The sequence below is a fragment of the Ascaphus truei genome, chromosome 21, assembly GCF_040206685.1.
Source record: "Ascaphus truei isolate aAscTru1 chromosome 21, aAscTru1.hap1, whole genome shotgun sequence".
In the NCBI taxonomy this organism is placed as follows: domain Eukaryota; kingdom Metazoa; phylum Chordata; class Amphibia; order Anura; family Ascaphidae; genus Ascaphus; species Ascaphus truei.
The window spans coordinates 8,645,561-8,783,375 of NC_134503.1; the positions used below are offsets into that span (position 1 = coordinate 8,645,561).

At 46.2% G+C, this 137,815-nt stretch overlaps 5 protein-coding genes across 21 annotated transcripts; 1 reads left to right on the top strand and 4 right to left on the bottom strand.

Moving 5' to 3' along the window:
• Positions 1–945: 945 nt before the first annotated feature.
• SNAPC4 (small nuclear RNA activating complex polypeptide 4) lies at positions 946–44,557 on the bottom strand. Of its 3 annotated transcripts, none has more exons than XM_075578871.1 (24): positions 44,516–44,557; positions 40,672–40,815; positions 38,739–38,779; positions 36,830–36,973; positions 35,560–35,685; positions 34,399–34,477; positions 34,028–34,109; positions 33,821–33,925; positions 32,623–32,695; positions 30,817–30,981; positions 30,117–30,264; positions 29,596–29,702; positions 29,215–29,309; positions 28,289–28,383; positions 27,563–27,648; positions 24,163–24,519; positions 22,226–22,318; positions 21,661–21,883; positions 20,323–20,393; positions 9,476–9,586; positions 7,933–7,960; positions 4,404–5,995; positions 2,691–2,823; positions 946–1,792 (listed from the first exon to the last, which is right to left on the bottom strand). In XM_075578871.1, exons 2-23 carry the CDS (start codon positions 40,808–40,810, stop codon positions 2,707–2,709), a joined length of 4,077 nt encoding a protein of 1,358 aa, XP_075434986.1. In that variant the 5' UTR covers positions 40,811–40,815; positions 44,516–44,557; the 3' UTR covers positions 946–1,792; positions 2,691–2,706. The 3 variants fall into 3 exon arrangements, with proteins under 3 accessions (XP_075434986.1, XP_075434987.1, XP_075434988.1); XM_075578872.1 differs by lacking the exon at positions 44,516–44,557 and adding an exon at positions 42,550–43,056; XM_075578873.1 differs by lacking the exon at positions 44,516–44,557 and having other exon boundaries at positions 946–1,451; positions 40,672–41,210.
• Positions 44,558–47,443: 2,886 nt separating this feature from the next.
• ENTR1 (endosome associated trafficking regulator 1) lies at positions 47,444–59,781 on the bottom strand. Of its 2 annotated transcripts, none has more exons than XM_075578892.1 (8): positions 59,425–59,781; positions 57,912–58,024; positions 55,535–55,870; positions 54,522–54,595; positions 53,823–53,934; positions 52,905–52,967; positions 51,169–51,308; positions 47,444–49,768 (listed from the first exon to the last, which is right to left on the bottom strand). In XM_075578892.1, the coding sequence occupies exons 1-8, from the start codon at positions 59,480–59,482 to the stop codon at positions 49,672–49,674; spliced, it is 993 nt and encodes a 330-aa protein (XP_075435007.1). In that variant the 5' UTR covers positions 59,483–59,781; the 3' UTR covers positions 47,444–49,671. The 2 variants fall into 2 exon arrangements, with proteins under 2 accessions (XP_075435007.1, XP_075435006.1); XM_075578891.1 differs by having other exon boundaries at positions 55,535–55,942; positions 59,425–59,780.
• On the top strand, positions 59,774–74,279 carry PMPCA (peptidase, mitochondrial processing subunit alpha). Its single transcript, XM_075578889.1, has 13 exons — positions 59,774–59,912; positions 61,948–62,150; positions 63,296–63,375; positions 63,512–63,594; positions 63,902–63,996; positions 64,931–65,031; positions 65,463–65,726; positions 66,568–66,660; positions 67,257–67,375; positions 68,026–68,116; positions 68,489–68,551; positions 69,308–69,452; positions 70,297–74,279. The coding sequence occupies exons 1-13, from the start codon at positions 59,863–59,865 to the stop codon at positions 70,464–70,466; spliced, it is 1,557 nt and encodes a 518-aa protein (XP_075435004.1). The 5' UTR covers positions 59,774–59,862; the 3' UTR covers positions 70,467–74,279.
• INPP5E (inositol polyphosphate-5-phosphatase E) lies at positions 73,911–86,911 on the bottom strand. Of its 7 annotated transcripts, none has more exons than XM_075578884.1 (11): positions 86,736–86,910; positions 83,895–84,792; positions 83,182–83,302; positions 81,105–81,202; positions 80,049–80,173; positions 79,501–79,620; positions 78,746–78,853; positions 77,341–77,502; positions 76,727–76,842; positions 75,914–76,050; positions 73,911–74,858 (listed from the first exon to the last, which is right to left on the bottom strand). In XM_075578884.1, the coding sequence occupies exons 1-11, from the start codon at positions 86,827–86,829 to the stop codon at positions 74,726–74,728; spliced, it is 2,112 nt and encodes a 703-aa protein (XP_075434999.1). In that variant the 5' UTR covers positions 86,830–86,910; the 3' UTR covers positions 73,911–74,725. The 7 variants fall into 7 exon arrangements, with proteins under 7 accessions (XP_075434999.1, XP_075434998.1, XP_075434997.1 ...); XM_075578883.1 differs by having other exon boundaries at positions 73,912–74,858; positions 77,341–77,499; positions 83,182–83,305; positions 86,736–86,909; XM_075578882.1 differs by having other exon boundaries at positions 73,912–74,858; positions 83,182–83,305; positions 86,736–86,908.
• A 6,596-nt stretch (positions 86,912–93,507) lies between these two features.
• SEC16A (SEC16 homolog A, endoplasmic reticulum export factor) lies at positions 93,508–127,879 on the bottom strand. 8 transcript variants are annotated; one of them, XM_075578895.1, is made up of 32 exons: positions 127,722–127,879; positions 119,316–123,039; positions 117,523–117,659; positions 115,692–115,771; positions 114,993–115,128; positions 114,357–114,555; positions 113,646–113,829; positions 112,948–113,090; positions 112,035–112,096; positions 111,716–111,854; positions 111,254–111,493; positions 110,216–110,313; positions 109,553–109,634; positions 109,026–109,143; positions 108,582–108,693; positions 107,892–107,997; positions 107,665–107,805; positions 106,609–106,722; positions 105,636–105,837; positions 104,805–105,035; positions 104,506–104,591; positions 104,036–104,083; positions 102,951–103,109; positions 101,902–101,991; positions 101,455–101,514; positions 100,532–100,646; positions 99,410–99,547; positions 99,046–99,137; positions 98,624–98,698; positions 97,994–98,053; positions 95,892–95,969; positions 93,508–94,334 (listed from the first exon to the last, which is right to left on the bottom strand). In XM_075578895.1, exons 2-32 carry the CDS (start codon positions 122,970–122,972, stop codon positions 94,275–94,277), a joined length of 7,242 nt encoding a protein of 2,413 aa, XP_075435010.1. In that variant the 5' UTR covers positions 122,973–123,039; positions 127,722–127,879; the 3' UTR covers positions 93,508–94,274. The 8 variants fall into 8 exon arrangements, with proteins under 8 accessions (XP_075435010.1, XP_075435008.1, XP_075435009.1 ...); XM_075578893.1 differs by having other exon boundaries at positions 93,508–94,337; XM_075578894.1 differs by having other exon boundaries at positions 93,508–94,337; positions 127,649–127,879.
• Positions 127,880–137,815: the final 9,936 nt, after the last annotated feature.

Below are 137,815 nucleotides of genomic sequence, written 5' to 3' on the forward strand. Positions count from 1 at the left end.
GATCAGAAGGTGCACACGGCCAGCCCCAGAGGAGCACTGTCACATGATCAGGAGAGGCTCAGGGCCAGCCCCAGAGGAGAGCTGTCACATGATCAGGAGGGGCCTAGAGTAATCCCCAGGGAAGAGCTGTGTGACTTCACCAGCAGCTCAGGACCAGCCCCAGGGAAGCGATGTCACGTGACCAGGAGCTCAGGACCAGCCCCAGGGAAGCGATGTCACGTGACCAGGAGCTCAGGACCAGCCCCAGGGAAGCGATGTCACGTGACCAGGAGCTCAGGACCAGCCCCAGGGAAGCGATGTCACGTGACCAGGAGCTCAGGACCAGCCCCAGGGAAGCGATGTCACGTGACCAGGGGGAGCTCAAGGCCAGCCCCAGAGGAGTGATGAGCCATGTGATCAGGAGGAGCTCTGCATCATCTGACCTACCTGGGTGAAGCCTAATCCAGACACATTTTACACCAAGACATTCAGACTATGTCTACACAAGCTTTTTTAAATATGGATTGGCTATTAAATAATGCCTTTCCCTTAATTTAGCATATACACACAGAAACAAATATAGTGATGCTTACACACATTTACCATCTGTAATACTGTGAGCGCACACATGCTAATAATGAATCTATGTGCAGACACGCTGCAATAGCAGGAGTGTCAAAAGTGAAACCAAAACGTACTACACCCAACTGTGACTCAACATTACCATTCTTACACAATGAGGACCAGAGGGCAGCTTTCAATTCAGTGAACTCTTAACTAAACTTGCTCCGTTTTCTATGGGTGACACAAAACTGTCGCACACGTTTAGTTTTCTAAAATCAAGAAACAAATCAATCAATCACAGGGTAATAACTTTACTGATGTGCTGTAACAAAATGTACAATCTTGGTCCTTTGTCAAGCCATTTGCTGGACTGCAGCTAAAACACTAAACAACCCCCCCCCCCCATCCCAATAAAAAAGGGAACAAAAAGAGGAGAATGGATAACAAAACCTTCAGGGTGTTGTAACCGAGGAAAAGACGAGATCATTTCAAATCGAATAGTTATCCAAATCAAAGGTACAAAAAAAACGTGAAACAAACGAGCCTGGTATTTCAGAGCTCAGCGTCACCGCGTCCGTCCGTGAAATAACTCAAGCAAATATATATACTTTTTGTGCAGAATAGAAAAGTAGGAACAGACCTAAGAACTCAATTTATTAACAATGACCATCTTATTAGTAACATATTGAATTGACACAATATCTCAATCCCAATGCACGTCACAATGATACTTTAGGGGCACGTCTGCAGCCCCCTTTTTAGGCAGAGTCTTGGCAGCACCTCTCCATTAGTGGTGATATCATTTTTACCCAGTTGCAAGCCGAGGCACAGGGCTGTATAGCGATCTGCCCAATATACACACAGTGTAAGCGGCCGAAGCTGGAGTCGAACTCGCAACCTTCCAGCTCCTGCAAAAGAATGAATACCAGCGTTTCCCCTTGACACAAGACAGGTATTCTTATCACTGCGGTCTCTTCAATGGCCTCCGTTTCCTTCTTTTTTTCCCATGTCTTGTACAAAAGTAGAAATAGTGGCCTAGTGCTTTTGAAGTCAAACCATTGCATGAATCCTTTTTAGATGCTCGTCTAGGGCAAGCGAACTTTGTGAGGTTTATTTAACCTAGTGGCAGGGGAGGCCTGCAACATCCGTCCCGGCCGTGAAAGGGTTACCAGTCTGTTTAATTTGATCCCTTTTAGATCGGTGGAAGCTTTTTTCCGCCCCCCCCCCCCCCCCCCCCTCCTCGGATATCCTGGCGAGAATAAAAGAGCAAAACAATTATCCAGCGTTCGTGATACTGAATGTGCACAGATCAAATGCAGTGAAATTCAGAAAGTGCAGTCGGCCAAGACAAATTCCTTCTCTGCCAGAAAAATCTGGCAATACAGCGATTACAAGCGACTTTTCTAAGAAACGGCTTCCTTACTCTGTTTTGGTAAATCAATTGGGACAATGACAAAATGAACTGAAATCTGAAAACTCCCACAATAATTCACAAGCTGGGCTTTTAATTTTTTTTTGGCAGACTGTACATAATACCCGTGCTTCTACCTGTTTGAAGTATGCGGCTGGTAAAGGATTGGTCTTACATATATGAAAAACAGATCCTGGGCTAAATATACCAATGATAATATATATATATATATATATATATATATATATATATATTATGTTATATATATATAATGTGTGTGTGTGTGTGTGTGTGTGTATATATATATATATATATATATATATATATATATATATATATATATATATATATAGGGACCATGTTAAAAATGGTTTTTGAGGCAAAAAGTGACACTGTGTGCTCATTTGCATGTCATTTCCCAGAATCCCTTGCTGCAGTGGAAGTGCTGTATGCTGGGTGATGATGGGGAAAGGCGGGGTTGCAGACCTGCCTAAGACATGCAGATGAGCATACAGTTATATTTGCATATATATATATATACTGTATATATGTATAAATCATATACAGATCGCCCCTTTCGCTGTCCATTTCACGAATGTCTTTTTGCACTTTGTATAACAATGGCCATTTCACCCTGATGCGTGTATATTATGGGATATGAGGCAGGGGTACAGGGGAATTTCATGTGGTATCTTTCCCAGTTTGCACATGGTGCCAATCAGGGAACATTACGTACCCGCGTTTCGCTCCTCTCACGTCCGTTTACTATAACAAGTCCTTTTTCGTGCGGTTCTTCGCGGGCGGCTGCCGGAAACGCTGGAATCGGCCGGAGAAGACGCATGGACGTTGGAGTTTTCATGCAGCACCTCCTGCGGCAGAAACAAGATGCTGAGCTGCAAACTAGCCGTGGTACGGGACACAGAAGGCGCTGTATGTGTAATAAGTAATATTGTCGCTCCACAGGAGGGGTGGCAAACTCCAGTCCTCAAGGGCCACCAACAGGCCAGGTATTAGGGATTTCCCTCCCAACTATGTAACTCCTCCTACTGACTCTCCCCAAGGTGCAAACTGGGGCAGACACAGAATGTGATACATCTCATTATAATCTGTGCACCATGTAACTCACCCCAACTCCTCCTACTGACTCTCCCCAAGGTGCATGCTGGGACAGAGACGCAGAATGTGATACATCTCATTATAATCTGTTCACCATGTAACTCCCCCCAACTCCTCCTACTGACTCCCCCCAAGGTGCAGGCTGGGACAGAGACGCAGAATGTGATACATCTCATTATAATCTGTGCACCGTGTAACTCCCCCCAACTCCTCCTACTGACTCTCCCCAAGGTGCAAGCTGGGGCAGAGACGCAGAATGTGATACATCTCATTATAATCTGTGCACCGTGTAACTCCCCCCAACTCCTCCTACTGACTCTCCCCAAGGTGCAAGCTGGGACAGAGACGCAGAATGTGATACATCTCATTATAATCTGCACCATGGAACTCCTCTCACTGACTCTCCCTAAGGTGCAAGCTGGGGCAGACAGGGCAACATTGGAGCAAAATGTTTTTAATACATAGGTGCAGGGCGAAAATGCCCTAGTTTTACTCCAAAACTTCTTGATACCCATTTATGTTCCCCGACGGCCAGAAAGGGGTTCTCACTCTACAACTGTGTCAAAGATCGAGTCAGACGGAAGTTTCTCTGAATCATGCAAATCATACAGAATCCACACATAAAAACAACAAAAAACGATCACAATAGGTGCTCAGAAACTTACGGAAATAGGTAACCAAACCGCATTGTTTCCACTCTCCGTGCCGAGTTATTCCAGCATTGAAACATCCTCTTTCAGAGTTAGTATAGACCCTGCCTCGTTACCACAGAGAGTTTGTCACACAAAGCCAGTCAGCAAAATACCATGACACTTCCTTTATCATAAGCCTTTCCGAATTCCTTTACCCCCTCCTCCCCTGCTACAGGGCCTGCAAAATAAGCCGCCGAGTGCTTTAAAGGTGCGCTTCCGCCGACTGGGGTTCTTTTTGTTTTATATGTGTGGGAAGAAGGGGGTCTCCGGAACGGCTTCCTGAGATACTTACCTCCGTAAGGGCTGCCGGTACTTCCGGATTCTTAAATCGCCCAAGCCACGTGGGCCAATAGGAAGCCGCGACACGAAGTTGCAGCTTCCTATTGGCTCGAAAGCCGCAGGAGATCGGAAAGATTTCAGGCATCTCAGAGAGCCGGGGGATCCAGAGCTGAAATTAACACTGATCAGTTTTGAGACCGGCACCCCCCCCCCCCGCCCCCTAAAAGACTGAGCTTCCGATTGAGTCACCTATGCTAAAGCAGGGATATCCTAAATACCTGACCTCTTGGTGGCCCCTGAGGACTGAAGTTGGCCACCTCTGGGCAATCCTCCAATCACTTCAATGAGTATCCCAATCTTACCTGGTCTGGCAGAGAGGGTTCTGGGTGGCCAACTGTAAGTGTGTCAGTGACGTTACTTCCTACGTCCTTTCCACCGGTGGCAAGGCTTCCGATTTCTTCTTCTGTAGACTCATCCGTGTCATCGTCGCTGTCCTCGCATTTCACCACGGTGTTGACCACATTTGTCCTAGTGCGGTTGGGTGGCAGGGTGGCCAGTAAGGCCGGGAAAGTAAAGGCAGAGAGAAAGCGTTGTTTGAGCAGGAGGTAAGCTGGGTTGTCCTGCAGATTTTGGTCCACCACGTCACTGAGGATCTCTAGCTTTCGAGTGGAGCTCCTCTCTTCGCCATCAATGGGGGGCACCAGTTTGAAAGCCTTCTGCTCCAAGACATTCTTTTGCAGTAGAAGCCTCGACAAGGTCTTAAGATTGCAGATGGAAGGAGGCATGTAAGGCATGCTGTTCCTTAACGCCGGCACCTCCACTCCCTGCTTCCCCTGCAACCACTCCTTCACTTTCGCCTCTTCTTCCAAGGACACAAGACTCACATCCAAGACATTTTTCTCATTGTTGGACACGGGATGTTTGGGGGAGCTGCCAGGAGGAGGAAGCTGACCGGGCCTTGAAGCCGTCTGTAAATTCTTCACCATGACGGTTTCGGGATAATTTGGGATCAGGAGTCGTGCCATTTTAACCACTGGATATTTCTTTGGCGTCAGGGCAGACTGGCTCCTTATTCCAGAGTCCCCTTTGCTTACGTTCGTCTGGTCCAAGCAATTGGTAGCACTGGAGGAAGGACCTGGTGTTGGCAGTAAGTCACCAGGCAGCTGCGGCGAATGTACGTCAGTAGCTACAGCGACCTGTGGGGAAAGTGAGACATCTACTGCAGACATGGCATTCGAGGAGCTGCTATTTGTGCCTGTTGGAGACCCCGGTGCCTGCACAGAGGAATCCTCTTTCTCTTCACTGCTGGAAGCTAATGATTTCGTAACCGCTGATGAACTGTTTCCATCAGACCCGTCTGCCATCTTTCCCTCTGCCTCCGAGGACAGCGGTGTTGCCATGTTATTAACTTCCTTTCCATTTACAGAAGCGACCGGTGGTGCAGACACGCCGCCTGTGCTTTGCCCGGCAGCTTTTTGGACCGGACTAGGAAAGCCTACGGTCTGTATGGGCAACGGGACGAGACCATGAGGGGTAACTATCCAGGTGATGGGCACGGAATTGTTGTTCCCCATCTGCGATGTCACGGTAGGCATTAATGTTATTGAAGTTTGCCGTGGAAGCTGTCCTGGGGAACCTGGCAAACACCCTGGGGTGGATTGAGTCTGGGGCAGCACCATGGTCTGCTGGTGACCCGTTGCGTTGGGCAATGAATGAATCATTAGGGGTTGGGAAACCATCATGTTGGGAGGCAGTACAAGTGCGTTTTGAGCAGCTTTCCGAGCCTTTGCTTCACGCATCCTCTTCTCCTTCAGCAATTCAAACACGGTCTTGGGCTTCTGTATGGGCGCAAGAGGTCTCCCTTGGTTCACATTACCGCATTTCTGTCCCTGACTGGCAGCTATTGCCCGGGGTTCCTGGTTCTTCCTTTGTGGCGGAGCCTTGATTGAACGAACTGCAACCAAAGAAAGACATAATACAGTATTGAGTATGACTAACCAGCCTAAAGCTTCTTCTACTGTGAGAAAGCAGACGCAAGGCATTATTGAATCCCACCCAACATCAATAGATAATATTACTAAATTACAGTGGGCTATGTGGTAGTAGGGGTTGGCACCGTTCACCTATTAACACAATTGCCACAGCAGGGCCAGTACCTATGTTATACTCTTTTGATGATAGATTGTAAATTAAACGTATACTTAATGTACAGTGTAGCATACACTTACACAATAGGTAATGGAAATCTCCCCCCCTATGCTCCCAATTCCCACCCTCTCCTTAAATGGGAAGCTCTGCCAAGTATCAACCTCCTTACGTTTGGCATCACTATGTGATAATTCAATGTATTTGTGCTCTTGTTATTTTCTGTATACGTTTTATAATACATACTGGACACCTAACAAGCTCCTATGAAACCCCCAAAATAACCACAACATATATATAAGCATATGAGTGTCACAGAGGAGTGCTAGTGAGAATGGCAATATATATTTAAAACCAGAGACAGAACATAAAACACAGACAGAGCTCAGTGCACATCCAGTGAAACTCATACACGGTACAGTGCCTAAATATATATGTATAAATATCTATTAAATAAAATGGTCTTTTAGTTTAACATTTTGGCCAAATTGTTGTAAGCCCCTGAGCCACTGCACGGCAGACCACATCTCAAGGGTCCCTAACACTAATATAAATTCTTAATAACCTGTGCAATACCAGGAAGAATGATTTATAATAAATCTGTCAATATTAGTTGCAAAGTTCTAAGTCTGATTGAAGCTTTTATTAACCTGTACATTACCAGGAAAAGCACTCTGTATTAGATTTGTCACAATCATACTGCAAGCAAGCAAGTTCCCCTGAGAGTGGGAGATGCTATGGAGTGAGCTTTTAACCATTTAAATGTGAGAGGGGGTAAGCTTCAATTAGGTAGGAGGTTGCCACCCTCCAATCAGCTAAGACTAGCTGAACAAGAATTGTAAAACATACTGGACACCTAACAAGCTCCTATTAAACCCCCAAAATAACCACAACATATATATAAGCATATGAGTGTCACAGAGGACTTTTAAACCCCCAAAATAACCACAATATATATAAGCATGAGTGTCACAGAGGATTTTTAAACCCCCAAAATAACCACAACATATATATAAGCATATGAGTGTCACAGAGGATAATTGAAGCTTACCCACTCCCACATTTAAATGGTTAAAAGCTCACTCCATAGCATCTCCCACTCTCAGGGGAACTTGCTTGCTTGCAGTATGATTGTGACAAATCTAATACAGAGTGCTTTTCCTGGTAATGTACAGGTTAATAAAAGCTTCAATCAGACTTAGAACTTTGCCACTAATATTGACAGATTTATCATAAATCATTCTTCCTGGTATTGCACAGGTTATTAAGAATTTATATTAGTGTTAGGGACCCTTGAGATGTGGTCTGCCGTGCAGTGGCTCAGGGGCTTACAACAATTTGGCCAAAACGTTAAACTAAAAGACCATTTTATTTAATAGATATTTATACATACACTGTTCCGTGTATGAGTTTCACTGGATGTGCACTGAGCTCTGTCTGTGTTTTATGTTCTGTCTCTGGTTTTAAATACGTTTTATAATATATAAGTATTTCTGTGTCACTGGCCTGAATCTCCCGTTGCGGTGTGTTACAGAATGTGCTGCGATGATTTTGATCTAGGCACGGGGCGGCCAACTCCAGTCCTCAAGGGCCACCAACAGGTCAGGTTTTAAGGATATCCCTGCTTCAGCACAGGCAGCTCAACCAGTGGCCCAGTCTTTTACTGATCTGTTTGGTGGCCCTTGAGGACTGGAGTTGGTCAATCCTGTTCTAGGGCTATGAAAACCACAAGTAAATTGTTCATACCTATCGGGCTCTTTGACGAAGGGGATACCTAGAGGCAAAGAGAATAAAACAAAGTCAACAAACGGCTTCTTATTCAAAAGGAGCAATTCATACCATTTTCATTTTAAACACAGGTTTGAATCAGGGGGGTCTCCGGAGCTGAATCCCATTCATTTCAGCTCCAAGAAGCCCCTGCTTCCTGAGATACCGACCTCCATAGGGTTGTGCCGGTCCACCGCTCCGGCTGAGCTAGCTGGGTTTTAAAGTTTAAAGCTCCTGTGTCACGCGGGCCAATAGGACGCCACACACCGGATGACGTCACAGCTTCCTAGTGGCGCGCGAGCTTTGAAACCCCGCCATTGCGTGAACCCTGGTACCCGATCGGAGTGGCTACCGGCACCTACTACGGAGGTAAGTATCTCAGGAAGCAGGGGGTCCCAGAGCCCAAATAAACAGGGGTTCAGCTACGTAGACCTCCTGCTCTAATGGAAAACAACCAAATCTCAGGCATGTGAGTGCACAATTATTATACTTAAACATTTAGCGGCCTAGGCAAGTACAATGAAATTAGAAGAAGCAGGCGGTCCAGGGATCACTTGTAGGCCCTACAAGGGCTGGATTTGGCTCACGAGGTGTAAGTCGAAGAGCCCTGGTGTACTTTATATGATATAGGGCTCTATGTATCTTAAATATCAAATATAGATATAAAACTTTTTTTTTTTTTTCACTATAGTGATTGTGTAAAAAAAAATGTAAATAAAATAATAGCTCCTAAATCCATCCGATTACTGCAACTTTAGAATTCCTGCATTCTTTAGTAACCTGGCCATATTGGCCTCTAGCAAATCCAGCGTGAATAGTACGTTCCATAACATTTGCTACCTTGCAAATCATAGCTTAGACCAGGGGTGCGCGGCGCTTACAGAGGCCCCTGCGCTCTTCCCAACAACATTTAAATTAAATGCCGGGGGGAGCACGCGAGGCCACTGTATATCTCTTACCAGCGGCTTCCGGCGACACGTCGCCATAACGTGGGGTCAAATGACGCCGCGGAGTCCCATGGCAACGCGATGTCACATGACGCCGGAGAAAAAGTAAGGAGGAAGCGGAGCGAGTGGGGAGAGCGGACAGGGGGACGCAAAGCAAAAAAAGTTTGCGCACCCCTGGTTTAGACTGTGAAACAACTTAAAGTGACAGTACATCATGGCTCTTTAACTGGCGGCTTGCAACGGTTCTGGTTTTGGCCCTTGGACACACGGCTCCTGCTAATATCACGCTAGTTTTTCTCAATGAAACTCACTTGTTAATCGATAGGGTACAGGTTACAGGTAGGGTACAGGTTATCCATGCCGGCAAAATGTTGAAATCTAATAATTTTCAAGTCTTTAAATGTATTTAAAATGACATTACAATAACCTTGTGGCCCTTTGACTCAAGGGTTTCTGACCTGGGCCCTTTGAAGAACTGGTTGAAGAGCCCTGCCGTACACATTATGTGAGATATTGATGTGGCAGCAAAGCATTAAGTTATGGAGGACGGAGCCTTGTTGATGGTGTTTGCTTACCGTTGGAGGTCCTGCTTGCAGCGTTTTGGTGAAGGCTCGGAACAGCTCGGACTGCTTGGATTTCCTCTGTCGGATCATTTGGAGACAGCCCTCTGCGTCTATCTGAAAGAGCTTCGAGAAAGGGAAGAGGGAGAGGGGATCAGAGACAGGAGCTGTACATCCAGCCATCTCACCGCTGCTCAGACTCAATGGTGCATCTGAGCACATCATCCAGGCCGAGCAGGGGTGGGCAACTCCAGTCCGCACGGGCCACGAACAAGTCAGGTTTTCAGGAAATCCCAGCCTCGAAGACTGAGCCACCTGTGCTGAAGCAAGGAGTGATTAAAGCCACCTGTGCCGACGCTGCGACTGATTGAGCCACCTGTGCTGAAGCAGGGATATCCTGAAAACCTGACCTTTTGGTGGCCCTTGAGGACTGGAGTTGCCCACCTCTGAGTTAATGTCCGAGTAGTTGTGAGGTCATCTGTGGGCGTCTCTGCCCCCCACTTTGCGCGTCTCCAACCGGAATTCTACTGAAGTTTAAGCCTGTTATTTTTACTTTTATGTTTAGAACTTCTTAATTATATAAAGAAAAGACAAATGTTTTAGCCCTAGTAGGTTGAACTTCCGTTGGATCCGTTAAACATGCCACTGTCATTTATTCCTTCGGAGCCTAGGAGGGACTGCCGCTAAGAACGTGGACATGCAGCCTTTCCATACACAGATCCCGCAGCCTTTCCATACACAGATCCCGCAGCCTTTCCATACACAGATCCCGCAGCCTTTCCATACACAGATCCCGCAGCCTTTCCATGCACCGATCCCGCAGCCTTTCCATGCACGGATCCCGCAGCCTTTCCATGCACGGATCCCGCAGCCTTTCCATGCACGGATCCCGCAACCTTTCCATACACGGATCCCGCAGCCTTTCCATACACGGATCCCGCAGCCTTTCCATACACAGATCCCGCAGCCTTTCCATACACGGATCCCGTAGCCTTTCCATACACGGATCCCGCAGCCTTTCCATACACGGATCCCGCAGCCTTTCCATACACGGATCCCGCAGCCTTTCCATACACAGATCCCGCAGCCTTTCCATACACAGATCCCGCAGCCTTTCCATACACAGATCCCGCAGCCTTTCCATACACGGATCCCGCAACCTTTCCATACACGGATCCCGCAGCCTTTCCATACACAGATCCCCCAGCCTTTCCATACACGGATCCCGCAGCCTTTCCATACACGGATCCCGCAGCCTTTCCATACACGGATCCCGCAGCCTTTCCATACACGGATCCCGCAGCCTTTCCATACACAGATCCCGCAGCCTTTCCATACACGGATCCCGTAGCCTTTCCATACACGGATCCCGCAGCCTTTCCATACACGGATCCCGCAGCCTTTCCATACACGGATCCCGCAGCCTTTCCATACACAGATCCCGCAGCCTTTCCATACACAGATCCCGCAGCCTTTCCATACACAGATCCCACAGCCTTTCCATACACAGATCCCGCAGCCTTTCCATACACAGATCCCGCAGCCTTTCCATACACAGATCCCGCAGCCTTTCCATACACAGATCCCGCAGCCTTTCCATACACGGATCCCGCAGCCTTTCCATACACGGATCCCGCAGCCTTTCCATACACGGATCCCGCAGCCTTTCCATACACAGATCCCGCAGCCTTTCCATACACAGATCCCGCAGCCTTTCCATACACAGATCCCGCAGCCTTTCCATACACGGATCCCGCAGCCTTTCCATACACAGATCCCGCAGCCTTTCCATACACGGATCCCGCAGCCTTTCCATACACGGATCCCGCAGCCTTTCCATACACGGATCCCGCAGCCTTTCCATACACAGATCCCGCAGCCTTTCCATACACAGATCACGCAGCCTTTCCATACACGGATCCCGCAGCCTTTCCATACACGGATCCCGCAGCCTTTCCATACACGGATCCCGCAGCCTTTCCATACACGGATCCCGCAGCCTTTCCATACACAGATCCCCCAGCCTTTCCATACACAGATCCCGCAGCCTTTCCATACACAGATCCCGCAGCCTTTCCATACACGGATCCCGCAGCCTTTCCATACACGGATCCCGCAGCCTTTCCATACACGGATCCCCCAGCCTTTCCATACACAGATCCCGTAGCCTTTCCATACACAGATCCCGCAGCCTTTCCATACACAGATCCCGCAGCCTTTCCATACACGGATCCCGCAGCCTTTCCATACAGATCCCGCAGCCTTTCCATACACGGATCCCGCAGCCTTTCCATACACGGATCCCGCAGCCTTTCCATACACAGATCCCGCAGCCTTTCCATACACAGATCCCGCAGCCTTTCCATACACAGATCCCACAGCCTTTCCATACACAGATCCCGTAGCCTTTCCATACACAGATCCCGTAGCCTTTCCATACACGGATCCCGCAGCCTTTCCATACACGGATCCCGCAGCCTTTCCATACACAGATCCCGTAGCCTTTCCATACACAGATCCCGCAGCCTTTCCATACAGATCCCGCAGCCTTTCCATACACGGATCCCGCAGCCTTTCCATACACAGATCCCGTAGCCTTTCCATACACAGATCCCGTAGCCTTTCCATACACAGATCCCGTAGCCTTTCCATACACAGATCCCGTAGCCTTTCCATACACAGATCCCGCAGCCTTTCCATACACAGATCCCGTAGCCTTTCCATACACAGATCCCGTAGCCTTTCCATACACAGATCCCGCAGCCTTTCCATACACAGATCCCGCAGCCTTTCCATACACGGATCCCGTAGCCTTTCCATACACAGATCCCGCAGCCTTTCCATACACAGATCCCGTAGCCTTTCCATACACAGATCAGATCCCGCAGCCTTTCCATACACACCTTTCCATGCACGGATCCCGCAGCCTTTCCATACACAGATCCCGCAGCCTTTCCATACACAGATCCCGCAGCCTTTCCATACACAGATCCCGCAGCCTTTCCATACACAGATCCCGCAGCCTTTCCATACACAGATCCCGCAGCCTTTCCATACACAGATCCCGCAGCCTTTCCATACACGGATCCCGCAGCCTTTCCCATACACGGATCCCGCAGCCTTTCCATACACAGATCCCGCAGCCTTTCCATACACAGATCCCGCAGCCTTTCTATACACAGATCCCGCAGCCTTTCCATACACAGATCCCCCAGCCTTTCCATACAGATCCCGCAGCCTTTCCATACACAGATCCCGCAGCCTTTCCATACACGGATCCCGCAGCCTTTCCATACACAGATCAGATCCCGCAGCCTTTCCATACACAGATCCCGCAGCCTTTCCATACACAGATCCCGCAGCCTTTCCATACAGATCCCGCAGCCTTTCCATACACAGATCCCGCAGCCTTTCCATACACGGATCCCGCAGCCTTTCCATACACAGATCCCGCAGCCTTTCCATACACAGATCCCGCAGCCTTTCTATACACAGATCCCGCAGCCTTTCCATACACAGATCCCGTAGCCTTTCCATACACGGATCCCGCAGCCTTTCCATACACAGATCCCGCAGCCTTTCCATACACAGATCCCGCAGCCTTTCCATACACAGATCCCGCAGCCTTTCCATACAGATCCCGCAGCCTTTCCATACACAGATCCCGCAGCCTTTCCATACACGGATCCCGCAGCCTTTCCATACAGATCCCGCAGCCTTTCCATACACAGATCCCGCAGCCTTTCCATACACAGATCCCGCAGCCTTTCCATACACAGATCCCGCAGCCTTTCCATACACAGATCCCGCAGCCTTTCCATACACAGATCCCGCAGCCTTTCCATACAGATCCCGCAGCCTTTCCATACACAGATCCCGCAGCCTTTCCATACACGGATCCCGCAGCCTTTCCATACACAGATCCCCCAGCCTTTCCATACACAGATCCCGCAGCCTTTCCATACACAGATCCCGTAGCCTTTCCATACACAGATCCCGTAGCCTTTCCATACACAGATCCCGTAGCCTTTCCATACACAGATCCCGCAGCCTTTCCATACACAGATCCCGTAGCCTTTCCATACACAGATCCCGTAGCCTTTCCATACACAGATCCCGCAGCCTTTCCATACACAGATCCCGCAGCCTTTCCATACACGGATCCCGTAGCCTTTCCATACACGGATCCCGCAGCCTTTCCATACACAGATCCCGTAGCCTTTCCATACACAGATCAGATCCCGCAGCCTTTCCATACACACCTTTCCATGCACGGATCCCGCAGCCTTTCCATACACAGATCCCGCAGCCTTTCCATACACAGATCCCGCAGCCTTTCCATACACAGATCCCGCAGCCTTTCCATACACAGATCCCGCAGCCTTTCCATACACAGATCCCGCAGCCTTTCCATACACAGATCCCGCAGCCTTTCCATACACGGATCCCGCAGCCTTTCCCATACACGGATCCCGCAGCCTTTCCATACACAGATCCCGCAGCCTTTCCATACACAGATCCCGCAGCCTTTCTATACACAGATCCCGCAGCCTTTCCATACACAGATCCCCCAGCCTTTCCATACAGATCCCGCAGCCTTTCCATACACAGATCCCGCAGCCTTTCCATACACGGATCCCGCAGCCTTTCCATACACAGATCAGATCCCGCAGCCTTTCCATACACAGATCCCGCAGCCTTTCCATACACAGATCCCGCAGCCTTTCCATACAGATCCCGCAGCCTTTCCATACACAGATCCCGCAGCCTTTCCATACACGGATCCCGCAGCCTTTCCATACACAGATCCCGCAGCCTTTCCATACACAGATCCCGCAGCCTTTCTATACACAGATCCCGCAGCCTTTCCATACACAGATCCCGTAGCCTTTCCATACACGGATCCCGCAGCCTTTCCATACACAGATCCCGCAGCCTTTCCATACACAGATCCCGCAGCCTTTCCATACACAGATCCCGCAGCCTTTCCATACAGATCCCGCAGCCTTTCCATACACAGATCCCGCAGCCTTTCCATACACGGATCCCGCAGCCTTTCCATACAGATCCCGCAGCCTTTCCATACACAGATCCCGCAGCCTTTCCATACACAGATCCCGCAGCCTTTCCATACACAGATCCCGCAGCCTTTCCATACACAGATCCCGCAGCCTTTCCATACAGATCCCGCAGCCTTTCCATACACAGATCCCGCAGCCTTTCCATACACGGATCCCGCAGCCTTTCCATACACAGATCCCCCAGCCTTTCCATACACAGATCCCGCAGCCTTTCCATACACAGATCCCGCAGCCTTTCCATACACGGATCCCCCAGCCTTTCCATACACGGATCCCGCAGCCTTTCCATACACAGATCCCGCAGCCTTTCCATACAGATCCCGCAGCCTTTCCATACAGATCCCGCAGCCTTTCCATACACAGATCCCGCAGCCTTTCCATACACAGATCCCGCAGCCTTTCCATACACGGATCCCGCAGCCTTTCCATACACGGATCCCGCAGCCTTTCCATACACGGATCCCGCAGCCTTTCCATACACGGATCCCGCAGCCTTTCCATACACGGATCCCGCAGCCTTTCCATACACGGATCCCGCAGCCTTTCCATACACGGATCCCGCAGCCTTTCCATACACGGATCCCGCAGCCTTTCCATACACGGATCCCGCAGCCTTTCCATACACGGATCCCGTAGCCTTTCCATACACGGATCCCGCAGCCTTTCCATACACGGATCCCGCAGCCTTTCCATACACGGATCCCGCAGCCTTTCCATACACGGATCCCGCAGCCTTTCCATACACGGATCCCGCAGCCTTTCCATACACGGATCCCGCAGCCTTTCCATACACGGATCCCGCAGCCTTTCCATACACAGATCGCGCAGCCTTTCCATACACAGATCGCGCAGCCTTTCCATTCACGGATCCCGCAGCCTTTCCATACACAGATCCCGCAGCCTTTCCATACACAGATCCCGCAGCCTTTCCATACACAGATCCCGCAGCCTTTCCATACACAGATCCCGCAGCCTTTCCATACACAGATCCCGCAGCCTTTCCATACACAGATCCCGCAGCCTTTCCATACACGGATCCCGCAGCCTTTCCATACACGGATCCCGCAGCCTTTCCATACACGGATCCCGCAGCCTTTCCATACACGGATCCCGCAGCCTTTCCATACACGGATCCCGTAGCCTTTCCATACACGGATCCCGCAGCCTTTCCATACACGGATCCCGCAGCCTTTCCATACACTGATCCCGCTGCCTTTCCATACACAGATCCCGCAGCCTTTCCATACACAGATCCCCCAGCCTTTCCATACACAGATCCCGCAGCCTTTCCATACACAGATCCCGCAGCCTTTCCATACACAGATTCCGCAGCCTTTCCATACACAGATCCCGCAGCCTTTCCATACACGGATCCCGCAGCCTTTCCATACACGGATCCCGCAGCCTTTCCATACACGGATCCCGCAGCCTTTCCATACACGGATCCCGCAGCCTTTCCATACACGGATCCCGCAGCCTTTCCATACACGGATCCCGCAGCCTTTCCATACACGGATCCCGCAGCCTTTCCATACACGGATCCCGCAGCCTTTCCATACACAGATCCCGTAGCCTTTCCATACACAGATCCCGTAGCCTTTCCATACACAGATCCCGTAGCCTTTCCATACACAGATCCCGTAGCCTTTCCATACACAGATCCCGCAGCCTTTCCATACACAGATCCCGCAGCCTTTCCATACACAGATCCCGTAGCCTTTCCATACACAGATCCCGCAGCCTTTCCATACACGGATCCCGCAGCCTTTCCATACACAGATCCCGCAGCCTTTCCATACACAGATCCCGTAGCCTTTCCATACACAGATCAGATCCCGCAGCCTTTCCATACACAGATCCCGCAGCCTTTCCATACACAGATCCCGCAGCCTTTCCATACACGGATCCCGCAGCCTTTCCATGCACGGATCCCGCAGCCTTTCCATACACGGATCCCGCAGCCTTTCCATACACGGATCCCGCAGCCTTTCCATACACGGATCCCGCAGCCTTTCCATACACGGATCCCGCAGCCTTTCCATACACGGATCCCGCAGCCTTTCCATACACAGATCCCGCAGCCTTTCCATACACAGATCCCGCAGCCTTTCCATACACAGATCCCGCAGCCTTTCCATACACGGATCCCGCAGCCTTTCCATACACGGATCCCGCAGCCTTTCCATACACGGATCCCGCAGCCTTTCCATACACGGATCCCGCAGCCTTTCCATACACAGATCAGATCCCGCAGCCTTTCCATACACAGATCCCGCAGCCTTTCCATACACAGATCCCGTAGCCTTTCCATACACAGATCAGATCCCGCAGCCTTTCCATACACAGATCCCGCAGCCTTTCCATACACAGATCCCGCAGCCTTTCCATACACAGATCCCGCAGCCTTTCCATACACAGACCCCGTAGCCTTTCCATACACGGATCCCGCAGCCTTTCCATACACGGATCCCGCAGCCTTTCCATACACAGATCCCGCAGCCTTTCCATACACAGATCCCGCAGCCTTTCCATACACAGATCCCGCAGCCTTTCCATACACAGATCCCCCAGCCTTTCCATACACAGATCCCCCAGCCTTTCCATACAGATCCCGCAGCCTTTCCATACACAGATCCCGCAGCCTTTCCATACACGGATCCCGCAGCCTTTCCATACACAGATCAGATCCCGCAGCCTTTCCATACACAGATCCCGCAGCCTTTCCATACACAGATCCCGCAGCCTTTCCATACAGATCCCGCAGCCTTTCCATACACGGATCCCGCAGCCTTTCCATACACGGATCCTGCAGCCTTTCCATACACGGATCCCGCAGCCTTTCCATACACAGATCCCGCAGCCTTTCCATACACAGATCCCGCAGCCTTTCCATACACAGATCCCGCAGCCTTTCCATACAGATCCCGCAGCCTTTCCATACAGATCCCGCAGCCTTTCCATACACGGATCCCGCAGCCTTTCCATACACGGATCCCGCAGCCTTTCCATACACAGATCCCGCAGCCTTTCCATACACAGATCCCGCAGCCTTTCTATACACAGATCCCGCAGCCTTTCCATACACAGATCCCGCAGCCTTTCCATACACAGATCCCGCAGCCTTTCCATACAGATCCCGCAGCCTTTCCATACACAGATCCCGCAGCCTTTCCATACACGGATCCCACAGCCTTTCCATACACAGATCCCCCAGCCTTTCCATACACAGATCCCGCAGCCTTTCCATACACAGATCCCGCAGCCTTTCCATACACAGATCCCGCAGCCTTTCCATACACAGATCCCGCAGCCTTTCCATACACAGATCCCGCAGCCTTTCCATACAGATCCCGCAGCCTTTCCATACAGATCCCGCAGCCTTTCCATACACAGATCCCGCAGCCTTTCCATACACGGATCCCGCAGCCTTTCCATACACAGATCCCGCAGCCTTTCCATACACAGATCCCGCAGCCTTTCCATACACGGATCCCGCAGCCTTTCCATACACGGATCCCGCAGCCTTTCCATACACGGATCCCGCAGCCTTTCCATACACGGATCCCGCAGCCTTTCCATACACGGATCCCGCAGCCTTTCCATACACGGATCCCGCAGCCTTTCCATACACGGATCCCGCAGCCTTTCCATACACAGATCCCGCAGCCTTTCCATACACAGATCCCGCAGCCTTTCCATACACAGATCCCGCAGCCTTTCCATACAGATCCCGCAGCCTTTCCATACACGGATCCCGCAGCCTTTCCATACACGGATCCCGCAGCCTTTCCATACACAGATCCCGCAGCCTTTCCATACACAGATCCCGCAGCCTTTCCATACACGGATCCCGCAGCCTTTCCATACACGGATCCCGCAGCCTTTCCATACACGGATCCCGCAGCCTTTCCATACACGGATCCCGCAGCCTTTCCATACACGGATCCCGCAGCCTTTCCATACACGGATCCCGCAGCCTTTCCATACACGGATCCCGCAGCCTTTCCATACACGGATCCCGCAGCCTTTCCATACACAGATCCCGCAGCCTTTCCATACACAGATCCCGCAGCCTTTCCATACACAGATCCCGCAGCCTTTCCATACACAGATCCCGCAGCCTTTCCATACACGGATCCCGCAGCCTTTCCATACACGGATCCCGCAGCCTTTCCATACACGGATCCCGCAGCCTTTCCATACACGGATCCCGCAGCCTTTCCATACACGGATCCCGCAGCCTTTCCATACACGGATCCCGCAGCCTTTCCATACACGGATCCCGCAGCCTTTCCATACACGGATCCCGCAGCCTTTCCATACACGGATCCCGCAGCCTTTCCATACACGGATCCCGTAGCCTTTCCATACACGGATCCCGCAGCCTTTCCATACACGGATCCCGCAGCCTTTCCATACACGGATCCCGCAGCCTTTCCATACACGGATCGCGCAGCCTTTCCATACACGGATCGCGCAGCCTTTCCATACACGGATCCCGCAGCCTTTCCATACACAGATCCCGCAGCCTTTCCATACACAGATCCCGCAGCCTTTCCATACACAGATCCCGCAGCCTTTCCATACACGGATCCCGCAGCCTTTCCATACACGGATCCCGCAGCCTTTCCATACACGGATCCCGCAGCCTTTCCATACACAGATCCCGCAGCCTTTCCATACACAGATCCCGTAGCCTTTCCATACACGGATCCCGCAGCCTTTCCATACACGGATCCCGCAGCCTTTCCATACACAGATCCCGCTGCCTTTCCATACACAGATCCCGCAGCCTTTCCATACACAGATCCCCCAGCCTTTCCATACACAGATCCCGCAGCCTTTCCATACACAGATCCCGCAGCCTTTCCATACACAGATTCCGCAGCCTTTCCATACACAGATCCCGCAGCCTTTCCATACACAGATCCCGCAGCCTTTCCATACACAGATCCCGCAGCCTTTCCATACACAGATCCCGTAGCCTTTCCATACACAGATCCCGCAGCCTTTCCATACACGGATCCCGCAGCCTTTCCATACACAGATCCCGCAGCCTTTCCATACACAGATCCCGCAGCCTTTCCATACACAGATCCCGTAGCCTTTCCATACACAGATCCCGTAGCCTTTCCATACACAGATCCCGTAGCCTTTCCATACACAGATCCCGTAGCCTTTCCATACACAGATCCCGCAGCCTTTCCATACACAGATCCCGCAGCCTTTCCATACACAGATCCCGTAGCCTTTCCATACACAGATCCCGTAGCCTTTCCATACACAGACCCCGTAGCTTTGCAATTTAGGAGAGAACGAAGATGTAATCGATGGGAGAATTAGAAGGCTCAGGAATGACTAAGAAATAATTTGCAGTCCATGAATAATACCAGTAATCCAGCAGTCTTCCAAGGTGCAGGGGTATGTGTGTCTGTGTGTCTCCAGGACCAAAGTAAACTAATTCCAGTGACATGTTTTAAGGGTTTTATCTGGGTAAATTATACTTTTTTTTTAAACCCAAATCTGACATCTACAGTATACATATTTAACATTTATTTTTTAAACTTAGACTTGGGAGGGGTTTAATTTCCTCTGGCTGCTCCAGTGTGTTGGGGACGCCCCGTGTGTACAAGCACTTGCTGATCACACAAATAACACCCCCCCTTCCCCCCTGCTTATGCGTTCTCTGATAAGGACAAGGTGGGATAAGGGGATTCAGATGCCCCTAAGATATTCAACCTGCCGACTACGTGGGATTGCACCTTGAAAGAATATGCTCACCTGGATGAGCAAGGTGAAAACAGGAGTGCTGGTGAGAGCCACGCAGCTCAGCTTCTCCCTCAACACGTCAGCTGCAGGAAACAAAACGATTCTCATCAGACACAAAGAAAGCTGGATCCCTACATTTTCAAATTCACACTACTACTATGTTCTGGCGGTACTGTGGCAAAGAAATGTAGCTTCATTGCTTCTGATGTGGTACGGATGTTTTTTTTAAAGAAGTAATTAATAATTGAAGTATTGTTTAGATTTGTTACGAGGTGAGAATGGATTGAATGTTTGATATTTCCCCAAATACTTACAGAGCCAATGGGCCATTACGTAGCAGATTATATATAGCCTGCTGTTTACACCTGTGGTATAATGGGCCATTACGTAGCAGATTATATATAGCCTGCTGTTTACACCTGTGGTATAATGGGCCATTACGTAGCAGATTATATATAGCCTGCTGTTTACACCTGTGGTATAATGGGCCATTACGCAGCAGATTATATATAGCCTGCTGTTTACACCTGTGGTATAATGGGCCATTACGTAGCAGATTATATATAGCCTGCTGTTTACACCTGTGGTATAATGGGCCATTACGTAGCAGATTATCTATAGCCTGCTGTTTACTCCTGTGGTATAATGGGCCATTACGTAGCAGATTATCTATAGCCTGCTGTTTACACCTGAGGTATAATGGGCCATTACGTAGCAGATTATATATAGCCTGCTGTTTACACCTGTGGAATAAAACATCAAATATTTCCTTTTTTGTTCCTTTCCTTAAAGGAGCAGTTCCTCGTTACTAATTGTTTTACCCATTTTATTTTACACAGGTGGGAGGAAACAGCGGGGATCCCACTGATAAAAACAGCACTATTTTAAGATCTGGGGACCCCCTTCAGCACCCCAAGATACTTACTGGGGAAGTTACCGGGTTTAAATCTCCCTCGGTGGAAACAACATGCATGCCAACTAGCAGACCAATAGGAAGCTGCAACGTCATCGAATGTGGCTTCCTATTGGATGGCCATTAAGATCCCCATTTAAACCAGGAAGTAACACTGGTAACTTCACCAGTATCTTTGGAGCATGTGGTTCCCTGGAGCACGGTTCAGCTCTGGAGAACCCCCCTCGGATCAGTTAGGGTGGATTGTGCCTTTGAGGTTCTCTTGGATGCGTTTACTTTCCTTAGCTAGCGGTGTATGGAGCATGTAATCAGATATTGCAGTGCTGGGACATTCACCAGATTACTGCAACACAAATCCATTGCTGGCACCAGGCAACGTGAAGACTTCTACCTCCTCCAACCCCCCCCCGTACAGAACACCAACGTCCCCGCTGTACCTTCTGTTCGTCTCCACCACGTCCTTCCAAAGTTCCTCGAGAGCGGGAGAAACACATTGCCCACCCAAGGGGTCACTGCCAGGAGTAGCTTTCTGTCCACCGAGTACTTGTATGGATCCAGTTTGCGCTGCTGCTGCGGTTGCGGCTGGCCGGACACCAACAACTCGCTCAGCAGCTGGTCCACTGACCGGCTGGAAGACTTGGGCTGTTTCTGCACCTTTTTCTGGATCACGACAAAGCAGACAGGATGCTCACCAAACCCGCGTCTTTACTTCGGGAGTCAAAACACGACTAGCCGTCACAGATCTACTGCGCCAATCCGCTATGCACTGAATTACCATGCAGAAACATACCGGAAAGGATGGATAGTGCCCTGAGAGAGTATCGGGCATACAAGGTATAGCAACGAGAAGCTTCGTTCAAAACCGCTCTGCCAGCGCAGGGATTAAAAAGTGCATTGTAGCAATTATTAGGGGAAGGGGTTTAACACGCTCATTACGTGTGCGGTGAAACAATATACCCATATACCCAGGCAGCATTGAAACCCTGGTAGTAAAGCACTTACGTTTTTTTCATGCCAGAGATGCGTATTTTTTCTGAGCACCTTCCGGACATCTTCAACGCCGATGCGCAACATCTGCTTGCCGCTCTCAGAAGCCTGGAATAACGCAAGAAAGTCAAACTGCGGGGAATGGAACAATGACGTGGAAAAGGAACAGGAGTTAGGAGCCAGCGCGGAAAAAACGTATTCCACAGAGTGAAAAGTTGTAGTGAAAACAGTAGGTCATAGAAGCCTTTGATAAATACATATATAAAACTCCACTATGGGATTACCATGGCCTTGTAGGGGTTAATGGCGCGGACCACATAGAGAGTTATACTTTCCCATTACACAGGACTGGGGGTCAGCAGAGGCTAAGCCCCGCCCTGTGTTGCCTGGGGAACAATAACATCACAGGGAGTATATAGAAAGAGGAGACGATTCTAGAGGAGAGGTTCCTGCAGGATGAGAGGAGAGGAGCCTCAGTGTATATAGTTAAGAAGTATGTTCCAGAGTGTATAGGATAGGCCAGCCGGTTTATTATGTTCTAGATAGGGATAGTGCCCCTTCAGATAGGCTCCAGAGGTATGACCAAGGTGAATTCAATGATTCACAGAACAGGAGGCAGGCCCACCACAGAGGTCCCTATGAGGAGGGCCCTAGGTGATTGGATCAGCTCTACAGGCAGATCTATACATACCTCCCATCCTAGTCTGACTAGAAGTGGCAGTTCAGAGAGATAAATATAGAACCCCTAAATATATTGAGTCGGCCAAGGCCCTAGAAGGAGCCCATAGACACAGAGCATACAGACATTATGCAGAACGGGGACAAGTCCATTAAGAGCAGTCAGTCAAGTGTCTGCACCTCACCAGTGTGTTAAGAGCGGGCGTCTGAGGATGCAACTTAAGAGTACAGACTGTGCAATGAAATGGACAACAGCTACGTCAATGTATACTGCGAATGAATGAGAAGAGCCCCAGTCTTCTCACTTTCTTCCAGTGCTGTGTCTCCTTCCCCGATTCTTAGGCTGCGATTATACAGCCGAACTGCAGGGTGCGTGCGCTGCTGCTGGCTGAAATCTGTTTTTTGATTGGACGGCCGTGTCACGTGACGCAGCAGTCACAACCCGAAAACAAATTTTGAAAACGCTCAGACTGTCTCCCCGCTTTGCAGCAGCAAGCGGGGAGACAAGCGCATTTGGTATAGCCAGTTTTCACGTGGTTAGCAAACTTGTTTTTGCGCTGCAAGGTGTCGCTACGGGCAACCACCACAGGCGTTTGTGTGTATAATCGCAGCCGTAGATTTCGGTGACGTTTATTTTCTGTATACTACCTATGACGCGTGCACTTGCCAATTTGTGAGCTAGTTCATTTGTTTATGGCGTGCTTCCTTCCCCTTTTTTTGAATATATATATATATATATATATATATATATATATATATATATATATATATATATATATATATATATATATATAGAGGTATCAGTACCGTGTTAGCCGAGCTTCAATAATCAAAAAATAAATAGATGATACCGTTCTGTGGCTAACGAAATTTCGTTAGCCACAGAACGGTATCATCTATTTATTTTTTGATTATATATATATATACACACACACACACACACACACACACACACACACACACACACACACACACAGGTACTACTGGGACATTAATGGCAGTTATAGCTATGGTAGACCGGACGCGTCTGAGTTCGTTTTTGTTTTAATGGTCACTTTGTGGCTATGAATGGCCAGAATTGAGCCAATTCAGAGAGCTTGGTTCCGGAACGCTCATGTCCCTACTGCAGGTAAAAGGGCTGGATTAAACCTCTTCAGCACCAGCAGGGCCGACGCGTTTCAGACTTTGCTACCACCGCAGAGGTTACCAATGTTTCACTCAAAGCAGGACGCAATTCGCATGCACGTTTTGGCTTTGAAAGGAGCAGCACTCACCTCCCTCAGCACCTCCGCAGGGTCCTCAGTGACCAGGTCTGTCGAGTGGGGATAGGCGATACCTTTCAGCACAGTATTGAACTCAAACGAGCTTGGCTTAGCCTTCTTCTTTCCTTTAGAGCTGGACGATTTGCCAGAGGAAGCTGCGGAATGCGTCGGGGTTGCCATCATTCTGGGCACCCACATGTCTAAGCTGGGCATGGTATAGCAAACTCGTCTTGGAACCTTGGGGGCCGCCTTCTCCTCTTCCTCAGAGTAATCCAGCTCCATCTCTGTGTCTTCACTGCTGCTCTCCGACTCGCTTATTACCTCTTTCTTTATCTGCTTCGCGGTCGTTCTGGTCGCTCTTAACTTGGACTACAAACACGAGAAGGGATTTCACTATTGTTTGGAGGTACGAGTGATATAGGCAGACTGCTAAGAGAAACAAACTCAACAGGGTCATAGGCATGTGCAGCAATGGAGGGGAGAAAACGGAGCACTAGATCCACAAGGCTATGCCAAAAAATGCAAGGATGCGTTACCACAGTGCAGGCTTATTTAGTGGGTCAGATACAAAAAAGATACACACCAACGCGTTTCGGACTATAACAAGTCCTTTCTCAAGGTGAAAGCATCCTTGCATTTTTTGGCATAGCCTTGTGGATCTAGTGCTCCGTTTTCTCCCCTCCTTTGCTACATTTGCTCTTCAACAGGCGGAGGCACAGTTAACCCGTGGACACCTGGACACCTGAGGACCCACTTTTCATCTTGGACACCTTCCCATGTGAGTCTCTCCAGGATAGTTCTGGACTTTATTTATCATGATTGTTCCTTTCATATAGATGCTTACTACTCAAATATCCTTACTACCGTGCATTGTGGGATTGTAGTGTTTACATGCATCTTCTGGACATTTCATATGTATATCCTTTATTGGGTTAATCCACTTTTCTGCAATCAAGACACGTGCAGTGTTTGCTGTATTCTTTAGAGCCTGATTCCAGCCCATGGCTTCTGCCAATAGCAGAAGGCAAACACAGAGTTTCAGAAACCTGTCGAGCTTTTACTTTAGGGCTTAGCAGGTCAACAACGGTATTTATTAAAACCTTTGCCTGCAATACCTGGCTTTGCCATGAGGTGGAGCTCACTCTGGCAGGGAAGGGTTTAAAGCTACAGACCAAGCGATATCCTACATGTGTTTTTTTTTTTTTTTAATAAATCAGTTCTATGAGAAAATATTTGTAGCATTAAAAAAAAAAAAATGAAAGACATTTTTAATGTATTCTAATGTAACAGGCATTTTTGTTTCTACAGCAACCCTTTACAAAGTCACATCCCCTTCCTCTTCTGAGATAGGCTCTGGCACACCCGTTTTGCCCTCTCTCTAGCAGTGCACCAATTGTATCTAGTGCCTGCCTGGTCACATGATCTTCTACACAGAACTTTGCATCTTGGGTACTGTTCTGCAGCCCTAACGGTGATTTAAAGATCCCCCGAGCCGAATCTTCAGCGATCGATTACAGGAAAACGGATCGATCGGCAACTTAGCCAATCACTTGTCAGTGTGCAGATTGTATTGATGCACACATTGAAAAAAAATTATAATATATAGACCAGTTTTTAACTACACTAAGTTACATAAGCCTATGCTTAGTTTATTAACCCCTTCAGGGTATATTTCACAGAACATTTGAATGCATTTAGCATAGGGACCTGCTACTGTGACTTACCTTGGCGTTGGTTAGCAGACTTGTCATTATTTGACCAATGGATGTAACCAAAAGTCTCCTCTGTCTTACAGACTTGGGTTTCACTATGTATATTTATTTCCCCAATTATTGTTAGCCCAATGGGAGAAGTGCAGGGATTCACTGCGTGTATCTTCATGTCCATGTGCATATACACACACACACACACACACACACACACACACACACACACACACACACACACACACACAGAAACCTACCACCCCCCCCCGTGTAGTATGCGATATGCGATTTATGACTTGGTGTTATAGTCCCTGAATGTTAGTGATCTAAGATATATATATATATTATTTTTTTAAACGGCAGCTTGAACTGCAGCTTTAATAGGCTCATTAATAGGTCAGATCCTCAACACGCTTGTTTGATTCATGTAGTGTTCGCTAATGCAAACTTTCAGTGAAATTATTTAAGATCTTACAACGCTGTCTACTGATCGTCTTTGGACGTGGCACGCCTGAGAAACATGCCGTCAGTTTCTACAGTGTGGTTCTATTAGAATAAATCGTTTTGATTCCGCGCGTATATGACATGGACTCAGAGGAGAAGCGCAAAAAAAACTGAAAACAAAACGCTGCCTAATTATTTCCTGGTATTTGCATTTGTCTCTCACAGATTGTTTGTGCCCGAAAAAAACCCACAATTACTTTTACCCTATTTGCCGACAGATGGATCAACAATATCCTGTATTACCGTCATTAGTTGGCTCTGGTCCTCTGTGGGACTGCACCTTTACTTTGCTTACTGATGGGAGAGGCTTTGCTGCACAGTGCTCCGGTAGATAAGTAACTATTCAGGTTACCATGTATTGCATAGAAAAGGCAGGAGGAAAGTGAACTAATGGCAGTGTAGGTATAAAGGAGTAAATTCATGCCGTTTTAATTGTTTAACATAGGCTTGAAGCAGGGGGCCTTCAGAGCTGAACCCCATTAATTTCAGCTCTGGGGACCCCCTGCTTCCAGAGATACTTACCTCTGTAGTGGGTGCCGGTAGCCCCTCTGGCTGAGCTAACTGGGGTTTCAAGTTTAAAGCTCCCGCGTCACATGGGCCAATAGGAAGCCGAACCTGATGATGTCACGGCTTCCTATTGGCCCGTAGAGCGCGGGAGCTATGAAACGCCGTCATTACAGGAACCCTGTTAGCGGAGCGGCTACCAGCACCCCCTACGGAGGTAAGAATTGCCGCTTTAATTAGTTAAATCAGAGTGAACACGATCTTCAAAATATACATTTTTAAATACTGTAATACTTAAACTGTTAATGTTGTAGTAATGTGATGCTTGGGGAGTGTTTGTAAAACACAAGATTGTTTGTGGAGTGTCTGCAAAACGCAATGATTAGCCAATGCCAGACAATAAGTGATTGATGATATATAATATCATCCCACTTTCACTCAGTGATTAGATCTGTTGCTCAGTACTATTGCCCCTTTTAACCCTCAGTGTGCCCCATGGTCGTAACTACGTCCTAAAGGCCCCGCTTGTTTTTGTAGGGGAGATCGCGCTCTGCGCTCCACACCGAGTGCGACAGAAGGGGCGGGCACCTCCCCGTCCGTCATCAGTAACAAAGGCGGGTCACGTGATTGCGAGTGCCATGACGGGCCGTGGCATTCAAAGGGTTAAGAGAGTGAGCGCCAGAGGGAGAGCGTTCTACCTTGTATCCGATCATGCACTTCCACTTGCTCAGACACTGTGAGCCGGTCCTGTGAGTTAATTCGGAGGCGATTTTTGTCCAGCGGCCTGTGAGATAAAAAAAACCCCCACAGATATTAGCTTTGCTGTAAAGATCAGCACAGCATCAGACTATTGCTGGGCCCTACAACACACAGTGGAGGCCGGCAGAGGGGGGGAGCGCATGACCCAGAGGCGTCTGCGGGGGGTGGGACGCATGACCCAGAGGTGCCCGCGGCGGGGGGGGGGGGGGGGGGGTTAATGTGTGACCCAGAGAGTTCCGCGGGGTTATGCATGAACCCAGAAAGGTCCATGATGGGGGGGGGGGGGTAGGAGGGAAGAAGGGAGGAGGGGGGCGTGACCCAGAGAGGTCCGCTGGGTTAAGCATGACCCAGAGAGGTCCGCGGGGTTAAGCATGACCCAGAGAGGTCCGCGGGGTTAAGCATGACCCAGAGAGGTCCGCGGGGTTAAGCATGACCCAGAGAGGTCCGCGGGGTTAAGCATGACCCAGAGAGGTCCGCGGGGTTAAGCATGACACAGAGAGGTCCGCGGGGTTAAGCATGACCCAGAGAGGTCCGCGGGGTTAAGCATGACCCAGAGAGGTCCGCGGGGTTAAGCATGACCCAGAGAGGTCCGCGGGAGGGACGTGTGACCCACAGAGACCATAGGGCCATATGAACGATGTGCTGCCAGTGAATCTGTAACTCACCAACTCCGTATTTCTCGATGAGCTCGGACAGCTTTGCCTTTTCCTCCGCACTCCACTTGCCTTTCTTCACGTCTGCGTGGAGGCCTTTTAGGTATCTACGAAAAAGACAAAAAAAAGAGAGCGTTTTTTTGGGGGTGATTAAGTGGTTTGGTTAACCCTTTCGCTGCCTCGTGGGGTCTGATACTGGTCGCTGAAGTTGTAAAGTCTGTTTTCAAATCCTTCGTCAGATCCCTGGGAAATGGGCAACTTTATTTTGCTTTCCTGTGCAGCAGACATTTAAAAAAATGTTTTACATTTCCTGAAAATTATTTTCCCACAATAAAGATATTCTACAACTGCACAGCGAGCCAAAATATAACCATTTTTATTAGTTCTCTGTATATACAAATGGACTTGGAGTAAAAGGGGACATTGTGTGTTCATTTGCAGGTGATTTCCCAGAATCCCTGGCAGCAGAATCCCTGCCCTAGCGCGGGAGCAGGTTTGCCCCGTACAGGCTTACCCTAGTTATCTCCCCGGCAACAGAATAGATGTAGCTTGTAAATACGTCATTCCCGATCTCTTTCACGGCGTAACTAGCTGATTTTTAAACACCTTCTGTGCCATAGTTTTCCATATATAAGAGCTGTGCTAAATAGTTATACAGTTATTTTTTTTTTTCCTTCTATAAACTCAAATGCTCTCGTGTTTAGGATTATTCAGACATCACCGTATCGATTGTAGGCGGTTAATCATGTTCCAGCGTTCCTGTTTTGTATAACTCAAGCTCGTTTTAGATGTTTTTTTTTTATTTCACTTTGAAGGTGCTGGGGCTTTTCTCCTACACCTCTCACGTGGTCAGCTGTCCAGTTACGGCCCAGAACTAATTGATATTGCAAACCCTCGTTACGTTGCCCCCCCAGATCGTCCCAACCAGTTGCACAGACCTCTCTCTGCACTGAGAGTCACTCCTCCCCGGCACCTCATCCCGGATTTTGTACCAGTCCTTCTCCCCGTATTTAGAGATGGCTTTCAATAGTAGCTGCGTGAAATAGAGTCAAGAACGGGTATTATAACCAATGCACTGCTGACCACTACAGGGGTTAAAAATGAGCAATTCATGCCTTTTCAAAACAAATCTTTTAACACGGCTCAGCTCTGGAGGACACCCCAATTCCCGTACCGTAGAAAGTTCAAGGTTACTTTGGGTGAAATGCTCCTTTAAGCTCCAGAGACTGCGTAGGTTGGCCCAGCTGTGAGTTTACCAGCCTGTAATAGGTGTGCTAGTATCAACATCCCAGGTTCAAATCACAGCAAAATGTCCTAACCTCATCTTCACTCGGGGACCAAAACCCTTTCTTCAAGTTCGGATCCAGACACTTTGTCCACCGATAAAGGAGCTGCAAAGAATCTCTGCCTTCCATGAAATAGGCAACTAGTGGGAAAAATAAAGAAAGAAACAAAAAGAAATACATTAGAACGTTTCAGGTCAAGTTGCAGTGGGGCAGGTCAAGTTGCAGTGGGGAGAGGATTCGGGATTCATTCTTTTTACTGCTGTAAGGGAGCCAGACACCCACAATGTGACACTTGCTTCTCAAACAGCATCAAGGCGCCATCCTCTGAATATGAATGCCAAAGGTTCACGTGACCTTCACTTCAGGGGAACGACTTCAATGTGCCTATCTGACTTTATGATGAACAGGAGCACTCTCCCAACCGGTGTTACCCGGTCACTCTGCCCCCGGATCAACTGTGGTGTTGTCAGTAACAGATGCAGCTTGTGCTCCCGGGCCAGCAGGATAATAATGTGGCTTCTCAAATGTGGACGAGGTCCATGTCATGCACTTACTTTTCCGGTAGGGTATGTGGTTCCCGACCCTCATTTCCTGGATGAACTGGGTCAGCACCTCATCCTCTTCCTTGCTAAACTCTCTTCTCTTGAAGTCTTTGTTGTAGTTTTGATATTTCTGCAGGCACTGGAACGCCGTTCTGTTTGTCTGCGAGAAACACGGGAAGCATGTGAAATGCCTGGGAATCAATTAAACAGAGCGAGCGCTCTCTACTCTTGACACCTCAAGCTTGTCTGCCAGAATCATGGCAAACAAGTATTCCTCCCGTGAATGGGCTATTGCATTATATTCGCGAGAAAAATCCTGCACTACTATTCTACACCTTTATTGCTGAAAAGCTCTTTCGTGTTGTTACAGGGATGAAAAAACAATGGCTTTGTAGTGTCTTATGGAAGCGCCAACCATGGTGTCCAAAAAAGCCCAAAAATATTGGTCTGCTTGGAGGTATCTAAGAAGTAATACTGAGCGAGCCAGAACCCTACAAGGGCAGTAACTATTTTATGATCTGCTGTCACAGGTGCGTTTCCATTTTACTTGGCCAGGAAGTACCAGTGAAGCACATCCTGGCAAAAAGGGAGATAAAATAATTTACCCTGGATCATACAGAGTGTAAGTGGCCCGGGCAGGAACAGAACCCACAAACCCGTACATCTCCGAGATGCTCCTCGTTGTGGTTTGGCATGAGTCATACCCACTCACCCCTAGCTCTTGAGCAATGACATCCCAGTGGACATAGTGATGCTCTGCTGCAATGCTCTGCAGCTTAAGCACTTCGTCCTCGCTCCATTCCTTCTTGTAGATGCTTGGATGCAGGCTGTTCTGCCAGACCTTCCTCAGCTTCTCTGCGCTGTGCACTCCTTCAAACTGCGTAGGCAAAAACATATGGAACAGGAAGTGTAAAAAAAAAAAAATGGAGACTACCCTTTGCAGAATTTATGGATGTCAACCAATGTGTCACCATAAATGTGGAAGAGAACAACAGCACAGGGAACCGCCGGTAAGAACAGCTAACCCCCTGCTGCATTTATTCTACATGAAGGACTGATAGTGCAGCACGTTCAGCCTTTCACAAAACCTTCATCCAATGTGTGAAAAAAAAAGTGGAGTTAAGGCGATTGCAGTTACAGGCAAAGAGAATGCTCTGGGTGTTCTTTTTGCTGGTCCGTGCCCAGAAACGGAGTATGGGCAGTTTAAACACTTTCTTCAAAGACTCCCAGCTCCATTACAAGTTTCACGGTGTTCTAACATTTTCGCACGTTCCTGGGACCCTGTGAACGTTTGGGTACTGATGTAGCAATCACATTTTTCAGGCCCTTCCATCTAGAAGCCAAATAGTGACGTGAGTGTCCCCCGATATTAAGGAAATCGGCTCTGTGCCGCAGAGGGAACACAAGCTCTACAGGGGGGAGAACGTTTAAATTGCATGCGGGTATATTTTTATTTGCATAGCGACATCATAAACAGAATGAGCTTTCAGACATTAGAAGGCAGAGGAGGATTGCTTCATACAGAGATCGCAGCATGAGAGAGAAAGTCAACTTCAGGAAAAAAAGAGAAATCCCTTATCTGTGTGAGATGGCAAAGGCTAGTATGCCAGCTAGACAGATATGATATCAGTAATAAAAAGGCCAATAGATGGGTGCTAAGAGAGCAAATCGCCCTGGTTATGGGGATAAAAATAATTTTTAAAAATGTAAAAAAGTCAAGCCCGTCACTAAAACATTATGGAAACCCAACAATGTTATATTTCTGCATACAGTATCTCTGCTTTGACACCCAATAAAAAAATGTAAGTTTGGGAAAAAAAATAAAAAAAACACAACCATTATGGATAATGCAGTCTTTTAATCCCTTATAGTGAGCGACAGAAAAAAAAATCCAGTCCTCAAGAACTACCATCAGGTCAGGTGTTCAGGATATCCCTGCTTCAGCACACGTGGCTCAATCAGTCCCAGCTTCAGCACAGGTGGCTCAACCAGTGGCACAGTATTCGAGACCGCTTCAGCACATGTGGCTCAATCAGTGGCTCAGTCTTTGACTGAGCCACCTGTGCTGAAGCAGGGATATCCTGAAAACCTGACCTGGAGTTGGCCACCCCTGCTTTTCGGACGTCTGTGTATGCGGTGTCCCGGTCCCGCTGCCCAAACCTTGAGAAGCTGGCTGGCCAAACAATGCCACCATTTCATGCCAGGAACATACGTTTTGGTAGAACGATTCTGCTGGACGACTCAGAACATGGGCAGGATGTTGATCCAGGGAGAAATCCGATTGCCGTTACTGCAGTCAGGGAGGAATTTATTTTTCCCCTTTGTGAGACATCATTGCATAATGTGTTTTTTTTGGTTTGCTTTCCTCTGGATCAATATATTGTAAATACAAATATAGGATCAAGTACCTGTCGTCTACATTTAACAAACGGTGAAGCTCGAAGGACGGGCGTCTTTATTATTATTTCTTTTTTTTTTAAACCTCATCTACTTTGCAACAACAATATCCCGGACTCACGTTAATATTGGAGATCTTCTCCCAATCGTGTTCATCTGTTCTTTGCCCAAACAAAACGTGCTCTGGGAGCAGGCTGATACCGGGTACAGGAAGGGAACACAAACAGGAGTTACTATTACACTGCAATCTCCCACAGACGCCTGTATGAATATAATATAATATTAGTATCTTTCCTGCTGAGCTGGTCCTGCACTTATTTATTTATTTTTGTGTGTGTCAAAAATCATGATTTCAATCTTGGTCTCTAGCTTGTCTTATAGTATTAATTGTTAGTCCAAATAAAAAAAGGTATCACCTAATACTGAAGTACTCATTTACTCTGCATTATTTAGAAGGAAACAGAGAGGATGCAAGAAAAAAAAAAAGTCTCAACTATCCTCAATAACCAGCGTGGTTAAAAGAGGGCTCGGATCAGAAGATAATGACAGCAGAACAAAACAAAACCAATATACAGCTCAACCCCGTTATAGCGCGATCCGTTACAACGCGGATCCGCATATAACGCGATGCAAGCGTGCCTCCCAATTTTCGTATTTATGAATACTTTACAACACGATTATTGGAATCTTAAATACTTTATTGTACAAAGCATGCAATTGTACATTATTTTTAACGCGATCCACTTATAACGCGATGTGATTATTTGGACCCCAAGCACAGTGTTATAAGGGGGTTGAGCTGTAATTAATAATAATAGTTTTTGTATACCGCTGCTAATTTTACATAGAGCTTTACAGAGACATTTTGCAGACAGTCCCTGCCCCGTGGAGCTTACAATCTATGATTTTGGTGCCTGAGGCCCAAGGTCACAAGGAGCCGACACCGGGAATTGAATCCGGTTCCCTGATACACACAGTGTCAGCCAGTGTCTTTAGTCGCTGAGCCGCTTCTCCAAATTCAATGTCCATTTGGAGGCCTCAAGGGCCACAAACAGGTCAGGTTTTAAGGATATCCCTGCTTCAGCACAGGTGAATCAATTGGCGGATCAGTCATCTGTGCTGAAGAAGGATTATCCTGAAAACCTGACCTGTTGGTAGCCCTTCAAGTCTGGCGTTGGCCACCCCTCGTTTCGATAACACCTAGCAAATTTACACTTTTATTCGCCTCACTATTCCATCTCCAATAAAATAAACGGAATAAATGCATCTGAAAAGCAGCATGACTTCCGAGGTCTGACATGCATGAAAAAGGATCTTACTTGATGTCTTCCACTTCTCGCTCAGTTTCTCCGATCTGCTTCGCCACAATCTTCTTGTCCATGTCCTCCTTGGCGTTATCCAGCTTTTGGTTCAAATATTCCAGCCTGCAGAGACACATTTCACATCATATCACAAGACTCGCTTGTCGGCATTTCATTGTGTGCGCGTGTATTTTAAGCTGCACGGGAAATGTACAGAACACTTACTTGAACAGTTTGGGCTGTAGCAGGCGCTGCAGGCTGTCACTGATCACGGCTTCCTTCAGTTCTTTTTGATCTCTTCTCTTCCCTGGAAACACAGGTATGTGAACAAACACATATGAAAGCCGTATGTGTGTATGTATATATGTGTGCATGTGTGCATATGTATATGTATATATAGCTGAGGAAGAGAGAACTCTCGAAACTTGTCCTTTGACAAATTGTTAGTCCAAATAAAAAATGCATCACCCAACACTGTAGAACTCATTTATTCTGCACTATTGCAACTGGACTAACACGGATATATAGATGTCTGATAACATTGACGGAGCCATGAGCCCGACTACCGAAGAATACACAATGAAAAGATTGCTTACATTGTTTGTAGGCATGTTCTTCAAGGCATTTTATTCCTTGGGATGTTTTGTCGCGCTTGTCCTGGTTAGCTGGAGGCCCCTGTATGAAAAGTCAGAGCTGCTGAGAACGTACACACCAAGTCATTTCAATAGCGTGTATATATATATTGCAATATGAGGTCATCTCTTTCCAGCACGACTCAAAGACTCAAATTGATTTCTAGTAAACATCCGAGTCCGTGGGGAAAGGAGCGGGGCTCTCACAGTTAGCAAAATACCCCATCAACTTGGATACCAACAAGTGAAATATTGGTGCCTGCAACAAACACTCCTTTCCCTCGCACACTATCAGCAAACTACTCCCTTCTCCCCCGAGCGCAGTCATAGGATGGTGAGGCAACGTTTAATCAGGTTTGGTCAAATTAAACTGGAATCAATAGGGTCAAACAGCTTAGGAGGGGGACGGGGACTGTACAATAGACTGGATTATTGCAGCCTAGTCATCTTAAAGACACGAATGGTACTGTATGTATACTTTGTTCTAATGGATGTGGAATATTTTCCCTTTGTATAATCAACATAATACTGTACATGGGCCCATGCACAAGTATTAAGAGTGAACCAAGGTCGTCTTTTGGCCTATATAAAATAAGGAGATGCATTGCAGAGAACAGAAGGGGTTCAGGCTGGTGCTACGCCTTAGTACAGGGGTGTCCAACTCCAGTCCTCAATACCCCCAAACAGGTCAGGTTTTCAGGATATCCTATCAGCATACTGTAGGTGGCTCAATCAGTCCCTGATTCAGCACAGGTGGCTTAATCAGTCTCAGCTTCAGCACAGGTGGCCCAATCAGTGGCTCAGTCTTCCAGAGCCACCTGTGCTGAAGCTGGGATATCCTGAAAACCTGACCTGTTGGGGGGGCTAGAGGACTGGAATGGAGCAATCCTGCCTCAGTGCATCATAAAGCCCAATTGTAGAGAATAAGGTGCACTAAGGCTTAGCATTGTTTAATCAAACTGGGTATATGTGCCACTTGTATTGCAAGAGCAAAATATTCAGTGTTTATTTTCAGCTTCTCTAAAGACAGATTGTCACAATCAACGAAGAGAAACCAACCAATTACATAGGATCAATTACCACTTACCCCAAGAGACATGTATATCAAAATAGAAATACACTCACCACTCCTGTGACTTTATCCTTAAAATATGGCTTGCTGAAGTGTCCGAGGAAGACATTCATGGGGTGCGTTTTTGTCTCTCCGCTCTTCAACATTTTCCGCCCCGCCAGCTCCCACAACAGCTCTTCCTGAGACATCGAGGGTTAGCGATTAGTCTTCCACGCCGCGCAACTCCAAACCCATCACGCCACAACACTCGGATACGTGGATGGAATACCACGGTGACTGTTTGAAACGTTTGCGCACAGCCGCAGCTGGCAAGCCTTGCAGAAATAATCATCGTAGCCCGCAAACACCAGACGTGGCTATCTCGATCAGGAAGCATCTTTTACCCCAAACACTGGCAGAAGCCAGCAACAGTGTGTGTGAGTGAGTGAGTGTGATTGTGCGAGTGTGACGTGGTTCATTTTGCAAAAAAATGACAAGTTCCCAATTATTGGGGCCTGGTTAAGGACTAAGTATCACGGGACTGGGCTTTTCACGCTTTCAAAAATATCATAAAAGGTATTCAAAGAAATTCACGCATCTTTAATGCTTTGTCCATCCGCGTGGTGATAGGTCCTCTAATGGTTTTTGGGAAGGGATAGTAAGCATTTAATGTATAAATAGTGAGCTGTTGCAGACAGCGGTGCCTGCCGTCGTTATTTACATTATATCAGAAACAATGCATGGAGATAAACATTCCATTTCCAAACCGTTATGTTCTGAGAGCTCAGCTGGCCTAACTTGTGTAGTCGCGCTTACAGCAGCAGTCCAAGCTGTTTTTTTTTTAAAATTTATTTTCCCCTTTGATATGTGCAGTAATACAATCCACACAATGATATGTAATTTGCCGGTCGGCGAAGATTCGGCTCGGGGGGTTCACTAAATGGCTGTCCAGAAGAGGACCAAATGTGCGAAGTTCTGAGGGGGAGATCATATGACCAGACAGTCACTAGATACAATTGGTGCACTGCTAGAGAGGGCAGGGCTCAAAAAAGTGGTGTGTCAGAGACTGTTTCAGAAGAGGAAGGGGATGTGACTTTGTAAATGATTGCTATAGAAACAAAAAGCTTGTTACATTATAATACGTTTAAAACGGAAATCAGAATTGTTTTAAAAAAAATAATGGTACAAGTATTTTCTCAAAGTACAGAACTGATTTATTAAAAAAAGAAAAAAACACACATGTAGGATATTGCTTGGTCTGTAGCTTTTCATACTAAAGAGTATTATTACCCTTCAGGAGGTCGCAGAACAAACATCGATGGGTTTGGTCCTCTGCTTCCTTACCTGCTGCTCCTTATTCTGAACAATTAAGAGCTCCACCTCCTGAATCTTCTCTTCTATCACCGCCTGATACACCAGGTTCATCTGTAAACACATTTCCGGGCTGTTGGGAAGGCTTTTCTCACTGCCGTCATCCTCTCCATCATCCTGAAATTGAAGTCAAATAGAGGTCTTCTGCATCAGGGTTGGTAATGGAAATGAGCGTCTTAAGGCAGGGGGTTCTCAACGCCAGTCCTCAAAGACTGAGCCACTGATTGAGCCGCCTGTGCTGAAGCAGGGATATCCTAAATACTTGACCTGTTTGGAGGATCTTGAGGACTGGAGTTGAGAACCCCTTGTTCTAACACCCTGGGATGTCACAACCCACAGCTTACTGTGTCACTAATTTTGAGGCTCAAGAAAAATGTAGAGGGGGAGACAGAAAAAATGATAGCAGAAAGAGTTTGCATTTCAGTTTATAGTAAAATAAAGGAAAGCAGATAAAAACCTGTAACACCATTAAAGCAGCAACCCAATCAGAGGTAAGGATCTCTGGAAACAGGGGGTCCCGGGAGCTGAAATAAATGGGATTCAGCTCCGGAGACCCCCCTGCTTCAATCACATGCAAAAAAAGACCAAATAAAATGTAAACAATAAAAAATAAAGCTCTTGGATTGTCTCTTTATCTAGCATGGCTATTAATAAGGAGACCAATAACATAACAAGAAGCATGCAAAGATCAGCTAGAGCGGTCAGCATGTCAAAATGTCTGATCCAAGCAAATTGCCTAGTGTCAGACGCTTTCCTAAAGGGTACACTTCCCTTAGCAGAGTATTTTTTAGACATGTCTGTATTGTGTAAGGACTGAAAACCACAAAACAAAACACAATTTGGCAGCAGACAAGAAAACCTGGCCCACCTAGCCTGCCCATTCCCTACCCGCTGTAAACCCTCTGGGCTCTCTTTAGTATTTAGGACAGACCTCCGTCTATCCTAAACATTTTGGAATTCCCTAATTGTATTAACCTCTACTGTACAGATCTACTCATCCCCCTTGTCTCTGTCTCACACTTTGAATCCTGGCTCTCCTGCTCTCTCTCCTCAGACTCCCCTGTTCTTCTCCGTGGGGACTTCAACTCACATATTATGACCCCTCTCTCCCTTGCGCTTCCCGCTTTCTCTCTCAAACCTCTTCTTTTGGCCTTCACCAATAGACTGCAGCCAGCACCCACAAGGACGGTCACTACCTGGACCTGGTTTTCACAAAAAAACTTTCCTCTGATTTCTTCATTTCACCCTTTCCTCTCTCTGGCCATCATCTCATCTCCCTTTCTCTCACTTCTCCACCTCGTTTCTGCAGAGACCTGAGCTCTATTAATCTACCGGCTCTTGATTCCACTTTGCTCTCCTCCGTCTCTTCTCTCTGCCCTGCTACTGATTCTAGCACGAATACTATTAAAGGTTAAAATGTCACAGGCCAATAAATACTCCTTATACAGGCCCCATCACTCATGCTCCAGACGAAGCAAAAATCAGGCTTGCGAAACGCGTAGGAGCATTCACACGTAAACATGTGAAGGCGGGCGCAGCCATCCGGCTGCAAGCTGAAGCAGCCGCTTGTCTACACGCAGGGGAATCCGGAAGTGACGTCACTCCAACGTCACCAGGACAACGGACGCCGGCGAAGCCGATATCTCCTAGGAGACAGACCGCGTGGCGCGAAACGCTGCACACAGGAGACAGGACAAATGCCGCAGGTCCTCCCCACTGAAGTAACCCAGAAACTTTAAACTTTTAAAGTTAATTTCTGGTAATCTTGTTGCACTTCACTATTTTCATCATTAAAGAAGGTTTTACACGATTAGGGGCTCGGTGTGTGCTCTTCTACGCTCCTATTCTGCTAGCAAGCTCAACTCTAAAAATGATATATTACCATTTGAAAAGCATCCACATCGTCCTCTAGCTCAAAATCGTCTGTAAAAGAGCAAACAAAAAACAGGATTACTCTGAGTATTTGATCGACTGTGGTCATTTTACTTACAGTATTTTGCCGAGCCAGACATAGATTTGGCAGCATGAGGGGGGGGGGGGGGGGTTATACATGTAGAGATTATGGTAATGTATGTTACAGATTTCCTATGTACGGCACCTCCCCCCCCCCCCCCCCTACACAAGAAGAGTTCCTGCCCTCCTGTATGGTAGTAATCAATTTCCAGAACCCCCCCAAACAATGCTCAGTCTCTAAATATAACACTGTAAGTGTACGAGATTTAACAAATAGATGGCAATGCTTGAGAAGCCGAAACATTCCCAACAAACACATTCTAAACGGAAAGGGACATCTCGCCGCGGACGCGGTGGTAAGTGCGTTAGCATTTATTAGTATTGGGAGTTAGGGGGGTAAGGATTTTAGGCGAAGGTTAGGGGACTGACCTTGGCGGCGAGATGTCCCTGCGACGAGGCGAGCGGCGGCTTAACGAAGCGTCCGCGACCAAACGTCCCAGACCGTATTCTGAAAAGCGGATTTGTTGCGGCTGCCACTTAAAGCTGCAAATCTCTCCCAGGAACCTATATCTGTTCAGCTCATACAATGTGAGCATCGTACCCCCATCCCCCCCGATGTCTAGGACGTTTGGCCACAGGTGCGCTGCGGACAGCAGGCGAAGGATAGGACATCGCGACGCAATGTCCTGCGGAGTTTATTTTATATCAATTTTTTTTCCCTAGTGTTAAAAAAAAATCAGGATTTTCCTTATCTCCAGCACCCGAGGTTACCATAGAAACCTTTATGCACTGGGCTCCATTTTAACATCCCGGAAACTTAATATTTCAAACGCTTCTACCTCCTGAACCGAGCATCAGATTTAAAAATAAAAACAGCTTTGGAAGGGGCAAGAAGAGATGGTGATCAGCGCGGACTGAAGCTTTAAGAAGGTGTTTTGGGGGGAGAGGAGATTAAGCAACAATTCTAATCGGCATTAAAAAAAAGGGGGGGGGGTTTCCTTCCCCTTTTACCATTGTGAAGTCTTTTTACGGCTGTATTTAGCAAAAAAACACTGCAGTTGCATTCTGGAGACATACATTTCCTGGGAAATTAAAATGGCTGTTGCCATCCTCAAACATTAACCCTTTGAGTGACGCAGGGTTCGCAGCACCAGAGTGCCACAGACCATCCGGCACAGTGCGGTCACGTGACCTCTTTCCATAGCGGTCACGTGACCGCGGCGGCCATTCTCCCAGGAAATTGAAAGGTAGGAGTCCCCCTTCCTCCGTTTTCCTACGGGGCGGGGGGTGTCATTCCCTCCATGGGTACGCAGGACGCCATCTAAGGTGAAAAAAAAAAACCCCTCCTTGGGTAGGACAGTCACTACGTCCTGGGGGCACTCAAACGGTTAATTAACCGAGATCGCCATAAATTTTGTTTTAAAAAGCCACAAAATAATAAAAAAAAAGGTGGAAAACTGGCAGAACACAATAATAACAAATTAAAATAAAAAAAAGAGCAAGGGTTTATGTCACAAGTTTATATCGGGGGAGGGGGGTGGGGATTTGTTACTAGAGGGCCCCCCTGGCAGTGAAAGGGTTAAAGCAGTCGTCTGCATTCATCACCTGTTATTTTTTTTAAATTCAATTCCTTTCTTGCTGTTTCCAACACTGTTTTTATTTCTAAAATCCGTTGTGTCGCTCAGGAGATAGAAGCGTTGGATTAAATTGCCCGGGAGTTTAAAATGGAGACCGCCCCCCCCCCCCCCCAACCCCCAATTTAAAAAAAAAGGTTAAGAGATCAAGAAGATCGAGATTAAGAAAATCTTGATTCCTTGCAGTGGTACAGCTTGGCGAAACCCGGAACAGGATACGGTACTTACCGTCATCTGAATCCGAATCCAGACTGGATTCGGAGACGACAACTTCGATCATTGCATCACTGGGTCCCAAACTCCTCTCCAGTTTGTCAATCTCTCGCTGGATTTTCTCTCTCTCTGCACTTAAATGTTGGGCGGCCATGGTGCCTGTAGACAAAAGGAAGAGGTTCTGGGATCTTGTAGCTGTGCAAACTGCATTAAAAACTGGGCAAGGGTGAGGTGCCCCTGTGCCCTTAATCCTAAAGTCACTTATTACAGTCTGCGTAGGAAACCAGGCACCACAAAAGAAATGACTGTGCAGTTTAGTTCCTGAAACAGGGCTGCGTGCCGTGTGCTAGCAGCTTGTCAGACAGAAATGCATTCTGGGTGAGCACATGCAAATAGGATTAGTGTACAGCTTGCCTTCCTCTGCATGCAGTACACCAACGCGTCACCGGGCCAAGAGGCTTAATATGAATACTACTTTGCATAAGGCATACAAGGAGATGAATAACCAGTGCTACTGGCCAGATAAGAACTGAAAGCGGAGCCTGCATGCAGAATGGGTGTGGCTTGTCCCATGCATCCATTAGCATGAATTACCCACAATGCACCTCTTGTTTTCATGGTCTACATATAAACGATCTTTGTATGAGAGAGGGGGGAGGGGGGAATGTTTGGAGCTGCAATACATTTTTAAACATGTTTGACATTTTTAAAGTGGAAAGGATATATTTTTGAGCAACGTATGCATGTTGGTGGGTGCACACACTCCCTAATGTATTGTTTTTAACCTTTCTTTTTGCTCCCAGCACAACGTATTTAGATTATTTAACCCCCCCCCCCCCCCCGTTTCTCAGTAGTTTAACTCGTATAAAAACATGTTTATCACCAGAAAGGATATACACAATTGTTCATGTGTTAGTATTACAGTGATTGTGGTATCATCGTCACTGTGTTTACTTAATGGGATTCTGTTGATGACTTTCATATAAAACTTAGCAAAAATAAGCAACATACTAAAATCATATCTTCATTTGTGTCCCCCCCCCCACCACCCCACCCCTCAAATGAGATATTAACCCTCTCAGTGCCTTTTAAAGTAATGTGTTGCAGGCCACTACAGCATATGACCATTAACACCGAGGTTCTCAAATCCAGTCCTCAAGACCACCAACAGGTCAGGTTTGAAGAATATCCCTGCTTCAGCACAGGTGGCTCAATCCGTGGCTCAGCCACCTGTGCTGAAGCAAGGATGTCCTTAAAATCTGATCTGTTGGAGGGGTGGGGGGGTATTTGAGGACCCCTGACGTAACCCTTTCGGCACCAGCGGGTCGTGCTACCTCCGTGGCCACGGACCTTCCGGATCACGTGACCGATTTTCAGAGCGATTGCATGATCACTTCTGGGTTGCGGACAGCAATGACGGTACGGTGTACGCCACGATGGCCCCTGGGGTGGCACTTTCCGTGACGTCCACCGGACATCATTACGGCACTCAGGTGCCAGCGGCCTCGTGGCACGCAACCACGTGATCGGTTGGTTTCGCGATTTAGTGCTACCGGGCAGGTGCCCTACAAAGTGACGGCCCTCATAACATGCAGGCTACGCCAGAGGGTTATTATAGGACTTCTTTTTTTTTCAAGCCTTCCTAAAATCACCAGCATGGGAACCAACATTTTAACTGGTTAGCACAGGTGGATAAGCTCTCACTGTTTCCGCTAAACGCCACGCTGTTTTATAGTATTGCAAAACCGCTCCCATATCATCAGGCCCTTCTAGACCAGGCCCGTTTTTTGAAGACATACTTTTCCCTAGTACTGAAGTATTCTAAATACAGTAACGATGCATGCTGAGGACTGAGGACACGGACATTGATTGATTCTTATTAGAAAAAAGTACCTGGCGGTTTTCTATTGACACGGGATATATTTTGTTGACATTGGGATATCCAGCTGCTTGGGACCTTTATTTTCCTGTGCCTCAGGCCCCAAAATGTGCTCTAAGGGGCAGGGACTTGTGCTGTACACACACATGAATGCAAAGTACCCCTGAACCTATTTAGCTCCAAGATCCTTAAAAAAATTAATTTAAATAAAATGTATCCTTAGAACTATGATTAGATCGAGGCATTAATACCACGTTATCTTTTATCGCGTAAATGCCGAACGAACACACACTTCTCCAGTATTAAAAAGAAAGGTTAGTCATGGCACTGAGCATACAGAGGTATATGGGAAGATGAGATGACCTTTTAAATCCTGCCGTTTAATAGTGTAGTAATTGGGATATAGTAACAGTGTTGGGATTATGTTGGTGATGGAATACAAAAATCTAAGAGATACAAAATTGGGGCAGACACCTCACTCGTCCACCCACAGTATGAGCCAGCACACCCACCTCATTCTGCCCCAGGACACCTCCACACTGCATAACATCTGCCCCCCTGGCACTCCCACACTGCATTCTGCCCCAGAACACCCCCACAAAAAGGACACCACACACACACGCTGCGGGCTACCTGCCCCAGGACACACCACCCGCTGCGGGCTACCTGCCCCTGGACACATCACACGCTGCGGGCTACCTGCCCCTGGACACATCACACGCTGCGGGCTACCTGCCCCAGGGCACCACACACGCTGCGGTCTACCTGCCCCTGGACATATCACACGCTGCGGGCTACCTGCCTCAGGGCACCACACACGCTGCGGGCTACCTGCCCCTGGACACATCACACGCTGCGGGCTACCTGCCCCTGGACACATCAAACGCTGCGGGCTACCTGCCCCAGGGCACCACACACGCTGCGGGCTACCTGCCCCAGGGCACCACACACGCTGCGGGCTACCTGCCCCCGGACACACCACCCGCTGCGGGCTACCTGCCCCCGGACACACCACCCGCTGCGGGCTACCTGCCCCAGGGCACCACACACGCTGCGGGCTACCTGCCCCAGGGCACCACACACGCTGCGGGCTACCTGCCCCAAGGCACCACACACGCTGCGGGCTACCTGCCCCAGGGCACCACACACGCTGCGGGCTACCTGCCCCAAGGCAACACACACGCTGCGGGCTACCTGCCCCAGGGCACCACACACGCTGCGGGCTACCTGCCCGTGGACACATCACACGCTGCGGGCTACCTGCCCCAGGGCACCACACACACTGCGGGCTACCTGCCCCAGGGCACCACACACGCTGCGGGCTACCTGCCCCTGGACACCACACACGCTGCGGGCTACCTGCCCCTGGACACCACACGCTGCGGGCTACCTGCCCCAGGGCACCACACACGCTGCGGGCTACCTGCCCCTGGACACCACACACGCTGCGGGCTACCTGCCCCAGGGCACCACACACGCTGCGGGCTACCTGCCCCAGGGCACCACACACGCTGCGGGTTACCTGCCCCTGGACACCACACACGCTGCGGGCTACCTGCCCCAGGGCACCACACACGCTGCGGGCTACCTGCCCCCGGACACATCACACGCTGCGGGCTACCTGCCCCAGGGCACCACACACGCTGCGGGCTACCTGCCCCAGGGCACCACACACGCTGCGGGCTACCTGCCCCAAGGCACCACACACGCTGCAGGCTACCTGCCCCAGGGCACCACACACGCTGCGGGCTACCTGCCCGTGGACACATCACACGCTGCGGGCTACCTGCCCCAGGGCACCACGCACGCTGCGGGCTACCTGCCCCAGGGCACCACACACGCTGCGGGCTACCTGCCCCAGGATCACCCTTCACTTAATTCCGTTCCTCCCTACCCCATTTATCCTCGGGGTTACCCTGTCTCTATCGCGACAGCAGTGCTGGGTGCCCAGCCCGTGCTGTCACTACTCTTCACACTCACCTCCCGCTCCAGCCTCCCCGGTGCACCGCGCATGCGCAACCCTCCCCCTTCGACCGCTCTGTCCTCCGCGCATGCGCGGCTCAGCCACTTGAGCCAGTGAGGGAGACTGGGCAGCGCGAGGCGCTGTGTTCAAAAGGAACCACTCACATAGGAGCAGGCCTGTCCTGTCCCACTCACTCCTACACTCACATAGGAGCAGGCATGTCCTGTCCCACTCACTCCTACAACTCACATAGGAGCAGGCCTGTCCCACTCACTCCTACAGTCACATAGGAGCAGGCCTGTCCCACTCACTCCTACACTCACATAGGAGCAGGCCTGTCCTGTCCCACTCACTCCTACACTCACAGAGCAGCAGGCCTGTCCTGTCCCACTCACTCCTACACTCACATATGAGCAGGCCTGTCCTGTCCCACTCACTCCTACACTCACATAGGAGCAGGCCTGTCCTGTCCCACTCACATAGGAGCAGGCCTGTCCTGTCCCACTCACTCCTACACTCACATGGAAGCATGCCTGTCCTGTCCCACTCACTCCTACACTCACAGGGAAGCAGGCCTGTCCTGTACCACTCACTCCTACACACATAGGAGCAGGCCTGTCCTGTCCCACTCACTCCTACACTCACATAGGAGCAGGCCTGTCCTGTACCACTCACTCCTACACTCACATAGGAGCAGGCCTGTCCTCTCCCACTCACTCCTACACTCACATAGGAGCAGGCCTGTCCTGTCCCACTCACTCCTACACTCACATAGGAGCAGGCCTGTCCTGACCCACTCACAGAGCAGCAGGCCTGTCCTGCCCCACTCACATAGAAGCAGGCCTGTCCTATCCCATTCACTCCTATACTCACATAGGAGCAGGTCTGTCCTGTCACACTCCTATACTCACAGAGGAACATACCTGCCCTGACCCACACATGCCCACTCACAGAGGAGCCTGGCCTGTCCCGCACACACTCAGAGGAGCGATGGAGAAGACCGGCCCGATCGCACTCACTTTCACACTCAAGTCGTCCCTGGGTTGCTTATTTCTTTATTTCTACTCATAGCCTCCCCCCCCCCCCTCAGAGAGACCATTGATAAATCACCCTCTGGGGACCGCAGCAACAGTTATCTGACACAACTGCTATTTGATGTGTGTTTTTGTTCTAATAAACCTTTTTATTACAAAGAAGTGCCAGTTGCTGGTATAATTGTTTCATCAGAGTTTGTACTATTACGCTATATACTTGTATGTTTATTTACCTGGCACGGATGATCCCAAAGGACTTTCTGATATTATTACATTTGAGTGCGGATCTAGGGATGGGACACGCTCTGTCTTCAGAAAACAAGTTTCATATACCATTTTCAGTTTGAATATATTTCTGCACCGCTCATTGTTGGACATTTCTGGGATGCCTTATAACAATTCATCTCAAGTATGTATGTATGTGTAACCCCCCTTCTAAGGCTGCGTGTCCATGGAAGGACAGGCAGCGCTGCACCGTGCGGACGCTTCGCGATGAGCCCCGGCATCCTCAATGAGGATGTCTTTAGAGGGGGCTCACGCGAGCGTCCGCAGGCGTGCAGAGGCGTTGGGATGTTCAACCTCCAATCACAGCAAAGCAGCGTCAACGTCACAGCACCGTGACGTTGACGCGGCGTGGGCTATTGGCCCAGCGACGTCACTGCCCCGCCTCCTGATCGCGCACGCTGGCTCGCCTGCCAGTCCATGGGATCGCTGCTGACCGGGCAGGTGAGCCTCAGCATCAGCGCGGAGGAGCGCGGGCTGAGGCTCTATGGACGCAGCCTAAGGGGTTACATAGCCAATTTCCCGGTCTGCAGGGAGCCGCAGAAGGAAAGGGGGGCGTGGCGGAGGCACGGCCATGACATCACCCGGTAGGTTCGCCATCATTGGCTGAACCTCTGGGGGGCATGGCCTAGCGCTTCATCGCGAGTCCTGCTCTCAATTCTATTGAGAGCAGGAGACACTCTTGGCGCAGCGCGGCGGCCCCCCCTCGCAGCGGGCCCGGCCCCCTAGTGGGGCGGCAGTAGCCAGCGGGGACCTAACCTTAGCTGCTACTCATCTCGCCCCCTAAATTAACCCTTACATAAACTCAGCTTGGCGAAGCTGCCGGCGGCTTAGCGTCCCATGGCGTAGCGTCCTCTCTGTGGCCGAACGCCGGCAGACAAGGTCGCGGCAAGATGGCCGCGACATTTCCGAATCCATTTTCCAAAACCCAAATGCATCGTGTCGCTACCGCCGCCGTTAGTGAAACGTTTTTAACGACCCTATTTTACACTCCTGGTTTTGTGGCACCGCAAGACGCAGGGGACGTATTTCAAAAGGTTGAATAATATTTTATTCATAAAAAGTACTTACACGTCAGCAGTACAGCAACAGGTCACATTTGGTGCCTTCCCCTACAGAGCAGCCGCCTCCCCATGAAGCCTGTATGAGTTGAACTCACATAATGTTCGTTTTTTGCCCCACAAGCAGTTCCTGCTTTTAAAGCCGAAAGCCGAAATCTAATCGTTTTTGTTTTTACACAGGATTGAAGCAGGGGGTCTCCGGAGCTGAACCCCGTTAATTCCAGCACCGGGACCCCCCTGCTTCCGGAGATACTTACCCACTTAGGGGCTGCCGGTAGCCGTTTCGCTTGGCTGGCAGGGATCACGTAAGGGCGGAGTTTCACAGCTCACGCGCCCTGCCTGCCAATAGGAAGCCGCCACATCATCAGGTTCAGCTTCCTCTTGGTCCGCGTGACCCGGGAGCGTTAAACTTTAACCCCCAGCTGGCTCAGCCAGAGCGGCTACTGGCACCCCCTACGGAGCCAAATATCTCCAGAAGCAGGGGGTCCCCGGAGCTGAAATTAATGGAGGTCAGCTGCGGAGACCCCCTGCTTCAAAATCCTGGGGGGGGGGGGGGGGGGGGGGGGGGGGGGGGGGGGAGGGAATAAGCGCTTGAATTGCTCCTTTAAAATAATAATACAATTAAAAAAAAACAGCATTTTTTTGAACCGTACAAAATCATGATTTTCTTCGTCTCCAGCTTCCGGGGGTTACCATGGTAACATTTAGACGCCACAGGGCTCTGGGGAGAGCTCCATTGAACCTCCCGGACACGTCATATTTCAACCGTGTATATCTCCTGCACGCAGTCTCAGATTTAAAGGGCAAAACAGAGTAAAGTAACACAGACTATCGGAGAGGACTGCGGCTTTTATTTGCAGTTGCTTTGTTTACCTGAAAATCGTCAAGCTGAAGAGTTTCACCTCGAGCTTCCATCTTTTTTTTATAAAGTGCGGTACAAAATGTATTGCATATACATGTGTGTGTGTTATGTTGCTATCGAGCAGGGGAGGCCCACTCCGGTCCTCAAGGGCCACCAACGGGTCAGGTTTTCAGGATATCCCTGCTTCAGTCGAAGACTGAGCCACTTGTGCTGAAGCAGGGATATCTTGAAAAACTGACCCGTTGGTGGCCCTTGAAGACTGGAGTTGGCCACTCCTGCTGAAGAGCTTAAGGGTCCATTAGAACAGTCTGTTAAAAAGGTTTTACCTACGTTTAGTAAATGTTCCATACAACAACAAAAAAAAGGTGCATTTTAGTTGAAATACAAATTAGTACAAAGATATCAGGTGCGAAAACCGAACAGAAGCTTATATTCTCAGATGTTATGCACTTTAACATAAATATGACGCCCTTTGCTACAAAGTGGTTATAGTTATTGAAAAAGAATATATTGGTATACCAGTGTTAAAGGAGATGAATTCATTGATTGCAGTGTTTCACTCAGAAGTAATGGTCTTTTTTGATGAACTAAACATTAAATCATTTCTAAGGAGCTTTACACTAAAAAAAACTGTGATTTTATTTATTTAAGTGCTGTCGTTTTCTTTTGATTTCCTGAAACACCAGCAATGTCTTGCAGGCTCGTTTGGCGAGCAAAGGGTTAAGGGGCTCATTCTATATACAGTACAAAAATCCCCGTCGTCTTAAATGTGGGATTTCCAGTGATCGGACGATTCCGGGCATATAGCATAAGGACCAGATCCGCAAGAGGGTGCCGAGCTTTAGCACGCCCCCGCTCCCACTCATATGAATGCGAGTAAAGGCGTGGTAAAGTTTAGCACCGTTTTGTAGACCTGGGCCTAAGTGCCAGAGATCATTAAAGGTGTTTAATGTGCGTTACAGGAGAATCCGATACTGAAAGGGTTAAATATTTTGCAAAGCTGTTCTGAAATGTTCTTGCCTTACAAAACAATACCGAGCTATACATAAAAGGTTTCTATAAAAAAAATAAAGTAGCAGGTGTATAAATCTCCTGTCCCAGGACTGTGTGGGGGAAGTTTGCACTTCAGATCCCGTGAGCACAGTGGACATGGTTTAGTACGATTGTTTTCAGTGTGCAGAATGTTCTTGGTGTGGTTTCAGTATGCAGAATGTTCTTGGTGTGGTTTCAGTATGCAGAATGTTCTTGGTGTGGTTTCAGTATGCAGAATGTTCTTGGTGTGGTTTCAGTGTGCAGAATGTTCTTGGTGTGGTTTCAGTGTGCAGAATGTTCTTGGTGTGGTTTCAGTATGCAGAATGTTCTTGGTGTGGTTTCAGTGTGCAGAATGTTCTTGGTGTGGTTTCAGTGTGCAGAATGTTCTTGGTGTGGTTTCAGTATGCAGAATGTTCTTGGTGTGGTTTCAGTGTGCAGAATGTTCTTGGTGTGGTTTCAGTGTGCAGAATGTTCTTGGTGTGGTTTCAGTATGCAGAATGTTCTTGGTGTGGTTTCAGTATGCAGAATGTTCTTGGTGTGGTTTCAGTGTGCAGAATGTTCTTGGTGTGGTTTCAGTATGCAGAATGTTCTTGGTGTGGTTTCAGTATGCAGAATGTTCTTGGTGTGGTTTCAGTATGCAGAATGTTCTTGGTGTGGTTTCAGTGTGCAGAATGTTCTTGGTCTGGTTTCAGCGTGCAGAAAGTTTATGGCGTGGTTTCCGCACGCAGAACGTTCTTGGTGTGGTTTCAGCACACAGAATGTTCTGTTGGTTCAGCATGCAGAATATTCTTGACGTGGGTTCAGCACGCAGAATGTTTCTGACGTGCTTTCAACACGCAGAATATTCTTGAGGGGTTTGCAGCACGCAGAACGTTCTTGACGTGAGACGCTTGCGGATAATTTCATGGCACGTCCCCCTCGTGAACTTCTGCAATTTTGTCTATGGATCGGAGGAGTTCGGCCACAAGATTTAACGTCTCGGCTCCAGACACCAGCTGCCTGCATTGGGTAATAAATAGCAAATCATGAGAGTGAGATACCGATGTTTCACTTGCAACTCCCCAGTTTGAACATACCCTTCAACTGTTTGTCCTGTGCCTATTAAATTCAGCTGTACCATTTGTACCTATCCAGCTAATAAAAACAGCTGGGAGAATGCTGATTTGGAGGGGGGGGGGTTGTTAATACCACTTCTATTGTGTGTGTATATATATATATATATATATCTCACTTGTGTACATTTGCATGTCTCAGACAGGTCTGCCACCCAGTCTCTCCTCATTATCGCTTAGCAAACAGTGCTTCCACTGCAGCCATGTCATTTCCGGAGCTGAACCTCATTACTTTCAGCGCCCGGGACCCCCTGCTTCCCGAGATACTTATCTCCGTAGGGGGTGCCAGTAGCAGCTCAGACTTCGCTATTTGGGGCTATCGAAATGGCATCTTTAAAGCTCCCACGCCCTGCGGGCCAATAGGAAGCTGTGACGCAATCCACGTGATGCGGGAGCTTTAAACTGCACGGAGATGCCGGCACCGCCTACAGAGGGAAGTATTTTGGGGGGCGGGGGGTCCCCGGAGCTGAAATCTGTTCCTAGGGGTGCTCCTTAAAAGCAGCAACCACCCCAAACATCTTATTGTTTGGTTTACTGACCTTAACCGGAGGGTTGCTTAGAGTTGTGGCCCCCCACAAACTGTGGCCCCCCAGCTGCTGAGATATTTGAGGTGTTTTTGTGCCAAATTTGTACACAATAAAAATACCAGGGGGCGTGGCTCTGACGTCACAGCGTTAGGCCGCGCTGTGATTGGCTCGCAGCAGCACGAAAATACAAATTTCTTGTATTTTCACAGATCTGCCGCGCCAACGGTCACAGCCTTGCGTGCTCGCGTCTCAAGTATAGCAACTGCAGGCTCGCACCTGCAATTATCACTGACGCGCGCGCACGCACTATATTACAAGCCTAAGAGGACACAGCGGTGGTCATCCTGGGGCCAGCAAGTCGGATTGACTTAATTTTTTTAAATTCATGTGTTTCTTTTAAAGCGGCTTACCTGTGCTTCTTAAGTGCATAACAACATCTTTTGTGTCCATTCACATTTCCGCCCTGCTGGACACAGCCAATCTGCCTGTTTTCTGTCAAAATTCCCCTTTGAAGTCAATGAGGATTATGTCCGAAAAACAGCCCAAATCGGCGCTTTCAAGGGTAAAGAATAAGCCCCCGTAGAAGCAATCCACCGAACTGGAATAGTGCCGATCAGGGCACTAGCACACAGAAACTCCCATTCGAGTCAAGTGGAGTTTCTATTTGCTTGTGCCTTGATCGGCGGTCTCGCCGTTTAATAAATAACCCCCCACACCCGAGACGTTGCTTAGGAAAATGTCCACACCCAATAACACGTACTTCACGGAAGATTGGGCGCGCTGCGCCACTTTGTGAAGGTTCTCCAAGGCCGCGTTTGCGTTCTGCTTCACGGCGTTCATGCTGGCCGTCTCCCCCCTCCGCAGGGCTTCGTTCTCAGCCCGGAAGGTGCACAGCTGGATCTGCCAGAGAGAGAGATCTGCTATTACAGGGGCACGTCCATGGAAAACACATGGTTTACGGCCGGGGCGGCCAACTCCCGTCCTCAAGGGCCACAGACAGGTCAGGTTTTAAGGATACCCCTTGCTCAGAAGCAGGCTCTTGGACTGAGCCACCTGTGCTGAAGCAGGGATGTCCTGAAAACCTGACCTGTTGGTGGCCCTTGAGGACTGGAGTTGGCCACCCTCTGTGCTATGATCACAATGAATCCTACCAGCGAGCGAGGTCGTAATGGATATACTATGCTACGGTTGTTAGTATACAAAAGGATCAGGTTTATCACGCAGTCTCTGGCCGTAAGTCACCGTGTCGTCTTAAGGCAGAAGACTGCTTAGTAGATACGGGCCGCGGCATCCTTTCTGGACGCATTAGCTGCCAGCTTGGCCGGCACGGCATTGCTAAACAAACTTTGGGACCAGGGACACAGCGACTTTGCATCCGGAACAATGTCTCGTGGCAGATAATCCGTTCATGCAAAATATGCTGCGGGCGCGAGGTTTGCATGTTTTGTTTACACTTCTATCGCTTTCTTCCTCTTTTACAACTGAAAGGAGCAATATTCCCCAGACGCCTATGTGAGTTTAACTCATATAGTATAGGACAGGGGTGCGCAAACTTGGGGGAGAGGGGGGGGAGGGGGCGCGAGACTTTTTTTTGGGGAAGGGGCGCAGCTCACTTACCCAGCTTCAGTCCCGGTTCCAGTCCACGCATCTCCATGGCAAAGCGGCGTCATGTGACATGATGTCACATGACCCATGGAGACGCGTTGTCTCGCCCCCGCGCTTCATTTGAGGTGAGGGGGTGGGGCGTGACGCAGGGAGAGAGCAGCGCGGGAAGTTTGTGCACCCCTGGTATAGGATCTTGCATTCTGACCATGTCCTGCTCTCTTGGTAACCTTTAGACTGCAACAAGCTCTCGGGGAAGCTCCATTTTAAGCTCCCACTTGTTATTTCCAACGCTTATTTCTCCTGAAGGAAACAGCAGCTTTCAAAAATGTCAGACTGTTTTGGAAAGGGCGAGCAGACTTCTCGCAAAGTGAAATGCAAAAACCACGGCGCTCACTGCAGACTGCTGCGTTCATTTCCATTCCTTTACCAGTTCACTACCTTGGAAGTTACGATACCATTTTGGAGTTACTATAGGAAATAAAATACTTGGCCACTTTTGATGGCAGAGTCTGTCCCGCTGGGTATCAGGGGGACATTAGAAGTTAAGTGTGACCACAACAGATTATTTGCCTGCGGAGTAGACGCAGAGGGGGCTCAACTCCAGACCTCAAAACTTGCCAGCAGGTCAGGGGTTTGAGGATATCCTAGCTTCAGCACAGGTGTGTCAGTCAAATACTGAGCCACTGATTGAGCCCCCTGTGCTGAAGCAGGATCTTCGAATGAGCCATCAGTGCTGAAGCTGGGATATCCTTAAAACCGGACCTGTTGGGGCGGTCTTGAGAATCCCTGGACAAGAGAACCATATATGAAGTACAAGGACTCCCCCGTAGAGGGGGCTGCATTCGTGCCTCTGTGTTAAAATGCACCATGTACACACGGCTATCCTTTTACCTGGAGAAGGGCCACCTCCTGCTTCAACCTGGTCACATTATTCTCCGCCTTCGCTGCTCTTTTCTGAATGAAGTAGAAATTGCCGTGTTAGTCCAGCTGCGACAGTGCAGAGTAAAGGAAAACTTCCGTATTAGGCGACAGCTTTTTTTTTTATTTGGACAAACAATTGATATTATAGGACAAGGTTTCGGGAGTTCCACGCTCTTCCTCAGGACCAGCAACACAAGGCAGAAGCATTACAAACCATTCTGATGGCGTGTAATAAACCCCACATCAGCATATGCTCTTTACTAGGACCCGGGGAACAGAAACAGGTGCAGCGAGATAAGCCGTCTAATAAGGTGGAAGCCTTGAATTCTACCCCTCAGAATATCTCAGTGAAAACCAAATTATAATGAATCACAGAAACAAAAGCATTGTTTACTCTGGTGTGTTATTTGAACGTGTAATGACTTAGACTTTGCAAGAGTTGGGGCTTCATGCAGGGTGACCATATTCTTCTTAAAAAAAAACCCAAAAAGGACACATTGCGCATGCGCGATCGAAGCGTGCCGGCCGTGAATGCGCGATTGAACACTTAATTGACAAACTCTTCCCCATTCAGAGGCCCCCAAGAAATTCTACTTGCTGCCTATTGCCCAGATCCACCAGAGGGTGTTAAGCTTTAGCACCCTCTGCTCCCATCGCTATGAATGGCACCCTTTCGTCAGTCTGACCCTACCAGAGATTTTACCCTATTTTGCCCCTTGAAGTCCAGGTGGTCAGTAAAAAAATAAATAAATAAAAACCCAATACAATAAAAAAAAATTGACAAATATTTATATAGTATAGGTTGCGAAGCAATTAAAAATAAATAAATCTCTTATTTACAATTACACAAAATAACAATATAACAAAACAACAATATTAACAACTTACTGTCATCATCTGCAGATTCTTTTCTACCTGCTGAACCATCGATTCTAAATCCTGGGCTTCTTTTTGCTCTTCAAGAATTTTCTCTTCCAGTTTTCTCTCCAGATGTTGAACTCTTAAGACAAGAAGTCACATCATTTAGGATTAGCGTGTATACTACTATTTATATGGGGAAGGCTCAGCGAGTAAAGGCACTGACTGATAACAACGACACTGAGTGTGTATCAGGGGAGCCTGGTTCTATTCCCGGTGTCGGCTCCTTGTGACCTTGGGCAAGTCACTTTATCTCCCTGTGCCTCAGGCACCAGAAACATAGATTGTAAGCTCATCGGGGCAGGGACTGTGTCTGTAACATTGCTATGTGCTGCGTACCGCGCGCTATACTGTAATTGTGACGCGCTGTGTGTCCCATTGGGAGAAAAGCGCTATATGAAATAAAGGTATTATTATTAATATATAACGCCAACAACCTGTGCAGCACTTTACAATAGACGGTAAATAAATGAATGGCTTACTGGATATTACACGCTGATAAAGGAATGTTATTCAGAAGGGAGTGACGAACACACAAGCTTCTGACTTAAAAGCAGTAACCATGCTTTCTCTTTAAGCTTCTATGCTGGAGAAAGAAACGTGCCACAATGTCGCTCCACGCAGATCAACATACGTAAGAATGGAGGAGACCACGTTACTGCCACGTACTTTTCTGTCTGAGTTTCGTGCAATGCCACAAGTTCGCAGATTTTTATTTTCAGGTGAGAGTTTTCTTCCTGAAGCTACAAGTAAAAAAAAGAAAAAGAAATAAATCAATGAGTTTAATATTTTATTGACAGGAATCTCAAACTCAGTTGTGTTTGACAGCAGGTGAAGTGCATTTCTTAATTGCGTATAAGAGAATAGAAATGCATAGGGTCCTCTGAATTAATATATATAATATAATAGCAGTGCTACTTTTTGAAGGCCCTTAACTAGGGGCGCCAAATTGACGTTTTTATAATACGGGACGCCGACATCCTGTATGAAAGTGCGACGTCATAACGGGGGATGAATGATTTGCACACGCTTGGAGCTGAGCGGTATCTCTCGCGTGACGCTATATTCCCTGGTTTGTATCCTCTCTGCGTTTGGCCGGAACGGGGGAAGACGCGCGCTGATCTAACAAGTAACGTTGGGAGAAAAAGTAACAACTATAGGGGCGGCGGGTGTTGTGGTATTAGGAGATGACCAGGCAGTGTCCTAACTTTATTATTGTCACAATTTAGTAAGGCGACATCTATCGGGAAAGGGAACTGTTACACTCAAGTAGAAATCTCGTATGTTTTTATATGACAGATTTCATTGCAGCAATTGTAAGTTCGGGCATTGCACGTCAAGGCGCTAAAATACGGAACAATGATGCATCCCGACAGACATTACCAGAATTCTTGTCTGCAGCTGAATCACTGTGCGACGTGACAATGTGGTGAATAATGCTGGTTTGGGGAACTTTGGAAGTTGAGCAAACACCCTCATGGATACTTGTATTTTTTTTTTTTTTTTACCTACAAATGTTAAGTCCTTTTAAAAAAGAACTGGTGAATTAATTCAGGAGATATAAGCGTTTGAAATATTAAGTGTCCGGGAAGTTAAAATGAAGCTCTCCTCAGAGCCCAGTGCTGTCTATAGGTTACCGTGGTAACCTCGCAAACTAGCGCTGAAGAACAGAAGCCACAAACCTCTTCACAGTGCATTTGCAGGGTATTAAAATGCAAGTCTTCAATTGAATCGCTGGTAGCAACGGGGCCCGTCTCCGCTCCTGGGCGTGACTCCGCTAAGGGAGAGGGTCTCTGGCCATTGCTGTCGGTAGAGTGCCACGTCGCGAACTTCTCCACTCCCGACAGCTCGCAGTCGCTGTACACGTAGGTCACGTCAGAAACGTTACTAAGTGGGGAGCTGGGTGCTCTGGCGCTGTGGGTGCGTTCAATAACCGACGGGTGGTAACTGCCACTCCAGTCCTCGTCCTCGATATCCAGCAGATCCTCATCCACCGTAGGGTCTTTAAAAAATGGTTCCTGAAAATCCAGACTCAAACGGTCACATGTCTCGGGGAGACGATGTAGTAGTGTGGCCGGCTGTATGACGCTCTAAGGACGAGATTACACATCTATATTTACAGTCTTTTTACACAGTTAAAAACATTATGATTATGGATATAGACAGTGTTCGACAAATCCATTAAAATACAGGCCCGCGGCGACTGGATTTTACCCCGTGGCGACCTCCTCATGGCCGACACCAAGCAGGGCGGGATTGGGAGCGGGACTAGGTGGCGAGTAGATTTTTGGGTGATTTGTCAACCACTGGATATATATATATATATATATATATATATATAGATGTCTGCAAGTCATTATGATGTCACCAGTATGATGTTACATGCCAGATATACAGCCCACCAGGTACAACACCCAGTGGCTGACTTGCTACACAGACACAGTTTAATTAATAACCTTTAAGATCTGCTAAATCGGCATAATTACGCTGGGTACAACTAGATATTTATAAAATACTAACAAGATGCATAGGATTTGCATGCAGAATTACATTTTGCCCAGAGAGCCGACACTCTAATTTCCTTTAATGCTTACGAGAGGTAAATGAATGTGCCCGGGTTCCCACAGAGTTAAAAAAATAACGCCTTGAACATTTTACTAAGGCTTAGCAAAACATTTAAATAAATGAATCTAAACATTCATTTCATATATAAATCTTAATGTGTTCTCTACCAATAAAGAGGTCAAAATAAAAACTGCACAGATTAAAAGATGGCTTCTGAGCAGAAAGCTAAAACATCTCACTGAGGGTCATTCTGTGTCCATCTATCTGTGTTTTCGGCTGAAAATCTCTATTGAAAATAAAGATTTTTGAATAAAAACGACACAAACAGCCGCTCCGGTGGACACGGAATAAAGCCCTCTAACACAGGGAAATAATTCACATATCTGTTTACACATGTCGTGGAAAAAACTCAGTCCCACACTTATTCTTTTTAGGCAAAAACAATCTGTTGAAAATCTTTATTGCAGCAGCTGCTGCTTGCAAGAATACATTCACATAACAATCAAGACATGCATCTGATCTCACATAAATGCACAATAGGTTCTTAGTATATCTTATGTATGTATGTATGTATGTATGTATGTATGTATGTATGTATGTATGTATGTATGTATGTATGTATGTATGATACCAGAAGAAGGGGCGGGCATATCTTATATCACAGTGTCAGCACTTATAACTTCATTGGACATCTTACTTTTCTTGCAGTTACTTGGTTATACACTTTGCAATATATTTTAGCAGATTAAGCAAAAAGAAAACATGCGCTAAACTACCTAATCTTTCTCAAGGCCGACAGCTGGTACATCTCTGACTCTACAAGGGGGAGTTAGTAGATAAGACGGGGGGGGGCAGCTAAATAAAGAAATTACAGTTTTAGCATTAAGGAAAGTTTGAAGAAAAACAATGACACACACACACACACACACACACACACACACACACACACACACACACACACACACACACACACACACACACACACACACACACACACACACACACACATAGACTTTCAACAGAGCTGGGGGGCTTCGATGCAGACATGTGGCGAGCGGCCTCTTACCTTCCCCTTCGCCATCTCTTCCTGCAGGGTCCCTCATCATGGCGCCGCGACACCAAATGGCGTCTCGTTGCCCTGACAACGGGGCATCACGTGCCGTGTCACGTACAGCAACTTGACGCCACATGCCGTCCCTGTTGTCATGGCAACTTGACGCCACTTGATGCGGCGGCGGCGCCATGATGATGGACCCAGCAGGAGGAGATTGCGAAGGAGAAGGTAAGAGCGTTACAGACGCCCCGCGCTCCCCCCCAATCAGTTTAATTGTTGTGGGGCAGAGCGCCGGGGCGTCTTTACGCACGGGGCTTGGGGGCACCGACATCACTGAGTCTTTAAATACCCCATCAATATTTCGCTGACCTAAAACATTGCACCTTTGGGTGACACACTCTCCGGTTATGTTCTATGGTGGAATATTACATCTTACCGACCTTAGGGAACGCTGCGTCACCGTCCCCCGTGTTCACAGCTGGGCGATTCTTGCTCTTCACAAACTCTTTGAAGGAGAAGGGGTTTGCATTATCTTGATCTTCCACTTTACCATCTGCAAAACAAGACAAAGCCATCACTAATCCAGTCCGAGAAATATGTAACTGCAGGTTTAAGCTCAATTATAGTCATTTATAAACCACTTAGATAGTAAGCTCTCCGGGGCAGGGATTTCATATACTATTGTCTGATCTTGTTTGTTGCAATTATTGTATTCTAACTCCCTGTACCGTGTTGTATTGTATTGTATGTCTTTATTTATATAGCGCCGTTAATGTACATAGCGCTTCACAGCAGTAATACATGTGGTAATCAAATAAATAACAGAGAATATAAATAACAGATCATGGGAATAAGTGCTTTAGACATTAAGGAAGAGGAGTCCCTGCTCCGAGGAGCTTACAGTCTAATTGGTAGGTAGGGAGAACGTACAGAGACAGTAGGAGGGAGTTCTGGTAAGTGCATCTGCAGGGGGCCAAGCTTTATGTGTCATGTGTTCAGAATAGCCACAGTGCTATTCATATGCTTCTTTAAGCAAGTGTGTCTTAAGGTGGGTCTTAAAGGTGGATAGAGAGGGTGCTAGTCGGGTACTGAGGGGAAGGGCATTCCAGAGGTGAGGGGCAGTCAATGAAAAAGGTTTAAGGCGGGAGAGGGCTTTAGATACAAAGCGGGTAGAAAGAAGACATCCTTGAGAAGAACGCAAGATATATATATATATATATATATATATATATATATCTCAAATGGAAATATTACTGTGTGCTCATTTGCATGTTATACACACACGCACACACACACACACACGCTGACAGTATACGCAGCGCTATACACAGAATTTTGCACACTGTAAGTTTCTATCCCAAAGAGCTTGCAATCTAATGTTGATGCCCCGAGACTGTGCCTCTAACACAGAAGGGGTTAATAAGAGTTTTATTTTAAAAGCTGCCATTCAATGGGACAGGAGGTAATTAACCCAGAACACATGTAACAGGCTGTGATACTTTTGACCTGACAGTATGGTATGAATGAGACCAAACCCTTTCCAAACGGATTTCTTAAATTTCCGCTCAGTTGTTCCAATCCGCTTTGCTATGAATGGTTTTTCAAAACCGCGCAACGTGCTAGCAGGAAATATGCGGTTTTGAAAAACCATTCACGACCAAGCGGATTGGAACAACGGAGCGGATTTCCAAGAAAAGGGGTTTTATCCCATTCAATCATTGTCCCAGCGCCATAAACGTCTTTTTGCTTTCAAGTATCAGATCTGGGTTTCCAGAGAAAACCAGTTAAACTTTTTAGGCTGCTTGTGGACTTGTGTGATTTTTGTTATTGTAACACTATATTAACACTATATTGTTGATTGCACTATTGTTAGGTGTTGACACATTGTTTTGCACCAAATGTAACTAGTGTTTTGTATACACTAATTTTCACTTGGCGGTGTGTTGTACTCACCATCCTCAATGATGAGGCTCTTGGATCTGACATGAGGCTGCTTGGAGAATCCGGACATGACTGCAGCCCAGTGCTGAGCAATAAGGCACCAGGGGAGTTAGGGGGGCTGCATGGGCAGGGACCAGGGGCTAGCAGGCTAAACATTTGAGGGTCATCTCAGGAGGGAGGAGATGAATGCAAATGATGCAGCAATACCCTGCTGATCAGAAATCAATAACTAATCAATAGCCACTAATGTGGTCATCAGGTGCAGGGGGTGCAGTGGGTGCAGTGAGACATACAGTTGATCACGTGGAATCTGCAGGCGGCTGCTGGGCAGACCCCTCCTCTCCCACTGACAGCAGCCACCGGAAGTGACCTCACCCGGCCGGAAGCAGGAAGTGAACCTGCTCACGCGTGTGTCTTGGGAGGTCAGAGGGGGTGGGAAGGGGAGAGCTAATGATGGCGGCGCACCTGGCGAGGACCCGGGCGTGGGGCGGGATACGGAGGTAACGGGGGAGGGAGAATTAAAGCGAGAGCTGGTGGGGTGGGTAACCTGAATATCATTCCCTAATTAACCCCCCCGGCTTTCTTCATTTGCCCGAGGGTATTCTGTGCCACCCTACCCTTTGTCATGTGATCCAGAGTTATTTAACCCCCTCAACGCCAGAGGGGCCCGCAAGGCACTGCAGCTGTGATAGCCCGAGACCACAATTGCCCCACCTCCCCGGGGTGGTGGGGACAACTGTGATACCTCAGGCCTATGACTACGATTACCCCCTCCTGGTGTGGTGGTGGCATCTTTGGTACCCCAAACCTGATACCATAATTACCCCTCCCCAACTGTGGTACCTCAGGCCACGATTACCCGTCTGGGGTGGTGGGGGCAGCTGTGTGACTTCCAGAGCTTTATTTGTATTGGGGGGTCCCCCGACCTCCTGTGACCTCTCCGGTCAGTGATTAACCATCAGTTTGATCCATCCTGAGAATGTTCTGACTCGGACTCCACAACCATATTTGTAGTTTACCTGTGTCAAAACAGTACAGCAAATCTACAAACGCCTCATGAACTAGGGGGTCCCTGAGGTTGGGGGGACACAGATCAGCTTTGAGGTATAAGGTACATTTTGGAGGGATGTCTGCACTAAATATTTTTATAACTAGACTTGTTACAGCTTTAGGTCTCGTTCCCAGTATAATAAAATAGGATTAAAGGAGGGGTTCAGTGAGTAAAGGCGCTGACTGAAAACAATGACACTGAGTTTGAATCGGGGGACCCTGATTCCAATCCTTGTGTCAGCTCCTTGGGCAAGTCACTATCTCCCTGTGCCTCAGGCACCAAAACATAGATTGTGAGCTCATCTGGGCAGGGACTGTGTCTGTACCATGCCTATGTACCGCGCGCTATATTGTAATTGTGACGCGCTGTGTGTCCCATTGGGAGAAAAGCACTATATGAAATACAAGTTATTATTTATTAAACCTAGATTTCCATGGCAGATAAGCCGCACCAACCCACAGAATCTGCCCATATTCCTATCTTCAATGTCTGGAAAACCTCAGGCGCTATTTGACACGAAGAGCATTTTTCTATACCACAGGTCACCAGAACTTGATAAGGAGCATCATGAATGCCACCATGAATTCTGTGATTTTGTATAAAAATAATAATGCAAACCTCGTCTGAATGGTGGCCTAAATGCAGTTATTTATTTATAAAATATTTTACCAGGAAGTAATACATTGAGAGTTACCGCTCGTTTTCACGTATGTCCTGGGCTTCAAGCTGCAGTTTCTTACATTTTTTTTCTCCATTCAATATGTGCATCAGTACAATCTGCACACTGAAAAGTGATTAGCTAAACTGCAGATCGATCCGTTCTCCTGTAACCGATTGCCGAATCGGGGGTTATTTAATTAACTGTTAGGGCTGCACAAGAGTACCCAGGATGCAAAGTTCTGTGTGGAAGATCATGTGACCAGGCAGGCACTAGATATAATTGGTGCACTGCTAGAGAGGGCAAAAGGGGTGTGCCAGAGCCTGTCTCAGAAGAGGAATGGGGTGTGGCTTTGTAAATGGTTTCTATAGAAACAAAAATGCTTGCTACATTAGAATACATTAAAAATGTCTTTAATTTAAAAAAAATTTTTTTTAATGCTGCAAGTATTTTCTCATAGCACAGAACTGATTTATTAAAAAAAAAACATGTATAATACTGCTTTAACTGCAGCAAACGTCTGCACTTTACATAAATGGACTGAAGGTCTGGGTCAGTGGTAATGTCACTGTCTTTGATGTGGGTGAAACCAGTTAGAATCCCAGTGTCCACTCTTCTTGCGACCTTGGGTAAGTCACTTTGTCTCCCTGTACCTCATGCACTAAAATTAAAGTGTAAGTCCCTGCGCCATAGAGCTGTCAGGCGCTTTTGTAGATGTGTTGTTGTAGTGTTTGTTTCAAGCAAATCTACTGTTTATTTTACTCTAGGTTGCCTATTCGTCTATAGACATTGTAAGAATGAGTCAGTTTTTCGCTGTTTATTTCAGGTATGGCCTCTCGGGATACAGAAGTTACAGCAGCGGCACCAATTACCACAACATCCCTCTTACTTCCCCGCTGCCAGGGGTGCCGAAAACTGTCTTTGCAACCGTCGACGGGCAGGAGAAATTTGAAACAAAAGTTACTACTCTAGAGAACGGGTTACGCGTGGCATCGCAAAATAAGTTTGGACAGTTCTGTACGGTTGGAAGTAAGTATACTAGCAACACGATGGTTGTCCTCTTGATCATCTTGTGCACGTTCTCAAACCTCTAATTGGAGACTCACAGCAACACCAGGTTCTAGAAATAACCAGTGCATTTGCTGTACACCTAAGTTAGCTATGAGGGTAAGCAGTGGTGGTTCAAAAATGTAGTCCGTGTGAGGTCTGTGATGAGATTTGAGAGCCATTTGTCTGCTGAATGCAGATGATTTGTGGACACCGAAATACAAACATTTTTTATTATATTGTACACAGTTTCAGAACTGATCGAGAAGGGGGATGGGGGGGATATGATGGAAACTGTCAACTGTATAAAGGAATTCTACAAAGCACAGCAGGGAAGCATATTACAAAGAAAGAGCTAGAACAAGAGGTCATTCTCTGAAGCTGGAAGGTGGCAGCTAGGGGGAGATATGAGGGAGTACTTCACCGATAGTGGTAGATTTACTGAATAGCCGCCAGCAGAGTGTGGTAGGGCTGTTAAAACATGCTTGGGATAGACAGAACACTGTTGTAAATCTGAAAGCCAATGATCATATAGGGTCTGAGGTTTTACTGCAGGTAGGAAAATGGGCAGCCCGGGTGGGTCACGTGCGTCCTGCCTGTCGTCATATTCTGTGTGTCTATATGTGAAAATAATAGTAGTAAATCCTTCCATGCTTCCGTATCCCGTTTGCTGCATGAGTGGCCCCAAACAATCGTAAAAAAAAAAGGCCTTTTGCCTCAATGATCTATATTATACTTCAGGGGTGGGCAACTTCAGTCCTCAAGGGCCACCAACAGGTCATGGTTTCAGAATATCCCTGCTTCAGCACAGGTGCAGTCGAAGACTGGGTCAATGATTGAGCCACCTGCGCTGAAGCAGGGATATCCTGAAAACCTACCCTGTTGGTGGCCCTAGAGGACTGACGTTGCCCATCCGTGATACTTAAACATGTCTCTGCTAATGCTTATGTTGTCCTATAGAAGCTGTGGGGATGTGTTTAATTTCATCAGACAATCCTGTCCCAAAACAGTCTCTCTGATGTGAATTATTGGAGTAGGTTTTGGTCTCCTGTTTTTAAGAAATGACACACAAAGAGGGAATGCTGGGATATTACTCTGGCTCTCCTAATTCAATGTTTATATTACAGTTTTGATCAATTCTGGATCAAGACATGAAACTAAATACCTTAGTGGCATCTCGCATTTTTTGGAAAAACTTGCTTTTTCAGTAAGTATGAAATAAACTTTGCAATCCGCTTTGGTGTGTGTGGTGTATGACCGTGAATGCAGTGAACAGTATAGTATTCTGTGGAGCGATTATACATGTGAACACATTAAACTTGTTTGTTTTTGTTTTTTTGCAGTCCACTGCTCAGTTTGGCAGTAAAGATGAAATCCTTCTCACGTTGGAAAAACACGGGGGCATTTGCGATTGCCAGACCTCTAGGTAGGTGAACAGGTTAATTTATTTTTGCCCATGGCCGTTGCTGATATGGGATGGACGAATCTAGCGCACCCACTATAGGGGCGTCCACCCACCTTACTTGTTTGTTATTAGTAGGGATTTGAGGACATTAACTGCTTTTTAAATACAGCATTACTTGTGATGCAGATTCCGAACTGTATATTCACAGCGACATTACAATGAGTTGAGGGAAAGTATGATGCAGCCTCATAGATATCTCTGCTGCCTCTGTCCTATACAAACGTGTTCCCTCACTCCTGCTGCAGTTTTACATTGGTTTCTGTTACAGGGATACCACTATGTACGCTGTATCTGCAGATACTAAAGGTTTAGATACCGTGGTCAGCTTGCTGGCCGAGGTGGTGCTGCAGCCCCGGCTCTCAGGTCAGTGGTCTTTCTTTGCCCCTTCATCAACCTGTATGTTTTGCAAATCCTAAGGTAGAACCCGTACCTGGAAACAATGTTTGATCAACTGGTGCTTTTCTAAATCATTCTAGCGTTCAACACCCCCCCCCTCCCACCTTTCCTCCCCACAGCATTGCTCATGCTGCCCTGACTAATGATGGAGTATAAAGGGGGTGTAGAGGAGCACAAAGGGAGCCCCTGAAAGTGTAAAAACATTTTTAATAGGAGCTAGTAATGGTAGGCAACAGTAGATGCAGTCACCAAAGGAATCTTTTAAAAAAAAGCATGAGTCAGAGGGTTACCCCAGCGGGATTAACCCGTGGCATCTAGTGGTCTCCTGCACAGCGTCCCGCTCCACGCGGCCTGTGTTCCCGGGGAAGGCGACTGGACCGGCATCTGTTGTCCTGGCGACGTCCGTCACTTCCGGTGTCGGAGGGCGAACCCAGCGGCTGCTTCCCGGAGCTAGAGAAAGACACGGCTGTAGAGCTAGATGGCTGCAAGTATCGGCGTGTGGGCTCTACGCGTTTCGCAAGGCTAATTCTGGCTTCCTCGGGAGACCGGTGATGCAGTATATTGTAGGGCTGCCTGTTCTTCGTGCACTTCCGGCTCTTGCTTTATGACCTTGGAACATGAGGTGCAGGCGGCACAGTTGGCATGGAAAGTCTCCTATGGAACATCCAACTAGAACAATTGCTAATTACAATATTCTAGACATTTAAAAAAAAAAGCCATTTAATGTAGGTTTTTATTAAAAGACGATGGCAAAGAAAAGATTAGATGAGATCCAAGTGGAATGGTTCATTATGGGCACTTACCCAAGGTCTAATTGTTTCTAATGTGGAGTCATAAGGTGTTCTCTCTGTATTCATCGTCACTGGATGTTAACGATTAAACTCGCTTGCTTTCCTTCCAGAGGAGGAGGTTGAGATGACCCGCATGGCTGTGCGGTTTGAGCTAGAAGATCTCAACATGAGACCAGACCCAGAGCCCCTGCTCACGGAGATGATCCACGCAGTAAGCGGTTTCCCATTGAACTTGCCCTGTCTCGCCTCTTACGCCGTATCGATGTAAACTTCTCATTCTCGTCTTTCCATTTCTGAGAAAGGAATGATGGATCATTTATTGCAAAGCGGGGCCAACGCCAGTCAAGGTCCACCAAACATGTCAGGCTTTAAGGATATCCCTGCTTCAGCACAGGTGGCAGTCGTCGACTGAGCCACTGATCGTGCTTCAGCACAGGTGGCAGTCGTCGACTGAGCCACTGATTGAGCCACCTGTGCTGAAGCACGGATATCTTGAAAAGGTGGCCCTTGAGCACTGGAGTTGGCCACCCCTGATTTATTGTATTACTAACACTAAGTAGAGCCGATTAGATGTTACTGTAACCCCATCTCCTTGTCCAAATGATACCTTGGCATTTACATGGTGTTCTCCTTATTTCCCAGGCAGCCTATCGGGATAACACATTGGGGCTGCCCAGGTTCTGCCCCACAGAGAACATCGATAAGATTGACCAGAAAGCTTTACACGCCTACATGCACAACTACTACACCCCGGACAGGATGGTGCTGGCCGGCGTGGGCATAGAGCACGAGCAGCTTCTCCATTGTGCCAGGAAGTACCTGCAGAGTGTGGAACCCGTGTGGGCGTCTGGGAAACCCAGGAACATTGACCGGTCAATTGCACAGTACACGGGAGGGATTGTCAAGGTAAAAAGCTACTTCCGGCTGTAAACGGGTTAGCCCGTTAGTGACACTTTGCAGTAACTAGCACTGAAGGACTTCAAAGCAATTTCTACTGCCAAACCCACGATCGGTGTCCGCCGAGGACATCATTGCAACGTGTTGTAGGGCCCAAAACCACCAGTGGGGTTGATAGGTTGCTGCGCATTTGTTGGGTGGGTCCCTTTAACATGGCGGATAAGAATTGGTGTTATTCTTGGCAGACCCCAAAAGCAACATTGTGTGGCTTGCTTTTGCCGATTTCAGCTCAAACAACGCACGCCCATTAAAACCATCTCCTGGCATATCACCTGAAGCTAGAAATGCTCAATAAAGTACTCCTTAATTCCACAGATATTGAATAGAGGATTGTAAAGATATTAATGTGTGAGATGCCAGTGATCAGGATTTATGTTGCCCTAGTAAGCGAAAATAATTTGTTTATTAAAAAGGTTTTAATAAATTGCAAATTGTTGAAGAGGTTTCAGGGTTGTTGGGAAAAATGAGAACCATTCATACTTTCCTTAAAAGAAAAAAAGCTGCTGTTGACAGAATGTGAAAAAGGTAATAAAGATCAGGGATAAGTCAGGATGATTTGCAGGGTGCACAGGGGAACAAGGAGGACCCTACTGTGAAAAAGTAATATTCCAGCATCTCCGTGGCATTATTTCATTTTAATGTAAGTTATGCCATTACTGGCATTTTCACTGTCCATAAAGATGAGTGGGCAAGAGGGCGAAGAAACCACGTAATCTATGAAGTTATCGATCACAGAAATAGAAGTGTTTTGTTTGGTGCGGGATTATAATTCCAAGTTTGTGTTCCTCAGATGGAGAAGGACATGTCTGACGTCAGCCTGGGTCCCACCCCGATCCCAGAACTCACACACATCATGATTGGCTTGGAAAGCTGCTCCTTTCTGGTACGTGTCATTCTTCTGCTAAAAAGAAATGGTTGCTTGCCTTGTGTTTCTGGGAGCAGAAGTTGGCTCTTCCATGTGTCCTACGGACTTCTGGGAAATTAGAATATTCACTTCCTGTGCAGGTATTCACAGGTTCTAGTGATGTCATTGGGGTTTTCCAAAGGGGGCCTGACATAGAAAAGATTACTGGAAGCAAAGCCACACGAGTAATGTCATTTTAGATACGTTTAAAAAGGCAAATGGTTGAGTTTCAATATTTTGTAATAATTGTTCATATCTGCACAGTATACGTCGACATGAGTTTCATTGCGAAAGATTGCACGTGGCTGCCTGAGCAACTCCAGTGAAATGAGCTATAGCAGGTTCTCCAAGGACTTGATTTGCACCACTGGCCATGAGTTGGAAGAGTCCCTGACCAAGAGGAAATAAAGCCCCAAAAGTGTAGGCAACACGTAATCCACAAAGCATTGATTTTGAACAGAAATAGCACCAGAAGCGAGCTCACTAGAGCACAGCTAAACGTGTGTGTGTGTGTGTGTGTGTTACTAATGCTGCTGCTGTAATGTCACTTATGTGTGCTGTTCATTTTGTAATAGGAAGATGACTTCATCCCCTTTGCTGTGTTAAATATGATGATGGGAGGTGGAGGATCCTTTTCTGCAGGAGGGCCAGGGAAAGGCATGTTCACCAGATTGTACCTCAATGTGCTGAACAGGTAAGAGCTTTTTAATGAGCTTGATTCACTCCCATATTTATGTCAAATGAAAAACTAGATCCAGTGAAAAGCTGACCTGCTGTTATCAGAGTGATTATTTAGACAAAGCAGCGCAGGGTTGTGAAAACTGTTTACAGCTGCAGCTTGTAGTATTAGGTAGTAATGGCTTAAATGACACCCAATGTATGCTTCTAACTGAGAAGACCTCTTCTTGACACGTAGATGACTGTTGGGCCTCCAATCTCATATAGTGCTGAATATGCCGAAATGCTTTGCCAAATGAGTATACCAAAGCTATGCAGTCAATTGTCTTTAAAACTCCATAAGGGTGAAAATGGCGCCTCGTCTTCAAAAGGATCCTTAAGAATGTGAAACACAGAGCACAACACAAAGCCCATCTCGTAGAGTAGTATTTTTTATTTAGTACTCGGATAGGTGCTTTTTGTTATGCCTGTCTGTGTTGTAGGGTACTAGTAATGCGTAGACCTGATTATCAATTCCATACCATATCTGATGGTTGGGTTTGAGTGCCTCTATGGCAGGACTGCCGCAAACATGCGCATGCAGCTTTGTGCTCTTTGCCAAGCTTGTTCTCGGAATACATGAAGTATTGATACTGCGGAGTAACGCTGTGCGTTTTGTGACTTCAGGCACCATTGGATGTATAACGCAACATCCTACCATCACAGTTATGAAGATACTGGTCTTCTCTGTATCCATGCCAGTGCAGATCCGAGACAGGTGAGTCCAGGATTTGGCAATTTTGATGATGCTGATGGGAGAGAACTTTTAAAAGTATTACATATCGTCGGGGCTGGGAAAACTTTGCCTTCCTGCATTGGGAAGCCACTCATCCACCACGGGCCCAATGCAGGAAAGGTTACAACTGCTGCAGAATGTCTCCGGACGTTGAGCTGGTAATGCCCGCTCCCCTTCCCGAAGTTGCACCCCACAATGCCTATCATAGTGCTAATGAAAGCATTGTGTGGTGCGACTCCGAGAAGCAGAGCAGCCATTGTACAGCTCTGCTTCCGGAGGCGTTTCTGCAGTCCGTCAGCTCCACGCGTCCCACCCCCTCACTTCCAGTTTGTAACCTCCTCCCTCCTCTAACAGGTCAGGGACATGGTTGAAATCATCACTAGGGAATTCGTCTTAATGGCAGGAGCCGTGGGGGAGGTAAGATGCTAATCTCTTACCTCAACATTGATGAGATCTTTATTCTACGTGACCAAACGCACCGTGCTTTTACTGCATTACCTGTTTGGATCTGGTACATTATAATCACCTGCTATTTTGGGTCTGGAAAAAGAGAGCGTATCTATTCAACGGCCACCTGTGCTGAAGCAGGGATATCCATAAAACCTGGCTTGTTGTTGGCTCTTGAGGACTGGAGCCGTGATCTAGACCAGGGGTTTGCAAACTTTACCCCCTGCTCGTGCCCCCCCCTCCTTACCTTGTCTTCGGCGTCAAATGACACTGCGGGGTCGCGTCATTTGACGCAGCGTCGCCGGAGACGAGGGAAGTTGCAGAGGCCTCGCGCGATCCCCCGGCATTTAATTTAAATGCCTTGGAGAAGAGCACGGGGCCTCTGCAACCGCCGCGCGCCCCCCCTCGAAAAACTTGCGACCCCCAGATCTAAATGATAGAAAACCTGTGTAATCTATGAATCTTACGTGGAACTGATATAACTTCTGATCCATTCACATTGTCCCTCTCTAGTATTTCAGTAATACTTTTATTTGCAGCGAGTCTCGATACTTTCTCCACACATCCTTTCTGGATTGGGTGTGATTTTAATTCAGGAGCCCAAGCTCTAGTATTACCATTCGTTGCGTGGCATGTTCACCTTTGCTGGGTTTGTCCGTGCAGATGATCCCAAGCTCAGGCTTCCAAGACGCGGCACAGCACATATATTTGATCTACCCTTGCCAGGTGGAGTTGGATCGTGCAAAGACGCAGCTAAAATCAATGCTGATGATGAACCTGGAGTCACGACCTGTTATCTTTGAGGACGTCGGCAGACAAGTGCTAGCAACGGGTGCAAGGAAACTTCCCCATGAGCTCTGCAATCTGATCAGTGAGTGAAACCTCTGCATGTATACAAAGGCTTCTCCAGACAGCGGGGCTTGTGCATTGTGAAGTCCCTGGCAGTAATAGCAGTGTACTCTGCAAGAGTTGGGTTGCAATCCATGCAATATCCTACATGGGGTTTTTTTTTTTTTTTTAATTTTTTATTTAAATTTCTGTAATATTAGATACTTACATTTAAATTTTTTTTTTTTAACTCCATGCCATTTTTAATGCGTTTTAATATGAGCATCCTTTGATTCCTATCGCAGGTTTTAGCACACTTCCCCAGCAGTGCAAGATCTTTGCAACACTTCCCTGTTTGTGATCATTTGTTGGCAGTGGTCCTCACAGTTTGAGCTGCAAACTGTGACAATAGTAATATAAGAATACATTGTAGCTGCTGAATTACACTAACCTGAAGGATTGATTGAAACTTAAAGGCGGCCATTTAGTGAACCCTGAGACGCCAGATCTTTGCTGATCGATCACGGAAGAACTAATAGATTTTTTCCCCCCCGAAGTGCCGCTTGGATTGCCTCTTTAACGCAGCGCTCCAGAACTGGCCCCCCATGAGGGGTCCCAATGTGACTGCTAATTCCATACCAGTTGCTTGGGCGGTTAAGTGCAGTTAAATGCCTAGGCAACTATTATGGACACAGAAACGCGCTTGTAATGTAAATTTATAATGCTTACAAAATGTATACATATAATCTCAATATTTAAATGCATCTAAGATTACATTACAATAAGCTTGTGAACCTTTTACTCCTAACATGCTTCTCGCTCTGGCCCTTTTATAGAACTAGTTCTAGAGTCCCGTGTTAAAGATGCGCTCTGTATCCTCCTTTCAGATAACGTGAAAGCCGACGACATCAAGAAAGTCGCCACCAAAATGTTACGCAACAAACCCGCAGTGGCCGCGTTGGGAGACCTCGCAGAGCTACCAGATTACGATAACATTCAGGCCGCGCTGTCTAGCAAGGACGGGCGCCTGCCCCGGTCGTACCGGCTGTTCCGATAGGGTGGTGACGTGTATCTGCTGCTTGGACTTGCGAGCGCATTTTCCCTTGTATCGCCGCAGAGCTGGGATCCGCTTTGAATATGCCCAGAGAGGACACACCGTCGTGTTCATGTGTTTCAGCCACACAGAGAGGACATGCTGGCTTGTTCATGTGTTTCAGCCATGCTGGAGGGAGGGAAGGGTTTAACTAGAGATGGTGAATTGCTGATGGATCAGGCCACTTCTGGGGTGTCTCTTATCTGTAAAGAAGCCCTTAGTTAATGGAAGAAGATTCATTAAAAGACTAAAGCCATGATTAACAGGTTCTGTTTTTCAAGTAGTAGACGCACTGAGTTAGGGTTTACAAACCAGATTTGTATGTTGCTTTTTTTTCTTGTTAGATCAGGCACTTATACAAGTAATTGTGATTTAAAGCTTAGAGACCCCCTTTGTAACGATGTACATGCTGCATCTTTCCAGCTATAACAGGTTCATCACTTACAGCTGCTGATTCCCTCCTCCCTGTACCCACTACTTCCCCAAACTCCAATATATGAACCCCTTTACAGAGGCCTTTATATGGGTCATATGCTACACCTTGTACATGGCAGATCTGACAAAGGTTTACAGGTGGGTGCTATCTTCATTTCCAGAAGACAAGAACATTTTGTAGACTTGAAAGTCTCAGTATTATGAAAGATGAGCTGATCGAGACCATCTCTTAGCATGAGGTTGGGCAGCATAGGCATTTAGGCCCATATTCACTGACGTGTGCTACGCTTTAACATGCCCTAACTCCCATTCAAAGGAATGGGAGGAAGGATCTGCTAATGCTTAGCACTCCTTCGTGAATATGGGCCTTAGAGATGCCATATTACGCAGTATAACGTGTTCTGCTGATTCCATTGACGTATCACGATTTACAGAAACTGGTAATGGAGGCGCGCCGGTAAGAACAGTGAATAATAGTACAGTATTATGGAGTAGGAGGCGGCAGATGTGAAGGTCTTCTGCCAACATGGCGGCTCCTGTCACCATCTCCCAATCATGTTTTATTGGATCCCTAACATTAGTACCATTTGAAGTGTTCATTTGTCTCCCCCTTTTTTTAAAATTATTTTTAGGTATGTATCTGAATAAAATAATCCTTTTTATCGGGGGGGTTTGTCTGGATTTTGAGATGGGTGGCTCAGCCAGCCGGAAATGTCTGGGTAAATTCAGAAGGTGCGAGATCTATCCCCCCACCTTGTCCTGGCTCTAGGTACATGTTGGTGATACTCAGTGGTGGAATGGTTACCCTTCATATCAGTTGTCTCTTTATCCCTTGGCTGCTGGGTGCTGTCCATCATACACTTGAATTGAAAATGTTATTTAAAAAAAAATATATAAACTTCTGTGCCTAAAATCCTGGTCTCCATGGAGTACGTTTCTAACGTGTGTTGCCACAGGCACTGATAGTTGGAAAGCTGCCACTGTTTGACAGAGGCAGTGAAGAAGAGAAAACGGTGGTGGGTGCCCAAAGCTTGTTGGCAGGGAGATTCCCTAAACTGTGTTAGGCCACTTAACAAGCTCTTAAAGTTGATGCCACTTTAATAGTAAAGTTACGTTGGTGTCCTTTGAATACAGGCATGCCCCGCATTAACGTACTCAATGGGACCGGAGCATGTATGTAAAGCGAAAATGTACTTAGTGAAGCACTCCCTTATTTCCACTTATTGATGCATGCACTGTACTGCAATCGTCATATATACGTGCATAACTGATGTAAATAACGCATTTGTATCAGGCTCTATAGTCAACCCGCTTGCGCACAGCTTCTGTACAGGTAGGGAGCCGGTATTGCTGTTCAGGACATGCTGACGGGCGCATGCGCGAGCTGCTGTTTGCCTATTGGACGATATGTCCTTACTCGTGAGTGTCCTTAAACCGAGATGCCTGTACTGCATTAAGTCACGTTTTCTCCGTTAAAGAACATAGCTTTAATTGTAATGGACATTAGTGCTAATGAGACATCATATCATCCCCGATTCACTAAACTTCGTTAAGGTTAATAGGAGGAAATAACGTTTTGTTAATTCAGCGCTAAACTGGGAGTTACTCCCACCCAGACCCGGAAATAGAGCTGTGGGAATAGGAAGCGCGTCAGCCCTTTCCTATGATTTAACGAACATAGCATTATATCCCTTCTCTCTCCAGCAAAAGCCCTATTTCAGGGTCTGAATAGGTGCAATGTCAAAACCGTTAACGTATTGATCACCTATGCAAATGTGCCCAAATATATTACTAATTTCAGTGTGAAATTACCTTAGTGAATATGAAGATAACCCCAGGAACATGACACACGTTCCTATTTTAGGTAACGCCACACGCCCGGATTAAACAGACTTTAGTGAATCTCTCCCCCCCCCCCCCCCCCAAAGTGTGACCTTTCAATGCTCCCAAGGATTCCTAAAGCCTCCACACCATAATTTCTGGGTCAAAAGTTTCATCGCAAACATTTCTATAAAAAGAAACCGTACCAAGTTATGGTTTCATACCCGTGTGACGGGCTACAGGGTACGCTCCTCTAGTATAAAGTCTTGCAGTATATTTTCTGCTGGCGGCTATGGTTGGTTGTGTGTGTGTACACAATCTAACGTGCAACTTTTTCTCGAAAGTAAGGTCCTATATATTTTGTCTTTGAGTAACGGGGTCTGCATTTATTGTTTATAATGTAACTATGGTCCTTCCACATTGTTTCCAAGTTGAGCTTACAAAAATATAGGGGATATATTATTCCTAATGGGGGCAGCTGTTGCTGCCTTGCATTGCAGGCCGCTGAAAGCAAAGCAATTCATATGAAATGTGTTGATCGAGGATACATTATATCTGTGATATCTGATGTGATAAGAATGTTTAAAAAGAAAAAGGAAATAATGTCTCTTACCAGCGTCACTGTGTGAGTGGGATCTATCTGCAGTGTGCTGGTGGCCCCTCTGGAAGTAGCAGTAATAAATCATGTGGAACAATGGATCTGTAGCAATTGTTTATATGGAATGTACTGTATTATTCTGAACTACTGTAGTTAGTGTCCCGTTACGGCAGCGCTATTGTGCGACATGGCCCTGTACTTAGAGGCCCGCGCTCTCCCCTGGCCCAACTTCAGTGTCAACAGTTGAATGTTGTGTTGGTTAAATGAACCGCCATATATAAACTGATTGCCGGGGAGTAGAGCGCAGGGCCTCTACGTGCCAGCATCTGCTCCTGCTACCATGTGACGATGTGCGGGCATTACCCGCGCGTCACGTGCTGTTGCGTCGTCGACATGTGGTAGCAGGAGGAGGTATGCTGGCCCTGGAGGAGGTAAGAGGCCCCCATACTCATTCTGCACTGGGACCAACCCCTACATATGATGGGGTACACAGCACAGTTAACAGCCCCCTTTATAACCATCATATTTAAGAGTTAGATTACTAAAAAAAAAAAAAAGTCTTTCACACACTTATTTTATCTGGAATGATTTTATTTTGTGGCGGGATGTTCAATTGATAGATAAATATATTTACATATATTACATTTTATTTAAAATAAAACTAGAGGAGGGCCATCTTCAAAGCAGGAGCGTTCATTCGTGCTGGTGGGGCTGTAGTAGTGTGAAGCTTTGAGCTGTAAAATTGTGGTATAGTGATATTTTAAAGGTCCCAAGCAAGTTTCCCCTTAGCACTCATTACTACTTTTTTTGGGAGTACCTCCAATACACAAGTACTGTGTGCTGCTTCTATGTTTCAAACAGTTAATCAATCTGTATTACAATGTTGTTTTTTTCTGTGTGTAAATAAATCATTTTAAAATAAATTATGCTGTTTCCAAGTTTAAGCTTCCGTTTGTTATATCTGCATTAAAAAGGCATTTCCTACTGTAAAATTACATATGTGCAGTTGAGTAAAAAAAAGTTGAAATCCTTTAAGAAACTTGTGACAATCTGCGGCAGATCCGTTCAGTTTCATGGAATGCCACGGAGAGAGCAGGAATTAAAACAGGTCCATTTCAGCCATCTTATGGCCCAACATCCCATACTATTAGAATGTGTTATTCTCTGTACAATACAAACGTTTGTTGCATTTCAGAAAAATAATCCATGCGACAATGCAGGCCACAGAAGTTCTTGGATGGCAGCTGTACCACATTCTACCCCCCCCCAATACCTGATACCACAGGGGAGGGGGCGTTTCTTGATGACCGCACACGGGTTCAGCTTCCACTACGTTCGCGCAGAAACGGGCCACCCGTTTCTTCCTTGGTCAGGAGACGGTGCAGACGCTGCTGCTTTTCTGGTTCTTTGCTGCCTGACGTCTCTGCAGTTCCCGTGAACTTCTCCTTTTTATTCCAAGCAAATACAGCTCTCTGTCAAACAGCCCTGCAGCCAGGGGAATGCTGAAACACGTGCAATATGTGAATCTTTCGTAGCAGTTAAAAGCCTTTGCTGCCAGATGGGCACTATTCCTGATATTAGAGCAGCAATTCCCCTTTTGTTTTTAGAGAGCAGATCCTCTGGAGCTGAACTGTGATATTTTCAGTTCTGTGGGCCCTGTCTGTTGCCAAGATACTGAGGAAGATAGCGGCTTTTAAAAGGGGACTTAAATGGCTGTCTAAGCCTGAGATTTGGTAGTCGCAGTTTCCACAAGAGGGAGATTTAACCCATTGAGGGGCTGCAGCACCCACAACTACTCTCCGAAGCGGTCACATGATGGCTCTGTCGCCCATCATTGCAGATTACGTTCCGAGCTACGTCGGAGCGCGGGATAAGATCTCCCCTTTCAGACCACCAGCACCCAGGGTGCCAGAAACCATGACTCAGTAGCTATGTCATGGGAGACTTCAATTAGATTGTAAGCTCTTCAGAGCAGGGACGCCTTTTCCTAAATGTTACTTTTATGTCTGAAGCGCTTATTCCCATTATGTGTTATTTGTATTAGTTATTTATATGATCATGCCATGTGTATTACTGCTGTGAATCGCTATTTAAATAAAGATATACATACATACATACATACTTCAAAGGTAAAACCCGGTAAGTATTCCTGGAGGTGGGGTTCCCAGGTCTGAAAACAGTGTGTGTTCAGCTCCTGAGGACACTCTGGTTCCAATAATGTGTACAAAAGGGAAATTGCTGCTTTAAGAGTTTTGTTGAGTGACTATAAAGTGCTTCAACAACAAATACTAAATGTATTGTCTGTTACACGCATTATCCAAAAAACATTAAGCGTGTGTGGACTGTTCCAGTGAATTACCTTCGGCATAAAAACGGCATAAGATAAATCTAGAAAGAGTCCCCGCTAAAGATACATCTGTGTGAACTCTATGCAGAATCCTTTGTATCTACTCTGGTTCTTGTATTGTACAATTCTAATGTGTCAGGAAAACTGTGACAAATTCAGAACTACATAAATAGGTGGTTAAAAAAAAGAAAAAAAAAGACAGGTCCTTACTTGTCTCTGCCGGGTTTTATCCGCACTTGGAATAACCCAACCACGGGCCTGTGGTCAGATGTCTTCATCAGGGAACAAGCAGCATATTTCACCACCCGGATGTCATCTTTATGCCGGCTCTTATACACCACTCTGTCCTGGGACATTAAATCTTTACATTAACCCTCATTTGTGGGACACGAATACATTGTGGCAGTGTGGCAAGTAACCTCTAATGAAAAATAAACTCTTCAAAATGGCATTAAAAGGTTTTTCCTGGCTACCAACAAATGACGGCAGTGAGTAGAGCTACTATAACCCCGCAATAAAGTGTAATATAATAGATGAAGTGATCTTGAAATCTGATACACGAGATCCCCAAGTAATTTTCTTTATAGCGCAACAAAAGTTTACAGCCTTTAAAGTAAGCGTGGCCATCAACAGGTCATGTTTTCAGGATCTCTGCTTCAGCACACGTGGCTCTATCCCTGTGCTGAAACCTGACCTGTTGGTGGCCCTTGAGTACTGGAGTTGGCCACCCCTGCTTTAAATAGTCGGTAGATCTGACAGATTTCACTAATGTGGGAGAGAAGCCGCGCTCACAAGCACCTAACAAATACAAACATTTTATTCACAGGATCAGCGGTCCGGTCCTGTAACATGGACCTCTCTCAAAAAAGTCCACGTATAGTACCGCACGGCGATCGCAGATCTCCGTACCTTCAGCTCGCATAACGTCCCCTAGAATTATTATGAGTGCCGGGTTTCTAAGAGTGATGTAGAAATGTCACTGTCAGACAGAGGGGCAGAGTACCCAGAGCAAACCCGCCTTACAGTGTAGGAAGGAGTTCTCTGCTTGGCGGTGGTATCGTAAGCGTCACACCCAATGTCAAACTTGTACGTAGGAAGGAACTGAATCGCCGCCTCCTTGAACCCTTTAAATATAGACCCTGCACAAAAGGGAAACAGAAAGTGAGCTACAGCAAAAAAAACGAAAATCTTTTCCATGTTGTGTTGTAGCACCGACCAGGCTCCATGTTACCAACGTTCAAGTCAAACATGAGGTGGAAACGATCCTATTTTTAAAAATATGAGGTGCTGAGAATGCACAATATAACCCAGAGAAGGAGCCGGTTACCAGTTTTGACACGGGGGGGGGGGGGGGAAATCACTCTCAAACTTCTATTTCTTGGTCCCAAAAAGACTATTAAAAAAAAAACAAAAAAACAATCCAGCTTCTAATTTATTCCGGAGAACTTAATTAAATACACCTGTGTTGTATAAAATTGGTTCTGTGTTTCATTCAGTTTAAACGGATGCCTGGCTGGGTGTGGAAGATAGCGCATTGGGTTATGGAGGACAGGTGACACACGAGGCGGTTATAAATAACAGCTTGGATTCACTAAGTCACGTCAGGCTTTGATTCTATGTAGCGCTGAAATGTTTACCGTCATTCATCTCTTTGATGAGCTGATCATACTGCAGAAGCCGAGACATGTCTCTCTCCAGCTTGTGCTCTAGGATTGAATTCACTCCTGTTCGATCCTTGTTCAATCGGAAATTGAAGTCGCCAAACCAGAAGACCTCATCGAATCGACTCGTGACGTCTGCTGGGAGCCCAAAAAGAGGAGCAGCAGAGTTGAATGGATTTGTTATTGCAGTAAAGATACAGTGGATACATCAAACATGAGTTTGCAGTGGTAAAGAATGTAACAATTCAAAGTGCTTGAGATTCCGATTGGAACCCCCCCAGTTCCAATTTAGGAAAGAACTCAAACGAGGGACAATGGGAGTACAATATTATACTAGTTATAGAAAATGGACAAAATCATTATCCATCGTCAACTTCTATGGTTCAGTTTAAACACAACAACTTCACGGAGAAGGTGGGAATAGGACAATGTACCACAAAGCGCTTTTATCTTATCTTTAGATGTCAAAAACATTTTCTGGTATAAAATGTTGATGGTGTCTGTTCTGGTCAATCTAGATCAGGGGTGCGCAAAGTTTTGACCCTGCGCCCTCCTACCTGTTCACCTCTCGGCTCGCCCCCCCCCCTCCCCGCTTGGCTCGTGTCAAATGACGCCGCAGGGTAACATGACCCTGCGGCGTAATCTGATGCCAGGTTACCATGGCGACCAGGTATGAGAAGCGGTAGATGCCTGGTGAGGTCCCCTGGCATTTAATTGAAATGCCTTGGGGGAGAGTGCGGGACCTCTGTAACCGCTGGACCCCCCCTGGAAAATCTCCCGCCCCCTCTGTGGGGTGCACCCCACACTTTGCACACCCCTGATCTAGATTAAACCAGATCAAATATAGTTATCACAGATATTGTATAGAACAGGGGTGCTCAACTCCAGTCCTCAGCCACAAACAGGTAAGGCTTTCAAGACATCCCTGCTTCAGCACAGGTGCTTAATCAGTCCCAGCTTCAGCACAGATGGCGCAATAAGTTCCTGCTTCCACACAGGTGGCTCAATCTTCGACTGAGTCCCTGACTGAGCCACCTGTGCTGAAGCAGGGATATCCTGAAAACCTGACCAGTTGGTGGCCCTTGAGGACTGGAGTTGGCCGCCCCTGGGATAGAAGTTCTTGTACATGAATAGATTTCCTATGAAGACAGGATCTGTGTGGTACTGACTCCACATAACCACATTTTATATGTCAGGCTGTCATCGCTTTCAAAACCTTTAACGGAAAGGGGGGGAAAAATCCAGAGAAAATTATATCAGTAAGTAACCACATTAAATATGACATCTAGAGGGTTCATTAACTAAGGGGGGAATTCTATATATTTCAAAGTGGCTGTTTTCAGAGGACCTATAAGTGTTCTTCAATCAGTGCTCCACTCACCAGAATTAGAGCGATAGGGGTTGGTGTCAGGAGTGTTTCTTGGTAGTGGAAGACCCACAATAATCTTGGTGTAGTCAAGGATCCTCTCGCTCACCTTTCCATCGCCAGCTGGCAAAAATCAAAACAGACCCCAGAGGTTACACCAAATTCCACGTAAACGATCCCATGTGACCTGACTGGAGATGCAGTCACACTAAGCCAGTGAAATATATACTCATGGCCAAGAAGCAAAAGGTGACACTGTGTGCTCCTTTGTATGTCATTACCCAGAATCCCTAGCTGCAATGGAAGCAATGTATGCTAAGACAGGGGATCTCAACTCCAGTCCTCAATGGCCACCAACAGGTCAGGTTTTCAGGATATCCCAGTTTCAGCACAGGTGGCTCAGTCTTTGATACATTTGGTACATGTATTTAGCAGGTTTCCTGTGCTTTTTTTCCAACACATTACACAAAGCTTTGAGACATCTCAGTCTTCCCACAGGATTGAATACTCTGCTATTTCCTTTCACCGTGTACGGCTTATCGTGCAACAGCTAACTGCTCAACCCTTTATAAAAATTACTTTTAAAATGTGAATTACAACCAAGGTTATTTCTAGATTTGATGAGAACCACCATTTAACTGGAAGGTGCTACGCTGGCAAGTGATCAGCCTGCGACGCGTTTGACTCGGGGGGAAAAAAACGATGATGACAGGGAGAGGAAAGCAAACCAACAGTGGGGGGGGGGGGGGGGGGGGGGGGAAAACACCTACAAGTGAAGTGGGAGGTGATGAATAGGAACGAGGTTCCGAAGAAAGTGAAGCACACGGCCAGGGCTCCCTTCGTCTTGATCTGGGATACCATCCGTGTGGTCACTGTGGCGTTTTCTACCTCTAAGGGGAAGACAAGCATGACAAACTGTTAAAGGTCACAGGAAAACATATGACCATAGCTAGCAAAGAAACGTTCATTACAGTCGTGACAAGGCCTTGCGGTGCGACTCTGGCTCTACCAGCAGGACAGGAGGTGAACGTGTGAGGGGTTTATTGTTTGTGTAACGGATTAAAAAAGGGGGTAGTGTTTGCAAACCAAGTTTTCTGTGTTTCACTTACCACCAGCAATTATTCAAATGTCCACAATACCTGTGTAATTATTAAATAATTGCGGTGGATTTCCACGGGATATTTCTCCCTGCAGTTATCCTCCATACGGAAGAGGTCAATAAACCAATACATTTATCAGCATATAAAACTCAGAATAAGGGTGAGCGGCTGACACTGTGCCGGGCAAACGACAGAAAGCAAATACAATATTCTCCTACCTGAGCAGAACCACATGAGGTCCCTTCTGATGAATACGGAGAGGTACAGAACGCCGTGGGAAGCGGAGTGGAGCATGACGTAATGCGGACCTAGGGTCTCCTGAAGCCGGATCTCCCACTCACGTCTGTAAGGAAACACAATCACAAGATAGCATTTGTACAGGCGACATCTCAAAAGCTCTTGTACAAAGTTACATCTACAAAGGGAATACTGATGTTGGTCTATTAAAAAGGCAGAACAAACTGCACCTTGTTATATAAGCGTTGCTAACATGTATATAGAACTTTGTGGGTGAAGGGATTGAAAAGTGCTTTTTGATCTCATCTTGTGCATTTATCTCAGGGTTGGTCTCACATACAGGGATGTCCAGGGTAATCTGTGTGAGGAGTTTATTGGGTGATCATTAATGCTCTGACTGGAATAAAGCAACTGTAAAAAGCTGATGTCAAATATGGTTTATAAAACTTATTAAAATAGTTTTTTTCTAATCCGTTCTGTACTATGAGAAAATACTTGCAGCATTTTTTTAAACAACTATGAATTACATTTTTAATGCATTATAATGAAACAAGCATGTTTTGTTTCTATAGCAACCATTTACAAAGTCACATCCCCTTCCTCTTCTAAAACAGGCTCTGGCAAACCCCTTTTTGAGCCCTGCCCTCTCTAGCAGTGCACCAATTGTATCTAGTGACTGCCTGGTCACATGATCTTCCTCACAGAAATTTGCATCATAGGTCCTCTTCTGCTGCGCTGACAGCCATTTAGTGAACCCCCGAGCCAAATCTTCGCCGATCGATCGGCAACTTAGCTAATTACTTATTGTGTGGATTGTATTGATGCACATATTAAAGAGGAAGAACTGCATGGACTGCTGCTTTAACTGATGAAATCCTGTTAAACAATGGTAGGAAAAGGATGTTACGTGGGTAAGAACTTTCACTATAATGCAACATCACAGGACATTATTGGCCAGTGGTATTTATCTGTGTGTGTCCAGACATGAAACTGATCGATTGTATAAACAACACATTTTACCCCATCCCTTCCTCTACCTGTCTGGGCTGCCTTCTTGTACTCCAATTACATACATGTCCTGAGCAAAATCAGCATCTGACGGCAGCAAGAAATCATCCAGGGTCTCTGGAAGTTCCTGCAGACACAGGACACACTAGGTTACTATGAAAGCATTTGTGAGCAAATATATCCCTCAGCAGAGCCATTTAAACGATGCCCTCCTGGCATCAGCCAGCCACAGGCTACATCCACTGCCCTTCTTGCCGGTTTCACTAGCACGAACACAATCATTATTGTGCTACACGGTGAAAAACTGATGTCTGGCACCATCATCTCATTCTCAGCATACCAAGTGTGTAAAACGCTGCATAAACAACATGTATTATACAGGTGAATGTGCTCACAGGTGCTCAAAGGGACTACCTTGAGAAAGGTCCTGTTTCAGGACCGAAACGTCGGTTGTATGTGCCTTTTTTTTCAATACATTTATATTTGATATCAATCTAAGTGCTGTCTTGGTTCTTGCTGCGTGGTCTTGGACTCCTGGTCTGCCTGGTAAGGAATCTACATTATATATATATATATATATATATATATATATATATATATATATATATATATATATATATATATACGCTAAGGCTATAATGAGTATTACAACTGTAAGTCATGGATACAAAGAAATGGAAAGAGTATGTTGCTTATAAACAGATATAATCTGCAGTGGGCAGAACTCCAGGGATGACAGAGCTCCCAGGGCAGGAAAGAGAATATTTTTAGACTGCACTGGTAAGAAAAGCAGATTACGCTGATCCATTATGCAAATTCAGTCTGGATAGTTCTTTGGGTTTATTTCCTGCTGCCTGAACATGCTTCCCGCATTCACAGCAAAAGATGGGTGCATGAAACTGTATGCAATGAGAGTACCATTTGCATATTTGCTGTTCACAAATGATGCAGCCTCACGCCACGTCCCGTTCATGTTTCCATTATCCCTACACCTGGCTGTGAGAATGGTTTTGTATATATGTCATAGGTTATCCCTTGAGAGACTATACACCAATAATTGGGAGCAGCTTATGAAAGCGATTTATCTTGTTTCCTCAATAATCAGACAGAATGTTCTGCTGAGAACACCCTCTCCCATTCATTGTACGGCCATGCTTATTATTTAGGTGACAAAGAATATGAGTAGCTCCATGGCTGATAATTAACACCTGATACATAAATCTTGGCCCCTTGCAGACGCACTTACCAGAACGCCCTCCTACTGTCTCGGTCCGTTCTTCCTACCAATTTAGACTGTAAGCTCCTCGGAGCAGGGACTCCTTTTCCTAAATGTTACTTTTATGTCTGAAGCACTTCGCCCCTTTGTTTTATTTATATAATTTGTTATTTATTTGATAGTCACGTGTATTACTGCTGTGAAGCGCTATGTACATTAATGGCGCTATATAAAGACATACATACAAACAATATCAGTGGTCACTTTTTCGCAGTGCCAGGTGTTTTATTTGAAAATAAAAAAGAAATCACATTTAGAAAGCATATTAGGAGGTGCAATCCCACACAGTTGACCGGAAAACAAAAATGGAACAGTCTGACTGGTTTGCCTTAAGATATCGAACCATGCTAAAAGCAAACAGGTTTAGTTGTTTTTTGGGAGGGAAATTAGTTACAAGTTCAACTTTTTCAAGGCCTCAATGGGAAGTCTTTGTCAGTAACGTGTTTTCTGTACTCTTACCCCACCCTGTCCTCATCAGAGACCCAATAAAGATAAGGGGAGGTGCGACGCTGGCTGTCACACACAGTGACATCACACACATAGACAGCGACAGAGACATCACACACAACGGGAACATGAAACTCCTCCCAACACCAACTTAAAAAAAAAATACTTCAACATACTTCTAGGTGTCGGATTTTAGTTATTTAAAAAAATAAAATGTATTAGTCACCCAGATGAAACTCCGTAAAACGTGTCACTGGAATTAGTTCACTTTGGATTTTAGGTGGGATTGCCCCTTTAAAAAAAAAAAAAAGACAGTTTCAAATCTCTAAATCTCTGTAGGACCTACCCGGGCTACTTATGTGTGCACAGGGTTACATTATTACCTTTTTGCCCTGCATATTCCAGGTGCCAATGAAAATCCCCACCCTTCTGTCTGGGAAATATCTGTCCAGTTCGTCTGCTCCTAACAAGGCCCCGCTGGCCAAGAGGCTCCCTTCCAAATAGCTTCTGGGAAGAAATAGCAGTGGGTGAATCTCTCTGTAGCATGTTCTACTCACACATCATAGAAAAATGTACTTCCCCCCCCCCCCCTGTGTCTTCAAAAGCCGCAGCTACATTCTCAACCTTTAAGCTGATGCTGCCCAGCTGATGGGAGCAGGCGAGTGATGTCCGGCCGACTAATGATCGACTACATATTGGAAGCAAAACAAGATAAAAGGTAATGCTACAGATCCGAAGGCGTTAAACCCGCTGTCATTGAGGTTTGCAATTGGTTTTAGAATAAGCACTGGTCTCTACGATACAGCACAGGTGTTAATATACATAAAAAAAAATTATATATATATATTTTTTAACATGTATATTAACACCTGAGCTGTATCGTATATATTGTATCATATATGTTCTCCAACTTGCCTTAATATCTGATGTCTAAAATAATGCAGATCACAATTTCTATGTGAAAGTGCATTACATTCATGACTGTAAAAATCCTAGTTCAGGTATCTTGGGATTACTTGATGTTTCCCTTCATCAAATAATTAGTATAATACACGTATAAAGCTGTAAGGTGTCACCAGTGGAGAGGATCACATACCTGTTTCGAACATCCTTGGAGCGAATGGGTGCTAGGAGGCTGCTTGTTGACTTTATTAAATCTGTAGAGCAGTGGTCACAAACCATACTGTTCAGCCTAGTATCACTGAGACTGCTACAATGCCTAACGGATCTATGGCGAGAAGAGGAATGTTTGTAATCCATATAATCAGGGTCTATCCTATTAGCGGTCCTGAGTGCCCTTGAGGTAACATTGAGCTCCATCTGGGGGAGAGGTTGCGTGGGCTTTATCCGAGACAGTCGAGGTTTAGCAGCTGAAGTCAAATTGTCTCTTGGCAAGTCTGATGACATATCTGGATTCCTGGGATTCAGAGAGCAGGGATCAGTGCTATTTTCTGGAGCAACGGGATCAGTCGAATCCAGTGAGGAGTTACTCCGGCCGCTGAGCAAAGACTCATTCCAGAGTTCAATTGAATGATGGGCTGCAGAATCCAGATTGGTCGGGGCCTCCTGGAGTGATCCACTGGAGGACCCGGTTTCATAAGGGTCTGTTAACCTCTCCTGGCTTGCTTTAAATCTCCTCTGCCAGTGTTTCTCATCGAGGGACGTCGCCCTCTCCAGTCTCCGCTCTGTGGGCTTTGGTTTGCTTGGTGGTTTTGGGACAGCCCGACTTACATAGTTTCTCTTCTGCTCAATAATTTCTAATGGAGCTCTCAGGTTATCATTCAACATGGAAGCAGATTCTTGCTGCTCAGATCCTTTTATCCACTCCTTGATTTCCCTGTTTTTGCTCTCTGTTAGATCGGAAGCCTCAGTTTGTCCATGGTCTTCTGCGATTGCGTTTCCCTCATCAGAAACCGGAGAAGCATGAGGCGCCTGACGGTCCATTCTTATAGGCATGGTAGACCTCTTAGAAATGTACCTCAATAGGTGGTCATCTTAAAAAAAAATCCAAAAGGTTTTGAAAAGTGTGTTTGTTAAATACTTAGAAAATTCAGACATAAATGGTGTTCAGAGCTTTGATTTTAGGTCAACGCAATTTATATAGTATAGGTGGTCAGAAGCAAATATGGCACATCTGATAAAAACAGAGAGATAAGTCCCACAGCTGAATCCTCACCATCTGATAGATCTAAACAGATTGACAAAACAAAAAAAAGTAGCTGTGATGTATTAGCAATAACTTAGATATGCTCTTATAAACTCTGCACTGCTGGTGTGATATGAAGTGCAAATAAATTAAGTGAAAAATGCATTTTTTTTTTATTGTTAATGCTTTTTATTAAAAAAAAAAAAAAAAAAAAAAAAAAAGTGAAAAACGTGTGGCTTACACCACTAAAAAAAACAGGTGTTTGTTAAAGAGTTCTGCTGAAGTGAAACAGGTAAAATTGAGGCAACATTACTATTTTATGGAAGCCTCGGATTAGCTCTTTCCACTGATGAAACGGGTTGATGAGAAAAATACCGGCAGGCTAAGTAGGTTGAATGTAATTTCATTAGACGTCTGGCTCTTCTGAACCGCTCTGTTTAAATTAATCGCTTTACATCATGCATTACAGCACATTCACTTTTAACTTAAATCTGTTTCTATGGCTACAAGCAAGCATGTAACCCAACACGGCACTAGCAGCTCTGCCAGCCTATTATTTATCTTGTAAGACAGACTTTAGTACATTCATGCACATTGTACATATACCAGCAGAGACAATGGTAGACACCTCATACCTCTAGAGACATGTAGCCACCCCACATATCAAAGACACTGATACAGATCTCTCAATTATCCTAATGGAAAGGAGGATGCGTGCGTGTGGAATTCCACATACAGATTTTCACACCGCAGAATTGTGTCTAAAAACGATGGGCCTCGGTACCACTAATTGTGACTTCTCTCTCATTATAGCAGTGCCGCTTTCAGATCCCAAATCATTAATCACACTCAGGCCAGGACCCTTCCATCACGCTCTCTCGCTTGTGTTTCCCATCATTTAAACCTTGCCATGATCTGGTGTTTTCTATTGAAATTTGCTAAAAAGAAACATTATCCGAAACTTCTCCCGAAAATAAATGCACAATTTTAATTACAATAAAATCTCGGACATTAAAAGGTGTAGATGCCCTACTGTACTGCTCTTTCCCTCTATTTGTTGTTACATAGGTGGAAAGCCGAGGTGCCCTGACTCTCACTTGTGTAAAGTGAGTGTGCGAGGGTGGGGGGTGGCGAAGAGTGCTTCTTTAAATAAATGTGGCGTTGCCTGGGGACTACATTATATATAGGGACATACCTTCACCACACACACACACACACACACACACACACACACACACACACACACACACACACACACACACACACACACACACACACACACACACACACCTCAGTGACACATACCTTCACCCCACACACACACCTCAGTGACACATACCTTCACCCCACACACACACCTCAGTGACACATACCTTCACCCCACACACACACCTCAGTGACACATACCTTCACCCCACACACACACACACACACACACCTCAGTGACACATACCTTCACCCCACACACACACACCTCAGTGACACATACCTTCACCCCCCCCACACACACACACACCTCAGTGACACATACCTTCACCCCACACACACACATCAGTGACACATACCTTCACCCCACACACACCTCAGTGACACATACCTTCACCCCACACACACACCTCAGTGACACATACCTTCACCCCACACACACACCTCAGTGACACATACCTTCACCCCACACACACACCTCAGTGACACATACCTTCACCCCACACACACACCTCAGTGACACATACCTTCACCCCACACACACAATAATATATGACACGTACCCTCACTCTCACATATACACACCCCTTTCTCTTGCTGTGTCAATACACAGGGGGTCCCCGAAGTCCCGGCTCAGCCTGTCACTCTGCAGGAGGCCGCAGTGCCGCCTCTCCCCCATCCCGGCTTCTGGTAACCAGGGCCAACCAGGCGCAGCGGGGAGACACCGGGAACCCAGCCTCACACCGCCCCCCGCGTGGTCGGAGGACCACACTGCAGGGAGACACCGGGAACCCAGCCTCACACCGCCCCCGCGTGGCCGGAGGGTCACATTCCATAGCAGAACTTTGGTCATTTAAATAAATACATTATATCTTTAATGGCAACTGATGTAGAAAGCTGCATATGTTCTACGGCTGGAGAAGGGACATGCCTGGCCCTGAAAGTTTGCACTATCACAATAGCTTTATTCCCCCCCCCTGTCCACTCTACCAACTAACATGGCCCCATCCTCTGTGTGTACCTATGCCAGTCATACTGAGCCACGAATTGAGCCACCTGTGCTGATATAGGGATATCTTGAAAACCTGGCCTGTTTGCGGCCCTCGGGGACTGGAGTTGTGCAGGCCTGACCTATGCCATCCCCCTATAATCCCCGTTATTATTTTGTTTTCATTACGATTCTTCAGTGGTGGTTATTCCTGATGCACACAAGCAGAATAGACTGCAGCGTGTCATAGGAAACGGTTACATTCCCTAACCCCAGTGGCTTGGCCCTTTCCAGCACTCATGCGGTTAAATATGTAGGCTCCCTTTGCTCTTCCCTTATAACCGTGTGTAGCATTACCGTGATCCCTATATCCCCACCATGCAAGGAAAGTATCCACTACCCCGTGTGTTTAATGTGCCATCCAAGCTCCTGCTCCTGGGCAAATACATCTTATAAACCTCTGAAATAATGTATCACAGTAACACCTTCAGCACCTGGGAACCCTGTCAAGTCCTGCAGGACCCTAAATCAGGTGTTCTGAACTACATTTCCGTCCCCTTTTCAGGCTATCCCAGCTTTAGCAGATACGACTGAACCACAATGCAGAAGTAGGTATCCCTGACCTATGCTTTCCTCCTGTACTTTGTTTAACCCAGTTTATGTATTAAAAAAACGTTTCAATTATATCTCCCCCTCCAAGCAGTACATATTAAAGCAGCAATACAGATTCCATTATTTATAGCAGGGTTTTCCCAAACTTTTTTTTCCGTGACCCGGTTATTTTTGAACTTCTCCTTCGTGACCCACTAAAAATGTTATCGTCTATACTGGCCTATAGGGCCTGCACAGACACACACACAGCCACTGATATACACACACACACAGCCACTGATACACACACACACGCAGCCACTGACACACACACGCACGCACGCAGCCACTGACACACACACGCACGCAGCCACTGACACACACACGCAGCCACACAGAGACACTGCTCCACACACAGAGACACTGCTCCACACACAGAGACACTGCTCCACACACAGAGACACTGCTCCACACACACAGAGACACACACACTGATACACACACACACACACACACGGACACAGGGACACTTGGGTGGGAGGGGGGGGCAGTGACTGGGTGGGTGTGTGGGAGACGGTGGGTGAGTGACTGGGTGGGTGAGTGACTGGGTGGGTTGGAGACAGTGACTGGGTGGGAGAGAGTGACTGGGTGGGTGACAGTGACTGGGTGGGGTGACTTACCTTGCCGCCGGACGCTTTCCCCTGCTGCACCCGATATCCCCTGCTGCCCGGGACGGGAGGTGGGGCCACGGGAGGTTAGCTCGGGAAGCTGGCCGCGGGGGGAAGCGGGCCGCAGTAGGAGCTTGTACTTCCCCCTCCATTCCACGTAACGTGCAGGCCGCAGAGGAGCTGGTACTTCCTCCTCCGTCCCACGTTGGGAGCAGGGGGGAGGAAGGGAGCGGGCCCTGCGCAAGCGCGTGGGGAATCGCCGCCATTTTTTTCAACTTGAGTGGGGGGGACGGGAGCCTCGCTGCGACCCGGCAATTTTGGTTCCGTGGCCCGGTGCCGGGTCGCGACCCACCATTTGGGAAACGCTGATTTATAGGATTGAAGCAGGGGCTTCTCCAGAGCAGAACTGCGTTATCTCGTTACCAGGTACCCCCTGGTTCCAGAGATACTTCCCCCTGCAGGGTGTCGGTATCTATGCAGACAGAGAAACGGTGTGCCTAACAATGGCAGCGTCTCAATGTCCCGCGTGATGTCAGCTGGGGCAGCGTTAAACCGAACAGCAATACCAGCACTGCTAGAGGTATCTCTGAAGCACAGGGTCCCTGGAGCAGAAATAAACACAGTTCAGCTCTAGGGACCCCCCTGCTTCTATCATGTAATTAAAAAAAAAAAATATGAAGCCTGTATTGCAGCTTTAAAGCTGCAGACCAAGCAATACCCTACGTTTTTTTAAATAAATAAATCAGTTCTTTTAAACAACTCTGAATGACTTTAATGTATTATAATGTAACACGCCTTGTGTTTCTATAGCAACCATTCACAAATTCACAGATATTTAGTCAATAGTCCTCTGCAATCATTTAGCGAACCCCAAGCCGAATCTTCACCATCGATCACAGGAGAACGGATTGATCGGCAACTTTGATACGTTATTAGCTGTGTGGATTGTATTGATGCACATATTAAAGCCGGAGTCCAAGCTGCCTTTTTTATTTTTATGTGTACAATCCACACAACCATAAGCAATTAGCCAAGTTGCAGATCAATCCGTTCTCCTGTGATCGATTTGCGAAGATTCGGCACGGGGGCTCACTAACTGGCTGTCAGTGCAGCAGAAGAGAGCCAAAGACAAAGTTCTGTGGGGAAGATCATGTGACCAGGCAGTCACTAAATACTATTGGTGCACTGCTAGAGCACTCAAAAAGGGGTGTCCCAGGGCCTGTTTCAGAAGAGTAAGGGGGATGTGATTTTGTAAATGGTTGCTATAGAAACAAAAATGTTCATTAATTACAATACATTAAAAAGGTCAGTTTTTTGTTGTTGTTTTTTTTAAATGCTACAAGTATTCTCATAAATCAGTTCTGTACTATAAAAAAACCATGCAGAATATTGCTTGGTCTGGAGCTTTAAGGCCGCGCCTATAGTGCCCGCGACCGCGACACGTGACATCACCTGTCGCCGCTAGCGAAAGTTGTATTTCGCTTGGCGGCTGCGTCGTGGACGACCCGGCATTGATTGGTTTAGGGGCTGTCACATGAGGCGACAACCCCTGAAAAATCAAATATTCCCGGCTTCAGAAAATCACGTCACCGTCGCGCTTACTATAAGCGCACGTGGCGGTGACAATGCATTGGTTTTTAGGGCAACGTTGCGTCTACGGCACTATCCGCGCGGCCTAAAGAGGGAAAAATAAACAAATAAACCGGCAGCTTGGACTGCTGCTTTGTGGCCCTTCAGTCTTACCTGGTATGGTCTTGAGGACAATGCATCATTTTAATAAATGTTGCAAAGCATGGACCCCGCGCGCAGCTCCATCGCGGCCCATACTGCCCCCTAGTGCCAGGGACAGCAAATCTGGCTACATCTCCAGTTTATGTATGTCCTTCTGAAGAAATCGTCTCCACCCGTGAACACATTGCTTAAAGTATCGAAAGGATACTACAAATCTGCATTTTCTGCAGTCACGCATGCCAAAAACCACAGGAAGTCACATTTCAAAGTGCTTCAGAGCGCAAAATATTTTATTTAAGAATTTACAGTGTCCAATTAAACACTTTTAGGAAAAATAGCAGCTTCCTGATCTGAGGAAGTCTTCTTAATTTAAAAGATATTGGCAGTCTACACTGAAAGAAACAGACATCAACGCTATAGAACTGTAAGAAGCTAAGCGTACAGATAGGGTAAGAGCAGGGGCGGGCAACTGCAGTCCTCAAGAGCCTCCAACAGGTCAGGTGTTCAGGATATCCAAGATTCAGCACAGCTGGCTCAATTAGTCCCAGCTTCAGCACAGTTGGCTCAGTCTGCTTCAGCACAGGTGAGCCATCTGTGCTGACGCAGGGATATCCTGAAAACCTGACCTGGTTGTGGCCCTTGAAGACTGGAGTTGCCCACCCCTGGGTAAGAGGGGAAAAAAAAAAAAAAAAAGGTCTCCCCACCCAATGCTTACAAAGCCAGGGTGTTGAATATACAGCATAAATCGGCGATGGTTGCCTAATGGATATACAAACAAAAAGGGCGTAAATACCATTTAAAAAACACTTCAATCCTAATGCCCATGACACTGCCACAGCCACAATACGTTGCTTGACTCTGGCTGCAAAAAGGGTTAAGACGCTTGTATTTTGCATATTCTATATTAATTTACAAAAATCTTTCCTAAGCCACTAGATAAGGTTGTGGAAGTAATCTAGTGTGATTCTGCTTTGTGTCATGTTAAAATGGCATTAAAACCAAAATCGTTTCTAAGACACCTTACATTGTGTAACGTTTTACTGGTATGAGGGGCTGTAGTGAGCCTGCCAAACAGATCTGTCTTTTTAGACCAGGAGGGGTAAGAAAACGATTGACACCAATAATAAATAAGAATAACGACAATGCAAAAGGGGACATGACCTTACTCGCTTCAGTGCCTCTAGTCTAACAATGCTCTGCAATGTCACGGGAGAGATTACATTTTTGTAATGAGCAGCCTTATCAGTTAAAAAAAAAAAAAGTTGCAAGCTCATTTAGCCTAATTTCCTTCAAGTTTGTGAACTTAAACTCCCCATTTAACAGTTAAAGACAGCGGCAAAGGCCCATACTCCAGGGTGTGCTAAGCTTTAGCACATTGTAACACCCATTCATTCGATGGGAGGTAGGGCGTGTTAGAGAATATGGGCCAAAGTGTCAAGATCTCTTTGCTAATACATCATGGGATAAGAACAGGAAGCAAAGTCACAATTAATACACGAGACACCAGTCTTTGCTTACATTCATTAACGGAGTTCTGCACCCTGAGCAGATTAAAAGGACTATTTTCTTCTTTTCTTTTTTTTCCCCTACCATCCAGGAGGAGCAATGGTTTGAAGCACAAATCCAAGAAACTGGTTCAGACAAACCACACAGTGAACAGAGCAGGCAGTTAAACCCTCCCCCCCCATAGACTTTTTTTAAAAGGGGAAATTTGAATACTCTCTAAACCTACGTATCTAAAAGTATTTCCTTACAGATCTAGAAAAACCTTGCTCAGTGCTACATTTTGGAATCACGGAAAACCAAAACCATCTCAAATCTGTCTAGATGATTACCATTTAATAAGCAACCGTGGTTTAGAGGATGAGCGTTAAAATAAGCAAATCGGAACCTATGTGCATCAGAACCCATGGGTCAGCAAGAAATGTCAAACATACAAAAAAAGGGGGAGAGCAGGCTGCACATGTCCCAAATTACCTGTACCAACCTCCAATAGGAGATGTTCTGAAAAGCACAAGGTGTATGGTACTTAATAGCTGCTGGCTCTACATCCTGAAGACATCAGTCCATCTGAGCCCAGCACACAGTAGGGCAGAGGTTCTCAACTCCAGTCCTCAAGGCGCCCCCCCCCCCCCCCCTCCACAGGTCAGATTTTCAGGATATCCCTGCTTCAGCACAGGTGGCTCAATCAGAGGCTCTGATTGAGCCACCTGTGCTGAACCTGGATAGCCTTAAAACCTTACCTGTGTGGAGGGGGTGGGGGGCCTTGAGGACTGGAGTTGAGAACCCCCTGCAGTAGGTCCTCATTGCCGAGAATAACCTATAGAGAGTACTACTTTGTGTAAACTTTCTTTGCCACTGCAGGCTCAATATTAATTTGAAGACCTCAAACCTTTGTCACCAAACATGAAAAGGTTCATTTTTGAAGCAAGAGCCACGTACGTGCTCTTAATGAGCTTTGTTAATCTTAGTATTAAAGTGACACCTTTCAATCATGATAAGACACCACTTTAATGCGAGATGGTGGGGAAACTGCTTAATAGGGTGGACCACCAATGCCCTGACAGCCCCGTTTAAAGAAAAGGGTAGCCAAATTCTATCAGTATCTATGGCGGTGGTGAAATTAAAAGCAAATCGGTCTCTATAAACACAACTAATTTGACATGAAATAGCTTAAATACTCAAGGTTTCTACATTGCATAACCCCTGCTACACAGCAGATATAGGAAATGTTATTTCCGGTATTTAAGATAGCCACACTCCTTCCACCCAAAAAAAAACCCAAATGTTAAAAAACAAAATAGACAAAATAAATCGTTTGTAAGAATTTCTATGAAGATCAGCTTGGAATATAGCTGCAAATTTGCCATGTTTTCTTTTATCCCTCCCCCTCCCCAAAAAAATGCGGAAGGATTGTTTCAATTATCGCTTTTTTGCTTACCTTTTTAGTTTTTAATGGGGAATAAAATTCTAGGTGTATAAATACATGCATTTCTTAGAAACCCCTTAATTGGTCTACTGAATTGATATGTATTTTTTTTTTTTAACTTTACTTCTTCAAAGCTGCTAAGCTTTCTTGCACTCTTTATTTAAACACTTCCAAATACATTTCAAATGCTTTTCAAGTTTGCTCAGCTAAAGGGTTCTTTCTGTAAAGGGAGTCTGGATCAATCCAGAAAGTAAGTTTGTTAAGACGGTTACAATTGGAAAGAAGTCAGAAATGGCAGCAATTTCAACAAGTTTCCCAGCCATGGACAAGTCAATTGATTTTGGTTAAACAATTTGACAGCTGTGTCTGTATTCGTTATAATTAGCCAACAGTGGAAGAGAAAGCAGTGAATCATATTGCACTTAAAAAATAAATCACTCAGAATAGTAGTAAATCTTAAACTATTATACAAAGACTTGGTGAGACTATACAATTTCCTTTTACAGAGACTCAGACTACATACATATTACAAGATAAAATTATTCAAATTAAATGTTTCATTAGTCACAGTTTTAACTTAATATATTCTTTGGGGGGAGGGGGTTGGGGTAGGTTGTGGGAGGTTGGTAGGCTTATTTTCAGGTACAATGAGACTTGATGAAGGCCTTAAATAGTGATATTCTACTTTTACCAAACGCAGCCAGTCCAAAAATCAATGACTGTGTACTTGAGTGGAGCCGATTAAATGTGGAGCAGGGAAGCTCACATCTTTCAATATCGGAGAATCCTGTAACAATATTGCAGAGCAATGCAGGCTTTCTAGCAGTGAAGGTGTTAAGGCCACAACCAGCAGGTTCCCTAACCCTTCAAAAATTTGGAAAATGTCTGGGGGGAAAAAAAAAAAGAAGTTGAAGGAAAGGCAACTTTTTCACTGCTGGAGAGTTCTGCAAACACTCAACTCTGATCTCTCCAGCAGTAAAGGAGGTAAAGAAGCAGTCGGGCTGCATCCTGTTGCCAGCATGATCTACTGGGTAAAACAAAACCACCTCCTCTCCGCCTTCACAGGTCAGGCGCCCGCAGGGGATCATATGACAGTCGGGAATCAAAGTCTGTCGTGTCGTGTTAAGACGCAGTCTTGGCTCCCGCACGGGACAGTTCACGTGCTCCGCATGGAGAGAATGTTTTGAAATGTTTAAAACGGCCCAGGGACGAGGGTTTTACTTCAATGATGGGTACTTCCTCTGCCCAAGGCGTCCAGGCCGTGCCCCTCCTGAAGGCTGCTTAAAAAGAAACAAAGATGGTTATTAAATGGAATAAACAACCCCTCCATGCCAGTAGCAGGCACTTCTGGGTTTTGAACTGTTTTGAAGCAAGGGGTCTCCTGAGCTGAACCGTGTTCATTTCAAATCCAGGGACTTCATGCTTCCAGAGATATTTGCCTCCGTAGCGGTGCCAGAATCTGCAGCCATTTAACTTGTTAGCCTAACATAATGGCGGCAATCAAAAGTCCAGTGGGCCAATAGGAAACCGTGATGTCATCCGTTGCGGCTTCCTTTTAGCCAGCGTGACCGGGACATTTAAACTGCACAGGGATACTGGCACAGCTGCAGAGGTATGTCTCTCGGAAAGCAGGGAGTCCCCGGAGCTGAAATTAACCCAGCTCCGCTCCGGAGAGCCCCTGCTTCAAAACTGTAATACAATTACGTTTTTTCTAAATGCAATGCGCATACAATTCTGCTTGGAGACAGATTTATTGGTATTGATCTGTTATAGCCTATCCTTTTATGCTTCAGTTTAGCACTGACCGGCTCACCCAGTTCCATTTTCCTGCAAATAGCTCTATATAGTGTTATGGAAACACGCTCCACATATCAGTCTCAGCATGTCCCAATCTAGGACACACAAGCCCTTTAAATGTAAAATACATGATGAGACAAGACAACAGGATATGGAAGTTGGTGGGGACAGTCCCAGGGTTCCCTCACCCAGTCCTATTTGGTGCTATATGGTCCTAGAATGGTCAGAAGCCATAGGCAAACTGGACTGCTCCCATTACAAATGCAAACTGATGACAGACAGGGATGAACAGAATTCTCCAGCAGCTCGAAATCAACTAACCAAAAAAAGTGTGTGTGTGAACGTTTCGTACAGGTTCGCTAAACTGGTTAAAACATTTGGCTGCCGCCGCTCACAAAATCTGAGTCAGAATGAAAGGACACCGAATAATGATCTTTTACTATAGGTGGATGTTATTTTTGCAACATTCAAAACGGACAAATCAACATTACACACCTATCACCATAGCAACGATTGTCAGTCATATGCTCAATGAGTCCATATGCCAGGGGTCTTCAACTGGCCGCCCGCAGGTCACATCTGGCACACTGAGTGCCTCGATGTGGCCCCTGGACGCTCTGCTCCTGTTAATTTTATGTGAGTTGCTTAGGCAACAAAGTGCAGTTTTCCCCCACGGACAGTCGCTTGTAATGTAAGCCAATGTAAATATATATGGTACATGTCATACATGCTGGCAACATGTTGAAATATAATCATTTTTAGGTCTTTAATAAATGCAGAATGACATCATAACCTTTGTGGCCCTTCACTCCTAAATGTTTTCTGATCTAGCCCCTTTGGAGAATTAGTTGAAGAGTTTCCGGTCATATGCATTAAACTCCATTTTACCCAACTGTAATAATGGAGAGCAGTTTACTCCAGCACACGAGTCAGTACTATGCGACACTGCGCTGGTTTGAGCGAACTACATCATTAAACAAACAGCAGACCTCACGCGCTAAGGAAACGTTCGTATCATCCCACCAGTTATCACTTACCTGTGCAAATTGGGAAGGGTTGTAGAACGGGACAGCTCCAGCAGGTGGTCCCGAGGTGGGCGCCAGGTTACTGGAAGCCTTAAAAAAAATCACAGGCATATTTTTTGATCACCGTCTCATGCCTCATTCAGACTTCTGCTGCTGAACAACTTTGTTGCAGCTACCAACAGAATTGTTATTCTGGCAGAATTTCACTTAAAAAAAAAAACCTCCCTTTCTTTTTTTACACGCCTTTCAAATTTTCGCCCCATCTTGCGTGGGGGCAGAAAAGCAGAAAACCGTGAGGAAGTTGCTCATAAACCAACAATAGTTGAGTGGAGCCCATCAACATATCTGAAGTGCTTTGCCAGAATTCAGCCACTATGCCATGAAAAGAAGGAAGTGTGTGGAAACGCCGAATACTTTTAATAAAGGGGACAATGACCGAATAATGAACACGTTCTGCAGAACTGAAAATATCCCCACATTCCTAATTAGCACTAATTTGGTATGCAAACACTGCCTGCAGCGGTGCGGGTTGGAAACCTTGGGTGGCTCGGTGATGGGGGTCCTCCACCGGGGTCGGGAAAAGACCCACAAACCCTCTTTCAACATTGCTTAGTAACAGGCTCCGGAAACCTCATGCACGGCGAGATAATATATGCACAGAACACGAAGCATGCAAAAAAAGAAGCCAATAAAAAAAGTGCGGGGTTAATGGATTAGTGAAGACTCTTGGGAGAGGGGTTGAAGATAGATCCAGAAACACGACTCTGCGCCCCGTCTCATTCTTCCACATACAGTATAAAGGTTATTCCCTTTAAAAAGTAGCAGTCTCCACCAGATTAATACACTGGACAATGGGGAGAGCTCAATTTTAACCTAATAAAAAAATATATCATTTCAAACGCTTTTATCTCCTGAACAAAGTGTCAGATTTAAAAACAGAAAAAGGCATTGGAAACGGCAACGGGAGATCTATTGACGTATAAAATTATAATGCAATTAAATGACCATTCAGGTGGATGGACTGCTGATTTAACGTAGTTGAGGTTTCAGATCCCAATGGGAACAGTTCTAGGTTAAAAACAATTCACATTATTCATATTACCCATTTAGATTAATACAATAGTTTTCAGCCAAAGTAACTATTGAATGCAGTACAAGAACCTACATGTGGAATGATCAGTGTGCCAAATGATGCCCTAAACCAGTGCTAAATCTCCCTAATATTTAGGCAAAGTAAAAAAATAAAAGGGTCTACATCGCAGTGGTGTGCAACTTTTTTTTTTAGCGGCAACCCATACATTTAAATGTTCACTACGCGGCCCCCGAAAACAGTAAGGCTCAACTCTGCGGGGGGTCCGTGCTTCTGAATGGGACCCTGTAGCTTTAATCTTCTCACTGAAACTACCTTGCAGTGCAGCAGCAGGCGGGTACTACTATAGCGTCACGTCTACCAGGAAACGGCAATACTAAAACAAAATTACTGGCAAGAAGGGGGTCTTTAGATCACCCCAGCTGAAGCAGAGCGCCATCTAATGTAGACCCCACCCAGTTTGGTAGACCACAGATATCCAGGTAGATCTCACGCTCTAGTAGCACCAGCAGGTGTCTCTCTCCGTGTCTCCCCAGCAGAAGCACTCTCTCCGTGTCTCTCTCCGTGTCTCTCTCCGTGTCTCTCTCCGTGTCTCTCTCCGTGTCTCCCCAGCAGAAGCACTCTCTCCGGCTCCGGTCAGAGTGGATGATGTCAGACACCCAAAATATGGATATGCACGACTGCTTCTGCTGGTGAGACACGGAGAGAGACTGGCAGCTGCTGCAGTGCAAGTTAGTTTCTGTCGTTTCAATGAAAGGATGAATGCTGCATGGGTGCCATTCAGAAGCAGGGACCAACGCAGAGTTAATACTCGAATGTTTCGGCGACCCCTAGATATTTGCCAACAACCCCCAAGGGTCTCGCGACCCCATGGGTTGCGCACCACTGCTAGAGAGTGTTTCCTTACATCTTCATAGGGTTAGGAAGGTTTGGCACAAATAATGCAAGCACTATTAGTTTAAAAAAAAAAAAGGGTGCAAAACTGTAGCTTTATGTACTTAAAATGACCGCCAGCTGCATGTACCTGGTCAAAATGCTGGCTTACTTCCCGAGATAAGGAACTCTGAGAACTAGAACGAGAAAGCTTTACACAAAAACAAAAAAATAAGCACACAAAAAACAAAAAAATAAGCACACAAAAAAAACAAAAAAAAGGATTGGTCATGCAGGTCACGGCCTCGTGCTTCACATTTCCAGACACTCAAAATAAATTTGAGATGGCAAAAGAATGTAAAAAGCCGATATTTACATCTTGTTCTAATTGGCCGTGAGTTACCGCGCACTATGCAGAACAAAAAAAGGTCAGTTGTTTTTTTTATGCTTTCTGTATAAACACGAAAGACATCGGCCCCTTCACGATACCAAAATCAGTGATGAACCGAGTGTTCATGTTGCCCCATTCTACCCCCACCCCTATTATTTAAAAGAAAAGGTGCAATAATTGCTTCACAGTTTTTATCCTTCTCTTGCAAAGTTTACCCTTCCTTTATAGACGTGCCCACAGGTAACACGCCAATACAAAATGGTTGTTGTTGTGTCAGAGTTAAACCACTTGCTATGTTACACGATGCTGGTTAGGAGGAACTAGTCATGATGGGTTGAAACATCGCACACAAACACGAGCGGCAAGGGGACTTATTATTCTGGTTTTTACCTCTCCTGATTGAGGTTCATCCTGATTTGAGGCCGGATAATCGGAGCCAGGGGGAAGAGGAGCGGAATTTAAAAACTACAAAATAAATATATTCATTAGATGACGACATTTTGAATCAAGCATTTTCAGGATACAACTTGATAAGCCAGGGGCCTCCAAACTCAGTCCTCAAGAGACGCCAACAGGCCGGCTTTTATGGATATCCCTGTTTCAAGGACTGAGCCACTGATTGAGACACCTGTGCTGAAACCGGGATATCCATAAAAGCCGGTCTGTTGGCGGCTCATGAGGACTGAGTTTGGAGACCCCTGTGCTAAGCCAACATATGAAAGACTTCAGTATACAAATACCCCCTATTGTATAATTCTCTCTGACTTGGTTGCCATCACATGAGAAGCATTACCATTGCTTCTGAAACCAACCTGTGTGTGTGAAGGGTTATCATAGTGGGCCTGATCTGAAGCTGGCACCATCTCTGGTCCACTTGCTTCCGCTGGCTGCTGCTCTTCTGAAACTGTCAAATAAAAAAAAAAAAAGACGGAAACCAGATCGGTTAGTCAGACTTGAGCGGCTTTGGAAATCCCAGACATCTTGGGCTGAGTGAGGCAGAGACGTTGAATTACCCCTAATATAGAGAAAGGGAGATGCGCAAAAATCACCATCTCCGTGCCTTTGAGAGGTCTAATATTAAAAATAAAATGCGGAGAATGTAATTGGCACAGCGCCACAGCATACATACAAAGACATGAAAGGTCCCTGCCTCATGGTGCAATACTGATTTCATACCTGCATTAGGAACAAAAAGATTTGTTGGGATAGCCATTGGGGCCAAGGGTGCAAACAGATCTGCTGGTGGTAGAACGGAGTTGGTAGGTCTGCTACCACTAGGGTTTAAGACATCGACGTAACGGCCTCTTGTTCCTGCTGAAAAAGAAGGGGAGACATTTTGAACCGGTGAAGCATTGAACGATCCTTCCCTCAAACGAGACACAAATCTGTTTTAAAGACAGATATTCAACATTGACACTGTCCCCAATGAAGTCTATAGTATATGGAGTTTGTGTGAATACAGAGGAGCCTATATGGCACTATGGGTCATATTTAGTAAGCCATCGTCGCTATAAGGCACCCTCCGGCACTGGAAGACACCCAACCGTGCATTCAAACACCAGGGGGCTGTAAAAATAGACCTCTATATCCTGGGAAAAAGTTAATTTATTTATAACATTTATATAGCGCCCTTATCCAGGGCGCTGTACACGAGTTAGTAAAAATAAATTGTGGCGGTTACATATGGAGCATTTCATGTGATGGACATTGTAATTGTTACGGTGGCTGTGGTGGGCAGGGGTGGGAACATTATGGTCATGCAATGGGGTTAGGTGCATTGAGATCTTGCTTGGTTGATGGGCAGTGGTGGGAACATTATGGTCAATGGGTTAGGTGCATTGAGATCTTGCTTGGTTGATGGGCAGTGGTGGGAACATTATGGTCAATGGGTTAGGTGCATTGAGAGCTTGCTTTGTTAGTGGAAAGGGGTAGGCTCAGGTGTCTGGACTTAGTCTTGTTGGTGGCATGGTGATGTGTCTGACAGTGGGCACAGTGGAGGTGATTGGATCGGTGAGGTGGAGGACTTTGGAGGGTTTTGGGGAGACTTTAGGAAGGGGCGAGGGTCGGGAAGGTTAATATATAAAGGAGACTGCTGTAGAGCCCACTGTGCGTATGTATTCACCATGTTCTATCCACAGCTCATTATGCAATTAACCAACCTTCAAAAACAAAAAAGGCATAATGCAGGTCTCTGCATACAGAAGGGTTACTGCTTTTCTTGCTGTTTTGTCAACAATCTGCAGGGTTTCTATGACAAAGTATAATATATTTCTGTATCCCTCCCCTCTGACTTGATACCTGCTCTGATGGAAAACTTGTTGATAGAGGAGTTAGGTGGCCCTCCTGGACCGAAGGCAGCGCTCTGAGATCCTTTAGGGATACCGTGTGGAGGAGGTGGGGGAGGGGGCTTGATCTGTAAGAAAGAAAAAGTTTCAATTTTAATAACAGGAGACATTACAGAATATAAACAGCCACACTCCCCCCCCAAGAACCAAATTATAGAGGTATTTACACACTGCATTTGTAAGACTTTTAAGCACTTGCCTGGCCATGGGTGTCTATGATTAGTCAAATCCGTGCTCTGCTATACCAGTTGTATTTCATTTTCCATTGCTGGTATAATTTGATGGTAATGAAGAGACTAACGCTAAACAAGACTTCTAGATAAAAGGTTAAGGATTCTACAGTGATGCACATTAAATAAAGTAGTCCCCAAATGTAAGTAAAAAAGGGCTATTCGTGTACTAATGTTTTATAGTCTACTCCAGAGGTTTCCAACTCCAGTCCTCAAGGAACACCAACAGTGCATGTTATGGCTATCCTCATTAGCACAGCTGGCCCAATCATTTTCATTGAACCACCTGTGTTCAAGCAGGGGTATCCTTAAAACAGGCACTTCGTCGTCGTTGAGGACGGCAGTTGGGAACCTCTGGACTCTTCAATTAATACAAGACAGTGCTACACACAACGTTTAGTACGATTATTACCAGCTACAGGAGTGTGTATCAGCAACAATGTTTCTAAACTACATCCCTTTAATATTCAAACAAGAAGCTAAATCACTCATTCAAAATCAAGAACAAAAATGTGAGTTACCCTGAACTCCTATAGTATTGTACGGGCTATAAAACAAATATATATGCTTTAAGTGAGGTTTATCTCTTGCTGCATCTTGTGTGTAGAGGAGCTGAACAGTCAACTGAAAAGAACCCCTGGCTCACCTCTTCTCCCTCTGGCTCATCCAGGTTAACCCAACGTTGCTTCTTTCCATCCCATACAATCTGCAACAACAAGGAATGGGAATACAGTACCATCAAATCGTGAACGCCATCAAGTGTTCACCATTTAAAGCAGCACTGCTTTTATATACTTTTATTACAGGATTGAAGCAGTCAGTCTTCAGAAGGGGGGTAACAGGGGGGGGGGGGGGGGAAAGCATATGCTCCTTTAAACCAGCAACTGCTATTGTACAGCTTGGGAATGGCACAGTCAGCTCTGCCATGTGGGTATGAGGAAGGGACAGCTTCAAAGACAACGAGAACTGGCTGTGAATTGTATTCAAAGCTACCAAGTGTTATGGTTTTTATGGGGTATCAGGTATGATAAATGTGGGTTCATATAAAACAGATGGTAGTTGACCAGAAGCTGCTCATTGACGAGATCCTTACAGATTTGTTTCGGTCGTCCGGTAAGTGCGCTTCGTTCTTCCCCTTTCTCAGCAGCCAGCTAATTTTCAGTGGAAACCAACTTTTGCCACTCTACAAAATTGTTAGAAGAAAAACCATGCACAATTAGGGGGAGCACATCACCCGAAATCCAAGCTACAGTGAAAAATCTACTTCATGTTGGAAAACAAAAAAAATACAAAAATACAAAAATAAAGTATGCATCTACAAGTTTAATAATTTAAACAGCTTTTTATGGAGTCGCCCATTCATCCAACTAGGGACAGAAGTAGCCATACAATAACCCATTACTGTAAAAGGATTAAGGTTTAGGTTACGGCCCCAGTCCTCCCTGCTGCACTTGCACCTGGCAACATGGCGGTGCGTGCAGAGACTACAGCCGCGATCGGCTGTCTGTAGGGGAGCGGGGCCATGACCGGGGGAGGGGGCGGGGGGTTTGGGAGGGGTTGAGGGGGCACGGCCATGACGGAACATATCTGCCCAGTCTTTGACTGCGCACCACCACGTGTGAACGCATTGCGGCACGGGCAGACAAAATTATTGTCTTCCCTGCTAGCGTACGCGTCACAGTGCTTTGCACGCGCACACACAGCCACTTGGGCCTGCCCCACAGAGGGCTGGGCTGTGGTGTGTGTCGCGTGCGTCACCATCACCACCGGGGGCTCAGCCTTAGTGCTCGCACGTTATATAGCGCGACCACTAGCTGTGGATTCCTTGTGTCATTTGCCAATGCTAAGATGTGTAATCCGAAATCAGGTCTTCATTCACTCACAGGGAAGAAGATTCATAGGAAAATATATTGATGGCCTTTTTCGAACTTTGACAGTCAATGTGGGCGTTTGTCAGTGGGAACAATGGCTGAGCACCCAGCACCTGAACCCACTGAACGTATCTACACGGCTACATTTCTTCATGGTTAGTGGAAAATACCCAGCTCAACTCATTGTTCTGCCTAACAGAACAATGCAACAGCCTATAAAAAGGGGGTCACGCGTACGTACAGTGGTAGGTAAAGAAGTCTAGGTGCTCACCCCTTGAGATGAAGACTGTGTCTTGGGCTCTTTTCTGGCCTCTTGTCTGTCTTGCTCTGGGATGGCAGGAGGAGGGGGAGATGGTTGCGTTATGGCAGAGTTTCTCCTTCCCGATCCTATAGAGTGGCTGGATGACTCGGAGGTTGTCCGAGTTCTTCTCTACGTAGATTTGGAAAGAGGTTATGTTTACATGACTAACAAAATCATTGCACCATGACTGCGATACTTTACCATTCAAGCAAAACCGTAACCGCAATGAATCTACAATTACAGAGTGGGAGAGACTAAAAAATACAATTTAAAAAAAAAAGTTGATTCCGACCCAGTTCAACCTTTTACGTTAAATGTGAGCAAAATAAAACCAAGAACAACCTCAGATATAAATCATAACCATTTTGCACAGGTGTACAAAGTGTTCTCATAGAATTTCTATCATAAGTATCCAGATAATAAATTATATACTGAACTGTGGCAGGTACTCCAAGGTATTAAGGTTCTCAAGGTATTAAGGTACTAAGAGCTTCTTGGCTCTCTGGAGAGGTTGCTCTCAAACTTCAGACAAAAGATTGCAAGCTCTTCAGGGCGGGTACTCCTATACCCCAGTATTCACTAAGTATTATGCACGTGTCCCTATTTGTATTATTCTTCCATATATTGGGTCTTGTATAACATCTATCAGCATCTGCCTAAATGGGTTGGCGCTATATAAATAAATCAAAAATGAAATACAGAAGCCGTTTTAAGTTGACCAAATAGTTCATATTAAAGCAAAAACACAAAAGTACATTACTTTTTTTCTTGTGTAACTAAATAGCTTTAAAGTATGGCAGCTTTTCTCAATTGAGATGGGTGAGCTGGGATGGGGTGGGTGAGCTAGCGCACATGCTATATTGTCATTTCCCATTGCATTAATTAAAAAAAAAAAAAAAATCTTGTGTTTGTGAAACATACGGATATATATCTAGTCTGCAAAAAGTGCCCCAAATGTCTTTTTGGAGTGTGTGCAAAATGCCCTGATACCAAGTGTGATGTGTCTAAAAGAGCGATGCCCACATTTGCTGAAAGTTTAGCAGCGCAAAACCTACCATGTGTGTCGATGACTGAGACACTGTCCTGGACCTCTGCCCAGGGGCCTGCAAGGACAAAGAGGTCAATCGTGAACGTAAACAACCAAAAAGAGTGCCATGATGCAAACACATTCCCATTATATGGGAAGCAGGCATTGTATGAAGATCGGTTTAGGTTTCTTCCTTGAAGAGGGGCTTGAAAAGCCATTTCAGAGCAGGACATGGGGCACTTTGTAGTAATAGGCAATGCTATAAACCAATTGACTGTATATACACCATCTCATAGTTCCAATTAAATAGGGTATACCGTTATAAATAAGTAGGCTCATGCCTTTATTGATCACTTGTCCATGTTAAATAAATAAAGCAACACAAGATGCAAAAGCCTCTATAGCTTAATGGGCTTTGCCTGTACACCAATGAGAGGAGTCACATAAAAGAACATTTTATTTGCTTGGAAGGAAGGGGAAAAATATATATATATTTACCATTTTAGCCATTTCTCCATAGAAATCAAATCCTGGTTCCCGGAAAGTTGTTTTGGGAGGTGAATTCTGGGCTATTCTCTGCATTCCTTTAGAAAGAAAAAAACTATTTTCAGTATTTTAAAGAAATATGTATGGCACCCTTTTACTGCTGATGGGTTAGGGAGAGGGAGGGGCAGAGTGCGCGAGAGAGAGAGAGAGAGAGAGAGCAAAAGAAATAGAGAGAGCGCAAACAGAGGCAAAAAATACCAAGACAGCTTAATTCAACATGCTCAAAAAATAAATAAATAAAGAGATCTGACCTGGATCCTGATTCCACTGCTCTTGGGGAGCAAAATCCGTTGCCTGTGGAGGTGGGGTCAAAGGATCCACTACAGGTGCTGGGTATGTAGGTGCACCACTATACTGTACAAAACCTGGGGCCGTTACCGGAGGTGAAAATCCAGGTTTCGATACAAGAGATGGAGGTGCGGCTGGGTAAGAAGGCTCAGCAATGGCAGACACGTGATCAATAGATTGGTGGTTTTCAGGACCTAGAGAGGGAAGCAAATCATTACTATTAAAAAGAAACCCACGAGCAAAGAATCAAGTTTCCCCAATTCCTTCCTTGCATGCATTTCTAAAGAGCACACGGTCAGGAGAGTGCAGGGATTAGGTTTAGAAAGTGAAATGATGCTATGTTTTCTGCTTAACAGTGTCAGGGAACACAATCTACTGTATGGCAAACAGAACATGAAATAGAATAAAGAATTATCCAGCCAGTTTATAAACTTTTTTTGTATACCTTCTAGCAAACATCACCGTTACTGGGTGTGGCTCCTCTTAAAGAGGAAAAATTCTATATACGCTGAAGCCGTTGTTCTGGCCGGTTTTTGCTAAAAACCCTTATTAAAGTAAAATGGGGATTATTATATAGAATAAAGTACTGTAGCTTCCTTGTCATTTAGATTCTTTTGCCAATATCATTGGACTTGCTGTCATGGTATATCAACATATTCATCCAATTTCCAACGCCAAACAAATGCCATCCACTCTTTCACAAGAAACTATTTACTAAACATCATTAGGTCTTGAGTGGCAAGAGCTGGTATGATTTGCTCACCAGTCCCACAGTATCATTAACGATCACTTACCTGGGGGCATGAGCTGAAACCCTTGATCCGATGGCATACTCGGCAACAGATTTTCTAGTAACGGATTCTCATTACCAAAAGCCATCTCTTGAACAGCTCCTATGCCGTCAGATTGGCTGACATGGTCCTGCTCGGAGCTTGGGGTGCTGCAGGCGTACTGCTGCGGGGTGCTTCTGCCAGTGTCGTAAACAATAGTTCCTTTCTGTAAATGGGAGGAAGGGTTTTAGGCACCTTTACCAAGTATTACAGCAGGGGTGGCCAACTAAAGCTGTCAAAGGGCCACCAACAGGTCAGGTTTTAAGGATATCCCTGCTTCAGCACAGGTGGCTCAGTCATTGACTGAGCCACTGACAGCCAGCTGTGCTGAAGCAGGGAAATCCTTAAAAACCAACCTTGAGCACTGGAGTTGGCCACCACAGCATTAAAGCTTTAGAAGATATCCAATAGCCGTGTGTTCACTCTGCTCTGTGTAAGACTCTGTATATCCTTTATCAAATATCTGTTAAGATAGAAAATGACATGTCATATAATATGGCTTTGTAGAAGAGTGCAAAAAAAGGAAACCAATACTTCTGGTTTCTTGCCTGTGCTAGATTTGAACCTGGGACTGAAAAATTGAAGTAAACATGAAAGGGGCCAAAACACTGGTTTATACATTTTGCCTCCTTATATTTCTGATACTGTAACAAAACTCAAATACACAGAGTTGACAAAATGTGTTTAAAGAACATTCTGTTCATTTGCACTGCCCATTTACACCAAGCTTTAAAAGAATGTAACTACAAAGATTTAGATTTGCAACCCCTAAAATATTCAAGTACAAATGGTTTAGCGTTGCAGTGACCGGTTTTATTAGACAGTCCTTTCTGTAAGGAAGGGGACTGCATGCATTGGGATGCAATCCGTGGCATACTGATCCAGCAGGGAAAAGGGTCAGACTGCGTAGCAAACGCCCACAAAATAAATGCTATACCTTTATCTGCATATCTACGTGTCGAAGATGCAGCAGCCATGGAGGCTCAATGAATAACTCTTGCTCTGGTTTCTCCTTCAACTGAGGGTCAAAGAATCTCAAATGGGAGGAAACCTATCAGACGGGAATAATATACTCAGTACACATGTAGAACTTGCATCATAAATCTTACACATTCAACTCTTTAAAACCATTACCATCTGCACAGACGATGTGTATTAAGCAATGCTGTAACTATGTAATAAGGATACAGAACTGGGGATTAAGTCATCCTATAACTCAATAATAATAATAATCTGGAGAAAAGAAAAAAAATTAATCAGTAGCTGGAGTACTCACTTTTTACTATGGGTGCAGTGTGCTAAACTGCTCCATTAACTGTATAGACCAGTTCAGGGGTGGACAACTCCAGTCCTCAAGGACCACCAACTGGTCAGGTTTTCAGCACAGGTGGCTCAATCAGTGGGCGAGTCCTTATGGTGGCCCTTGACGACTGGAGTTGGCCACCCACGGTATAGACAATACAATTCAAAGTTGTAGTTATTGTACGGGTTCAGAAAGATGGATCTGTTGTAGGTTATGATACCTTTAATGGACCAACGGGACAAAGACTGCTGAGCCTTCAAAAAAAGGTTTGCACAGCATACATTTGCATCTATGAAGGATGCCAATGTTGGTCCATTAAACGTTACGACTACCTACAGTCATTTCATGGCATGAACGGTATGCATTGGACCCTATGAGCTGTACGCCATATAACAATTATTTTGGGCCATAAAACACCTCCCGAGTTCTGATGCTGAAAGACAACCTGTGGCAGAAAAATGCATCGTAAATATGGGCCAATATGTCAGAGGAAAACATTGCACAAAATTATTGGAGCATTTCACACGCCAATAAGGCACCAACCAAGTGAACGGCAGACTCAGCAAGGATCGGTTACGGGTTTCATTTAAAAAAAAAAAAAATGATTATTCCATTGAGCTATGGGCTGAAAGGGAATATAGCTGGCCCTGCTGTGCTTCTCCCATCATGCAGTCATGTCGACATGCTCACCTCGAGCAGCTGGCTGACGAGCACTGGAGAGTAATAAGAAGGATGCTTCAGAATAGCCCTGGAGATGACTTCACAATAATGGAAGGCTTGGGCAGAAAGTCCGTGTTCAGCCAGGCGGCAGGCGTAAATGAACTTGAAAACCTGCCGGAGAGGGCGAGGAAAGTTACTTGCAAAACAGGTGGCGAAAACAACCACCCTGAAAGTAATACGAAGGATAAACATTTTACCTGAATATTGGGAAGTGAGAACGCCCGGCTGCCCAAAGACTGAGCGTATTCGTATGCCTCAGTTCGCTGGATGGCTTCATTGGAAGCAAACTTTGCAAATGGTAAACTAACCAGGGGGGGGAAGGAAAAAAGGAGAACATTGTGATAATGCCACTTATGGCAAAAGGCCCATTTCATCAAAATGATCATGACTTCTATTCATAAAGGGGGATGAATAAGAACCCAACTTCAAGGATAATGAACACACAATATATGAATAATTCTTTACTAACCAAGAGCTGCTTTTGAGAAGGATGACGTGAGACTATATAGCTCCAATCAATCGTTGGATTGGAGAAGGTTTCCAAAATAATGTACATTCGGTGCCATGTTAATTCAATTGGAGGCCTACATCAGGCGGGCTCAACTCCAGTCCTAAAGCTCTCCCCCCCCCCCCCCCACAGGTCAGGTTTTAAGGATATCCCAGCACAGGTGGCTCAATCAGTGGCTCAGTCGAAGACCCTGTGCTGAAGCACGGACTGATTGAGCCACCTGTGCGGAAGCAGGGATATCCTGAAAAACTGACCTGCATGTGGGGGTCTTGAGGACAGGAGTCTGGCCTACACAAACCATCATTTTGCATCACTACTTTGCAGTAACTGTAGCAAAATACATTGCACTTGTACCAAACCTGCGACCCTGTATACTTACGTGTGGTTGGATCCTATCAGGACTATCTTGGCAGTTTTCTTAGTGTAGACTCCAAAGCCAACCTGAGCCATTAAATAGCAGAAGTGTGCAGCATCTAAGAGGCCTCTGGATGCTGAAAGAGACAGTTAACCAATTCAGGACAATGAAGCGGCAAACTTCGATGTTTTACCTACTCCAGAATAAACACGGTGGAGAACTGCTACTTTGCCAGCACTCATTACAGGTTACAAATCCTTAAAACCCTCCTTTTAACCAAAACAAGGTGTCCATTAAAGGGCTCAAATGCATCAGTGTCACACACTGAAATGTGACTCAATATGAGCACCATACAAATGTACACGAGCCACTGAAAAGGATTTATGTATTCTTACACATACATTTTTAGGTACTTATGCTTATCAGAACAACAATCTCTCTAGGTACTTAAATAAAAGGCTGACTTACCTAGTGTGTCTCCCATAGTGGTGATCGTCCTAGATGGTACATCCAAATTATTGGTTAGGTTAGACAGCACCATAGCAATGTGGGGTCTCCAGTCCCCCCATTTTTCATCTCCACAGCACTGCAATAATAATAAAAAATCATTAAGACGCAAAGTCCCCTCACATAAAACTAATTCAGGTCAGCAACCAAGTGAAAGTACAATGCCGCTAACAGTTTAGAACAGCAGAGGCCAACTCCAGTCCTCAAGGGCCACCAACAGGTCAGGTATTGAGGATCTCTGCTTCAGCACAGGTGGCTCAGTCAAAGACTGAGCCTCTGATTGAGTCACCTGTGCTTAAGCAGGGATTGATTGATCCACCTGGTCTGAAGCAGGGAAATCCCCAATCCCTGACCTGTTGGTGGCCCTTGAGGTCTGGAGTTGGCCATCCGTGGTTTAGAACGTACTGTGTAAATGTTGAAAATAGTGCAGGAAATAACTGTACTACAGCCTAAATATTTCCATTCAATCAAATACAGTTGAACCTTACTGTGGCCGCGGCTGGCATTCTTCCAGACATGAGCTGATAAACTGTCTGCAGGGGATCGTTAATCGGAAGGCTGTTGGCAAACCTACAACAACAACAAAAAAAAAACAAGTCTTAGCCAAAACCAAGGAGCCCAACACACAGGCTTCCAGCATCTTTTTCACTACATTGGTCTATAATGCAAGGGTTATTGATAATAAAACAATAGAATAAACACTATAAAAACAGGGACATGTCTGGATCCTTGTTCTCTGTTTGCAAATGAAAACCTGCAGATTTCTTCCTCTTGCAACACACGGGCGTGCAAAGTGCAGCGGGTCCCTAAAACTGCCAGGGGGAGACTAGACTCGTGGCGTTTTTCCTCTTACGCCCTATAACTGATCTGTAGCATACATCACAAAATATTGCCCGTAAAAATAAAGTTGTTTTACAGCAGTTTTCCCAGAAAGCTTAAATATATTCCATAGTTCAGATAATGTTGATACACAACCTGAGAGCGGATAAGGACCTCTCAAAACAATGTCATGCAACATTGAACAAATGGGGGCAGTTACTGTCAGACCACTTCCAAATATTTTGGGAACAGTTACCGAACAGAGGGAGCAAAGAGAGGCTCCTCCCACATTCATGTTGCTGCAGATTTTCCCCTACGGGACAATAGATTACCTGGTCATAACACGCGCATGCGTTCTGCTATCCATTTTGCTGGCGAGTAGCAACGCATGTCCCCACAGCCCGTGTTTCATGGCAGATTCCAATGCATCCTGTGGAAGGTGAATCAAGATGAATTTGGGAATATAAACATTGTGCCATCAAAACTTGCGGAGATTGGGGGATTTGTAATTGTAACAGGATTGAAATCATGAAAAATCGCTACACTGAAATGACAAATCAAGCTAAATTACATAACTATCATATAGATCTTTTCTTCTGGGACTCAAAAGCGCTTCACAATTACAGTATAGTGACCGGTACGCAACACATAAAAATTCCTTACAATCCCTGCCCAGATGAGCAGGGCAGCCGATGGGGGGGACGACACCTGGTGGTCCTCTCATTGCCCCGGCTCTCTTCCAGCTGTGGACCTCCCCCACACTGACACTGTCCCACGCTGGGCCTCTGACGTCAGCACGCGCCGGAAGCTGAACCCGCGGGACCTTGCCAGTGAGGGAGGCCGGCAGCTGGGGGAGAGCCGGCCAGAGACCATCCTCAAGGTAGGCAAAGTTTGTTTTTATTTGGCAGGGGGGGTTGTTGTATGTATTTGAGGCGCGGTTGGGGGGGGGGGGAAGGTTTAGTACTTTTGCATGTATTTTGTGGGGAGATGAGGTGGTAAGAGTGAGACGGAGAGGAGAGAAATAATACACGGGAAGAGGGGAGGGAGATTTTCTGCGGCCCTGCAAACGAGCTTACAATGTTTTTGGTGTCTGAGGCACAGGGAGATAAAGTGACTTGCCCAAGGTCACAAGGAGTGGACACCCGTGTTTCAAACTGATTGTTATCAGAGCCAGTGCCTTTACGCACTCAGCCATTCCTCCCTTACTGTACACTGCAGAACTGTGCTGTGAATTCTCAACACCAGCAAGTGAAAACAACCAAGGGACTCAAAAGATGAACACATGCTACAGCTGGTCATTATGCAACATGGTGTTTAGTAGGACTAGAGCGTTAAAGGGTGGCAATAAAGCTTTGCAGTTCTGCGTGTACCTTTTTACGCCCAAAAAGCAGCAGCTCCCTGAATCGCTCAGTCTCTTTCTCCAGAGAGTTTCCTGTGCTTGGTAACATATCTGTGAGAAAAGAGAGCTGAGAAACAACAGACTCCTCTTCTTGTCCCACGGGCTCGTTGCTGAAATCTATCAGGTTCGCTTCATTTGGAGACTTCCCGGGAAGCCACACCGTTTTGTGATCTTGCAAGAGGAGCTCAGCAATATCGGTCCCCACAACGGTCTACGGAAGAAGGCAGAACAGGTAAAAACAATCACGCCTTCAAGCAACTAAACTCATCAAAATGTCAATGCATGGTTTCAAACAGAAGCTTAGTAAATCAGTCAGGAGATTTAATTAGGACTACACCCTTCACATAAGAGGAATATACATTAGCTTCAAAAAAATCGTTAGTCAAAGCAGAAAACGCCAAAGGTGAGGAATAAGGCAAAAGTGAATATTCACCCCATTTTGCCTGCACAGGAGCATGACGAAGTCCCACAGCAGGCTTGCAGATTCTTGGTCTAACAGACTTTCATCCCGTGAACACTCTTTGGCTCGGTTTTGTGCATAATTGATTACATCAACCTTGTGAGTTTCATCCCTGCAAGTAGAGAAAAAAAAATTATTCTAATAATATCTCGGCTATTAACTTCTCTCTGTAGGAAGGACGGATGCTTAAATTATTTAGTTAAGTGTTTCTCCCATAAAAACACTCGCCGTTACTTTGTTTTAGAATGGCATGGTGTTTCATTTAAGACTGAAGCAATGGAGTAAAACATACTTCACCAGGGGTCCAGGGAAAGCCCTCATCTGCTCTTGCTCATGTGTATTTTGCAATATAATCTGCAAAAGAAGGAGCCGTATGAAATTCTGTTTTTTCAATTACTAGGCACAATCAGTATAGACAAGAGGTCCATGAAAAGTCTGTAAATATAATGTATAACCTATGTTCATTTCATGTAACCATATATTGTCATCATAACTCTATACCTAGGCCACAGGTGGCCAACTCCAGTCCTCAAGAACTACCCAACAGGGCACGTTTCCAGGATATCACTGCCCCCATCTCGTTAAGCAGTGTCTTGGTCCTCCCCAAAATAAATACCATTAAACTGTGAAACTGAAAACACATAACTGCTGTAATATAAATGCTGTTTTCTATGCAAATGGCTTTAACAAAAAAAGTTAAAAAGTATAAATAATTGATACCATGTTTATATTGGGTTATGGGAAAGTTTTAACCCTTTCCACTGGTTTCAATAACTAATATGAATAACGTAGAAGCAATAGGCACCGTGATGATCATTTGATTTAAAGAAGCAATCTAAGCCGTTTTTTAAAAAAAACATCTTTTTAACATCTTTTTTTTTATACAGGATTGAAGCTGGGGGGGTCTTCGGAGCTAAACCCTGTTAATGTCAGCTCCGGGGGTCCCCTGCTCCCGGAGGTATTTATCTCCGTAGGGAGTGCAGGTAGCCACTCCAGGGTTCACTGTATGGCCGCTTTACAAAGGTCGCGGGCCCTGCTGACCAACAGGAAGCAGGCACCCCCCTTTGGCACTCAAAAAGCAGGGGGTCCCTAGAGCTGAAATTAACGAGGTTCAGATCCAGAGACCCCTGCTTCAAACCTGTACTAAAAAATTAAATAAAATACGCTTAGATTGCTCCTTTTTAATAAGCTCAAAGGGATGTTACCTCCATGGTGTGGATCTCCACTAAAGTCGGCTGTCCATCTGAAGGTAGGTTAGGGAGAACTTTAATTAGATGCCCGCCGGGACCAAATCTGGCACAGACATGAGGACTTGCAAACTTCTCTGGAGTCAGTGACCTTGAGGGAACTAAAAGCAAACATGAGACAAAAAGTCCTCTTGTAATTGGGAAGATCAATTGATACACAATCAATTGTGCAATATACACCAATTTAAAATGATCAGAACTTAATGCTGCAAAGACCCAGCTGAACCGCTCCATAAACTGCTACAGGGACCCCTCGGTTCCAAAGATACTTACGGGTGAAGTTAGTGGCCATTTTGTTTCCCCTGGAGGGTGTTTTAAAAACAGTAACTGCACCTGTAAGTATCTTTGGGACCAGGGGGGTGGGTGTATGTGTATATGTATAAAAGAAAACTGGTAGGGGGCTTGTCTTCTTTAAATTAACAAATAAAGCAAGAGAACCGATCTGTTTAATATAACCTTAAATCTTTCTAAACAAAACAATACCCACAAAAAACTGCCCACCGGGTAACTTAATTGACTGAATATTTAAAGGACAACATTTCCCCTCATTACTTGCCAAATACAAAAATTGGCGAGTGCAAAAAACAAGCTATAAGATCTACCCCAAACCTTTAGGAAATCAGAGGCACAAACTGCTTAATAAATGATGCACATACCTGGCTCTGCATGTGGCCACTCCGTTTGGTTTTGGTATCCATATAGATAACTGTCCAGTGCCGGCTGGCTGCCATAATTATTGGGATAGATTCCATAGGAATAGTCATTAGGGAGGGAAGGGTTCTGCATTTGAGCATCATACGCAGTAGCAGTTAGGTCCTGCTGGCTTTTATAAATCTGGCTCTGTGAAGAGAGAAACAGGTCCTCAAATGATTTTATAGGCGTCAGTGTTAAGCTCCTGTATATTTTAATTCTAATGTACTTGAAGCTGGATTTCTTCAGTTGCCGTACTATTATAATAAAGTCGTACACAAGACATTTTAACATCCTAAACTATTTGCAGGTAGCTAACGCACAACGTTTCAGGAATCTTCCTTCCTCAGGAGCGTGGAGGTAAATATTACACCTGAGGAAGGTAAGATTCCCGAAACGTTGTGCGTTTGCAACCTGCAAATAAACCGTTTATTATGTTAAAATGTCTTGTGTACGACTGTATTAGAATAGTGCGGCAACCCAAGATTTCCAGTATAAGTAGGTGGCAGAAGTGGGATCCCGGGCACTCTCCAACTGCATGCACCTAACGAGGAAAAACTACACTCACTGTAATTATCTAAACGGAGTGCGGTAAGATCCAAAACTTATATCTTAATTCTAGAGTAGAGAGGTCACAGAATAAATGGCAGGAAGTAAGAGGCTTGCCAGAAACTCACGTGTTGAGAGTGCGAGCTGAAGCTGCTTCTGCGGCTGTGCACACTCTGTGAGCTGTGCAGACTGCGGGCTGACTGCTCACTGTGCACGCTGCGTCTATCAAAATCATCCTTCGCAAGATCTCTTTGTGGTTCGTTCTCATCGTCAAAGCCACTAACGAAACGCGGGTCGTACTGCCAAGGATCATCATATACACTGTATCTATCACACACCGGTAAAAGAAAATGTGACTGCAGATCTGAATTGACACACGATGAAACAAAAAGGCGAGTAACCTTTCTCTGCTGGGAAGAGCCTACCGTGCAATGCGTTACTGACCCATCTAGCAAAGGGGGTTAAATGCAGCACGGGGATATATTCAGCCACGACTAGGTGTCTAGGGAGCAGAATACAAACCATTCCCTTTCAGCACAACCAGAAGGCACCCTCACCCATCAATACTAAGAGAACGCCTCCTACGTCTACAAACTGATGATGGGGTTGAGGTCTGCTGCCTGGTAGTTTTAGGCTTCCTATCTCCACCTGCTGGAACTAACCCTTTATATAGTGCTACCTCCAAAATGTGTTACAATTTGGCCAATGTGGCATTGCAACATTTAAAAATCGAAAGCTGTGCGCACACGGTGTAAAATGCTGACCTGTTTGTGTAAGTATACGGGTCCTTTCTTTGGTAGGCGTCTTCACGGTTACCATACATGTAATTCCAGTAGTTGCTCCTGGGATCTCTATATCCAGGGTCATAAGATCCAGGATAGCGATCCCAGCGTGCAGGATCTATAGGAGTAGAAGTGTGGACATTGTTATTGTGATTCCAAGCTCCAGAGGATAGTAATGAGGCGTGGCTCTCATTAACACCATTAAAGCAGAAAACCTGCCTTCAGTTCCCCCCCCCCTTATTAAAATGTGCGTTATAGAGTTGATTGCGGGGATCATCCGCGTTAATTTCAGCTCCGGGTATCCCCTACTTCCCGAGATACTTACTGCGATAGGGGGTGCCGGTAGCAGCTCCGGCTGGGCGACGCTATAAAAATGGCGGCTTGAATGTCCCGCGGGCCAACAGGAAGCCGTGACGCAATTCATTGCAGCTTCCTATTGGACCGTGTGATCGGCACATTGAAACCCGAGGAGATACAAGCAGCACCTACTTATGTATCTCGGGGAGCAGGAGTTCCCCTGCTTCCGGCCCCCGCCCCAAACAAAAACCACAACACACGTTCTGCTGCTTAAAAGATTAAAGTAGCAATTTCCCAAATGTAAAACTGAATAAATACATGGAAATACAATTCTGTTAGCAACTGGAACTGGTGTGGGAAATAAAAGTTAATGACTAATCTTACCTCCATAATCATACTGGTTTCGGTAATCTGCTTTGTAATTGTTTTGATTGCCCCAGTCTCCTGAAGCACTCTCCCCCTGCCTAAAGCATTAGAAACAAACAAAACAACACATTATAAACACCGGTTTTCAGCCTCCCCCTTCCAAATTCTGTTTGATCTGCGGAAGGGAATTAAGTTTAGGAAAGTTTTGCTAAATGATGAATTAAAGCCAGTTAAGTAAAACGTTTTAGGGGTGTAACAAGTTGCAAAAACAAAGCCTAGAAGAAAAAAAAAATGCCCAAAGTATGCGATTTGTTTTCCCAGGAAAATAATATTTAAACACTGCTTGGGTTAGTTAACAAAACTAAAAATACAAACAGCACGGAACAATGGGCACTTAACATGTTTGTGTGTTCTAATGCAGGGGTGCTCAACTCATGTTCTCCAGGCTACCAAACAGGTCAGGTTTTCAGGATATCCCTGCTTCAGCACCGGTGGCTTAGTATTTGACTGCATATCCCTGTGCAGGGATATCCTGAAAAACTGACCTGTTGGGGAGTCTTGAGAACTGGAGTTGAGCACCTGTTCTAATGTACTAAATGTACACGACAGTTTCATGGTTTTACTGTAGATCTGTCAAACAATATGATTGAATATATGTATATCTTTATTTATATAGCGCCCAGTGTACCCAGCGCTTTACAAAAGAGACAATACAGTACAGGAAATTATAATAGAGTAAATGCAACAAAAAGTCAGACAATTGGAAAGGAAATCCCTTACCCGGAGAGCTAACAATCCAAGTGGTACTGTATGTTGTGAGATATACAGAGACAGCAGGTGAGGGAATAAGTGCAGTAGATGGCAGTGCTTGGCTACAATGGTTGGTAGGAGCGACTGTGGGTGTGGGACACTAGCCTGCGAGTCTACGCTATTGAAATGCTTTCATTTAAGAGGTGAGTTTTAAGGTCTGACTCAAAGGTGGGGAGAGAAGGTGCTTGTCGTATACAGAGTGTGAGCGAGTTCAACAGGTAAGGGGCAGTGAGGGAAAAGGTTGGAGAGAGATGAAAGGTTCTAGAAAGGAGACAGTTAAGAGCAAAGCACAGGAGACAAGCAGGGGCATAATTAGATATGAAAGTCGATATGTACGGAGGAGCAGATGAGTGGAGAACCTTGAAGATAAGGAGAACTTTGAGGGTGATCCGAAACTTTAATAGGAAGCCAGGAGAAGGTTTTAAAGGAGGAGATGACCAGAGACCGTTTTGGGAGAAAGTTATTTTAGCAGCAGAGTTTTGGATAGATTGCAAAGGAGAGTTGTGAGGCCTGTTAGTAGTATGTTACAATAATCCAAATGGGAGAGGATAAGGGCAATGCATTAGAGTTTTAGCAGTAACCACTACAAACATTAGTGGCTACGATAGATAGCTCAGTAAGTTCATAAAACCATGAAACTGCATAAAGATTGGATCTATGTGCATTTGTTTCAGTAATAACAGAAACGAAAACAGGGGGTGCTTAGGACCTAAAACTATGTTAACATTACCCTGTATGAGAAAGAAGGAGTGAGCGGTTAAGTATTGCGTTTTCCTACTAGCCTCCGAAATAAAAGATTGACCTTTTGTGATCCCATATTGTAACACTACCCTTCATAGGGAATAAGGGGAAAGAGCGGTGACTACAATTATCTAGATTTCCTGGTGACGACATGTATAAGCGAGGCAATTTAGACAAGTACTTAGATATCGGATATCGCAGTGCCATAAGAAACAGGTTCCAGTTTAATGTTTCCCTCTCCTAAGAATCTCTGTTGAAACACACGAAACGCTGCCGCTCTCGTCTCTGTATAACCTACCGTGAGGGTGGTCTATCTGAGCAGTGGCTAGATCTTGAGCTTGGTCGTTCTGGCTCTGGGTATCGATACTTTCCTGAGTCCACAAACGCAGCGTTGCCATAGTTTCCGGAAGTGGGGTAATATGCTGCATAGGGATCCTAAAGAGAGAGGCGTTTATTCTTTTGTAACAAAGCTACATTACCGTATCAATCGGATACAAATATGCGCAAATAAAATTAGGTTCTATAAAGTTAATAGAGTTTGCATTTTTAAAAAACAATCTTACAATACTAGTCACATCATACAAATCCTGGGAACATCCTCAGTTGATAGTGACAGAAGTCTGAATGTAAATGTTTTATGGTCATCAAGAATAAGTGAAATACAAAGTTACAGTGCATCAAAAGATCTCCTTTGATCAATGCAGGGTGGGAGGGTCAGACTAATACATTTCAGCTGTAACAAGCAGATACAAATATCACTTGTGAACCCATTCACGTCTCAGACAGGCCTGCAAACCTGCCTTAGGCCGCACTTACAGTGTGCGTGACGGCGACGGGTGACGTCACCAGTCGCCACCCGCGAAAGTTATAATTTAACTTTCGGCGACCTGGCCATTGATTGGTTTAGAGGCTGTCACATGTGGCGACAGCCTCTGAAAAATCAATTTTTATCGGTTTCAAGAATTTGCGTCGCTGCCGCTTACTAGAAGTGCACGCGACGGCTGCAATGCTTTTGTTTTCAGGTGACGTTGCATCGCCGGCACTATAAGTGCAGCCTAACTCCATTCTCTTAGCATAGTGCTTAGGCTGCAGCCAGGGATTCTGGGAAATGACATGTATGTATGTCTTTATTTATATAGCGCCATTAATGTACACAGAGCTTCACAGCAGTAATACACGGGATAATCATATAAATAACAAATAATATAATATAACACAAAGGGGAGAAATGCTTCAGACATAAAAGTAACATTTAGGAAAAGGAGTCCCTGACATGCAAATGAGCACTCGCAGTGTAACAAGCAATGTTGAGGACGAGACGCCGTCTACCAAACTTAAAATGAGTGATCTGGATTACTTCTGTAAAATCAAAATCTAGGGCGTATTAAAGAACTTAGTCAGTAAAGAAAATGCCAGCAAAGAAAAACGGTCATAGAAAGAGTGGAAATAAAATAACATGGGCTAAAGAACACAACGTGGGGTAACAAAACAATACATCAAATGAAGTGGAGAGACGTTGATAGCAGAGTGAAGCTGAAAAATGGTTCTTAAAATATTTTATCCTCCATTACTATAGCGCTCAACTTCAGGCCATCAAGACCCCCCGCCCCAAACCCACCCAGTCAAAGAGCCTGCTTCAGCACAGGTGACTCAATCCGTGGCTTAGAAGCCTGCTTCAGCACGGGGGGGGTGGGGGGGATTTTGAGGACTGGAGTTAAGCCCTGTCCCATTACACTAAAAACGATGCAGATTTAGTGTATCCTGGAAACAGATTGGGGTGGAAGGGAAAGCAAATGCCCCATAATCCAATAATGAGTTATTGCATTTAGGACAACAAGCTCTACCCATTATTACAGAAAGCCATATAACCTTCAAATGATATGGTTTGTTTCTATAAGCTCTTAAAATGTAAATCTTTCGCCCTTCAAAGGGCAGCGGTTTGTGAACATGTAACGAGAATAGTTATTAGCCAGTGACGGAATGCTAAGTGACAGAACACACAATAGTCCGTGTGCTTGTATCCTGTAAGGCAATAGCATAATAAAACACAATACTTGTGGCAGACTCAAAAATAGTTCTTATTTGTCTTACCTGGTAGTAAAAAGGAGGAGCCCTGGGATCCGGGGGCTGATACGGTTGTTGGTATTGGGGAGGATAGGCACCATAATGGCTATAGTAATAATAGGGATCTGCTGATGGCCCAAGCCCTTGCTGTGGAGTTTGGGAAGCTGGAGGCCTTGGCTGCTCTGCATATGCAGTGGTCTGTGCAGGCACAGGTTGAAGTGTATAGGCAGGCTGCTCGGACGTTCCATATTTAGGCACTGGCTCTGAAGTGCTGCTATAAGGCGGCCCCGGCCCAGTAGGGTGTTGAGTACTTGGCATTTGAGCTCCCATCTGTTGGGGAGGTTGGACAGACATTCTCCCAGGAATTATTTGTTGTGCAGAAGAAACCAACGGTATAGGCTGAGGGGCAGGTGTCATGTACTGGTATGATGATTCTGGCCCCTGCTGCGAGTTCTCTAAAGCAGACTGCTGCTGATAAAAACCCTGATTATTAATACCTGCACCTGGTTGGATATTCTGAGCATTGACAGATTGTATAGGGAATACTGGACGGCTGGTAATTGGCATGCCACTATTTGCACTGTGGTTAGTTGGTGCACGAGGAACTGTAAAATCTAAAGCAAATGCAGTTTCCGCCTGGCTATTTGTACGGCTGAGGGTGTTACTACTATTACTTGTTGGTGGAGGCAACATCGCATTTCCGAAACCAACTGGTAAATGTGTACCAGTCTGCACAGACACAGGAGCTGCTGATTTATTAGCAGCATCAGGGGGTAAACTTTCAACTTTAACAGTCTTATGACTTTCTGTGGCTAGATTGAGTGGTATTTGATTTGATGGATTGTGTCTCAACAAATGTGAAGGCTGATTGGAAGAAGGTTCAGGAAAAAGATCACTGCTGGGTGCTGAATTGTTGCTGGACAGGTGAGGGAACACAGGTATATTCAGGACAGATCCTGTATGAATAAGAGAAGGTGAAGGATTTTCTTCAGAAAGGAAATTACTTGGTGGAGCCTGGGTCGTTGAAATTGGCTTGTCACCTACTCCCTGGTCTTGCACCGAGTTAATGTTCTTATTTTGATTTGGTAAAGACATAGAAAAGTTTATTGGTTGAGCCAAATTATAGCTTTTATTTGGCTGAGCAATTAACAGAGGTTGAGTTGGCAAGGATTCAGTGGGTGGTGATGACAACAAACTGGCATAACCTGAACTTGCCTGGGAGTGAAGATGCTCCTCATCTCCTATTTTGGGAGGATTCTCTAGGTTTTCAGAAGAAATGTGCTCTTCAGGGGAGGGTTGCAATTTAACCAACTCTAATCTGTTGGGTTGTTGTAATAATCCATCTTCTGGAGGTTGAATAATTTCGGTTTGAGGTTTAGGGGGTACGTATAGTGCAGGAGCCGCAGGAGCTAGAAGAACATTCCCTCCAAAATTTGGTAGTTCATCTTGAGCCCATAGGGTAGTTGCAGGGCTTTCACACTTTTTATTTGACCCATAAGCTCTTGAGGAAGGTCTTTTATCAAGTAGTAATGATATTGTTTCAAATGATGAACCCCCAACAGACTGAAAGAGATTTCCACTGTTGGTAGCACACGCCCGAGTATTTAATTTATCAGTGACAATAGTTTCTAAGTTATCAGGAGGTTGTTCCAAGTTACCTGGGGAAGCAGTAGGTATCGCAGCACCATGGGAAGCAACGGTTAGTACCTTATGACCCTCTCGCACTTCTCCTACCACTTTTGCTTGGTCCACCTCTGTTGGTTTTATACCCACACCATGTGATCTCACAGGCTCGAAAGAACTATTTGGACTTGTCTGAAATATCCCTGTAGGTTTGGGTGGACTTGGGGTTGGGGGCTGTGACGAGTTACCATGGAAACCATTTTGACTCATACTCTGCACACCAGCATCTCCTGCCATGGGAGAAGAGTCTACTTGCTTAAAGAAATTGGTGGATAAATCATTATCCAGTTTCCCACTCTCCTTCTGAATAAAAGTCCCCACTAGCTCTTGCGGTCTGGTTGAACTAGGCAAACTTCTATGACTTATGTTACTGTAGCTTGATGAGACGCTATCCCTTCTAACTGGATGAGCTAAAGCATCAAGTGTTTCCAAGACCGGACCGCCTTTAGTATGGTTAGTATCACACTTTGGCAGAGAAGGCCCAGGTACCGGGACATGTCTGAAAACATCTGAATTTACACTAACCGGAAAGAGGCTGGTATTAGGAGGCTCATTTGGGAGAACTTCTATATTTTCAACATTGTCATACTGTGGCTCAGTTCCAACATCTGCTTCAATAGATGTGTTATCGACAATGGCGTAAACATCATGTTTCCAAGATGCTTGTGGATCATAATAGCTGCTAATATTCTGAGACAAAAATGGTTGGCTACTCGGAGCCTGGGAATGTACAGTGACTGGTGTTTGGGACTGAATATTTGCTATGGTTTGTTGGGGCAGTGGTGGAGGCCCACTACCCTGATACCCAATACTATGGCAATAAGCCGCATCAAAATCTGATTTATCGGAAACACGCTGCTTGTCTCTGGAAAGTATTTCCACATTTTCGGCATCATCTCCTTTAAAAAACATTGATATTGCACCGGAATCTGCTCCGGAGAGGATATGGCTGGATACTTGGCCAGAGTCTTCATGGTGAGTGTTTTCGGAGATTGCAGATCGAGTCCCAGACTGTACAAGGTTAGGCTTGGGTAAAGGAGGATGCAGCTGTTCCTGGTAAGGTTGGTTAAACCAGTTGTTACTCTGTCCAGGATTTTGGTTATGGATATAGTCTGTCTGAAATGCACTGCTGAACTGGAAACTGCTATTATGAGAAACATTTTTTTCACCGCTTGCAACCGGTAAATGGACTGGTGCTGTTCTATGCTGCACTGTTTGATGTTGTGGTTCATTAGGAAGTAGATTTGACTGTGGATGCAGATTTGATACTTCTAAATAGGGAGGAGAGGAATAAGGAGCATTGTAAGCTGAATTCTGAGTAGACAGGGAGTAATAATTTGGAACAGAGGTAGGAGGTGCACTCTGTATAAGACCCCAGTGACCAGTGGCTTGTTGAGAAGGTGCCGGAGCACATGATGATATGGGTGGTGCAACATTGCTGCTATTGTTCAAATCTGCAGGCATACCTTGTCTGCTCTGAGGTCGGTTTTGAACAGGTACTCCCCCATAGGGATGCACATACGCATTTTCTAGTCCACTTGGCGCATTTTGAAAAGATGGTACAGCAGTATGACAGTGTCCTGGTTCTGTGCTCAGAGTAGTGGGCATGCTACTTGCAAGATGGCCAGTCATTGCCGATGGAGCAGATACATTGGTGTACATGCCTCCCTTTGCCACCGGTTGCAATACAGATCCTGGTACCGATGTCTGCATTCCATGTGAGTAATCTCCGACAGCCGAAGAAGTCACTGGAACAGGCTGAGGATACAATGATGGGGAAGGACTTGGCATTACCACCAGGTTGCCTTTTGGGGCATTGCCTGGTAGCATACTTTGCGGGGTCTTTCTGACGAACGCAAAAGGGTCTGTTACTGGTTGCACTGGAGCTGTAGTTACCGATGCTGGCGTAGGTCCCCTTTTACGCCAATATGCATTAGAAGTCATTCCCATGCGGGGAGGGGCACATGTTGTAGGTGGACCGGTTTGCGGTGGTGGCTGCATCTCTGTTTTTTAAACAATGTCACCAATTTTTTGCTTTTTAAATCAACTGAATCTGTAGCCAGTTTAACTGCGAACAAAAGAAAACACTCGGTTTGTTACAGCGTCTGACTGTATGGATTATAGTCGAACAAAATGGAATGTGTTAAGACCCCCAATAAAAAAAAAAAAATGTGCTGCGAGAACTGGAATCACCCACATACAGTATATACAGAAATACTGCTAAATGCCATCAGCACCAAATACAGTTTAACACCTTCATTTAAAAATGTCTGCCATAAAGAAAACAATGTCATTCTGTTAACCTCCATCATGCAGGTCAACAGGGTTTCCTCAAAAAAGTATAAAAACAGGGGTCAATAATCAACTCTATTTCATGACTTCTTATTTGTCGCATTTCCAAGTTCTAGCAGCCACACCGGTCCCAGTCTCGTCGGCGGCTACACATCTTAATGCAAAAACATGACAGTTCTTCATAGACAAAATAACAGGTATATTCTATCTCCTCTAAGTTTCTTTGCTACCTCAGATGGCCTGTTTGTTGTAGTCAATGAAGAGTTCCTATGTAGGTGCATTAAAAGGATATCACAATGTACAACAAATAATTATTTACTAGAACTTGAATTCTGGGGAATTATATCAATTTGTTAAGTACAAAGGTATGGACAGGTATCACGTCCATCAAGGATTGACATTTTGTCCGGGGATTGTAAACTTATTTAAAGAACATAACATTTGTGGCAATTTCAGGAACGGCACAAATTATTTTAGCGTTTTGTCTGACAGCAAAACAACCAGCACATTACTGAACCCTCTGTAGCAGAGTTAAACTTACATTTAACCAATTCATATTAACATTACTGTATATCTAGGTATAATTTTCTACAAATCGTAAAGGAACAGAAGCCTTGGCCTTGTATGGTTACAAAACAAAGTCCACCAAATGTTGCTCAAGCAGATAAAATATCTTAAGTGGATTTTTTATTATATAAAATTCATTTCTGTGATTGAATGATCATTTAGGAACCACTTAATTGATTTTTGTAAACGTACCACAGATCTTGCTCATATCTGCTCTATTTTTCAGTGTAAAATTCTAATTCATAGTTTACAAGCCCTCGCAAACTATAATTGAGAACTATAAAGAAGGGTGACCTTTAATTTAGACCATTTCAGTTTCTCACTACAACCCATAACAAGGCCATTTAAAAATAAGAAGGAATATTGTTTGTTATTAAAAGATCATGAAATTGATGTAATTCTTAGAAAAAATGACCACCATAATGAAGTTATGGCTTATCACGTAACTTGTACTTGGTATGTCCATTAATCAAACGCAATACTTTTTCATTTTTCATATTACAAACTGTTCTTTCACAATGAAGGTTACAGAAGTGGAATTATTTTTAGAGAATGAATCCTCAATGTGATCTGTTAAACCAGCAGAAACCTCCAGGTATCAGTATCTCGGCTGAGCAAGGGGCAAGACAATGGTAGCTCTCAACCTCAAAAAGGTTCTCAATGTTGTAGCAAGAGTAAAATGTAGTCACCTCTTAATCCACCCAAGCCAGGGTTCGCCAACTCCAGTCCTCAAGGGCAACCAACAGGTCAGGTTTTCAGGATATCCCTGGTTCAGCACAGGTGACTCAATCACAATGACTGAACCACCTGGGATATCCTGAAAACCTGACCTGTTGGTGGTCCTTGAAGACTAGAGTTGACCTAAACAGTGACTGAATAGAAGACAACTACTCGGGCATAACCACGGCTGGAAAGTGTATCCATGTGAACGGCAAGTGCTGTTATTCCAGGTAATCTTTCTGAGAGCATGTATTCTGCCAACCAGGATGTTAACAGGAAACAATGACGGGACAGCACAAAACGACGCCAGGCTGAGATGCAACACAAATAGTAACTCAGAACATCATTATTTCAGGTTTAGAAAGCCATAAGTTGGTACTAAAGCATACATTAATTAGAATTGTGTACATAAATACTGCCAACACCATTGCACAACTTGTATTTACAGAGCCACAAAAAAGGGGAACTGTATATTCTTACATTTTAGAACAATGAGAACATGAACAGGACAATGTAGACTTTATTAAAAATATTTCTAACAAGTTAATGATTCATAATAAAATAAACTTGAATGCAGTTGTAAGGCAAAATATTCTAGGGGTGTCTAAACAGAAATGTTATCCCTCAAATAATAAATATTCCAAGAGCTTCTCTGTTACAATTCATGACTAATAGAAGTTTCACTCATTTTTGTTCAATGACATTAGCCATCTCACTTTACAGCAAACTGAATCGAAGTAATTATGCCAAACCTTGCCACTGATCAGTTGTAGTTACTTTGATTAAAACATCTGTGTTTCATTTATTCTGGCAAAATAAATGTAGAAATAGGCGCCTGAATTAATCAAGCTAAACCTTTTGTTCCATGTTACTTACAGGTCTTTTTACATAAAATTGTGTTGCAGATATAATTGTATTATGTTTAATTCCAACGCACCACTTCTAACCCAATAGGATACCAAAAGGAAGTTAAGAGGCAGCACGCACCAGTGTGTTCAAGTGGTCTCAGGCCACATGGATTTAGCTTTGTGAAGTTCATCAAAACATGCGGAAGAGGTAGAACTTAGAAAGCAAATATTGTCCTCATGACTGATCCAACTGCTTGCGTGGAATAGAGCACGTCAAAAAACAAACAGGAATAGGTTTTATCGTCCTGTGCATACAACCACAGCCTTTCCTTACAGTACCAGTAACATTACCATACAGTATGTAATGGATAATGAATGAGGATCCATGAAAGGAAAACACTAAACAGGATACCTGAATAAATGTGAGAGATCCTTTTGTATATTATGAATTTTAATCACACAGATCTTTCATGCAAATCGTGAACTGCAAAAGCTTAAACCAGTCCTATAATTGCAGAGGTACACAAGATTGTACCAGGCCTTTGTGCTGTTTTTGTCCAGAGGGGTACCCAGTCAATGTAGAATATGTGCTGGATTGCACATCTATCTGAACAGCAACAACTGCAAATGAACTAAATAATACACTTATGGAAACCTTACTGACAAACAAGACATGGGGTTGCCAACATCAGACAGCCATCTGTGCTGAAGCAGGGATATCCTGAAAACCTGACCTTTTGGTGGCCCTTGAGGACTGGTGGTGTCTACCCCTGGTCTAGACATTTGCCTTTGCACCCCAAAAGCAATGCATTGCAGGCCCCTCAGAGCATACAGGTGAGAACAGTTGTTGCTAGGCTGTTTAAGGGTTATGAGTTTGTTGCTAGAAAAGGTTTGACCAAGTTCTTGCCTATTTCCATAAGCAAGTATTCACAGGTCCCAGGGGGCGCATGACAACTAATCATATAATAGGACAACAAAGACACGGCCATTATAGTGCGGGTCTTCAACAGAGGCCTCCACCCACCATTAACAATCTTCAAACCTCAGGTGGGAGGCAATACTAAAAATCACAACCACTGGATTAGAAGTGTACTGTAAACTACAAATATGAATAGAACAAAAGCATTTTAATTCTGACGCTGTGCACTGGATTATGGTTGCACAATCAATCTAGTAAATGTACCAACAATGGCACTTGTGGAAACGCAAATCAAGCATCCCTGCTGAAATATGCCTGTGATTTCACTAGAAAAAAACAACAACAACAGCAGCAATGGACCTGTCACGTTGATGGGGTAAACACTGACTGAAGATGCTCACAGATAAAGCTACAATGACACAAACACACTGAAGTGACATTCACGACACAGACACACACACACACACACTCCCAGACAGGGACACGGCAACATACTCTGCATTAACATATAATCACAATGCCACAACACACTGCACGGACACATTCACAGACAATAGCAATAATGACTGACACTCACTCCGGTGGATTCCCTCATTCAGCACAGACTTCCAGGCTCTCTCCGGTATCAGACTGGGACGAGTTTCCCCATCACTGAGGGATCCCCCTCACATCCCCAGACACACACACACCACATCCCCAGACACACACACACCACATCCCCAGACACACACACACACACACCACATCCCCAGACACACACACACACACACCACATCCCCAGAGACACACACACACACACACACACACACACACATCCCCAGAGACACACACACACACACACCACATCCCCAGACACACACACACACACCACATCCCCAGACACACACACACACACACACACACCACATCCCCAGACACACACACACACCACATCCCCAGACACACACACACACACACACACACACGCACACACACACCACATCCCCAGGCACACACACACCACATCCCCAGGCACACACACACCACATCCCCAGGCACACACACACCACATCCCCAGGCACACACACACCACATCCCCAGGCACACACACACACACACACACCCCCGTCACACACACCACGTCCCCATACACACACACACACCCCCCATACACACACACACACACACACACACACACCCCATACACACACACACACACACACACACACACACACCCCATACACACACACACACACACCATATCCCCAGGCACACACACATCTTCCTCCTCACCGAGGGACCCCCCGAACCCCGACAGGCAGCAGCAGGATCGGCCTGCCCCCACTTCTCACCGGGAAGAGGCGGCCTATTCTCTCTCTCTCCTGCCTGTCACTAAAGCCGCCTCATTCCCCTCTCAGCTCTTACCTCCGGTGTGACACGCAGAGCCCGCACCGGAGGCCGGGAGGGGGAAACCTCTCATGGGCCGTCACTTTTAACCGGTGGGGAACGCTCTAGCGCGAGCTCGCCTCTGCGGCCATCTTGAATATCCGGCTCGCCGACGTGTACATTGGTACGTCACCAGCCTAACGTCACGGCGTCACACGGAGTGCGGTGAGGGGGCGGGGCGTGCTGGAATGGAAAGGATGGGCGGGGCTAGGCGTCATGCTTCGTGAGTTTCCGGAAGGAGGGTCGGAGAGAGCTGAAGCGGAGTGATGATTGCGCGCATGCGCAGTGGGCCTGAGCAGTGTTAAAGCTGGGGTAAACTGGGGTAAGCTGGGGTAAGCTGGGGTAAGCTGGGGTAAGCTGGGGTAAGCTGGGGTGGGCTGGGGAGAAGAGAATCAGAAGACCCACTCAAAGACAGCTTTGTATCCCAATTCTGAATTATCCAGCTGATTGCTAACCAGATAATGAAGTTAGGGTTATCTAGTGTAGGGGTGCGCAAAATGGGGGACGCAAGAATTTCTAGGGGGGGGGGGGGCGCGGGCGGTACTCTTCCCCACGGCATTTAAATTAAATGCCGGGGGGAGGCTTGAGGCCTCTGTCACTCCATTTACCTGCTCTCTTGCCGGGTCTTCGGCGACGCGACGTCAAATTACGCCACGTACGCCACGGGGTCGTGTGACGTGACACGTGGCCATGGCAACGTGCGTCAAATGACGCGGTGGGGTCACGTGACGTCATTTCAGGGGGACGGGGGGCACGAACGCTGTGGCTGGCGGGCAGGGGGGGCCAGCTCAAGAAGTGTGCGCACCCCTGATCCAGTGTACAGTCATGACCAGGGAGGCTGCGAGGGATCTCCCCTCCCTCGTTACCCGTTACCCACATAGACACACACAAATAATGACAGAGACCGGATCTGGAGGTATAAAAAGCCGCGGCTTTGTTTATTAAATAATTGAGTAAACGCCAGCCCATAGCCAGAGTGCCCACTCAATGGGTGAAAGGTCAGATGGCCCTTGAACCGCTGACCCCGTAACCCTCTAGCCGGACCCACGTGACCCGGCCGTTGTCGCGAGAGTCAAGTCCAGATGACTCCGCCCACTCGCCACCCCCCCCCCCGGGCTGTATCCGCCCGAGCCCCGTCTGGCAAGGACAAGCACCTACCCCCCAACTGCCGCCGCGACAGGGGCAGACTGGTCAAATTGAATCCTGCTGAGGAACTTCGGTCCTTCCCATTTCCTTTGCGAAAGTACCTCCGCTTCATAGTGTAGCATGACAGTGATACATGTTAACAATGCTCATAGACAATACATCAGTAGCAAACAATGGTGACTGCTAGCACTACTACCAAACGAGTGTCCAAACCCGATTAGGCGCTCGCACTTCTCATCAACAAGGGATGGGTGGGTGGGAAAATCTTGCAGCCGGAAGCAGAATGACCGCTTCCCCTCCAGGCTGTGATTTAAATCCCCCTGGCTCAGCCCCCTGCTCCTCCCCATCCCGCCTCCTGGTCGCGTCATCCTCCCACGTGCGCCGGCAGGAAGGAGAGCGGCCACAGAGCCCTGTGAGGTGAGGGAGAGCCTAGCCCCCCCGCCTCCCCCCCAGGTCATGGCGGCCCCCCGCCTACGGCGGCTAAGGGGGCTGCTGGATAAAGGTTTACCGCACTCCGTTTAGATAATTATAGTGGGTGTCATTTTTCTACGTAAGGTGCAGGCAGTTGAAGAGTGGCCGGGATCCCACTTCTGCCACCTGGTTATAGTGGTAACAAACGTGTCAATATGTTAATGTATTACATTCTTTTCCAACTACACATACAAATATACCTAGATAAGAGAGAGGCAATAAGTCCCATATATACACACACACACACACACACACACACACACACACACACACACACACACAAAAAGACTATGATAGATGCATATACTCTAGGTAATGACGTCACTAGCATGAGTTACGAGTCAGGAGTGAAGTCATTCAATTAACAAATTACGCCAAAGACAGGAGACAGTAACAGGGGTTATATACGTTTATTCACTTTGCCACAGATTTATGTAAACATTGCACCTGAGGGAGATATTCCTGAAACATTGTGCGTTTACAACCTACAAATAAACAATTTGTGATGCAAAAATGTCTTGTGTAAGACTTTATCAGAACAGTGCGGCTACCGAAGGAATCCAGCTCCAAATGATCAGTGTACAGGACACAGCTCTTACATGTTATCTTCCATAACGTATTTCATTTGGTCATTTTAGCCAGCCTCTGACATGGCTTTCAGTTATGTGTCACTTAATTGTGCTTTTCTACAGACTTCAGTAAGCAAGCCAGGACCTTCTGTGACCAGGTTCAGGCCTTCCCATTTCCTTTGCGCGGCCGCCGGCTGAAATCTGTGACGCAGCCGTCGCAACCAGAAAACACATTTTGAAACCGCTTCCACTGTCGCCCGCATTGCAGCAGCAAGCGGGGAGTCGGTCACATTTGGTATAGGCAGTTTTCACGTAGGTGTCAAACTTTGTTTTTGCGCCACGCGGCATCGCTACGGGGGCGACGCCACTGGCGTTTTTGTGTATAATCGCAGCCTAAGGGCGCCAGGGCTCTGGGGGCGGCAAAATGAGAAGGAAAAGCGCTAGCTAAAACGCTGAGTGAATTAAAGGGGCAAATGTTTCCCGTAGGTGGGAAGCAAGGGGGGGGTCTCCGGCGCGGCACCCCGTCCATTTCAGTTCCGGGGGACCCCCTGCTTCCCGAGATACTTACCTCCGTAGGGGGCAATGTTAGCAGCTCCGCAGTTTTAAAGCCCCCAGTCACGCAGACCAACAGGAAGCCACAAGGGATGATGTCACGTCTTCCTATTGGCCCGCGTGACGCGGGAGCTTTAAAGCCGCCATTTTGATAGCCACACACAGACCAGCCAGCTACCGGCATCCCTTATTACGAAGACTAATATCCATATTACAAATTGTTTTAATTATATTTTGAACATTAATATTTAATATATTTTGCAATGACATTTATGTTCTATACTTTATGGTTTCATTTTATCACGTATGTAAAGGTCTATTATTAGGGAAGGTTGAATAAGATCAATCACTTTTTTATTACTTGTTACATTTTGTTCATATAGATTTAGAAACATTCAATACTTGTTACTTATTCATATACACATTGCCACATTTACTGGTTAATGTTTTAGTGTTTTGCTATACAACATTTTTATGTATTGAGTTGTTAGTAGTTAAATGATTTTTTAAAATTATTTTTGTTCTTATTTATTTTCTATATGTTATTCTGTATTGGCACAGTTTTGTTTTACATATTTTGGGGGGGGGGGTTTCAAGGTGATCTTATAATATAAATCACTATATTGTGGTTATATAGTTGGAGTGTTGACAGATTCAACTGTAAGTATTCTACAGCTGGGTATTACCTGACACTTCCCTGACCCAATCCAATCAAGGATTAGAAAGTACCTATTTAAAGATCACCTTGAGATCAGACCAGTCACTCTTTGACAAAGTTCCACACTGGATCGAAACGCGTCGGAGCTAGTTGTTATGCGTTTTTCTATTGCACATTAAAATGTTCTATTTTTCAATGATTACGTTTGGTTGAAGTTTCTATCTACTGATCAGCAGTGCACCGCTTTTTTGCTACTACCTTCTTCATTCCTCGGTATGCAGCGTGCATGACTGACGCTGCAGAGCGTTTGCACAGATACCTTTTTCTCTCCAACCTTCCTCGGATAAAAGCTCTGTAGTATTTCCGAAGTGTTAAAGTTCATCTCTTTCTTTCAGAGTTTGCTCTGATCTGAGAAAGTTCCAACTGGAAACAAAGCGATCGGCCTCTTTCCTGCTCCATGCCGACCTCTGCTTCGTGCAGTGCTAACTGCACCTCCAACTTTTCTTGCTCCACTTGTTTCTTCATCTTTCTCACTTCGTGAAGTTTCTAGTTTTCTACAATGACTTGATCAGTCCGATCTGAAACCTCCATCGTCGGGCTTCTGTTCTCTCTTTTTAGAGTCTCTATAAGACTGTGGATCTCTTTCTTAGAGCTTTCCTGTTCGTGCTTAGACCGCTGACCTTCCTGGCGAGAGACATCTAGCTCTATGCTGAGAGTGTGGACCTCTTTCTGAGAGATCTCCAGCTCTGTACCGAGGCGGTGAATCTCTCTGAGAGACTCCCTGCTCTGCACCCAGACTGTGAAATTCTTTTTTTTTTTTAGAGATTTCCAGTTCTGTGCTTAGACTGCAAGACTCCTTCTGAGAGAGTTCAAGCTCTATACTGAGACTGAGGGTCTTCTTCCGAGAGACTTTCAGCTCTGCCTGAGCCTCATACTTCTGGTTCCAGACAGCAATAACTTTGTGAGAGCGGCTCTGTTTCTCGTCCACGGTGGTAATAGTGTTCCCCGTCTCCAGCTCTGTCCTCGGGTTTGAAAACCTACGCAAGTGACGCTCCATCTTCATCATAGTCCCACAGTCAAAGGTGAATGTGAGTGCCCGCCCCCTGTAGCTCAGCATAAGCTTCGATCTCCTTTTCCAATCATTCATGGCAGAGATCACAGTCATGTCTGACAGCTTGCAGTGCATCTTCAGGGTTACTCAAGGGATTGTCACTTATTTTATCTTAATGAGCCAGGTGAAAACTGCTAGAGACAGGCTTTCCTTGTAAAGCCTTCAGACAGGGAATTACCCCATCACAGGCGGCCTTATAGTTCTTGCCTAAGGGTGACACGTAACCTAGGGACGGGCCGGGGAGGATTAAAGAGCTGCCCCTCAACCCAATCCCAAATACAGACAAGATCTGTTACTGTAACATCTCGGGATGTCTAGGTATTATGACACACGCAATATTACAAAGAAGAGCTGGGATTGGGTCTCTACCTTCCCCCACAATGGTCTTGAAGCCTTTTGCCAAGTAGAAAAATGTTCATGCTATATACAGTATATGTAGCATGATAAGTTATTTGTATAGGATAGTTTACGTTGGGAAATGGGTGTCATACACCTTTATTTAAACAGGCACAGGCATGTGAACTCATTTTGATCGGGACTGTCTGCCCAATCACACCCAACCACTTCTTTAGGTCTCTGTAAAGGGTAAAGCAGGTGGCCACAATGTTGCCTCCTTGCTACAATGGGCAAGTAATTTATCCATGTTCCTCAAACAGCATTAGATTGTAAGCTCTATAGACCAGTGGCATGTGCCTCCCAACGCTGTACAGCACCGTGCTACAGTAATATTATGTAACCATAAATAAAAATACCACTTGTGGTGCATTCACATGTCTTAGGCAGCTCTGCAACCCTGCCTTTCATTTTTATCACCTAGCAAACAATGCTTCCACTGCAGCCAGGGATTCTGGGTAATGACATGCAAATGAGCACAGCAGTGTGCCACTCTTTACGTCTCATCCATTTTAACATGGGACCCCTATAAGCTTATTCCTGCTGAATAACACAGCTTTTCAGCCCAGCCTCTGATAAAGAAGTGCAGAGCCAGTAAACCTACTCACAGACAGCTATTCTACCTTTTGGGTCTCATCCATGCGAGGTTAGTTGCTGGCTACGCAATGTAAAGCTGGTACGTGGGTAGAAGCAGACATTGAAAAAGTTACAGTGGGTAAAATGGTTTATATGTAACCATAATTGACATTGGCTATCCTCAAATCTGCCACTAGAGGGAGACAAAGTACTAGAAATATGATCCACATGTCAGACAAGCTCAGGGGTCATTTCCTGGCACCGGATTGGATCTTAGTAAAGTGGCTTTTTGAATTAAAATGAAATATTACAATGATTAAATGACCATTTACATATATTATTTAAAAAATGTGCACCTTCCTACAACGTAACAAAAAAATCTGAAACTAAATATCGCAGTTGAAATATTGGACTTCCTCAGGGGCAGGTAACATGTTAAAAAAAAAATTAAATTCATATGTACTTAACCCTTTCAGTGCACCGTGGAAATGCAATGCGCCGCGATGAAACAATGTACAGTGCAGCGATGCGTTGCTATTTCCATGCATGGCAGGGCGCTGACGGGCAATAACGTAACATTCTCAGCTGGGCAAGGCTCGCAAATTGTGTTGATAAATAAATACCTTTATTAATATAGCGCCAAGCGTGTACACAGCACTGTACAACAGAGCAATATGCTGCATATACAACACAAACCATGGGGATAAGTGCAACAGGTAAATAACAACATAAGGCTAAAGGAGACCCTGCCCCACGGAGCTTACAATCTAAGCGGTATGTGGGGAAGTTTGCCGACACATTAGGAGATTGGAGTCCACAAAAGTGGGACGATGGCAATTCCACAGCATGGGACTTTGTTACATTATTACTGCATGGGGGCTGGAATTAAGGGTGATTCGTTGCCATGGTAGCGCGACGTCATTTGACGCTGCTGTTCAGGAGGAGGGGGGGGGGAGATAAGGAGGCGATCGCAACAGCTAAGTGACTTCCCGTCAGGCCCGAGAGCGCAGCAAAAGTCTATGAGGGCGGACATTTTTGCTGCCGCCCCCAAATTTTGCAACCCTAGGCCTGGGCCTAATAGGAAATCCACCACTATTCCTGTGTATTGCGTCATTATGTAACTCTGCGTACACAGAGCTTTATATTATACACCAGGGGAGCGCAAACTTTTTCAGCTGCGCCCCCTGCCTTTCCTCCTCTGCTGCTCATGCCCCCCCCCCCCTTACCTTGATGCAGTCAAATGACACCACGGGGTCATGACCCCCAGCGTCATTTGACGCGTATGACATCACATCACATGTCCCCGCGGCGTCATTTGAGGCTGCATTGCCATGGAGACGAGTGACGCCGGCAGAGTCAAGGTAAATTTTTAGAGTTGCGATCACCCGGCATTTAATTTAAGTGCCTCGGGGAAGAGAGCGGGGCCTCTGCAACCGCCCGCGCCCCCCCAGACAAATTCAGCGCCCCCCACTCTGCGCACCGCTGGTATACACAAATCAACTACTTAAAGTACTGGCAGTAATCTAAGTGCGACGGTTTGAGAGGTACTAAGTAGTACTTTTTTTTTATTGATACCCCTGTTTTATTTAGAAAAAGGACCGTTTCAGATTTTTTGGGGGGGGGGGGAATTTAAACTTTCAACATACAAAATCTCCCTCTAGAAAAAAAAAAAAAAAAAAAGGTCCCGTCCCATTAATGTGGGAAGTGGGACCGGCGTGGTGCCGGCGTTACCGGAAGATGAGTGCATTTCCCCGGTGGGTTTCCTTGGAGACTAAGGAGAGGAGATTCCAGAGTCCTCGGGCATCAAAAAGTAAACCCCCCACAGGAAACGTGCTATCCCGTAACAGCGCCGATGGGTGACTCGGTTCCTCCGAAGGACGTTCATCATTGCGATGGGTAAAAACCAGACCCGTGGTGCTTTTATTTAGAACGTGTTTCATGTTGATGGTACCCCCCTTGTCTGAGGAAGTGAGCAGGGGGGGGTACGGGACATGGAGCAGGGGAGGTACGGGACATGGAGCAGGGGAGGTACGGAACATGGAGCAGGGGAGGTACGGGACATGGAGCAGGGGAGGTACGGGACATGGAGCAGGGGAGGTACGGGACATGGAGCAGGGGGGGTACGGGACATGGAGCAGGGGAGGTACGGGATATGGAGCAGGGGAGGTACGGGACGTGGAGCAGGGGAGGTACGGGACGTGGAGCAGGGAAGGTACGGGACGTGGAGCAGGGGAGGTAAGGGACATGGAGCAGGGGAGGTACGGGACATGGAGCAGGGGAGGTACGGGACATGGAGCAGGGGAGGTACGGGACATGGAGCAGGGGAATTTACGGGACATGGAGCAGGGGAGGTACGGGACGTGGAGCAGGGGAGGTACGGGACGTGGAGCAGGGGAGGTACGGGACGTGGAGCAGGGGAGGTACGGGACGTGGAGCAGGGGAGGTACGGGACATGGAGGAGGGGGGGTACGGGACGTGGAGCAGGGGAGGTACGGGACATGGAGCATTGGGGGGTACGGGACATGGAGCAGGGGAGGTACGGGACGTGGAGCAGGGGAGGTACGGGACGTGGAGCAGGGGAGGTACGGGACGTGGAGCAGGGGAGGTACGGGACGTGGATCAGGGGAGGTACGGGACGTGGAGCAGGGGAGGTACGGGACATGGAGCAGGGGAGGTACGGGACATGGAGCAGGGGAGGTACGGGACATGGAGCAGGGGAGGTACGGGACATGCAGCAGGGGAGGTACGGGACATGGAGCAGGGGAGATACGGGACATGGAGCAGGGGAGGTACGGGACATGGAGCAGGGCAGGTACGGGACATGGAGCAGGGGAGGTACGGGACATGGAGCAGGGGAGGTACGGGACATGGAGCAGGGAAGGTACGGGACATGGAGCAGGGGAGGTACGGGACATGGAGAAGACATCTAATGCCCGTTGATATTTTTCCCCCACCTGTGCAGCACTCTACAACAGAAAATACAAGCACAAGGGGTTATCATCTTTTATTGATATGGCGCCAACATAATCTGCAGTGAAGTACAAGGGGGGGACGACGACAAGAAAACACCCCATAAAATACGTACAACTGGAAACAATGAAATAACATGTAATGAGACCGCTGCCCAGAGAAAGTTACAATGTAAAATGAATGTGGCGGATGACACAAGGATAGTTGGAGTATAAGGGCCACTCAGCATAGTGTGAACCGTACACTGGTCAGGAGGATTCTGGGTGAGCCTCTTTTGAGGGAACCTTTGAGTGTGACTGGTGGCGGTGGGGTGGGGGGAGACTGTGGTGGGGGTAAGGTGTTCCACAGTCCGGGGAGAAGCCATGACAGTTTTTGGGAGGCGGGAGAGGAAGAAACGAGGACGGGGAAGAGGCATTGGTCACGAGCCAAGCAGAGGCTGCATGTGGGCGAGTAGTTGGGGATTAGACGGAAAATGTAGAGGGCCACGTAAGGGAGAGCTCTGTAGGGGAGAGCCAGGGCCTTGAGTTTCCCCCTGCCAGGAATGGGGGAGCTGGTGTAGGGATTGGCACAGTGAGGCAGCAAGCGTAGAACGGTTGGGGAGGTAGACGAGCCTGGCAAGAGCAATCATGATAGACTGGGGGGGGGGGGGGGGGGAGAGGGGAGGTGTGGGCATGGAGAGGATGGGGGAGGGGTGGGGGAGGAAGAGACTGACTTGGAGCAGATTACACAAATGATCATTTTGGTGGATTTTTAGATTTTATTTTGGATTTGATATCCTTAACATGGTGCTACACAGTAAAACGTTGTAGTTTCAAAAACGAATAATTACGGGGACAATAATTCACCAATAGCCTCTACTTATGGCTACTAATCGCTCCAAAACATTGCACACTCGTCCGAGTGACGAGGGTGCAATGAGATCCCCTCGCTGGTGCAATGAGATTCCCTCGCTGGTGCAATGAGATCCCCTCGCTGGTGCAATGAGATCCCCTCGCTGGTGCAATGAGATCCCCTCGCTGGTGCAATGAGATCCCCTCGCTGGTGCAATGAGATTCCCTCGCTAGTGCAATGAGATCCCCTCGCTGGTGCAATGAGATCCCCTCGCTGGTGCAATGAGATTCCCTCGCTGGTGCAATGAGATCCCCTCGCTGGTGCAATGAGATCCCCTCGCCGGTGCAATGAGATCCCCTCGCCGGTGCAATGAGATTCCCTCGCTGGTGCAATGAGATCCCCTCGCTGGTGCAATGAGATCCCCTCGCTGGTGCAATGAGATCCCCATGCCGGTGCAATGAGATTCCCTCGCTGGTGCAATGAGATTCCCTCGCTGGTGCAATGAGATTCCCTCGCTGGTGCAATGAGATTCCCTCGCTGGTGCAATGAGATCCCCTCGCCGGTGCCAGATGCCGGGGTTCTCCGGAGCTGAACCCCATTCATTGCAGCTCTGGGGACCCCCTGCTTCTACAGTTGGACATCCGTAGGGGGCGCCGGTAGCCCCTCGGCTAGCCGGGTTCATGCAATGGAAGAGTTTCAAACCTCCCGCTCCCTGCGGGCCAATAGGAAGACGTGACGTCATCAGGGGCGGCTTGCTATTGGTCCACATAACGCGGGAGCTTTAAACTGGCAGGCG

Coding starts and splice junctions, on each gene's coding strand:
- INPP5E (XM_075578882.1), bottom strand. CDS start 86,829: ATGGGGGAGAGGCGGCACTGCGGCCTCCTGCAGAGTGACAGGCTGAGC. Junction 81,203..83,181: donor GGAATATGCAGGGCAAAAAG/GTAATAATGTAA, acceptor CTGTGTCTGCAG/GAACTTCCAGAGACCCTGGA. Junction 79,621..80,048: donor CCTCATGTGGTTCTGCTCAG/GTAGGAGAATAT, acceptor TCTTCCCCTTAG/AGGTAGAAAACGCCACAGTG.
- SNAPC4 (XM_075578871.1), bottom strand. CDS start 40,810: ATGGCCGCCCAACATTTAAGTGCAGAGAGAGAGAAAATCCAGCGAGAG. Junction 34,110..34,398: donor AGAACATGCCTACAAACAAT/GTAAGCAATCTT, acceptor CTGTGTTTCCAG/GGAAGAGAAGAGATCAAAAA. Junction 27,649..28,288: donor CATCGAGAAATACGGAGTTG/GTGAGTTACAGA, acceptor TTTATCTCACAG/GCCGCTGGACAAAAATCGCC.
- ENTR1 (XM_075578891.1), bottom strand. CDS start 59,482: ATGTCCGGATTCTCCAAGCAGCCTCATGTCAGATCCAAGAGCCTCATC. Junction 58,025..59,424: donor GAGCCTCATCATTGAGGATG/GTGAGTACAACA, acceptor CTTGTTTTGCAG/ATGGTAAAGTGGAAGATCAA. Junction 52,968..53,822: donor AGAATCTGCAGATGATGACA/GTAAGTTGTTAA, acceptor TACTTCATTCAG/AAAAGAGCAGCGAAGGCGGA.
- PMPCA (XM_075578889.1), top strand. CDS start 59,863: ATGATGGCGGCGCACCTGGCGAGGACCCGGGCGTGGGGCGGGATACGG. Junction 65,032..65,462: donor TCACGGAGATGATCCACGCA/GTAAGCGGTTTC, acceptor CTTATTTCCCAG/GCAGCCTATCGGGATAACAC. Junction 65,727..66,567: donor ACACGGGAGGGATTGTCAAG/GTAAAAAGCTAC, acceptor TGTGTTCCTCAG/ATGGAGAAGGACATGTCTGA.
- SEC16A (XM_075578893.1), bottom strand. CDS start 122,972: ATGCAGCCACCACCGCAAACCGGTCCACCTACAACATGTGCCCCTCCC. Junction 115,129..115,691: donor AAACCAGTATGATTATGGAG/GTAAGATTAGTC, acceptor CTACTCCTATAG/ATCCTGCACGCTGGGATCGC. Junction 103,110..104,035: donor CTCAGTCATCGACACACATG/GTAGGTTTTGCG, acceptor AAATCTACGTAG/AGAAGAACTCGGACAACCTC.